At 36.0% G+C, this 107,160-nt stretch overlaps 1 protein-coding gene across 1 annotated transcript; it reads left to right on the forward strand.

Annotated features, from left to right (window-relative positions):
* The first annotated feature begins 15,793 nt into the window (after window positions 1–15,793).
* LOC136345355 (pyrokinin-1 receptor-like) lies at window positions 15,794–93,595 on the forward strand. The gene is made up of 6 exons (XM_066293578.1): window positions 15,794–16,191; window positions 37,799–38,331; window positions 72,777–73,013; window positions 75,306–75,528; window positions 80,436–80,653; window positions 89,827–93,595. Exons 2-6 carry the CDS (start codon window positions 37,906–37,908, stop codon window positions 90,316–90,318), a joined length of 1,596 nt encoding a protein of 531 aa, XP_066149675.1. The 5' UTR covers window positions 15,794–16,191; window positions 37,799–37,905; the 3' UTR covers window positions 90,319–93,595.
* Window positions 93,596–107,160: the final 13,565 nt, after the last annotated feature.

Consider the following 107,160-nt stretch of genomic DNA (forward strand, 5'->3'; position numbering starts at 1 on the left):
ATTACTTTTCTTCCCGGTGGAGATATTTCATGTTTTTATTTCAAGCTAGTAAATCAATTTTTTTTAACTTCATATAAAAATTTTACTAATTTTTGTATGTAGGTCATAGAGTAAAAAATACACGCAAAATTTTATTACTTTTGTAAAAAACCCTTTAACAAAATGGTGTTTTTCTGGAAAACGGTTCGGTTTACATATGTTAACCAAGAGAACCTTTTTTGGGTACAGAAAGTAATTTAGGAGATGCCATTTTCGGTATCAAATCTTAAGGAGCTCTACTTCCGTAAAGGTAAGTTTTTGGATAACACGTCATACGCACAAATGCAATTTTTTGACAATAATTTTTCATTTCTGGGATATTGCCAACATTTTTGGAAACACCCTGTAGATGTAAATATTTCAGGCACTGAGGTAGAAAAAGCAAACGGTTCAAAGCTTGCTTCTATAGAAACAAATATCATATACACGATATACATATCTGTATATAAATATATATCTATATATATATATATATATATATATATATATATATATATATATATATATATATATATATATATAAATATATATATATATATATATATATATAAATATATATATATATATATACATACACGTTTTTGTGAATATTATGCAGCTTGAAAGGCCTCTTTCTCGAAATACCGAGTTTCTGTAGTTGTAAATAATCTGAAAACAACGCAATTTCCAACCATGTTAGATGGATACATTCCCCGTTTACGACTTCCTTTTGCTTCCCTTATGGAAAACAAAATTCGCCCCGAAGAAACGACAACACGGGAGAATATTGACATCCTCATTGGCTTCTCTCCTGAATTAGGGCACTTCTGGTCTGGCTGTAATAATTAGTACGGTCTCGGGACGTTTTCGGTGCTCAAAAACAACATTTTTGGCTCATAATGCTTGAGACAAATTGCCGGATCTCTTATGCGGAAACTCAATATTCACAACTATTCCCTCACTTTCTCTGAACTTTCTGCGTTGCAAATAAACATTTTTGCGTGTCTGAGGTTTTAGTTGGCGGGTAAACAAACCCCGTGAGTACAATACGTTTGTTGTTGCACCATTTTTTCATTCATGTTCCCCCACAAAGGCGTTTCTCCATGAATTGGCAAATTCATCCTAAAAAAAAATTCGACGTCAAAAACAATAAACAAATCCCATTACACAATGAAATTAAGTATTTTGGATATGTGCGGGTGAAATCACAAAGGGGGTGTAATCGGTTTTTGGGGAGATTGGGCTAAACAACCCGAGGGCTGTATCTCAATCTACATTGCTTGGGATTATGTTCTGGTTTGAATAAAGGTCAAATCAGCAAAATAACAGCCGTTTATGTATTAAAAGTGGAAACGGGCATTCTTCGGACGAGTTTAGAATTCCAAAACGGACCGTTACAATATGCGGGAATTTGCATTACGAGTAGTTATTAATGCTAATAGGAAGGCTGAACTGGTGTAGCAATTGTCATAATAGCATGTTTTGATAAAAGTAAAGTGGCATTTAACGTGGGTTAATGTGAAGGCTGCTAAACTAATTGAGCAATTCTGGCGAAGTTCACGGTTGGCCCTTCGAAGCAGCCTCAAGCAGCAATGTTCAAAAATTTCTACCTGTTAACACTAGTTATCTAGGACACCTCGTACAAAACTGAATGACAGCCCTAACTAGCATCCAAATTAGGAAGATTCATTGACTCTTTTCAATAACCTTTAAAAAAAAAACATCATTCGAATGCACGACGTGCGCTACTGGTTACTGGGCCAGGTGGCAGTTGTGGCTTTATTTCAGTTTCACGAAAATTCGCTACATTTACCTACAAGTCACAAGCGAACCATTGACGAAGTTTAAAAATTGTTTTATGCGTATAAATTAACAACAATTAAATATGGGCAATAATATGTGTTATAAACGAAGGGCGTATAATGTAGTGCTGTTTATGTGTATGCGTGGTGTAAATTCACTCCGTGAAAATTTAGGAAGTATTCCGAACGTTTTGGGCTAGATTTAAGCTTTTTAGCCAATAACTCCACAGAACGTCCTCCTAGAAGGGCTAAGCAGCAGTGGCGTAGAAGGGGAAGCACCAAATTTGTGCCGTCAAAACATCACAAACACCATCGCAGCATATAGGAAACGAACGACATGGGGAGAATAATTTGAGAAGGAACGCACAATTGAAAACTAGGGAAAACTCCGCAAATATGAGTGTATTGATACATATTTTATGTTTTACATTTCTGAAAAAAGCTCCCTTAACTCCTTTCTCCCTAACTTATATGGGCTTATCGGAAGCCTTTCTCAAACTTGAATCGAGAGCTTAAGGGTTTTGGAAAGGGAGTGTGATACCTACACTCTAAGCCTTGAGGTAGATATAACATAAACAACCCTTTTGTAAGCTCTTTAGCCCTTTGTCCAGGGTCTTGAATGTTAAAATTAAACGTTCTTTCAGCAATAATTTTATCAACAACAATTTAATTTTAAACACCACTAAAGTAGAGTAATAAATTTGTCAATCCATTAATTAAATTGTTTTCGATTGTTGTTGTCGGACATCGAAATAATCGATATTTGATAGAGCAAATTTTCGGCTAACATACCGTCATACGTTGGTTGAATTGATGTTCATGTTCTATTAAAAATTTGGAAGTTTAATTACATATTTGTAACCTATTAGAACCCATTAGTGTAATTCGATACTTGCGCTAATTGTAAGTGGATGAGACAACGTGAGCAAATGGTAATAATGGTGGGTGCACAAGGACCTAACAGGTTCCATTCCAATGAATTAACCTGGGTCATATCCATTCGTGAGATTTTTAGATTTAATAAATAATGATTCAAATTACATCGAAATCGATGTGGTATTGTATTTCCTAATAATCTTGTAATTAATTCAAGTAATAAATTAGTGTCTGAATAATTTTCAATAAACCATCTTCTCTTCTTAATAATCTAATTTATTCACAGCAGGTTTTGTGCATTATCGCCTTGAGTGAACTCTTTTTTTTCAGCCAAAGGTCTTCTCTGATATGGTAATTCCTGAAATACTTTATCATAAATGGTAGCGAAGGACGGTAGCCATGGAAAGACCACCCAGTATCTAGTCTCACTACCTAATTCTGCAGTTATACACCCAAAGCTGATTCCATTGGTCTAACGCAAATTCTCATTTTCCGGTTTTTAAAATTTATTTATCCTCAAATGTTCGCTTTCATAGTAAATTTGCCCCGCAGTTTTCCCTTTAAAACGGGCGATACCGCGGCCAAAAGGGTCAAACATTAATAACAATGGAGAATACTCGAGTTAATTTGGTGCAAAAATAATTAGTGTTATTTAGATGTTCCACAGGTCTTGGCTGTGTGTAACGTTACACGTTATTACGAGACAGATAAAAATATTTCAGAACTAAAATCTGCCGTATTATTATCATAATTTATAACAATAAGTTATGATTAATAATAAATAAAGCTTAATTAAAGCCGTTTAATTATGTTTTATGCATGAAATGCGAGAAATTTGCCTGCTAATTCTGGTTAACGACATCCACGATGCCTTTTTCTTTTGTGGGAATGGAGGGGGAGGGAGAGGGGGGGGGTAATGATAAAGAAGTCGCCGTAGAGCTTTTTTTTTAAACAAAAAATCAACTTTTGAGTAATTCCAACAATGCATCAACTCTAAAACGAATCCTGCCCACTCCCTGCAATTTCTCCAACGTAAGCAATACATTTTAGCTCTCAAAGAGTGACCTTGTTACTTTATGGCACGAATAACTTTTTAATATCAACCCAGTTCTGCATTCAAGCCCGTGTCAATGTTGTCCCAACGTTTCCATTTTTCATACAAAACGTATCATAAACGTGAGATTCTTCACAATAGCACAATAGCAATTGCATTGCTCTTCCCTTTCTACATTTTACTTTCCCAGGTTTCTGCGCCGCACGCCAATGTTTATTCCTGAATTTATTAGGAAATTCCAAGGGTCGTGAGGAAAATTGTGAGGTGGATTCGATGTGGGTTCGAGGACAGCTGGGAAGTTTGTATTTTAGTTTTCTGTTCATTAAAGATCAATCACGATAGATAGTTGCCCGTCGCAGACATATATATAAAAGTCATTGGCGTAGCGTGGTTCCGAAGGATGTTAGCATTTTGAAAACTTTTGAAAAATCCTTCAGATCCCCTTATGGGTTCTAGCACCAACAAACTCTACCACGTCTTTATTTATTTCTGCATAAATTTGAAAAACATAATCGAAGTATTGAGAATTATTATATACAAATTTTTTTCATATAAGTTCTGCGATTTTTCCAAACGTCCATTATCCAAAACTCCCCTCTTTTCGCCTATATTTCTCTTTTCATTAATTCGAAATTGAAAAATTAGCAAAGACAATGTTCTCTAAGAGTGCAAGACAATCAGTGGTGTAGTATACTTCTTATGACATTAATGCTGTTGCCAAAAATGCCTAGAGATTGTAATTTCCCGATTTGGTGTGTCTTCGTTTACTTATGAATTAATTTGAAAAAGTTAAGATCAAAAGAAGAAATTAACCGCTTCAGAATTGCACGAAAGTCGACAGTGTAGTATACTTCCAAATGCATTTCTTATTGCTGAAATTCTGCTACACACAGTATATATTTTACTTCCGCTAATCACTATATTACACGTTACTGCTTATTGGTGAACTAATTTGAAGCATTTAATATTTTAAGAAAAAATTAGGAGCTTCCGAACCGCCTTAAAAGTCATCGGCGCAGTACTAAAAGGATTATTCGATATTTCCCAAGCCTTTATTCTAGCACATAATGTTCTGTCACGCCGCTGTGTACCTCTGATGATAAATTTAAAAACGTTAACGTTCCTCAATAAAAAGAATGAAAGTCACTGGCGTGGAAAGTTTCAAAAGATCACAAAGATTTTCCCTAAAATTTCTCAACTTCTTTCACAGCTGTGTGAACGATTATCGCGTAGAATGTGCACTTCGTTAACTCATACGAGTGTGTTAATAAAAGCTGTAAGAATGTAATGAAATCATCTCATAATGTACCCTGATTGTGGTAAAACTCAATTTAATAAAGCCCATAGGGGTTGCGCATTTCCATTGCTAATTCTGGAGCTCTCATGCTCTGCATAATTCAGGTTTCAACTGATTATTTGTGACAAATGTTGTATGCAGAAAAAGAACTATCTGGAGGGAGAAGCACCATTTAAATGACTTTAGCGATGAGCTGAATTATTCGACTACAATAAAAACTAAATTAATTGCCTTTTTTATAGGAACATAAACGAGAAGTGAGATAATCAGCTAAGATTTAATTAATAGGCAAAATTAAAAGTGGTATCAATTTGCATTAATGCCCACCAAAAACCTCTATAAACAGGCAATTTGATACAATATTCAGTTTTATGTCATTATGCATATTAATTAAATAAATATTTTAATAATTACGTATATACGTTAGAACATGCCATCGAGAGGTATTTTGAGGGGTAATAGTAGTCTCAGAAATAAAAAAAAATCATATTTGACCGATGGTCAATCTCGCGGTAGCCATAGGGAGGGTGTTATGTTTATGTGAGTCATGTATTGTATTATGTTTTGTACCTTTTTTGGAACGACCTGTATGAATCCTGATACTGAATTTAAATTCCCTAGTTAATTTTTTAGCTCTTTGGTTTCTTGTAGTATTTTTAGTCTCTTTCACCGTTTTTGTAGATATTGCAAAAATATCTATCGGTGTAAATTAATAAGGTCCAGTCTGTATATTCCGGTCTGTAACGTATATAGGATGTCACGGTCGAGCTTCAGCCACTTTTATAATTTTGATTCGATCTTTGACATTTTGCATTCTAAAAAACTTAACTCAGAGCATACGTGAGAAAAGCGTAAAATATGAGAATAATGTTAAACTTTTGCACCCTGCATACCGAAAATGGTGGTTTTCGGCCATAAGTCTATTGGCATTTTTTGATTGTTTTGTAGACTATCTCCTTCTCAACTACAGTAAAAGTCGAATATAACGATGGCGAGGGAACCGAGTGAAAAGGGTCGTTACATCCGGCGTCCTTACATTAAGACTTGTTCTTTTTGTGATTAAAGAAACATAAAAAAAGCACAAAAATGTATTTTTTAAAATTTTAAATTACAACAGACAAATAAAAAAACTGAAATAATTGGATGTAGCTTCTAACTCATTGACATTTGCGTATGTATGTATGGTAAAAACACATTATCAATTTAAATTTTCTCTAATGTTTGTTTGCCCTTTGCAATTAACGCAAATTAAAATAAATAAATAAAGTTTTTTTCGCTCTAGAACTGATTTCATTCTGAAGCTTTTGCCTCTGAAGTAGCTGTATAGCGCGAAACTGTTCAGGCTTGTAGGGGTGTTGGGATTCTACAATTAAAGGTGGCGTAAACTTTTCACCATCCTCAGAGTCTTCATCGCATTCATCTTAGATTTCTTGAATGGTGATCACTGCGTCTACAGTTTGCTCGTCAGATAAAGCACCGTTTATTTCCGAGCGAAGGTCAACATTTGCAAAATCAATGAGTCACTCATCTTACGAAGTAAGATTTTGTTTAATCAAAGCAAGAGACACAAAAGCTCATTTTTCAAAATCATTAATTATCCCTCTTGCCAGTTCAGCTAAAGGAAGATCGTCTTTCTCTTGAAAGTCTGGTACCAGTTGCTGGGTGCAAAGCTGCTGGTGCTAGTTGTAAACCCGCATGTGTAAATCAATTCACGATTGTTTGAAGCGATATTCCGTTTCGTGCTTTAAAAATCATTGATGCTGCATCCGAAAGGTTAAAAGCACAATCTTTGTTTTTCTGATTGTTTTCAATAATATTTATTAAGTGGATCTTTCTAAAGCGAACATCCATCGACCTTATCATGTCTGGGTCAACCGGTCGCAGGAGTGATGTGGTATTTGGTGGGAGATATTGAACGTTAAAATTCGCTAAATTTGACATTTTTGGGTGGGCTAACCATTTGCCTACCAAGACCAATTTTTAATTATTGTTTTTTCTTTAATTCAGTGTCCCAGTGATGCGAAATTTTTATAAACAGGTCTGACGACATTCAAATTTTTTTTTAATTAGAAATTGTGGGACATAAGTAACGACTTAATATTCTTGAAACAGCGAGAGTTTTTTTATTTTTGAATAACAATCAACTTAGCTCTTTCTGATCCTGTCATATTGGCAGCAACAAAAACAATAACTCTTTCTTTCGACATTTTTTCATCTGTGTTCTTTTCTCCTTTAAATTTCAGTGTTCTGTCTAAAGTCTTTTTTGTAGAAAAGACCTGTTTCTTCTGCGTTAAAAATCACGTCAATCTGGTCATTTCTTCAAATTTCTGGGCACACAATTTTGAACCAGTTTCCTGTCACAACAACTGGGACACTGGCAGATTGACCACTAATTTGCCCATAAAAAATGGTATGTCTTTGTCAGAAGAGTCCAATCTAACTTTCTAAGCATTTATATTCCGGCTCTTTATTCATTATTTTGGCAAACTCTTCCATTTTTTCCTCCATTGTTGAGCCACGGATTGCTGATCTTTTACTTCTTTCCTTTTTACACCACTTAAATAATACCTAATCAATATCCTCATAATTGGATAACTCAAGTTTTTCCTTTGACAACAAGTTTTCATTGAACTCATTTTTGATACCTTTTCGCTTTTTCCAAATTGTAGCAACAGTCGAATGCTACAAGTCCAACTCATTTCTAATGACGTTGTTGCTTTCATCCCCCTCAAGTCTGGAAATCATTACCCCTTTCTCCCCAGTATACAAAATTTTCCTTTTTTTTCAAGTCATTCCTTAACACACAACGTTACAATAATGCAAACAAGCTGAATACATACAATGACCATATCCTCTAATTTATAGAGTCGTCGTTCATAATTCAGGAATTTTCCCGATAATTCCTATTTTCTCTACGCTCTTTTGTAAAAAATTCATTTCTTTCAGCCATTTACTGGCACAAAAGATAAATGAAAATATCGACAGATAAAAAACTAAAGTTCCATGCCTTGAATTAACAAACCTGTTTGTCGTAATTTTAGTTGCTTAGTATCGGTCAACGGCTCAAAGGAATTGATTTTTTGTATATTTACAGTGGTTGTAATACAAAATCGGCACTGCCAACATTCAATTTGAAATTTCGCAAAAAAGAGATCGAAACTTATGAAAAAGCGGTGTTTTTGCAGCTTTACATACAAAGCGCAGATAAAGCACAACCACACATAGATGTGTCAAATATGTATTTTAAAACAATATTTTTGTGGATTTGTTGAGAAGAGTGCTAGAAGCACTGCTTTTTCAAAAATCTCGGTCACTCTTTGAATGACTTTTCAAGAATGCCGGCAGTGTCGACTTTATCCCAAACTACAGAACAAATCGCACTAAAAGACTAATAACCAAGATAAGACACCCCGAAAACCCTCTCCACAATCCATTCAAGACATATATATATATATGAACGGACACTACTGACTACAACAACGGAAAGATTACTACAGCTACAATCCAAATTGAAAGACAACCACCACAATTGGACTCTACTCAACCCCCTTTGCCTAACAAGGCAAAGAAGACAATCCCACTTCTTCTTCCCTTCCACTAAGTCGCTGGAATATTTCCAAGAATGGTGAATTTTTTCTTCTTCCCTCCTTTGTGTATATTTGATTGAATTGTAAAGAAGAGGGGTAAGACATTATGTCATGGGCAGAAAAGCCTCTGGGCCGATAGTCCTTTTTTAAGTAAAAAAAAATGTTCTACTACTAAAATGTATGGAAAAAAACAAACAATAAAAAAGCTCGTATTGTGTTTGGAGCCATACCACCCCAAGAATTTTATCTTTTAAGCGCTGAAATTTAAAAAATTTTCTGTGAATAAACAGAGGCGCGCGAGCCAAATTAGTAAACTGTTTACATACATTACACAAAACAGTGTTTATGTGGGAAATATGACGGTTTAGGTAACATCGTTTTGAAGAAAATTTAAATGTCCCTCAACGTATTTCGTAATATGTCCGGTGTTCAACTTCAAAATCGCAGTGTAGACAGGTTCAGTATTTAACCGTGAAGTTATGAATTTTGAGCCATTATGAATAGAGTAGATCGATGCATATGTTATATTGGTAATTTTTTTTTGTCTTTTCCAGTGGCGTGCCTAGCTCCATGTGAGGGGATATGTTTTCGGAAAAAGTGGTATGCTACTGGTTTTTCTGATAATAAAAATTACTATTGAATTCCTTATTCAATTTCAGAGAAATGGCCCCTCTAGAGGTTTTTTCATCCGGCCCACCATCTTCCAGTAAATAAAGTTTGATGACTTTAATGCACGTCTTAAATTGATAATTAGAATGTACTAGTACAAACATTTTATTGCAAACTTTAAAATAGGAGGAATACGAGAATAATTTTGAGTTTTCAGAAAAACCAATAGCGCACTCCTTTCACCGAAAAAACATTCCCTAACATGGAAGTAGGCTCGCGACTAAAAAAGCAAACAAATATTTTTTTTCCATTAAACCATATGCGTTGGTTATAGTCGTCAACACCTGCAAAATTCCATTTAAGAATTTCTTAGAAGCAAGAAATTAAATTTTTTCCATTTTTTAAATTAACTTTGAGTCCCCCGTGTCTCCTAAAGGAAGCCTTATTGGACGTTCGTTTATATAGCAAACTGACATTATATTTGGACGTTCAATACGCTATTAAAATTATGCGGGTTAAAGCTGAAATGCCCGGTATATTTTAAAATTTTCACAAATATCACGTGCCCCGTTCTCGGTAAACGTCTACAATCTCCTGTGTATCATCCTGTATAACCAAGCCGGAAAACTTGAAATAGGCGACGGTTAATGTCCTACTTGTTGTGGAAGCTGTGCACATGGAAGAAGCACGTTTTGCAAGGACGCACCAGAGATGTTTCCCATCGAGGTCTATTGGGCCATCATCACGACTTTATCTGAAAGAGAACGTGCTTTTCCCAAGCCGAAATGTTTACTGTTTATCCAAAGTAACGGTGTGAAATGGAATTCGCAATAATACTAATTACGGACAATTATGTCACTGCACAAATTAATATTACGTAGCTGCATGTTCTACTTTCAACCGACGAACACGGCAGAACTTGACAAATGAGTGAGGTTAGACGTTTGACATTTACGTAATCTCTAACCTCACATTAATCAAATCATTCGCAATGGGGAAAAATGTGTTTTTTTTTATAAAACACATATAAACTATGAGTTGAAGCTTCTATTGTTATTCCTCTATTAGATTCAAATGTTAAATGCATTTAAACAAATCGCCAAGGAGACCAATTTTTTGAAACTTCTGAGTTTTCTAGAATTTATAAAACGTTCTATTTATCCTAATCTCCCACAAAATGTGACACTGCTACAGACCAAACGGTTTTGCTTCTTGCAACTGACGAGTTTCCATAGAAAAATTACGAATTTTTTCCTAAGGATCTAGAGTAGTTCTTGCTTTTTCGAGGTTTAATAAACCCTTTGGAAAATATGAATTTTTCTGCGAGTTTAATATGCGTCATAACGGATGGCGGTTTAAAATTCGCTTTAATTAACTTGGGGTCTCTCTCACTTTCTCTCTCTCTCTCTCTCTTTCTCTCTCTCTTTCTCTCTCTCTCTCTCTGTCTCTCTCTAAATTTTATTTCGAAATGATTCAAACCAAATTAAAGAAAAACTTTTCTGAGTTTTATGGGGGTGTGAGTCCTGAACTACATTGATATCGAGCGTCTAGCTAAGGTAGAATCTCTGCATTAAAACTATTTCTCTGTAGCAAAGTTTTCAAAGTAGATATATCAATAAGTGCAAAAGTGTCATTTAAATTAAAACGCTTATTGGCTGAAAGGGATATATTTTCGAATAAAACGGATTTTGTGCGAAAAAGATGTAGACCCTCGACTGAATAACAAATGCAGACATTTTAAAATTAATCATCTTCTCTACAGAGTGTTTCCTAAGTGCTGTCCGTAACTTCAGGATACAATTTATTACGGTATTTGAAGAAAAAAAATTCCCATTAAAATATTGCAGTTATTGTACGTTGGTAAAAAGCTGCGTTTTTAGTATAAAGTCGATTTTTATCTGCCGCCAGTGCCGTAGTTGGGCGTCGATGCATCCGAGTCATTCCAGTGCAGATAGAGTTCTTTATTTTGAAATTTTATTAACTAATCCACAGTTCTGAGTCAGAACTTACAACTAGCAAAATGCCAGAATCTCGGAATGTAACAAGGAACTAAGAAAGAAAAATGTATTCAATACTTACATTTTATTTTTGTTATAGCTGAATAAAATTAATTTTTTTTTTCTAAGAATAGGTTAGTATCAGGCACAAAAAATCAAAAGCCCTTTTTGGTTCTAAAATTTTGAGAAAGTTCCAAAATAGAAAAAATGTTAAAAGATGCATTAACAAACTGAATTTTATGACGAAAATGTCAACTGTCTAACGCCTAACTGCGCCACTGGCGCCAGAAAAAGATAGATTTCATGCTAAAAATGCAGCTCTGTACCAACGTACAATAACCGCAAAATTTGAAAAAACTGGCACTCGCTGATCCAAATTTATTTCAAACAAATTATATTTTTTTAATTCTCAACATCCTGTATCGCAGAATCTAAGCGTTCGCGGCCGAATGTTGATAAGATTTTTTTTTTTTTAATACCATATGAGATCGTCCCTTAAAGTTACAGGCTGGATTTCGGGAACACCCTGTATATTTAAGCAATTCTGAACCAAAACGCAGGAAAATTAGAGCAAACAAAATACTTGAGCATATTAAACCTCATGCAGGAAAACATGGAATCAAAGGGTTCTTTTTACATCCATATTGGCCTGAGCTACTGGAAACTCGGGTATTTGCAGAAACTTAAATTGAGTGGCGTAAATTAGTTCGTTGTTAAATAATGGAGTAAACCTTAATGGCGTACAAATCCTCACAATTTACCCGTGATATTCTTCAGGGTTTAAGAAGAAAAGGAATGTAGACTATCATCTACTATCAATATGCTTGAGCGCCAATTTGTTTAAACATTTTAATAACGATTTCCTGTTGGCTCTAAATCATTATTTCATTTTATAACAACACAGAAATTTTGTTTTATTTTCGTTTGAAATAGATATCGTTTAATGCATACTCGACTATTGATTTCTATTCATTTTAATTTATCATGGATATACTTGTATTTAGTCAGGAGATAATGGTTTTCATTACAAAAAGAAATATTGAAAAATTTTAGATTTTTTCAGGTGTTGGGAGCTAAATAAATACATAAAGTAGAAATATACATATATATGGCCTTTTCATCTTGGCGAAGCTGAGGCTTGAAAATTGGCGTTTTCCTCATATTGCGGTATTATGTCTTAGATGGTATCAAGTGAAAGCGGCACGCCCCTGGTTCTTTTTTCCGTTTTAGTCCAATTTCCGTGTTAGTTTTTATTACAAGAAATTTAACTGTATTATTCCATTAGCATACGCAGTTTCGTTTGGCAGTGAAAAAATTCCAAAAATTGGAAATTTGATTGAGGCTCAAATTCGTTTAAGCGTCCGTGGAATACGTCTGGATTTTGATTTCCTCACGCTCGAAAAACCTATATATGAGTTATATGAGAGATTATAAAAAAAAAATCGAATGAGAGCCCATCGTGATTTAGCGCCTTCTCATGTAAGGCAGTCGTAAAGGCTAAATTTGAGTGATTTTTTCGTCATGAGAGCCGAGAAAAGGGGCCAAAGGAGCAAAAAAATGACGTTGCCCTTAAAACAAAAAATCGATCTCTTAATCTGGTTTCACCTATGAATGATGTTTCTAATTAAACCACGTACAGTGAACACAAAGTTATATAATATATAGCAACCGTAGTTAATAAATTATAATAATATACATATTAAGTGCCATAATTAATAATAATGACACTTAACTTGTGTATGTAGTTGATATTTCAATTATGAACTTGAATAATGAGTTTCCGATACGAGGGTGTTAGTCACAGGGCATGTAGAACACCCTTTAGATAATCAAATGAGCGGTAACTGTTACGCGTTTATTTAATTGTCTTATTTGTCTAACTATCTCAGTTATTTTATAATAATAGATAAAAAAATAATTTTACTTAATTGATCAAAGCTATTAACTTTTACTCGTTACGGCACTGGAAATTATTGTATGAAAGCACCAATATTGAGATTGTAAAAACAGCCTTAAGAGAGTCAAATTGATGGATAATTAACTGATTTAGTCATTATTTGATTTATCTCGCAATTAAAATGAAAAGTTGCGGTTTTGTTCATACATTCACTACTGCTAACTATCCGTCAGTACTGTTCGGTAATTTTTCGAGGGCCGTCGGTACTGACAATTAGCGCTCAAAAGGAAGCTAGGCACGATCGTTCTATATACGAGGGCTATTTTTCATGTTTTGCATATAGGAACGTAGATGGCGGCGTTAGTCAAACGTCATTATGAGGGGAAATACATAATAGAAAATCTGTTTCAGCATTTTTTTTTTTTAATAGCAAAACATCTCTAGAATATTCTAGGCGAACTATGGAACTAATTTCGGGTTTTCTTCCGTATTATTTCTTGCTAAAACCGCGATGGCGTCAGGTCGGCCGGAGCTAGCAAGTAGCGGAGACGCTCGGATCCGAAGAATACAACCATCCACCTTCCTCTTCACCAAAGTGTGCGAATTGACGTTTTGCAGGTGTATGAGAACTTGTCGAGGAAAGGTCAACGTGAAAGGTGTTTAGGAGGACATTCAGAGGACGCCGAAGAAATTTTGAACGTTTACATTAGGCGTTTCTCTCTTTAAAACTTTAAACGCGTTGTTCTCGAAATCCGAAATTTCTCACGCGGTAAGCTGATAACTCGAAAACTGCCTGATCGATTTCGCTCATATTGTGTGAGAAAGCTCCTTAACTCAGCGGCCCTGAATATTTATTATTTAAACCTGTAAAAAAAATTTCAACAATAATTTCTAAAGAAAACATTACCTTTTTTAGGAATTTTCACAACTTTTTACGCTCATGCAAAGCGTGTTTTCGTAAACCAACAGATTTTTTTTTGGTTCTTCCCTTACAGGCTATTTTACCGACCTCCACAGTATACCACAGATTTTCGACATGTTTGATTTCAGCCGCCATTGTTTGACGATTAATAAGTGTTAAAGGAAATGATGATGACTGTTTTATAGTTATCATAGCCAGCAATAACTATATAAAATTGCAAATAGCAAGGCGCAATAATTTTCGCGCAGAAGATTCTTAAAAAACAAGCATTCTATATGGGTTTCCCCCTTGACAAAGATTCACCTCAATCTCGAATTGTTCTAAATCCAAAGCTTCCGTGCGAACGCAGAGTGTTGTAGATACAGTGAATTTTCAAAGTTGAAAAGTTTCTAGAACGCTGTATATGTAACAATCTTTTGCAACTTTCGACGGCAATTATCTTAACAAGGAGCCCCCGCCAGGCCGGTTTCGGTGTTCAACAATGAAGGGCTACATCAGTCGACAATTTCTTGTTGGTATAAAGAATTCAAATGTGGACGGACGAGTCTTGGCTGTGGTTCGAGGACAGGTGCGGCACAAACGGCAGCCACCCAGGAAAGTGTCGCCGCTGTGCGCAAGCGTATCAAGGAAGATCGACATGTGACACATCGCGGGATTGAGCAATCTTTGGGGATTTCAAAGACCCCAATTCACAAAAGAATTATCATGAAGAATTGGCTGTGAAAAAATATGTGTCCTGTTGGATGCTGTTAATTGAAAAACTGAGAGAAGCTGGGGTCAAACAACTCTAGGCCGCTTCTGCAGAAGAAACTCTAAACACGTGATGAATCGTGAATTTACACATATGAACTCGAACAGCCAGCCGTCCGTTTGGGTATTCCAGGCCAATCGTCCGGTCTCGAAGTGTGTCCAAAAAGATTGTCGCGACAGTTGTTTCGAAAGCAGGCCACGTAGTAACAGTTCCCCAGCAAGATCAAATAAGTGTTACTGTCGATTTGTATGCAACCATTTGTTTGCCGGAAGTCATCTCTGAGCTTAGAAAAACCGACACTAAAAGACGAATCATCCTCCACCAAGACAATGCAAGTTTGCATGCAGGTCGCAAGACCACGAAATTTTTAACGCAACAAAGCGCCGCGTTGTTGCACCGTCCTCCGAACCGTCCCGGCTTAAGTCCCATCGATTTCTTTACCCTTCCAAATATCAAGAGCGGATTGCGCGGTCACAGGTTCCAATCGTGACCAGACGCAGTCGACTTCTTCAAATATGCCAGTTTGACCGTACCAACAAACGAGTGGAATTACTGCTTCCAGAAATGCCTCCAGGACACGCAAGAGCGCGTTGGTCTTCGTGGACAGTGCCGCGAAAAAAAAATTAAGTCTTTAAAAGTTGTTTTATTCCAGTTCTACATGCATAACCCAAATGAGAGTGCGCGCACCGACCACCAACCTCACCACTACCATTTTTATGATTTGTCGAACCATAAAACGACTCTTGATCCGAAGCTTGAAAGCCTCCGTAACGTGAAGCGGGCAGCTCAAAACGTTGCCCGAAATGCGTCTATCGAATTACCCAGTGATAAGGAAGGTACGCACAGACAGGTGGTACTACCTAAGTCAACCACATAATTAACGCAGCAATTGCTGCAATAGTACCCAGGTGCCATGCGTGTGTAGTCGGACGGCGGCCAATGAAATCAAGCAGAAATTCGCATAAGTCTGATTCTTTATGAACTTATTTTGACAAAACAGGTCTACGACACTGAAACATTGCAAATCAACACGTAGAAACAAAACAGAGTGGAGCTTTCGCTCCTGCGAGCGACGGCAAGCGAAATAGTTGAAAGTTGCGAATTTTCGGCCAAGCGACGACATCTCACGCGTGTGCTTTTCCGATATGAAAACTCGGCACGAGCTTATTCGCTTTTCGGGTTTCCGCCTGTGAAAAGCACCGGAAAATCGTCGGCAAGTGCGAGCGAGTGCGAGAGCGAAGTTTCAATTTTTTTCGCGCGCTCGAGTGCTGGTGGCGGACCTCCAGTTCTAGTGATTGTTTTCTTTGGCGAATAAGGATTTTTGGATCTCATAATTTTCGGTTTTTGGAGATAATTCGAAATTGGGAAAGACAAAAAGCTGGTAAGTTTGTCGACGTTGATGGCTACCAGGGACGGTTGAAACCCACGGGCGCATCCCAGTGGGTTGATTAGCGGCATTTGTGGCTAAACATCAACCCGACAATCAAAGAATTTTCCAAATTTTTAATATTTCGAAAAACATTTAAAAAAAAAAAAGCGACATACAGGGCGTCCCACAAGTGTTTCGTCGTGCTTGAAGAGGTGATAGTACATTGGAAACTAATGTGATGCCCCATATAAACAACATTGAAATAATGCTTCATTAGGAAGATACAGGGTGTTAAAGTATTATTGAGAACTTATAAGTTTATTGATATCTTCAAAACCGCATGAAATATGTCAGCGAAATTTAGCATGACAGTTAATGCAGGCGCATTTGCTCGTGCAAAAAAGGTTTTTTTTAATTTCACCAGTGGGGTGCGGACGGGCAAGTCTCCGAACATTTTAAAAGAAAAAATTGGCATGCCACAGGTTTTTCGCAAAATAAAAATAGTTCCGAAGTTAAAAAAAAAAAAAGAACAATTTCACATAGAAGAAAAGTGATCACCTGAATCTTTTTTATCCCCCGTATCGTTTGCAAGTAAAAAATTAAAATCAGTCTACATGCACGATAGTCTTTAAATGGTTTTAATAATATTGAATGTGTTCCAAGTATTATTTATTTGCGGTAAAATTACAGAAATTGTTCAAATTGGAGGTCATTTTTGTCAAGACATAATTGAGCTCGCCTGTTCATCGATGCTCTCATATGTTGAAATAGTCCGGGTGTGTTTTGCATTCGTGAGCAGGCGGGCGTCGCTCTTGCAAGCAACTCCTCTCCACTTTTAACGTTTTATTCTGACAAAAGGTGCTTCTGACGAAAAAGGGTCGAGCGAGCATTTTCCTCCTAAATGCAACGAGATTTAAAAAAATAATTTTTATTTTTTTAAAACCAGTGGCGGAACATTTTTTTCTTTGAAACTGGGCTGAGGCGTGTCCGTCCACACACCACTGGTGAAACTGAAAATGATCTTTTTGCACAGCATGCCAAATTTCATTTATATATCTCATGCGGTTTTGAAGATATCAATAAAAACACAAGTTTTTAATACAACTTTAACACCCCATATCTTCCCAATGAAGGACCATTGAAATATAGTTTATATGGGAAACCGCACTAGTTTTTAATGTACTATCACCCCTCGAAGTGTAGTGAAACACTTGGAGGACACACGGGACATGTTTTTTCCTCTTTCCCTCGGCCAATTACCAGATAATTTTGATGCTATTCAATCAACCCTTTAAGCTTTTGTAATGAGATCTTAGAGCCAGTTTTCAGCCTTTATTACATTATTGCAGCGTGTGTGTCTATGCTAATGAAACTTGCGAAAGCGGAACGAAATTCCCTTTTTAGATTCTAAAATCAAGCATCAAGGCTTGAGATGGATGTATGTTCTATGCAGATAATGCGGGGAGAATTTTAAGATATGCAGACAATGACATATCGCTCCATATGGTTGCTGTGCACCCGGAAAATGAAGAAATAAAGCAATTTGCTACATTTCGTTGTAATATATAAAGATAGGATCATTATTTAAAAATACCTATATACAGACTGTCCCAATTAAAACGGTCTACGTAAAATGTTTTCCGTGCAAAAGGTTTCTCCAGAAGCCCCCGATAGAGGTCGATTCCGCTTTCAAATGGGACATCTTTTCGAGACATTTCAATTTTCTTCATACATGTGGCGACTTTTTTTTGTTCTGCGTGAAAAAATAAAATAATAATAATAATAAACACACCGGAGAACGAAATCGCCAAAAAGGATGTTTATCCCCGAGGACTTGATGAGGATTCTAGGATTTTACACTAAGCAGAATGGTGCCGATGGTGAATTTTGTTGATTTGTCATTATCAACTATTTCGAAGCAAACGATCCAAATCATGGTTTACAGCACTGTAGAAAGAATGGAAATTGTCACTATCCATTTTAAAAACAACGGAATCGCCCGAGCCACTGCATGAATTTTCAATGAAAAGCATCCCGGTAAGGATCTCAGCCATTCCCACGTGATAAATTTAATATGTAAATTTACGGAAACTGGATCTGTTGCTAACAAAAAAACATGAAAGGCGACACAGTGTTATTAATGAAGCTGCACAGGTTGCACTATTGGGACACATCGAATGCAGCCTACTTCAAGCATTGGAAAATTAGATGAGACCTCAGGAACTTCACACCGTAGCCTTCAGAGGACCCTGAAAAAATATCGATTTCGTCCTTGTAAGAGTCGTGTCGTGCAAGAGCTCAATGAAGATGATCCAGATCGCCGAAAACGATTTTGTGAAATGGCCGAAACAAGTTTGAACAATCCTAATTTTTCATATTCTACATGGTATTCTGACGAATGCATATTCTTTTTTAATGGTTACATCAACAGACCTAACTGGAGATGTTGGAGAGGTTTCAATCATAGAATTATAAGAGCGTTCACAGTATCCAGAAAAGTTGCACGTTTCACTTGTGATTTGGGGATTTGTTGGTCCGTTTTTCTTACTCCATAACGTGACAGCGTGAATCTCGCTCGAACTTACTTCAGAACTTCATCTACATGGTAGATATTGTTAAAAACTACGATCAGATCTTAGAGAACGATGTGTTTTTTCAACAGGATGCCGCTCCGCCACACTATGCAGCTACAATAAGTTAGTTTTTAAATTAATATTTTCCGGAACATTGGATTGGTAGAAGAAGTTTAATTGAATGGCCTCCAAGATCGCCAGATTTAACACCATTGCTATTTCTTACGGGGTCATTTAAAAAATATTATTTACGAAACGAAACCCATTTATTTAAAAGATCTTCGCCATCAAGTAGTGGTAGCATGTGATGAAATAATCCTTGAAATGCTACAAAATGTCCGGAAAAATGTCGAATGAACATTTTATTACTCCACAGAAGTAAATAGGCCGCAATTGGAATATTTAAATGCGCAATTAAAAATTGTTTCAAAACTTTTTTCGCTTTATTTCGCCGACACTTTCAGCACGATTTTTGCGTTACTTTTCACACAGAACAAAAATGTCTTACCACGTTCGTAAAGAAAACTGTAATGCCTTCAGAGTGATGTGCCACTTGAATCTCATGCCATGTGAGATTCTCGGAAGGAGTTGTCACCCCCTTACAGGGGATGAATCGACATTCATGACTTTGCGTTTACAGACGTCCCCTTTGAAGGCAAAATCGGCCTGTCGCGGGATTTTCTGGGAAAATCTCTTGCATCGAAAATATTTTAGGAAGACTGGTTTAACTGGCACGCCCTGTATATAATAAGATCTAAAAGAGCAAGAACTGTTTCCCAAATAAACGGAATCATATCTACTATATGTAAGTGTCCCTATACCTGTCTCTAACTGTTTTAAAGATTCAGAGTTTTTTTTTACCGAACTCGCCATGAATTTAAAAAAATTCTCAAAGTTTAACTTTTTTTTTAATGGAACGCTCGGTATACTTTTTTTATGTTTACAAACTGCAAATAAAAAAGTTAGTTTCCAGTAATCTTTAGAATTTCAATTTTTTAATTGAACATGCTGCATTATGTTTCTTTTGATTTTCATAAACTGTGAACCAAGGCGATAATTTCTAGCAGTTTTTATAATTTGAGTTTTTTGGTGGAACACTCTGTGCATTTTTAGATATTCACACACTCTCAATTAAAGGAATGATTTCCAGCAGTTTTCCTGTATCAATACCTGAAAGTTCTGGGAACATCCAGCGCCCAAGTAAAGCTTTGTATAATAGAGTTTGCTAGATAAGAATTTTTTTAAGTTGTTAAAATTCCTCTTTCGTTGTTTACGTAATAGGAATCAACTCTTCAATATAAATCCGTTGTGCTACATACGTTTCCTATATCCAGATTAAATTGGATTTTATATTAAAATTCAATGGCTATTTGGATCAAACCTGTATAACATGTGAGAACCAAAGATTAATCGTTTTTAACGCAGTCGTTGTTTATTAAACGTGAAATGAAAAACCACTTTAATAAAAGGATAAATGTTGGGAGATTTGTATCACTGCAGTAGGGGTTAACAAACCCTCTTAGTTGAAATAAAATTTCCCAGTTTAGGGCAATTCACGTCTCTTACCTCAAGGCACATTCCCTGTTCCTAAAACAAGCGAAATTTGCCTTTTTTACTGGAATTGTTTGTTCTTAAAAGTCTTTGACGATTTCTGAACAAACTCCAAAGGGGCAAATTAATCGACTGGATACATAAGCTTCTTATTTTTTTTCCCTCGTAATTATTTCAATCCGAAAAGACCTCTAATACTCATTTACGAGTTCCAGTTTAATCTGCAGTGACTTTAATGTATTTTAAATATAAGCTACCAGGTATTTTTATATATTGAAAATACGCAACAAACAATTTACTTTACGATCATGTATCAATTGATATCTGGATGCGGTATTGTTGGCTAAACGGTTCTGGAAAATATTCTATTAGCTCATTTTTCGCGTACCAATTCGATTTCCAATAAAAAAGAGAAGCAAAGCGAATGGGCCTTCTGAGGCACGAACATTAAAAAATATAGCAACATATTGAGAATTTCAACAAGCCGTTTTTGCTGCCATTTTCGGTGATATTGAAATTTATACTTAAAGTCGTGAAGTTGGGGAATTTCCGGTTTCCACACCAACCGGAAGTTGCAAACAATTGTCACAAACGCCAAAAAATTGTAAAATTTGATCATATTTTTTCTGGTGGAAAATTGTAATTTTTACGAAAAAAAATTCTATTATAGTTTTTAGGCAGGAAGGGGGGGAGGGGGGGGGGGTTGTAAAGCCAATGCACGTTGTATATTGATCTCTAAAAGTTTTTCATAATTAAAAAAATTATGTGACGCCAGTTAGAATATAGACGTACAGAATTCAATTTTCACCGGAAAAGTTTTCGTTGAGTGCTGCGTGTCTGTTGGTCGTCTCGTTAGTCTAATTTAAGTGCCTATTCAGTCTAATTAAACCTTTTGTTTGTTATTAACAGGTTTCTGGTTAGGTGCTCCAGAATGTTTGCATGGACAAAATCAATGCCCTGATACGGATCAGCGCCTTGATTAATCACAGACTTCAAGAAAACATAGCTTTACCATCATTGCTGAGCTATAAAAAACGTTAGCAGACGTGTTTACTCCTTTTGATATGTTGTTTATATTTCCCTACCTGCTAGCTGTTTTATTGATGAACTTGGAACATCAGGATTCTTTCAAGGTTTCCGAAAAAAATCCTTCCTGGAATTGATAGATTAAGTTCAAACGTAAAAATCCAAAAGTGTGAAGTCGGGGCTGCGCGGTGGCCATCGTGCGTTCGGTCTCGATGTTTATTAAGCCAACTAATCGCCGGCCGACCAATGAGGGTTGGACATCACATTCTCATTATGAACCATTTACTAATGTGATATGCGCATTTTAGTTCTATAACCATGATACGTCTGTCGGTAGGCCTGTGGAACATTTTGATTATGAGCAGTTACGAATAATAGTTACGACTCTAACTATACTATTATATAACAAGGCATCAAAACGTTTTGATTACCAGCACAATTTTAATTAACCATCTGTTAAGCCTATCGTTTTAGCACTAGAGGTAAATTGAAAACAAGCTGCAAAAAAGCATTTTTTGGTCCGCATTAATCGAAATTTTATTTTAATTTTTTCTCCACTGTATTTATATTTGGAATTTAATTCCAGAGGAAAGAATGGTATGCAAACGACGAGTAAAACAAAGAGGAAGAATAAATTTGGAAAATTGCTAAACATTTTGATACGCCAATGTAGTGAGCGCATCTTGAGCTGTGTAAACAGGCCCAGGCCCACGTGAATTCGCTTTGAACCCGGGCCCGCTTACCCGCAGACCCACCACTGAACTTCGAGAGAGTTCAAAGTATTTTTGATAAAGTTCAGAAAGTTTCTAAAATAAGCCAGGAATGAGTAAACAAGTTGACCACATTTTAGGCCAAACAAAAGACCCAATTAATCAGGTGCTTTTATGCTGATCGAAACGAAAAAGTCTGTAGGTCTGTCGTAATTAAACAACAATCCAAAAATGGATATTTTATTGAAATTACTCGTTGCATTAAGGTTGTGTGAAATCATCAAAAGAAGTTTTCTTGAGTAAAAGATAAAAAATTTTTAAACCGGTTTTAACCGCCCGACTATTGCGATCGTCCCTATATTGCCGGTATTGTTAGCTGCTATGTTCTTTTGGTAATTTTTTGGGTCTATCAAATGTATCTGTACAAGACACCTGTCAGATCAATGCGTGTGTCTTATGTCAGTGTTGACAAGACAGTTCACTGCTACAGCCGTCAAGATAATTACAGTTGACAGAAACATAATTTGTTAAATTACTTGTCACGTCACTCGTTGAGAAAAATTTCACTTGTTGGCTAACAAGTCACAGCTTAATAATAATATTGGAAGAAAATAATAAATTTTCATTACATTTACGAACAATTTCGTAATTATAGGCCGTTAACGAGGGAAACTGGGTATAATGGTATCGCATAAATGGCGTCCATTAAAAATTGTGATTTTACTTTTTTTTATAAAAAATCTCGTTTTTAACGAACACGCAGTAGTACGGATGGTGATTTTTTCCTCTTCTAAAACCAGTCTAAGGTCAAACAGCTCTGTATATTTAAATAATACCGTTTGAAAACTAATTATTTTAGTTCCAAATGGCAGAAAAGAGGTTCTATTTCGTTTAACTCAGGTTAACTTAAGTTAGACCTAATAGTTTCAGAAAAGTGAGACGAAAGAACGAAAATTACCAACAAATCCAAAGAATGTTAATTATTTTGTAAAATTTAAGTATGCGGGAATTACTATAAAATACCTTACAAATTACTTTAAAGACGCCATGACTGTAGACGGAGCTACTTCAATGTTCGGCATGTTGTAAGAATTACACACTTACAACCCCGAATTTTTCACCAGAGTTTCGTTTACAAGAATTTTCCAAAAGGCTTCCACTACGCCACTGTTTATTTTTTAAACAATTTGAAAATCGCTCTTTTTATAGACGTGACTGGAGCAGTTGTTGAGCATGATATTCAGTAGCGCAGAAGGTCAATTTGGGTATGCATAAATTTTTCCCTCTCGTTTAAAAACTCTTGTTAACCTGGTTTCTCTGGTTCAGAAATAAGGTGATACTGCATCAATGGTGGTTCTTCAATGGAGCTGCAAATTTTACTGTTGATGCGCATAGTGTGTTTAACTATTGAGCCTAAAATTCATTGGTGTAGAAGATCTATTTGGGTGTGTACAATTTTTTGAATTTTAGCTTTTTGTAATCTTTTCTAAGTTGCCTTTCCCATATGTTAAAATCGGACTCGACTCTAAAAATGTCAATTTTGCACTAAAGTTGCATACTTTTACACTGGTCAATGTGAAATTCTTAGAGACCGTGCAATGAAATACGTTTTTCAATTATTTAAATCGCTGTAGCGTAGATGAATCCATTTAAAAGTAATTAAATCAAATCATGCAAACTTCAGTTTTTACCAATGTTAAAGGAACTGAGGCTCATCTGAAACATCACCGATTAGCATGAAATTCTGAGAGAACGTACAGCGTCGTATGGTCTCTTCAATGATTTAAACCACATTGGCGTAGCCTATTCCATATGGTAATAATATGAATTGAAAAAAGTCAATATTTGTGAAAACCTAGTTCCTATTAGGAATATTTCGGGATATTCATACAATCACCTTTGATGTGAAACAGTGGTGCAGGTAAACCCATTTAGGGGTGATAAAATTCCCAAAAAATCTGTTCGCAAACTTCAGTTTTTCTAGGGCCACTTAGCAATGTCCGAAAATTTCCACTTGCGTGAAGTGTACGCCAGTGGGTCGAAATATAATTATCATAATTTGAGCAATGAAATGTGATTTTTCCAATGATGACAGCCGAAGGAAATTGGCCCATTTAAGAGCGAAAACTTCTCAAAATAGCAGTTTCTAATAGCTTCAAGTTTCTATTGTCTGTGTTAGGGTTGCTTGGCAATATTCATGAAATTGCCACACGTGTGAAATATCACATGTTAATATGAAATTCCCAGGGAGCGCACACTATTGTAAGGTATTTTAATGGCAACCCAAATTGGCGAGGCCTATTTCATTTGGGAGTGAGCAAATTAAAAAAGCCATTTTTTTTTAAAAGCGAAGATCCTATTACACTGGTCGTATAATTACCCTTGTCGTGAAACACCACTGGCTAATATGAAATGCTCATGGAAAATCAAAAAAATACGAAGTTATGAAAACCGCAGTGGCGTAGCTGAAACTATTTAATAGCAAAAAAAATCCAAACTATCAATTTTTGATCATTTTCGAGTTCTACTGTTTCCATTAAAGTGAGTTGGTGAAATTGTTAATCTTGTAAAACGCCACCTGCTGATATGATTTTTTCAGAAAATGGATGGTACCGGGGGTTTTTTAATGGTAAAAACGGAAGAAATTCAGTAAACGCAAAAGGCAAATTTTTGTAAGGGCAAGCTCTTTCTAGGATTGTTTTATTGTGTTGATTGCAAAATAATCCTAGTCGATGCAATTGGCCAATAGGGCATTCTTAGACAGCGTCCCATAAAATATGATTTTTCACTAATGGAACTGAAATTGAATGGTATAAAGTTCTTGAAAATCCTCTGAAAGAAATCGATCCAAGTCGGAATTATTAATGCAACGTAAACAACGAGGCGGTACAAGAGCTTCAACTTTATTGTCGAGAGATCCTGATGTAATTACACTCGATCATAATTCAATTATGCCAGGCCAAACAAAGGCGTCAGTTTAAACAAATAATTTGTCCTCTCCTCTTTGACCGCGTAATCTGACCTTTTCTGAAGAATGGTGGGCATTTAGACAATATTTGTCTGCCACCACTTCCTACGAAACGGGAAGAAAATCGAGCAGAGGATGTTACAGGAACATCCCTGAGGCAAAAAAAAAATTGAAATAGCTCCTGCGCATGCGTGAAGTTGAAGGTTTGACATTGTCTTTTCATGCGCGTTGAAATACCGAAGGCTACAGGAGGCGTGGCTTCACCGCTCGGATCTCTCCGCCCCTTGCCGGAAATTTCCGTTTTCTTTCGGATAATTCCGGCACAGCAATAAACAATGGCGGGCGAACGCTCGTGTCCAGTGGGGCACTCGCGACATAGATATTTCGAAAAAAAGTATTGAATGAGTTGTATTTCTTAAATCTCGCAACATTAAAAGTTCAAGAACACGTTGAAATGAATCATCCGGACGAACACTTTATGTCAGTGGAGCTTTATGCCCTTTTAATGAGTGTTCTCCCTTTATCTGGAGCCGACATTTACAAGTTATCGAGCCCTTCAAACCCTGCATCGGACACATCTCGGACGGTCATATAATACTAACGGACATTAACGCAGTAAATGTTTCGATTTTCATGCGTTTATAGTTTGACCACTTTCGTGAAGGATCAATCTCCCTTCAAATGCTTTTTCGATGTCCCAAAAAAGGGGGCAGAATACTGAGCGAAGATATTTATTTATGATATTTTCGGATTTGGACTGCAGATAAAGAGATGTGAAGAGACTTTTGCTTAGGAGGTCACTGATCATCAGCGATAACAAGCGCCACGCGAAGGAAGGATTTCATTGAAAAACGAAAATCTGAACGACTGTCAATACAGGCTCATTAAGAAAAGAGGATATTCTAGATATTCAGTTTCCAGAATTTCGGCTATCAAGGGTAGAGCGATATATAGGATAATTAGATAGAGCAGAGATCACATCAAATGGCTGGACAATAACCAAAGCGATGAAGGATACAAGTAGAAGGCAGCGTCAAACATAAAATGAAGAAACATTAAGAGAAACCAAAGAAAAGAATGCAACAAGTAAGTTTCTAAACTTTCATTTTAAAATTGATGCCCTCAGTGGCGTATCCAGCGCTCAATACCAGAAAAATAAATAGAAAAAATAATCTTACACTTTAGGATCACCTTGAGTGACATCCCGATGGATTATGATATTGAAGTCACATTTAGACTACACGATTTATGAAGTGTTCAACAGTTTTTGAGCATTACAATGATGTTCCCAGTGGCGTATGAAAAAATTTCGGTAAAAATCTAGAGACTAGGAAGAATAGTGATATTCAAGTTTAAATAACCCTCAGGAAAGCTCGTGGATTCCAATATTTAAGGAGCATTTAGATTATGATATTTTTTAAATATTCTGCAAATTACTAGCTTAGAAGTCGTTTGTGGGAAAAACCTAATTATTCTCAAACAGGCCTAAAGTCCCATTTTCTATAAGCGCCTTCAAAAACGACCCTGCATTAGAATATATTTAAATTTCATTTAGAATTTATAGATTTAACGATTTTGTAAAACGCGTTTAGATAGAATTAGTGTTTCAAAATTTATTCCCCAGTGGCGTGTCAAAAAATTTAAATTCCGTTAAAAACCTGGAAGCTCATAAAAACGGTAAAAGGGTAATTTACCAGATTCGTGACCCCTTTAGACACGGTCTTCGACTCTTATGATGAAATCTCATTGCGAACTTAACAATTTTGATGCGGCCAATATTTCATTATCATATTCATGATCAATACTCATGATTTCAAAATCAAACTCACAGTGTCTTGTGAAATAAAAGTCATAAAAAAACCGGGAAATTAGCTAAGCTGCAATTTGCTACTATTGCAGTTCCCTTAGCGACGCCTCTGGATTGCAGTATATATGTAAATCGCACTGATGCTAAGACATTTATGAGGAGTTCGGCAAAATTTTAGTCCCAAACAAAATTAAAGATGTCAGTGGCGGAATGAAAAACAGGGAAACTAATTTTCCACGTTAGATTCAGATGTGTGAACCGCATCGAGATGTGTATGTTTTCGACGTACACAGCAATTTGAACAAAATTAAAGTTAGCAGTGGCGTACCAGCCAGCTGAAATTTCATGAAGTTTTTAAGCCAAATTCTAAAGAGTGATTTTAGCGGCGGCTTTAGATATTCGTCGTTATGCCTATTCATATTCCCACTTTCCAGCTACAATATCACGAAAAGTTACGCTACACAATATCTTTCCACCATTTATGTATAAATTCCATTAAATCATTGTTCGGATATTTTATCCAAACGCATTTTCTACCGCATTTGCAAAAATTACCATTGAGTTTTACACCTCCTGTGACCCGGTATTAGGTGATTTCATTGAACATAATATAACAATATTAGGAGTTTCTCTGATCTTCACTTAATTAATCTTAATTTTGAATCGAAAATACACCTTACGCAGGTGGGTTATCTCTTCTAATTCCCGAGATACGTGATCGCCATTTTTATGCAAAATCGATTTAAAATTCCCTCTTGGTAGTCTCTTATTTTAGTAGATTAGTGGTATCGAGGATAATCCCGAATCCCAATAGTAAATGGGAATTGCACGCTTGGTTTCGGGTTAATGGGATTTTTATGTTTTTCTCCGTGTTGTAATCAAGTTATAATTAGCACTCAATATGGTTTTTTCTTCCTGTTTCGAACTAATTTTTGGGGGTACTTTAATGAAAAATTGTAACTACACAAAGTAACGATTATTACACTAATTAGAATACTTGTACGACGGTAAATTAATTCTGAAAAGTTGAAATGTAATTGCTTTTATACCTACGTCTGGGAGCTTAAAAATATGAAAACACCTTGACTTCTGTCCATTAATAATCGTTAATACTTCAGCGGCTTATTATTGTATATACGGTCAGTTTAACGTATGAATACAACCGAAGATGTGGGTTGGAACACCCTAGTAATTCAAGGCATCGTTACTCTTCTGAATCTTCTAAGCCGACCTGGGCTGGAATGAACACGATACGAAATCAGATCTAGGAAATTCCCAATCTACCTCTTCCCGTTTCCTCTCTGTCGCTTTTTCCCCATGGAACGGCCAACAGCGAATTTCTCGCCGATCTCTTAAAATCAGCTCTTGCACATAATTTGGCCCTAAGACCCTCTAGATCAAAGTGCAGTCAAATTTATCAGGAAGATAGTTTCCATTGATATCTTCTATAAGAACATTGACGAGCTTCTGATTTTCTCAGTGGCAGTCGTGGGGCTTCGGTGCAAAAAAATTCGTGCGCTTGGGCCCGCACAGGGGGCGTCATTGGCGTACCACATTCCTTATTGGGCTTCAATGCGGCATATTCGAGTTACATTGAGCTTTCATAGTCTTTAGTATACGCTGCAAGTTTCGCGTAATAAAGCCCCCTTTTAGGCATTAATATTCCTCGGATCGTTTCCAAATCTCATTCGAAATGAGAATATTCAACTACCGGCACATTTTTCAGTCCCCAGAGCAATGCTGTTTGCGGCATATTTGAAGGGCATAGACATGAGTGGGATTGAAATATGTTGATATCAGAATCCAGATATTCGTTATTTTTAGGTCTGGTCCTCTGGATGGAAAAACACGTTCACTGAAAGGACTTTTGCTTTAATCATTATGTGCTAAGCAAAGCTTTATGATTAAGGCCTTTGTCCATATTTTTGAGATTTGTTTTCAGCGTTCCTCACACACCTCATTTAATTTCTCATTTTTTCGTTTGGAAACATGCAATGCCTGAATCCAAATTAAATCCGAATTCAAATAGACCGTATTTCGGGAGAAAAACTGCCATATTAATCTTTAATTTTGTATGATTCCCTTTCGCGTCCCTTGAGGCAGGAACTCCATTATCCCGGTCGGTAATTTAGCCCTTTTGGATGTGGCCACTATAAATCTCCTTTTCAGGTTCGTTCTTGCGAAACGAAAGTTGTTTTTTTGTCTTTTCGCAACTAATTTGCCTAAAATACAATCAGAAAGACTGGATTTCACCCTACATACAGGGCCCTTGGTTTCGAATAATGCTATGATTTTGCGGTTTAATAATTTTAACCGTTTTGAAGGCTGCGAAAAGGCTCTGTATAAAGCTAAACATATGTTTGAAACTTGAAAAAAAACGCCGGACTTTTAGTACGTAATTGAAATTCATGATTTACGTGTTTGTTCAAACAGAACTTTTCGATCCACGTGCGAAATGTAAACAATGTAAAATTTACCTAAAAGCGATTTTAATGGAAAAGGACATAAAATATGAAGTTATGTGCCATTTTATCCTTTTCGTCGGACATTTGGAGTGTATATTTAGGCTTAGATAAAATTAAATACCTTGCAAACTGTATCTGCTATCCAGACCATTTTTTTGGTCAGGTACGAAAATATTCCCCTCTCATATCCACGTGTTGCAGCCAGTGAAACAGAAGGAGAAGGAAGATCAGAGAAAACAGTTGCTCTTCTCGATCTGCTACGGATACCTGGTACGACTCTGTTTATGCAACGAATCTGCTTAACGCTTCTGTTTGCAAAATAAACGTGACGCTTTTAATTACAGCAAAGCCAGTGGGGTAGCTAGTTACGAAATTCCCATATTTATTTCTAAATGAGTACCACACTACTTCATTTCATTTGTATTTATAGAGGACTTTGAAATCTTCTAGGTGTAGCAAAATCAGTGGCGTAACCTCGTGAGAAAGGAGAATTTTATGTGTTAAATTAATGACTGCTGGCAAAAACGTTTTACTGAAGTCTGTACTTACCCCTTTTAGGGCCCCATACCTCACCACCCTGTTGAACGTTAAGCGTATTTATTTACTGCATTCCTAACTTCCTATCGCAGTGAAATCAGTGTCGTAGCTTAATGGGGAGTAAGTCATAATTTTTTAAGGAATTAAGTGTGTAGCTAACACAGTGTATTAAACAGCAACTAAAAAATCGTGGCTGTTCTGAGAAAATGTTGTTTATTTCAGTGAAGCCCTGGATGATGTTATCCAGAGCAAAAAAACTTATAAATCCATTTTCGTTATTTTCATACACTCATGTTAGACGTGTTTTACAACTAGGAATAACAACAATTGATATATTACAAATGCTTTTGCGGTTTAACGGTTGTTCTATAGCATTATCGTTGGGCGAATTAATATAATTAAGTAATTACAATATCAATTTATCCATTATCACTAGCGAAAAAAAAAGTTTTTTTTTCTGGGAACAATCCCCCATGAAATCTTATCCGTTCATCTATTGGGTCAATCGTTACGGACACACCCAATAAAAGCCTTTAGGTAATACGTTTGTGACCTTTAGGCTCCTTTGACGCAATACAGGCAAATTTGCCAGGTTAATCCCATTATCCCGGGTTAATAAATATCTCAGGCAGCCCTAAATCTCTAATTGTCTTTGTATAGAAAACACAATCTGAATTTTCCACATCGAACAGCTTTTAAGGGTTTGAACTCCCCTCTTGAGCTCCTCAAAGAACCGTTAACGTGTCTTTATCTCTATGTAATTAATTTTTCCTCTTAGAGCTTGACTTCCGTAATTAAATATTATGGGAGTTGTTTGTTGACACGTGCCCATATCTGACCTATAAATCTAGCCAAGCTTGAAGTTGTTTAAGTTTGAAAGTAATTCGAGCCTTAAGGATTTTTTTTTCGGAATATTTGCGGAATTTTAATATTTCCATTTATAATCCTTCTCGGCGTTTTAGGACATATTAAATATCCCCCCCTTTTAACTGCCAGATTACGTCGATTTCCGCTTTATTGCAAATATCAAACCTGTACGCAATGTCTGTTTAAGAGATAATTCGAATTCCAGCCCTTAAAAAAAGAGAGGGTATGGAACAACCAACAGGGTGTCTCGGTAGTTATTTTACGAGGCAATATCTCAATTAAAGTTAGAGATACTCGAAAATGTTCTGGGGACAAATTGTTCGGTTCAATGGAACGCACTATGTAGTGGGACTTGACTTTTTTTTACTACTACCGCCCTCACCCGAAGTCAATGTCATCTCTCTTATTTCAATTGGATCACCCTGTATATTTTTGAATTTTTAAATTTCACACATTGAAGCGATTAAATGATTAATAGGTCTCTTTATTCCGAAACTTGTTTTAAATGCCACATACGATTTTTGGCTGTGTAGAGCTGGCTGGTTCCAACGGAGAAACGCCTTCTAACAACGTTACTAAGACACTCTGTATAAATAGAGACTATTAGGATCAGAGTCTCCAGGGAGCTTTCGACAAAGGTTATCACATCAACGTCGAAAAGTTTGGAAACGGTATTTGGGAATTGACGATTAATTCGCTCCTCGAAATTATTTCGAACTGATTAAAAGTGAGCTTAGCCATCATCGAACCTTAAGGAGGATTTTCTTATCCAGAATTAAATCCAGAGACCGAGATGTTTTTCTTCAGGTCTCGAAGTTTAAATCCAGATTTCTGAACGCTCTTTCATTATTGCAGCGAAGCTCTGGATGGACCTCTTTACTCTCAGAGAATGCCCCTTTTTCAGGAGTCTTAACTTGGCTTCAGAGTCGGCAAAGTCCTCATTAATACCTTAAAAATTGAATTCGCACTTTTCAGGGGACTCTCGCGTTACTTTAAGTTAGCTATTGGGTAAATTTAACTGTAAGAAGTGTAAAGGATCGTTCAGAAATGGAATGTTGCTAAGTTTCATTTAGCCAAGACCCTAACCAATGGTACGCCCTTTCTCCATCGTTTACATGTATTCTTCCGGACAGATTTAATTGTTGAATTGTTTTTTCATTTCTATTGGTTCTCCCTTTATTTTTAATGGCTTTCTTGTATTGTTTCGCCCTATGTTATTCATGTAGTTATTTCTCGCTACTATAAAATTCTTTAAAAAACTATTGACTTTCGGTTCCACTACTCAATTCCATGAAAAATTCATAGAATTTTTAGAATTTTACGAGCTTCATAAACGACAAAAAACTGATTTGTTGAAACTTAAAAAAAAATCACTTTTTAGATCGAGTCGCGCCACTGGTATTCATTAGTTTTAAGGAGCAAAAATCTGCCTTTTAAATTCTGGACTTTCTACTTTATTCCTGGTAAATACGGCGGTTTAATTTTAAAGGAGATTTATTGGCCCTTACATTCATAGCTATTCGCTAAGAATCAGGAAATATACAAAATCCCTTTAGAGCCAATATGGATAACAGTAAAATCGGTTCAGACTGGTGATCGAAATCCCTATCACTCAATAACTATATTAAACCCAAATACAATATATCTACTGACTCAACTAAAATCCCTTCCGCCTCTGCAAGGAACCGTTAGTTAAGCCTATCTTAAGTAGAGTAAGTAGCTTTGAAAGGAAATATTTCGATGCCTTAGTGTATATTAAATTTTGCCCTAGCAATTTGGGGGATGAACGACTAGTCTCTTTTCGCTGTCAATTAAGTCTGAGGATGGCTGAACTAGAAACGGCTTATAAGTCATTTTTTGACACACTAAACAAGAATTTCCCTTTAGTTAATTATGAGATTTCCAAATTTTCCAGTAAATTTGAGGATCGAATATCTAGGTCATGGTCATGCAGACCGGTAGTTAAGCGTAGCTCGAGTAACATCCTCAATTACGTGAAATATTGCTTTTCTAGTTTCAACTTGAGGATTCAATACATACTCATTCACGTTTAACTCTTGATTGATTCTTAGTAAGTACAGCTAGTTTGCAACATCTTCAAGGTTTATATCTTAATTTAAATGTTTATGTTTTTCAAAATACGTCATTTTACCCCCTAGAAAAACGAAATTAGTGAGTCGCAGGACTAGTCAACGTTAAGTGTTAGTTAAGCATATCTAAAGGTAGTTTAAATAGCTTTAAACGTCATTTTTTTAACATTGCTTTTAAAACTGAAATTTCCCTTTTTTTCATTTGTGTTTGTCCTTACTTGTGATTAATGTTCATGATTAGAAAAGTAAACACAATAAAGAATTAATTATCTTAAAATGCGGTAGGAGATGGATGTTTATCAAAAAACTTAATGTTTCAATTTGCAGCAAAAAGAATCTTAAAAGTGCACGATGATAAATTAGAATTTTAGCTTTAAGCTACAAAATGGAGTTTCCATTGAAAATTTTCTTTACTAGAAACTTTAACTGAGTTAAGTTAATTGGAGTATATCGAGGTACTGCAAATACTATCTGCTAAAGGATTTAAGTAACGGTCTCAATTAGAAGTTAGTGAAGCCTGAAAGCTACGTTTGGTAACTTGGCTTAAGTAATTTCAGGTTTGCGAGAACTTTTCAAGTACGTTCTAACGCTTTAAAAGGAGCTTTATCTACCGTCAAGCTCTAAATCGCACGTCTCCTCTGCTAACTTAACTAACTGCTATTTTTTTTTAAATTAAAAGCAGCATTAAGTAGAATAAAAAATATTATCTTTTGACGTTTTTCCATTTTTTGAAATGTTGCTCACTTCATCAGTAGCACAAGATGATCCATTCTTTGAAACTGAAACATGGGCCCAGTCGCACAATAAATTAAAGGCCCTTCAACACTGTATTCAATGATGTATTGGAATTTGCAATTTATTGATTAGTTATTGAGAAAAATAGGTATAAATTTAGCAAAAAGTGCAGTGCAAATTCAGTTAAATGGTACATAAACAATGAAAACAATTTGTTGATAGGAACTTGGTTTGTGTTCGATTTTGTGCTCACAAACAATACTTATTTGCTTTTAAGTCTCTTTTCATTTTTTTTTTAACTAAAGGCGGTAAATAGTCGAAAACAAACTAATTTCCTATCAACAAACTAATTTTTTCATTGTTAACGTACTTTACTTTTCATTATTAGCGTATTTTTAACTCAGTTTGTATCGGATTTTTTACCCAATTTATAGCTTTTTTGGTCAAAAATGAGTCGATAGGTTTTGAATCGCAATATACTATCGAACGTAGCTTTGACGGACCTTTAATTTGAGACGTCACTTGACCCATGTTGAAAGTTGAAAAAATTGGGCATTTTGTGCTACCGGTGACGTAGGCAACATTAAAAAAAATATACAAATGACAAAATATTATATTTTTTGTCCTATTTGATTGTGCGTTTGAATTTGTTAAAAATAATAGCTCGTTAAAAAATTAACAGGGGAGAGGTGGTGAAGGGCGGGGGTCAATTTCGAGTTGCGCCGTATAATGCTCCATTGCTTGCACCCAACTAGTTCTTGGACAAAAAATGGTGAATGTGAATCGTATTGAAACCTTTCATTAATTCCCATGGCCGAAATTTTTCCTTTAACAATAGAAGATGGACTATTTAGATTTCACTTATACGAAAAACTAATATTGTTCCAACCTACAGCTAAAAACGTCCTTGTAGAACGATAAGTCTCCCATGCACAAAAACGTTCTTAAATAAGTTTTCTCAATAATCTCGACTTGATAAAGTTTTCCAATTACTTTTTATAAATCTAACTTGAGGGTTCATATTTTTTTCTGAAACAAATCTTTATTAACGACCCGCCGGAGCTTAGATTTGAGCTCTCAACTTTGATCTTTTATCATAAATCTTTACTCAAACCTCCAAAATGTCCTCTAAATTCGTGATGAATAATTCCTAATTTGTCAACGCACTTCCAGGATTATTGGCTGAAACTGGAAGGGTGTGTACATGCCCTAGTTAAGAAATGCTTTGCAAATAAAGGAATTACACGTAAATTATTCTGCCGAAAGGGGGGAATAAGGGAGGTTCTAATTGGGCAGTAATTTAGGTGGAATTGTCTCTTGTGCCTCTGGAAGGGTTCATGGAGGTGGTTTGTTGTTCAAGAAAGCTCTGGAGAGAACTGTTTTTCATATCATAAACAATTTTATAACTTCTGTTCTGTTCCTTGAGAAATGGAGGTACAAATCGGGATATAAACTAATTAAGATGTTGCTGAAAGTCTGGACAAATTCAGAAACTCCCTTAAAATTCTAGAAAGTGCAAATATTTGTAAATCAATATTTATTAAATTATCGTTTTGGTCCAGTAAGCATGAATCGGGTCCTCAAGTAGGAACCAACAATGTCACCGCGCAATGCAGCTTCAAAATCGTTGAATTTTTCAAAATCTTGATTTTGTCTAAACCAAATATGTCAGATCTCTAAAAGGGATTCGACTTCGGTATTCTTTCTTCAGAAATTAAGTTGGAAATTTCGCCCTTTAAACTCAGTTATTGCGAATCATATCATTAAATTCAAAAACGGTTGGTGCAGATGGTCTATTTAATTACTTGCAAATTTTTCATAATTTCTCTTTCGAGTAAGTATTATTTTTCAGATCTTCAAAACAGGTTCAGGTTAGCAAAGTGATTCAGGCAAACTGAAAAGTCTAACTGCTGTAGAACGTTAATTTGGCCTCAAAAATTATTCTAACTTCTCCTACTTTGTTGAGTTATTGTTTTTAAGGTATAAAAATAAATTTAGCATAAATAAAAATACACTCGATGCACTTATTTTTGAGCATAAACTTCATTGGTGCTGATGGTGTAATTGCAATTTTTCTCGTGAATTCTAATAATTGGGTCACTAAATGGATCATCACCCCACCATTGTTTCTTTCAAACCCAAACTGAAACTTTTTATTGTTCTACATCATATTTGAAGATCTATGTCTATAATTTAAAAATCTGTTGGTTCAGAAATCCCATATGGATAACTACACAAATCAAAATTGTCCCTTCTTGTAGAGACTTTGTTCTCATGAGTTACTGACGCCATTAGTTTGAAAAAATAACTGCAGTATTTACACAATACCTGAGCTATTATTCACCTCCACAATTTGTTGGTGCAGATGGTCTATTCGGACCTCGACAAATATTAAATATTTTTACACCAGGAGGTATTATTTTAGTGACATTTCAAAGCTACGGCGCTACTGGACAGTAACATTTCAGTGCGGTAACAATTGTCACGGTAATAACTTTTGAGCAGCACCAATAGCATTACTCTATAGCTCTTCGTTTCATTATTCCATATTCAAGGCATGTTTCATTGAAACTGATCTTACAATAACGGTAATTTTAAGAGGAAAAAAACCTCCTTTTAAAATTGTTTTTAATGACTTAACCATATATTATTACATGAATACATACAATTTAACTTTTTGAACAAGAAGACATTCTACTAAAATTTTACAGTACGCCTTGAACTTTTTAGTTGTTGTGTCCTTTCCTTCCTCGTCACCTTCACTTCTAAATGATGACAAAAGAGACAAGGTTGACAGTGATTGCCATTATTTCACTCTTTCCATGGGAAGGTAAAAGCATATGTCTTTTTCCTGTAATATATAGTATCTCTCTACCTTAAGAAAGCCATCGATGCCACTCTCTATTAAGCTTTGATCCACGGTGCTGCACCATCTACTGGAGTTTAGTGTAAGTTTGAATGAAAGGCGTATTAGCGCCACCTAGCGGCAGTTGACACACTTTATCGTTACTCAATTTTGAACCCCAAGAGAACTGATAAAGCTCAATTCCTTTTTAGTGCGTACACTTGTTAAATGAATTTTTTAATTCGACGTAAGAGAAAACATTTAAAGGTTTTTTAGCGCTATTTCGAACACTTTTTATATTGATTTATGCAAACACACGATTCGCCATCATTACCAGAGTTTCGTAAATATTTGCCTTCGACAATATCCTGTCATTAGTAAAGCCAATAGAGATTCCCTTTTAGTTTAGGCTCTATGGCGAGACTTTTTCATGCTTCATGAGTTGAAACGAAATCATTATAAATTCATTATTTATAAATTTATTGTTGTTTTTATCTGTAAAGTAAAGTTCGTCATTACTTCGTTTCTCTGTTCTTTCCTTTCTCTCATTGTTTTACCCCTTGTTTCTACTTGTTTCAAGTTTTCTCTCATGCTGAATGTTCCTTTTTCTGTCACTTCGTCTTTTTTCTCTTTGATTTTTTTATTGTTGTGATTTTTATGCCTAAAAAGTTCTTTTGCGTTTTTAATTCCTCTTGAATTTTCTAGTTTTCAATGGTTCTGAATTTTTCCCGCTCTGCGATTTTCTCACTCATTCAAACCTGTGTCTCGCCGAAAATGCGAAATTGAATTTTTTTTTTGGTTTTATTGGAAACATTTAAATAAAACGATTTTTTTTTAGAAAATAAATAATTGATTCAATTAAAATATTTTGTTAGCTCGGTATTTTATTTATGGAATCATAAAATCCCATAATCATTAATCTTATCATCATAAATCAATCGTAGACTCTAAAATACTTTATCAATTCTCCTTACTAACGTTGAGTTATGCCTATAAATAAATTTGTCCTGTGCAAATTTGAATTTTTTGAAAATCACAATAGCTTACTTTGGCTTTGCAAGATTTATCACTTTTAATGTCAAATTAACATTCTAATTTAAAAATTTTGAATTAATGAGTTGCGTTCGGTCTGGCCAGACATATCCAAGCACGAGTGCAGCCAAAAATTAATGATAAATTCACTATTCCAGGATTCTTTGAAAAATTGTGTTATCGCGTTGAACACACGATACGCCACTAATTTTAACCTTGCACAAAGATTATTTATGAAATTCATATATTTAATTTTTTAATTAAAAAAAACTAGTGTAGCGATAATCAGTGGCGTAACACGTTCAGTCTATTGCACCTTTTAACCGTTGTGACTGCACTTTCGCCTTGCATTAATTTACCAGCAACCGTGGCCGATTTCCTTCTATTTACTTTATCTTCATTTTCTTTCACAGCTTTCGCAACATGTCCTCTCTACTAACCCACCACCAAGGTCCTTCCGGGAACTCGATAGTATCAAAAGTGGATCAAATGGATAATTCTTGATTTAACATTATCCAGAATGGACAGCCTGCACGCGACCAAACTCCCATCCGTCAACATCTACCAGGCAATGACCACCACCGTAGCTACTGCCGTGATGATGAAGTCTCAAAACGAAACCGCCGTCACCAATTATACCGCTGACGATAACCTAGAAACTTTGTACCCCATAGAGTTGGTTATACCATTCACTATAGTATACGTGGTGATTTTCTTGACGGGTGTGATCGGGAATATCAGTACTTGCGTGGTGATCGCCAAGAATAAGATTATGCACACTGCAACAAATTATTATCTCTTCAGTTTAGCTGTGTCGGACATGTTGCTGCTGATTTCCGGATTACCACCGGAGATGTACAGGATATGGAGTCCGGATACGTACATTTTTGGTAGGGTGATTTGTTTTCTGCAGGGTTTCAGTGCTGAAACCTCGGCAAACGCAACGGTAAGTGCTGCTTGAAATATAAGGAAAAAGTTCAGGTGGAAATTGAAAAACTTCCATTGATGGAGTTTCAAAGGAAAGTAGGCAAAGTTGCCCTCTGCTAATCCATTAAAGCCCGAATGAAACTGACGAATAAAAATTGGGAAACTTTTAAGAATAATGCTTTATTTCGATAAGAATAATAGGACTACGCCGAAAATGATTTTTCATAGAAAAAAGTGAGTGTATTAAGTTCACTAGCTAAAAGGACTACTACATGCCGTGTCATTCCAGGCATAGACGTTCAATACACAGAGTCTTCTTATACTTTTTGCACCTCTATTGTGCAAAAAAGTTGAACTTTAGGTGTCATACTAAAGTGGAGGTTGGAAGAATTTTCGAGAAAAATACCATTTCCGGTTATACTGGAAACGAATGTCAACTCGCTTGTTTTAACTGGGACACCCTATATTTTATATCAAATTTAGATTTTGCGGAATATCGCAAACATTTTTTATGTATGATGTTCTATGTTTAAATTTTCTGATTTTCGAAACGAAAGTTTAGAATTTTTCAAAAAATGACGATCACAGCTATTAATGTATTTTCTAATAATTCGCAAATGGCTAAATATTTTGCAATGAAATCTGACGCTGTTGTGCAAAATGCTTTACAACTCTTGGATTAGTGAGTTAAACCACGTTTTTTCATACAGGGGGAGTTCTAAAAGATAGCTCAGAGTTCTCACTCAAAAATTGCAAAAGTTTCTCATTTTTTAAATAAGATCCTCCTACTTGTTCAACTAATACCTATTTAACATAAAAACAAATACCTCTATCCATTCAATTGCCTAAGCCTAACCGTTTTTATTTTATTAAAAAAAATACTCTACAATGTTCAGTACTCTACTTCAAGTATGGCAACATCCATTAATTACACAAACAAAGATGATCTCTATGTGTTTATTACCTATGGTGAACGTAAGGAAGCATCAACCTGAACATGTCATACATTGGGTATTTGATATCCAGAAAAAACAAAGCCAATACAAAAAATGCTCAAAATATCATTTTAAATAATAAAATTAAAAGAAAGTTTAAATCATCAATATTAGGAAACAGAACTTCAATTAACGTAAAATTTAGGTATAGAACGTTATACATGAAAAATGTTCATAATCATCCGCAGAATTTCATGTAATATAAAGGGTATTCCATTTGAAATGATAAAATCGACGTTGACTTCCGGTGTAACGGGAAGCAGTAAAACCAGTGAAGTCCCACCACATAATGCGTTTCATCAAATCAAACAATTTGTCCCCAAAACTTCTCGAGTATCTCTAACCATAACGGAAACATTGCCGTGTATCAAAGTTACTTAGACACCCTGTACTTCTCAACTTTTCAGGCTATAAAATTTTATAGAAACCGCCAAACATGTATTGTATATTAGCGCCTTCTAAAAGATACCTTTGAAAACTGCATGAATTGTGCTGCCTAATTGCTTTTATACAGTGCGTTCATTTGAAAACTTACAACCCTAAGTATTATAAAAACGGAATGACGTATGAAAATACTGAAGAAGGCGGTCTTCCAAGTTGCGAGGGAACACATCTGCGTAAACCTAATAGTCGCACTTCGCTCCCTCGCTGTTACAACTTGAAAATTCCGAATGGCCCTCCCCCCCCCCTTCCCCCTCCCCTCCTTCCCCCTCCCCCGAGTTGCACCTCATATTAGAGGTAATTAAGAGTACAAAATATCGATGCATTGATGAATTCGATTTGTGAAAGCATTTTCGAAAAATGGCGGAAAACCGAAAGAAGAGTCAATTCAATATTATTTATCAATGGGGTTTAATAAAGCATAAATTTACTCGTAGCAAGGGTGTAGGAAAAGTAATTTTATGCTTGCAATTTTGTCATACTTAAGTCGCTAGATGTTCAAAATAATTTCCATTTTATGCTAAACACAATCTGCTCTCCAATTCCTGTCTGATCCTTCGATAAGTGTCTCTAGTAGCGGCTCGACATTCTGCGGTTGCGGGATGTTTTTAGTTCATCAACGTCTTCAGGATCTGATTTATAAACAACTGATTTAAGATGATCCCAAAATAAAAAATCAAATGGCGTTAAATCAGGAGATCTTGGAGGCCATTCAGTTGCTCTTTTTTTCCCAATCCATCTGTTTGGAAATAGGCCATCAAGCCGTTGTCGCACGTGGCTGTGCCGCATTTTGTTAAAAATGTAAATATTTTCGGTCAGTAGATAATCGCCAATGTAATCTGTTTCCGTAGTTAGGACCTCTGTCACAACAACGATCGATTGACTCGTGTAACACACTGAGGTATATTTTATCATTACCATCGATGAATAATTACAGTCCAATTACGGTACCTCCCAATATTTCAGCCAATACATTAACTTTATGAGGCCATTGGGTATGGCCTTCTTGAAAAGCATGAGGATTTTGGTCGTCCCAATAACAACAAGTCTGGTCGTTAACAAAACTATTTGAATATAATGTGCGCTCATCGGAAAAACAGATGTATTTAACAAGATTTGGGATAGTGGTAATCAGTGCTGTCATCTTTTCACAAAACTCAATTCTACGTCCGGAATGAGCCTCAGGCCGTACCTGATGAATTTGTATTTTCTAAGGGTGGAGTTTGTTGATTTCCGTTACTGTCGCAATAGAACCTGTTGAAATTTGAGTTTAATGAAACACTCGTCTAATCGATGTTGTTGGGTTAGCCACAAATTGCTCCAATAGTTCAATTGTGGCAACCTCGTTCAATACTCCTGTTTAATTTCGTTTTAAATTGACAACGACTCTGCTGTTATAAATTTTTTAAATGTTGCTTCACGAAGACGTAAGAAATATTTTTGTGTGGATGTTTTTCGTTGAAAATCCCAGCGCTCTGCCAGGGGATTGGTTGTTCATATCATACATGAAAACAATTTCCAATGTTTGTTTTCGAGAGCAGAAGTCATGTTAATGTTACACTATCGAGCAACGTTTAACAAATACTAAATGGCGAAACCTTTACAAAATGTGTTTTTGTCCGAAAATGATGAACGAATTGTGTCCATCTGACGAAAAACATCTGTTGATTTACTTGTTGAACGGACCCGGGATGCCAAAAAATCTGAGAAATCCGAAAATTTATTTTATGTATTTGAAATCGTAGTTCCAGTTTTCTCTTAATTTTTCGAAAACGATTTGACAAATGCAGTTTCTTGGTGCACCGATATTTCGTACTTCTAATTACCTTTAATATGAGGTGCGACTCGGTGGGAGTGCCATCTAAAGTATTCAAGTGGGGGTAGTGGGGTGGCCAGGGGTGACTATTAGGTTCGGGCAGATAATATCAAAAGGGTTCCCCTTCACATCCTGGAAGACCACATTACTCAGTATTTTCATATGTATTTCCTTTTTTACGATATTTGGGGTGGTAAATTTTCAATCGAACACACTGTAGATGGCGGGTACGCAACAACATTCAAGTGTTTTTAGTCGGGTGATAAAGGGTTAACCAGAAAATGTGGCGAAACGGGTACGTAAAGGTTAAAACGTTCTTAGCCTTTTAAGATAATTTAATGCATCACTGGGAATCTCAATTTCTAGCAAAAATTTTTACTGACTTGTTCAGACGTAAATATCATGACGTCATATAATTTAAATATTAGAATCCAGAGGCGTCTCTAAAGCGGCCGTTAAAGTAATTAATGTTGACTGTTTTCATTTATCAAGATTTTTATCACTTTTGTGTTCATTAATGGTTTCCAATTCTTTAATACACGTCTAAGTCCCGACTACATCAAAACACTGGGCACCACATTCTTGAACATAAAAAACCGGACAACATAAATATTATTCAATTTAAATCTTACATAGTCTTTCAGTTCTATATCGATTTTGGTCATTTTTTTTAATAAATCGTAGGCATTTCCATTTCAATCATTATTGGGTATTAATTTTACCAAAAGTTTGATTTAATTTGTTATTGTACAGGGTGAAACCAAGAGGTGCCTTTTGAGCTAGATTTCTGAACGCCCTGCAGCGGAATCTGAAGGCATTACGGGACATTCCTTTTTTCGATTCGTAACAACACATTCATTTTACCGAAAAAATTGAAACATGGCAAACAAATAAACAGTGATAAAAATAACATTTTAATCACGAAACATTAGTTGTCAGTAATTACCTAGATGAAATGGAGATACAAAGGTTAAAATGGCCTCCTCGTCGCCTGACCTAAACCTAATTGAACATGTGTGAGATAATGCTAGGAAGACACGTTTACAACAGACGACTGGAAATCACTTTAGACCTTCGAGTAGCTTTTCTTGAAGAGTGGGAAAATACACTGGCGAGCATAAAATTCGGGTCACTTCGAAATTTTCAAATATAAATGTATTGAAAGAGAAGTGATATTTTTCGCTGGCATGCCGGCATTGCTTCATGAAATTTCGGATCATTGGGAAAATATTTACGGTTCTGCATGGTTCTACCATGAAAAAAAAAGATTGATAAAATACCTTCAATAAGTCTTCCATTTGGTGGAGGATCAGTTATGGTCTGGGGAGGAATCTCTTCTAATGCCCGTACGGAGTTAGTTTTCATTCAAAATGGATCCCTAACTGCGCACAGGTACTTGCTGGAGGTCGTGCAAGATCATGTCATGCCGTTCATGGGGTTTCTGGGGGATAACTCGATTTTTATGCAAGACAATGCTAGGCCTCACGTTGCAAGAATCGTGACCGCTTACATGGATGAGGTTCAAATACGGCGATTTGACTGGCCTGCGCGAAGTCCCGACCTAAATCCCATAGAACATGTTTGGGACGAGATGGGAAGACGTCTTCGCAGTCGTGTACCCGCTCCAAGAACGGCTAGGGAATTGCGAAAATTTCTTCAGGAAATATGGGAAAACCTACCCCAGGATGTTATTCGCAACCTCATTGAAAGCATGCCCCGACGCTTGCAGGCTGTCATAAACGCTAGAGGGGGAAATACGCGATATTAATGTCATTATGAGTTTTTTTCGGTAGCACAAAATTGTGTTTAAAAATGTTACAGTGCTTGGGTAATGGACACCTGTACAATACATCGGTTATTTGGGTAGAGGATCGTGTTTTTTTACCATTTACCCTTAACAAGGTTAAAGAACCTCAGAATCGATAAAGGCTATCCTTTTTTATTTTTTTTGGAAGTTAGGAAGGCAAAAATTTCGAAAATACTAAAGTGACCCGAATTTTATGCTCGCCAGTATATTTCGCAAAGACTGATAGCGAATTTTGTCCTGAGCTTACCTCGCGCAATGACAGGTTATGGCAGCAGTCATTACAGCATGAGGAGGAAATACACGCCGTTAGTGTTTATGCGTCTTCAACTTGGATACTAATTTATGTTGTTTATTATTGTTTATTTGTTTCGCATGTTTTGATTTTTTTTTGGCAAATCGCTTTAGTTTTTGTTAAACAAAAATTCATTTCTTCCAGAACGGATGTATTGCTATTAATAGAAAAACGAACGTTGAGGATGCATGAAGTTTTAGAATTGCATACAAAGATATCTCATAGTGCCTTCAGATTCTTCCGTAAGGTGTTCAGAATTCAAGATCGAAAAGCACCTCTTGGTGCCACCCTGTATAATGACAAATTAATTGAATGTTTTGGCGAAATTAATATACAGTACTGATTGAAATGAACACGCCTACAATTTGCCAAAAAAATTATTAATATAAATATAAGACAAAAAAAAACGATGTAGGATTGAAATTGAATCATATTTATGTTCCCCCTGTTTTTGTCCATGAGTTTATTCTCTAACTGTTACGGAAGTGAGGTTGATGAAATTGCCACGATACAAAAAGAGAACAACGAACTCTATCGCTAACTCTCTTTGATTTTAGGGATTGTTTCTGAGTTATCGACACATGTAATTCCCTGGTCTCTTTGTCTGTACCTGCCAATTAAACTAAATCTATTAATTAAACAATAAAGCTTGAACACAAAACGTTAAATTAACGCTTTGTCAGCGGAACTTCCAACTTTGGAAATACTGCTGCTATGGCAAATTTCCAGCTCCACCTGTAGTATTGTTCGAAACATTTGATTAAACAGGAGTGAAATATCAAAATTGGTTCACTGGGCTGGAACTATAATTCTCCAATTTCAATACTCTGTTAAACTAAATTTTGAACTTTAAATGTTCGCACGTTAACATGAAGAGACCGATTTGATTCGAATAGAAAATAGCCCGAAGAGGCACGTTGTTAACGTATGTCCGGCATCACTCAGCTGCGGCTCATCTAGCTGGATCTTGCTATAGAAGCAACCGATTTAACCCCTCTTACCCATCGGAAAAGTTTATGGTGTATAACGTAAAATCTAAGATATCGTCTGGAAAGTGATAGCTGAGGCAAGTTTCGGAATAGAACCTACTTAATAAAGTTTCCTTCAACCCGCATCCTTATAGGTTTCATTGCCTTAGAGGGTAGTAGTTGCTGTTACTATTTTACCCCAAATGAAATGAAATTTCTGTCGTAAAGCAATTTAGTTTGGTTCAAGTCGTTTCCACTTAGGAATAAAGGTTTTCTTGTCTCTGGAAGTTAATTTAAACTCAATTCTCCATTGTCTGGATGAAGCGATACGCATAAGTTCAAACTTTTCAGACAAGTTAATAAAAGCAGTTACGCTACTGCAGAAAACTCGTAAGTTCTCTTTTCTGAAGCTACATATGGAGTGCAGGGGATAAACCGGAGAGAAAATTTTGTCAAATTGCGAAATACGCGAGTTTTATTGCAGTCTTTAAGGGCTGAGTACGTCACTAACTCTTCACAAGATATTAGTTCCACCTATAATTTGTGTCGTCAAGAAAGAGCTGAAATCAGGGACGTATCCACATCAAATTTAGAAGGGCACAAGCGAGTGTACAAGCTATTCAAGAAATTTGATAAGCTGTCAAAGTTCTTAATTTTACTACGTACCTAACAACGGATTAGATACGGCTCTGACTCTATCCAACGTGACTTTTGAACAATCGAAAAATCGTTAAAATGTCTATCCAAGGGCATATTATAAGTTCATTAGTAATTTAATAGTTTATTCCATAAACAAATTAATTGGAACATTGATTTTAACTGTTCCAAACATACTGGTCTATCGCATTTTAAGAGCTTTTATTCCCGATAAGAATTAAAATTTGTTTAAAGTTTCCTAAATACATTTTTAGAAACAAATTGCACCATTGATTTTCGTTACAGATTATTCTCTGAAATTTACTTTAGAAACTTGGCTCATGGCATATCATTCAACACCAGTGCCATACCATAACCTCAACCAAAAGCTTCCATGCAACCCATCTCAGAATCTCCCGCTTTTCAAAAATTCATAAATTGCTATAGAGGCTAGTTACGCCTTAGGCTTTTTCCAAGCTTTCCACTGTGAAATTAGCTTTAGGTACGTTTACCGTGAATGTTAATGGAAGACCAGTGCCGCACTAGATTTACTAGAATTCAGTCTTACTAGGAATCTCTCGATAAATATGTTGTAACTGCTCTTATAATTAAGGTACGTCACTGATTTTGTAGTAGTCTTAACTGTGATTTTGGTTTTACACATTTTTTAGCTTTCATTATTGCCCACGTGAAGCCAGTGCCGTATCAAATTGCCATAAGTTTTCGCTGTCCACTATTCCCGGGCAAACTATGGAATTTCACTCGTTGTTTTAGGTATTGAAGGAAATCTATGGCAACTCCATTTGACTAAGTACGCTTCTAGGTTTGTTAATGCGGAAGTAAAAAGGTTTTTAATTAAGCTTAATCACCGGGTTGACCTATACCACAATCAAGGCCACCACCGTAAAGTTATCTGATGAATTTAGCTCATAATTTGAGGGGCAAAGTCAATCAACTTTAAATCAAGACCAGGAATATATGTTATTCCAAGGTTATCTAAGTAATTTGACTGAAAATATTAAAACATGAATTTTTGGTCATTTGCAATACTGGCCTTGTCAGCCACGCCTTATCGCCGAAAAATCTCGGCAGTGCAGCTCTAGATGTTATATAGAAAGAGTTATAAGCTAGCTTAGGTTAAACCAACCAGAGGCGTGCGGAGTAAGAGAATTTGAAACTCGCAACGATCAGATTAAACTGGCATTTTAAGGTCGCACGTTTTGATGAGTTTGTATTTACTTGAAGAAATTTAGTGCATCTTTAATGTTTTGCAGGAGTTTACTTCAAAATCTCTATAAATAGGAAATAACGAAAATGATGCAATGAAAATCAAAGGCTTATCAGACAAAAATCTGGGGAGTTGAGCTGGTACAACCTTGTTATTAAGTTAATTATTAAATTAAATAGGACAAAAAAAAGTATCTTTTGACTTTTGTTTTCGATTTTGCAAATGTTGGTAACGTCGCCGGCAGCACGAAATCGCCGACTTTTTTTAGATTGAAAAATGGGTCAAGTGACACCTCGAATTAAAGGCCAAACTATGTCCAGCAGTGTATTGGGATTAAAAATCTATCAATTTGTTTTTGAAAATAAGCAGGTATAAACTTGGCAAAGAACACAATTCAAACTCAGTTAAATAGTACAAAATGAAAAAACTTGTTTGCTGATAGGAAATTGGCTTGTTTTTGATCAGAAACAGTCTTCGGTTATTTTCATTTATCTTTTTATTTTATTTTTACCAAAAACTGTTTGAAAACACAAAATCGACTACAAACCAATTTTCTATCAACAAACAAGTTTTTTTCATCATTGACAAACTATTTAACTGAGTTTCCATTGTATTTTTTCCAAAAGCATAACTGTTTTTTTCAAAAATGAACTGATAGATTTAAATCGTATTAATCCATTTATTGTAGTTAGGAAAGACCTGTGATTTGAGGTGTCACCTAACTCATGTTTCAATTTTTGAAAATCGGCCATTTTGCGCCACTCGTGACGTAAGCAGCATTTGAAAAAATAAACAAGTGTTAAAATATAACATTTTTTGTCCTATTTAATGCTCTTTTTGATTTTTGAAAAAAATGAAAATTTGTTAAAAAGTGAACAAAGCGGTAAGGGGGCAGGGGTACAACTTAGGGTCACACGGTGTGTCTGGTGTATCTTCAAAGATGCTAATTCCACACAGGGTACAACTGAAAAAGGAAGATAAGGAAAGAAAGGCGAAAAATTGTTTTTGATGGATGGGGACGCAACTTTTAACAAGAAGTTTATGATTATTACTGCGCTTACCAAATGTTTTATGGAAAATTCTTGCTCGGAAAAACTGGAAAAAAGACGCGGGAGCCCTACACAGAAATATATGCGCGAATTTCCCTGGAAAATTCACAGCATTAAGAGAACAGAAATACATTCCAGAAGTTTTATCTTAGTGGGTCAATCTCCTGCGAATGATGATTCTGCCATGTTTCTTATAAATATTTTATTTGCCACACGTAAAAGTTTCTATTCAATTTCTGAAGCGAGGATTGACAGAAAATTGCTCGTCTCGAGGAAATGGCATTTTCGTTCGTGGAGGGATCTATTGTTGCACACTTTAAATCCTTCAGGGGAGAATTTCCACGCACTCTCCCAGATATACTTTCTACCACGCAGTAAGGGAAAATCTACTTTTATAATGGGAATATCCCTGAGCCTAGTTAGGCACTATAAGTGGGCACAATACAGCGATAACATCAACGTATACGATTTATGATATTCTCCCTCGGGTAGGGAAGCGGAGAGGGATCTAATCCCGTTACATGATGTAAGGTCCATTGAATCAAAGATAACTTTCTAGTTCATAAAATGAGTTGTTTAAACGAATACATTGACTGTAACACTTTTGATGTTACGAGCCTATAGATGCTGCCTAATAAAATAGAATTTGGCTCGAAAAGAGAATGTGTTTCCAATATTCCAATCTGCCATCAAATGGCTTGATTGGATTTGATTGAAATCTGCGGAAATCTATGTACATCGTAATATGAATCTGATATCTGATGTTTGGGATAATTTAATTGCATTTCAAATGTCTTTGATTGTAAAGCCCCCATTGTTTACAACCATATATATATATATATATATATATATATATATATATATATATATATGGATATAGGAAATAGGTCTGTGGAGTAACGCAGTGATTTCATCAGTTTCAGCGATTTCCACCGCCTTCACATTCAGCCCTCATCTCCTGACCCACTTTTATTAATCCCTCACATTTTATCTAGCGTTCCCATGAGGCTTTCGGTTCCTTCCCTTTCTTCGTTAAAATTAGCCATTTGGAGAGTTTTTTTCCTCACCATTTTGTCAAGAAACAGATGTTTGGTAGCTGATCTTCGTAAATCGTTTCTTGACAACAATGAAACGGTTTTCATCCCGATATACAGGGCTGCGCGAAAGTCCGAAATAAAATTAATATCCTTTAAGCGAGCAATTTAAACAAAAAGGCTTAAACCTGTGAATTGACGTCGGACTGTAGGTATTTTTGGCAGTAGAATTAAATGTTTCCCTGCGATCCCTTAGCCGCAACCCTGTCCAACGTTGCTTTATGGAAACATGTCATGCGAGGACTCGTTGAAAAGCTGGCGGAAAACGGAATCTTACCATACCTTTTTTTCTTTTAGTTACGTCATTATTAGGATATAGAAAACACCCTCTTAAACAAGAAAAAAATTACGAATACCTTCTTAGCCCCATCTCCAAGTTATTTACCGTAGCAGACGCTCCACCCTCCGGATTGCATGCTCCGGGGCAATGGTAAAATCCGTCGATGAAATTCTCAATGACCTCAGTCGGTGTATTATTTGACCCCACTCTAATTTTGGCTTTTAGTTCTTCGATATTAGCCGGCCTATTTTGATAAACCTTATCTTTCAAATGTCCTCAAAGGAAGTAATCTAATGGTGTTAAGTCTGCGGATCTGGATGGCCATTCGACTGTGCCACCTCGCCTAGTCCGGCTATCCGCAAATACTTCATCAAGATATCCCCCTACCAGATTCCCAGGCTTAAAGCTTTCAGATTATTTTGTTTAGGGATATCTGAAAGATAAGATTTATCAAAATAAGCCGGCTAATATGGAAGACATAAAAACAAATATTAGAGTGGAGTCAAATAACATATGGGCTGACGTCATTCGGAATTTCATCGACAGATTTTACCATCTCCTGGGAGCATGCTGAATGGAAGGTGGCAGAAATTTTCGGTATCTGCTACATTAAATAACCTGCACTTAGGACTTAAAAGGTGTCCTTTTTTTGGTTTTAAAAGACTTATTTCCTAATAACCACATAACTAAAGACCAAAAATGGTACGGTAAGATTCCATTTTACACGAGCTTTTCAACGAGTCAACACGCAACATAGAAATATTTTTATTAAAATAGGAAGTTGGGTGGGGTGGCAGCTGAGGGGTTGAAGGAAAACATTTCGTTTTATTGCCACAGCACATTTATAATTCAACATCAGTTCACGGGTTTAATCCATTTGGTTTAAATAACCCGTTGAGAAGGTATTAATGTTGTTTCAGACTTTCGCTCATCCCTGTATAATATGACGCAAACAGCCATGTTTGTCCGCGATATTGATGAATGAATGTTCCAGTTATATCCAGCTCGTAAACAAAGCCATATATCAATATTTTCCTTATTAGGTGCACAAATCACTGCTACAGCTGTAGGATCAACAGTTGGTTTTAAGGGGTAGTTCAAATTGGACCCTGAAGCAGACATTATTGCAGCAATTAAAAAGATAAGTTTTGGGGTAAACTGGTTTGAAGTATGGGCAGCACGATGGTCGTGATTTGGTGCCCAGATTGAAAAAATTGGGAAATTGTTTATATTCACATTTTAGTTCGTTTTACGCATTTGGAGATAAAACGAAACGAGGAAAAAAATACCGCCATCGAGGGGTGGACTAATACTGGGTTTAATGACCAAATTTGAATTGTAAAATCGGTAAATCAGTACATGTTTGTTAAGAGACGTTAAAGTTTTAGACCCCTTTAGGACGTCACTGTACTAAGCCGGAACTGCAAATTTAACCCTCATGCGATTTCTATGCCCCAACATTTTGATTATCAAATGTTCATAATTTATTGACGTAAGTGCGTTGTAAAATTGGATACCAAGTCTTTAAGAGTAATCAACACAGAGAATATACAGGGTGTCCCACAAGTGTTTCATTATATTTCAGTGGGTAATAGTACATTGAAAAATAATACGACTCCCTATATAAACCATATTCCAATAATGCTTCATTAAGAAGATACAGGGTGTTAAACTTAAAACACACCTGGAATATTTCAACGTATCAGAGTATCAATGAACAGGCGAGCTCAATTATGTATTGAACAAAATGGCCACCAATTTGAACAATTTCTATGATGTTATAGCAAATTAATAATATTTAAAACAAACTTAATATTATTAAAACCATTTAGAGAATATCGTGCATATAGACGGTATTCAATTTTTTACTGGCAAACGATACGTCGGACGAAAAAGAGTCAAGTGAGCATTTTTCTTCTAAATGAAATTAAACATCTAAAAATAATTTTTATTTTGATAAAAAGCAGTGGCGCACCATGTTTTTCTTTAAAAATGTGCTGAGAGGTGTCCGTACGCACGTCACTGGTGAAACGAAAAATAGCCCTTTTGCATAAATAAATGCGTCTACATTAACTCTCAAAACATGCCAAATTTCACCTACATATCTCAAACGGTTTTGAATATATCAATAAAAGTTTTTTTTTAAGTAAAGTTTAACACCCTGTATCTTCTTAATGAAGCATTATTGGAATATGGTTTATATAGGGAGTCATATTATTTTTCAATGTACTATTACACACTGAAATATAATGAAACACTTCTGGGACACCCTATATACCGGGTGATTCACGGTCGATGGTAGGTTAGACGCTTCTGGAAGACTGATATCGCGATCTTTTTGAAAATTTGTATAAATAGATAAATGAAATCGACGTAAAATATTTTCAGTGATGCAGTATTGCCGGTTCTATCAGAAAGTACTAGCATCCCCGATATTTTAAATTGAACACCCTGTATATTTTTTCATTTTTGGGTTCCACATTTCGTACCGATAACTTCTGCATTTAACTTCCTATACCTATCTCTAGCAGTTTTCGGAATATTATTTAATTTTCTTATTTTCTGCTCAAAGTCAGGCCCTTAATGAAACCTCCGTTGTAACATGATTTGAATTCACAGAGGGACAAAACTTGGAATATAATTTGTGAAAGGTTCATCAATTTGTTGCATGTAAATAAGAATGTTCTGTCTTGTACGGGGTGGCTCAAAATTAAATCAAATCATCCAGGGAACTGTGGTTTAAATAATAATGTGAAATATTTTGATGATTTACGTAGAAACTCTTGTCATGAAGTAAAAAAGAAATTGTTGGGAATTTTCATGAATCGGTAGTTTTCAGGCGGTAACTTTAAATTAAAAAATTCATTTAATAAATAGCGGTATGAGCGCACAAAAAGCTCAGAAGAATCCGTGAAGAAAGGGGTCGTTTAAGGGCTTGCGGCAACTTCTTATTCCGACTAATATGATTTGAGAGAAAGAGCGATAACCTGAATAGAAGATTTTAGGGGTTTACAAACTTTTATGTGTTTCTTTTAAGTCTTACCATCCTTCCAGTTACGTGTACTCGAGCTTCCATTGACAATGGCTGGGAAGTAATTATGATGGAAACATCTTTTAAAACTCCCTAGCGGAGAAACTGTATTATTACTAAATTTTCGCTTAAAAAAGTTTGGAGTTTTAAGTACTTCAGGCTTTTTCAAACAAATTTTCAAATTGGTTCATTATTCTCTTACGCATTGTAGGAAATGCCTCCATTTCTAGGTACTTCTTTTTATGAGATATAAAGTTAATATTGAGTTAAAAAGCATGTTAAAAAGGAACGTATAGTTAGAAAGGTCATCGAATGATTTTAAAATCAAAATTTGAATTTCCATTTAACAGAGTTTCGTGTCAGTTTCATGAATGGCTATGCTTATCTTTAACATTCCAACTATGCTCTTCTCAAACGTGCGGGGAATTGCAATAAACATTCACGCCAGAGGGGAATATCCTTTCGATACTTTGATATTTGGGCATTTCCGTTTAAACCTTTCATCGCCGACCCAAAGACCTTTAAAACTCTTTTCGAATAAAATTTAAATGTCCCACGAGGCCCCGAGTTATCTATAGACATTTTTCTACACTGAAATTTATTGAACTGATTTGAAGTGTGATATTTTTAAAAGTTTGAAGCATAGTTAAAGATATACACAATATCGAGTATAGCAAAGTAAGGTTTAAATATGATATATAAGTTGGAATTCCGCTAATGACTTACGAAACTAGTTGTTACATTAAGGTCACCATTACTTAAAAGTAATGGTTACTTAAAAGTAGTGGTTACTTAAAAGTAGTGGTTACTTAACGGTCGTACTAGAGTTCGGTAACTACATTCCTACTAAGCTGGAAAGGGACCTATTCTGTGGTATTGAACGGTTTACACAACTGACTACTACTTAAAGTAAAATTTTTAGTAATTTTGAGTAGCACAATGAGGTTATTTAAGATCCGTTATTACCTCTTCTAAATAACCTTTAAGTTCAAGTGTGACACAAAATAACCAGTTCTTGTTGAGCGAAATCATTTTTTTTTGACAAGGTTGAAAAGTGTTTGCAACAATTAATGATACTTGTCACGCCTCTGATTTCTATCAAATTACTGCTGTTTTTTCTGAAAATAACTAATATGTATTCCTTCATGTAGGGTCTGAATATGTTCATTTGGGACGAAATAACATTTTTAATCTGATTTGAAGAAACATTCAACATAATGTAATGATTAGTTGATCTCTATTTGCCACGTCTCTCGTTTTTAGGTTATCGAATTGTCAGTTTTTCTGACAATTTTACCATCATCAATGTCTGTCATTATTGTCAGTGTCCAACGTCGGTCTTTTTACTGAAGTATCTTTATACATTTTTGAAATTTAGTTCTTAGGAAACATTAGTGGCGTTTCGCTAGGTATACCAACCTTGTACACTAATGATTTTCAGGTAAACAAATAGCAAATTTTCCTTACTTTAACTAACATATATAGATATGATATTTTTTACGTTCGCCAGGGCCGGAACGAGCAAAATTTGAAGCGCAGTAAATTTTTCCTTCAATCTTAAGATCTTTTGGGATTCGGCAATTTTCGCTCTGTGAGCCCAGCACGCCTCTGGTTTCGGTTCAACAAATTAATTTTTTTATATTTCTAAGGCTTCTCTTAATTGCAGGATTTTTAACTCCTCAGTTTTTGGGAGATTTTGGGGATTGGTACTATAAACCTGGGCGTGGTTCACCGATACATATATGAAAGGGGGTGGTAAATAAGATAATTTTGAACACATTTCACCGTATAGACTATTATATAAAGTGTAACGTGTTTCGAGATATCATAATTTTTCCAAATTTTACCAAACTCGCTGTTCCTTCGATATACATATTTACATAAATATAAGTAAAAATTTTGTTGAACATTTGATATGACTACTTTTTTCGCATAAAATGTATGACATGTCATTTTGTCACTATAAAACATGTAACGGGATCTACATATGGAAAAAAGTTTTAGCCCTTTAAAATTCAAAAAATTAATTTTTTGAACATCAAATTTCGCCTTTGTAGCTCATAAAAAGAAAGATTTAAAAAAAATATCTTTTAAAGACTTCTTTGACCATTGCTCTTTGGACGATGTATTGAAAAGCGCAGACTTAACGTTACATAAGACATTTAATTAGAAGAGAAATAAATTGTAAAAAAAAAAGAATATGGCGATTTAACAAATTGAATAAGCTTTGATATTAAAGAAATTAATTTTTTAAATTTTAAAGAGCTACAATTTTTTTCCCATATGTGAATCCCATTACATATTTGATATCGATAAAATAAATATTTAAGTTTCTATGACAAAAAATAGAGTAAGATCGAGTAATTCTCTAAATTTTTACTGCAATTTACCAGTAAGGAGCGGATTTCCTAAAATTCGGGAAAATTCAGATATCTCGAAACGCTGTGTGACACTTTGTATAACTAATTATAAGAACACCTATGTAAATTCCAGCACTGTCTAATATCATCTTTCTTGTCCATTTAAGGGCAAAATTGCATTAAACTTTTTCGAAGGTCATTTTATGACGAACGCGCATGTAAAATATGACAGATGTTCCTCGCACCAATTGTGAGATATTTTGAAAACACCCTCTAAAATCTACAAACTTATGATGCCGCCCTGATATTTTCCTCAATTAAACCGCTAAAAACAAAATGAATAGTATTATCAAACGATAAATACTTAAAATAAATACAATAACATAAACATCCCTAATTCTATTTTTAAATGAGCAAATGTTCAAATAATCCCACCTGTTTTCAAAATAGCATTATCTAATCATGTTTTCTTCCCCTTCTACTGGGAAGGACATTTTTTAAGCGACTTTAATAAAGATGGAATTGTTTTCACAAAACTCATTTACATGATGTCACAGTAGATAATGAGGTGACGGTTGCTGGTGGTTTAATTGAAAAAAATATCAGGGCAGCATTCCGAATTTGAGGATTTTAGAAAACTTTTTTTAATATATATTTCGCAAACGATCCGACGAATTTTTTTCACATTTTACATGCGGATCCCTCATAAAAGGACCCTCAAAAAAGTCTAATAAAATTTTGCCCTTAAACGAAAAGGGAAGGTAACATTAAATGGTGTTGAAATTAACATGGGTTTTCCTATGATCGATCCGGCGATGCAATACCCTGTACGGTGAAATACGTTCAACCAGTTATCGGCCACTCCCTATCGGATGTATGTGGACCTGCGAAGGAAACATCCTTTATAGCTATTTCACCTTGTACGCCGCTGACTTTGAGACGAGCAAATTGCAAGTTTTTCTCGTTTTAGCTGATACATACATTTTATATCTGACATATAAATCAGTGTCGGAACGATCAGAGCGTCCAGCCGTTTTGCCTTTTTAGCAACCGCAGTAAATTTTCAAGGACCTCTGGACGTCTCCTCGAGGAATTTTTTCGAATTACAGACAGTGCAATTCCACCACATTCGAAACGGACGAACTTGGGGCGGTTCACAATTCCCCTCCAAAATTGGGGAGAAAATTATGAATTTATGCCCCCCTGGGAGAGTTCGTTCAGGCAGCGGTGGTTCTGCCTACCTTACGGGCGGCCTGATTGCAAAATGTGAACACGTGCATTTACGATCATTTTTTATTTATTATTAAAAGCGTATACCGGCAACAAAGTTCCTCGACTCCTGAAATTGCTTAACCTCTGAATCCTCATAAAATGAATCATGAGGAACGGTAGCTGTTAAAGATAAGCTATTTCGGCTTGTGGATGACACCATAAACCATGCAATTTTATGCTTCATAATAATTAATCCCTGAATGTGTTACCTGTTTACGACCGGTTTTTCGAGAATAAATCCGATACCTGAGCTTTTACGATTTCAGATTTTTGTGTTCCTACTCGTAAATTGATGGTTAATTTATGCAATAATTAGCACTTTTTAATTTAGAGACGCAAAAAGTCACCCGTAACAGAGTTTTCGTTCCGGTATTTCCCGTTCACCTTGTATTTTGGGCGACAAGAGAGGGCGGGGTGGAGAAATAAATCTTCGGAATCGTCTAGAGTAGAGAAAATGTGGGGAGCCCAAAAAAGGCAATTTAGCACAATTTAATGAAACTCCACAACACAAGAAAAATTTCGGATTTGACGGTTAGAGTCAGCTCCAGACAGGAGGTTTGCTTCGCGCACTCCGATGAAGGCCCTTATCACGAGTTTGGGATCAAATTAGGATAAATCACCAAATGGGAGTTATCAAGTGTGGGGACGGATTAAACTAATTTTGATTTCGTAGTTTGTTAAATTAGCAGAAAACGCACTCAAAATATTAGAAGCTCAAAGATAATTTATGAAAGCCATGAGGGTGTTGAAGGTCAGCTTCAGAGAGAGGACTTTAAAACATTACTGGAAACCTCCAGATTTCATTGAGCCCAATCGCCTCCAAACAATACTACAATTGATTAATCTCTAGTAAAATGGGGACGCCATTTTCACCCCTGGGGTGTTTTTAATTTCAGGAAGTCATCCTACTCACCATGCAAATCCACAGTTAAATTTCAGTATTTTTTTACTGTTCTTTTTTCCTACCACCATCCGTACCCCAGAGCAAATGCTCTTGTAAAAATGTTTCGCCGTCACTGTTATTTTAAAACCATTTCACACCCAAGTTTGATCTGTGGTCCTTGTTAAGTTAATTCTTCCTCAAATCCCATTGGGGCTTCCTTCAAAATGGCGACTTAATTGAATTGAGCTTTCTCAGATGAAATTTCAGACGCAGCGTCGGGAATTTTGAAGTCGGTCGGTGCAGCATAATGTGGAAATTTCGCAGTGAAGGCTTCGCAAATTGAAATCGAGAATACGCGGTCCAATCTGGAATTATGGAACATGTTGCCTCAAAGAGCTTTCAGCTAGGAAGCTTCGACGAAAATTCTACTCAATTTTGAAGTCAGCCGGATCAGTAGAGATCCAGAGTTCCGGCTAGGAAGGTTCAAAATTGGTTGGATTTAAGGCACACCCCGCTTTTTTTGAGCGAGTAGGAAGCCAAACCACAAATACACATTCCAGATTTGATAATCGGTAGGGAATGCAGGATTCAAAAAATCCTGCCAAAAAAGCATTTTCTGCTTCAAGAGATTCTGCCTTGAAGTCAAAAATCCTGGCGGAATTTCCTAAAGCAAAAAAAGCTACATGAACTAGATTGGACTTCAAGTCGACATACTCTGTGTTCATTTTAAGAGAATAATATTCCGGAAACAGGGCAGATCTGCGAGGTCCCTCCTAGAAGCTGCAGTAATAATATTCTGTCCCATCGTGCTTCGAGGAACTTTAAGCGATAGTTATGTCAGCATAGCGAGTCCGAATCTAAGTGGTCCAACTTGACCATAGATCGTGTGGGGGACGCCTGGTTGTTCCATTAATATCGAGATAATATTGAGCGTTCCAGATAGTTTATTTTATTCTAAAAGTGTGTTTTTTTTTAATCTTTAAAAATATTTAAAAAGTGCTTTTTCTGTCTTCAAGTGCGAATTCGCTACGCTACTGCTTCTGCAATAATTAAGCTACAAATATTATTGTCTTTCCACTGCTGGAGAGATTTAAAATTTCCAGTTCCCATTGTTCGCAATGGGGCATTAGGGAAGCTGTAATTTTTGATGAAAAAATGTTTATTCCTACATAAATTCCGACTAGTTACGTCTAAAAACCGAGAAATACCAGATTTTGGGCGGGAATTATCGCTCAAAGTGCCCTTGCTTATTACCTTACGGCGCTTGTGTCGTTTAGAGCGTTTGAGGCGTTAATCACGCTTAATTCCGGATTTTCAACTGGAAATTGATAATAAAGAGAAAATTATGGGTTACTTCCCCTTTTCTAACTAATGAAGTCCCTTCATTTTAAGAAATAAGGGAAGATGAAAGTTGGAATTTTTACCGTTAAGACAGAAGTAATAGCAGTCGATATCGGGTGATAGATAATATTAAAAAATGGAAAAAAAATCATCTCTGAATGAACTTTCGTTAACATCTCGCTTTAAAGTTTTCTAATCGTGTGCCAAATTGGCTAATGCATTAGATGAAACCAGTAACGTGCTAAGTCCGGATCTAAAGCAAGTGTTTTTTCCGTAAAAATCGACTTACGCTTTCTCAAATTTTGAAAAATTCTGGGGGCAAAAATAATACAAATTTCTTAATGAGTATTTGTCAACTTCTTGCCTTAAGCTTCTTCAATAGTGTGCCAAAGTGGTTGATGTAGTGACGTTCCAAACTTGGAGTAAGAATTTTTTCTGTAAAAATCAATTTATACATTCTCTAATTTTGAAAATCATCGATGTAAAAACGATACGAATTTCGTAATGAATTTTGTCCGCTTGTCACTTTAACGTTCTTCAATAATAAGGCAAATAGGTGAACATGTCAGGCAATAGACCGTAACATCCTAAGTCCTGGATCAAAGTATCAACGATTTAATGAGATTCATGTACTCTCAAATTTTGACAAATTTTAGGGGGAAAAATTTCCTTGAATTTCCGAATGAATTTTTGTCTTGAGGGCCCCCAATAACTCGCCAAATTGGTGAACGCAACAAATAATAAAAAGTGCTACGGTTGGAATCCAAGTATTGACGTTTAGACGCGCATTTCTGATCCAGATTGCCGGAACACACCAAATATATACATGCAGTTAGTCACAAAAGCATTCGTACATCATTCAAATTTCTCATTTGAGAGGCTTTTGGGAATTGTAATTGAAAACTGACATATCTAATGCGTGAAATGGTCTAAATTATCTCTTTTATTGTTATTTAATTACACAACATGAAAGCAGAATCACATAAATCAACAAAATATCGTTTCTAACAGATCACAAAACTAATTCGTACGTTATCGATACAACGTATTAATGATAAAATTAATGGATTATTTAATACTTTGTGGGACCCCCCTCCCTTGGCTAAAATAACTTCTTTCAGCCGTCTGGGCATTGAATACACCAAATTGGCTGTCGCTTCAGATGAAATTTGTTCCCATTGTTCTTGTAAAACAATTTTAAAAGATTCCCGACTCGTAATCATTTTTTTAACCCCAGGGGAGTGAATTTTCTTATCAAATTCATCCTGCAAACGTTCGATTGGATTTAGGGCTGGAGACTGCGGTGGATGATCCAGAAGTTTTGGCACGTTACAGGGAATCCACATTTTAACATTATGTGCACAATGTTTTAGATCGTTGTCCTGTTGCAAAGTCCAATTTTTCAGCTCCGATTTTTGTACTCATAATGGTATGTTCACACGCAAAACGCCAATACATTGATACTGACTCATGTTGTCCTCAATAAATGCCAAAGATCCGACGTCAGCCGTCGACATATCTCCCCCCAGCCATAACGCGGTCACCACCGTGCCTAACTGTAGGGCAGAGATTTTCTGGATGGTGACAGTGTTCTTTTCACGTTAAACTTTGCTTTTGCCATCGGATCCACATAAATTAAATTTGTTCTCGTCAGTGAACAGGAAATTTTCCCAAATACTCGCGCCCTTATCCACATATTCCTTGACAAAATCCAACCGTTCCTGCTTATTAATTTCTAATATAAATGGTGTCTTTCGGAGCATCCCTCCGTAGAATCCGGAAGATCGCGAAACTCTTCTTACGTTTTCCGGGTGTACTTTCTTCCCTGTTTCTACTGACATTTGTATTACTAAATCGGGGGCAGACTGTTTCCTTTTTTTTTTATTTTCCAAATATGCGCGCGTTTTTCTCGTAGAATTCTTCTTTCGCCCTTTACTCAGTTTTTACGACACTTCCAGTTTTTTTCTGTAATGTTTAATGAACATAACGCACGCTAGAACGCCTTTTATCAATTATTTTACTAATTTGTCCATACGATCTCTCTCTCTGTGTAACTTTACTATTAGATTTCGAATATCTAGGGAACACTCTCGCCCTTTGCGACCCGCTTTTAATCCCACCAACAAATGTTCAAAAAACGTATTGTCCATGTCCAGTAGTGGTCAAAGTTATAGCAACCTTTTAAAATTTCAAATAATTCAGACTTAACGGCCTAAATTCAAAATAGGTTTTGAAAATATCACTCTACGATGACTGTTGAAGATAGAAGTATATAACAATAAAACAATAATAATCTGTATACAAAAATAAAAAAATATGTTCATTTCGACCTGGACAAAAATATGGCAACTTTTCCAAAATAATCATAAAGAGCAATGAACTTCAACAAATTACAAAAGAGTTGTTCATTCATCAAGAAATCAAAAGAAAACGTCCTGAACTCGCCAATCGCAAAGGGGCACTGTTCTATCGTGATAAGGCTACACCCCGTACGTCTTTAGTAACGTGTCAAAAATTATTGGAACTAAACTGGGAACTGATACCTCGTCCACCATATAGCCCTGACTTGGCGCCATCAGATTATTGTTCGTTTCGTTCTCTTCAAAAAATCATTTGAATGGTAAAAATTTCGATTCTGGTCGAGCCGTTAAAAATGAGTTAAATCAATTTTTTACTTCTAAAAATCGAGGCTTTTTCGAACGCGGAATTTTCCAACTTGCCGAAAGATGGCGACAGGTCATCCACCAAGATGGCCACTACATCAATGATTAATATTTATCGTTAATGTACGTATATTCACTTTGAAAAAACATAAAAAATACGACGTTAATTATCGAACAACCCAATAGTACCTGGATTTCTGGTTCTGGGTTTTTTACTCCCGCTTGGTCACAGCTGGGCACCAGACGCCCAGAGGATCGTTACTCTAATTGCCTTCTCACAATGTCTTCACGGATGGGAAAGCGGCGTTGTATAATGGAAGAACCGATACATCAAGTCGAGAAAACGCCGATGGTCAACTAAATTACGACTGGCCTTTACAACACTACACACACGAATTATGATTATATATATTTAATGACTAAATTGCAATAATGGAGATAACTTTGGCCATCTCATATGTGGCATGTGTTAATTTTCAATTGCATTTCCTAAACGACCGTTAAATTGCAAATTTGGATGGCGTAAGAGTACTTTCGTGCCTGACTGTAAGCATGCGAGTTTTCCTAACGAAAATGATAGAGGGTTTAGTTATTAATTCGTTTTAACGTAAACATGAGGGAAATAACGGGGGTTTTCTAAGTGTGGGAAATGTGACGTAATGTTGTTTATTAATTCTTTTAAAAATTGTAAACATGTGTGCTCAGAGATAGCTACAACGCCTTACGCCGAGGGAAATTCCTTTCTCGTTTCTTGAAAGTACGTAACGTTCGTTTTATTTTTCTTCAATGAACCTAATCCGACATGTACTGGGGAGATCAAAAAATAAGGCAATTTACTCTATAAAATGAAAATCTTAATTTGTTATTTCAAATAAATTCCATTCCCTTCAAAGTACTCCTCGTTCCATAAAAAGGTACTTATGCCATCGTTTTTTCTAATCATTCAAACGGTCAGAGAGGTCTTTTTCCGGAATGCCCTTCAATACTTCCTTTGACTTGGCATTCATCTCCTCAATCGACTCTAAACGGTATTGCCGGAGCGGCCTTTTGAAGCTTGTGGAACGGCCAGAACTCCAAAGGTGTTAAATCAGGCGAATACAGCGATCGTAGAACGATACGGGTCAAGTTTTTTTGACAAAATGTTGTCTCAGATCCAATGCAGTGTGGGACGCTGCATTATCATGGTGCAAAGACTAAGCTTTTTCTGTCTTTTAAGACGACTAGCTTCGCGCAAATGACGCATAACGCTCAAATAATATTCGATTTTGACAGTTTGACCTGACGGACGAAATTCAAAACGCGTAAAACCGCGATAATCGACGAAAACTGTCAAAATTATTTTGATTTTTGAACGATTTTGACGTGTTTTTTTCGGCCGCAATTCGCCTTTTGCACGTCACTCGGTCCATTGGTGGTCGTTTCTGTCCGGTCGTACGCATAGATTAGTGTCCCATCCTCCGTAATGATGCGTTTCATGATCGTGCTGGCAATCACAAATCATAGTTTGACAGATTTTAACGCCTTTTTTTCAAAAAATTGAACCAGTCAAGATTTGACCCGTATGAGCGCAAAACATCTTTAGGGCTGACTCAAATGAAATTTCCGTAGCACCGGCAAGGTCTCCAATTGTCCAACGACGATTTTGGAGTACCAAATCTTTGATTTCCTTGACATGGCTTTCATCGTGAGATGTCGATGGTCGTCCGGGGGGCTCTTCGTCTCGAACTCCTTTTTGGCCTTCTTTAAAGCCTCGTCCACCTATGAACATTTTTTTGCGAGATAGCCGTGTCACCAGGTGCCTTCTGTAACATCCGCAACGTTTCCGCGCCAGAATGTTTATTCCGCAAACAAAATTTAACGCAAATTCTTTGTTCAATGAAATCAGGCACAGTCGAACTTGAAAACCTCACTTTTGGACGTTTTGAAAAATAAATGTAGCTCTGCAGCAATTGAATAAATTGACAGGAAAAATTGCATAGATATCGCAGGCAGTGTCACCAACCTACAAGAAAATTATTTTCGTCATTTTATAGTACCCGCGAATTTCAATTGAAAAATTCACCTTTTTTTAATCACAATGACATGTGTGTCTGGAGAAGAATTTCATAAGCCAAGTGCTACGTATTTGTGACACCTTTTTAAGACGTTTGACTTTGTAGACATTGACAGCAATTTAATTCCGGCAGCAAAATTACTGACAGACATTGCGTTGCTGTCAAATTTCTGTCAAGGTCTATGACGGTGGATGCAATTTTTACTTTTAATAACGGAACACTTGATTTATAGCGTCAAACGGGTGCTGAGTGCACTTTTTAATGTGAGTCAGGTGTATTAATGCATTTAATAATTCAAATGAATGTTAATGTCTTTTCAAGCACAAAACCCAATTCCTCGATTACAAGGATATTAATTAATAGATAAGCCATTGGGTATCGTTTTGATAGCGTTCAGAAGTACGCAGTTAATATAGTGTACGTATTTATTAAAAAGAGTATACGCAGAATGTTTGCATAATTGTTCATGTCGTTCGTGCGTGCGGCAAAATCACTTTATCGCCCGCATTGCTCGCTTAAGGGAGCACTCGTTTGGTAAAAGATGCAGAGAGCGATCCGAAGATAACTGATTTTCTACTACTAAATAACTATGAATTCAGATATATGCAATTTATAAAATATGATAGAAAGTATAAAGATAATATGGAGAACGATTTTAAAAAAAGGTTAAAAGTTCCGATGTTTACGTGCCTGAAATGTGTTGAAAAAATCTTTTTACACATTAAGAGGCATCTCCACGTTTGTGGATGATTTCTTGGAATGATTTGGTGCACGCAATAATTTTCAATAGCCAACTAAAGAAAGTGTGACCGATTGCAAGAAATTGATTGCTTGTACATTAATAAAACGTAATAATGAGAAAATTTGCTAAAGGGAAGCTGGAAGTGACGTGTTTCATTGAGTAAACTCTGATTTTACATTTTTAAAACCGAAGTATGTAATTATTTTTAGTTAGACTGTACCTACATTAGCTTTTTTCCGAAATTAACATTTCAGATTTTTAAAGCTGTCTTTGAACCCCACTTTTTTCTTAATTAAGATCAACCTGAAATTCAATTTTCAAATACTATTTTGCTTTTCATATTCACTACTTAACGATGATTCACTTGCTCGTATATTACGGGTTTATAGCATTTATTGCATGTATAAATAATTAATTGTTATTACTATTGCATTTTGTGAAAGCTTTGAAGCATCAATTATCGGTGGCATTAGCAGCTCTCTTCCTTATATTGTCGATAAGCCAAGAGTAACGAATGACTCTTTCGTTTCGATTTCGTTTCCAGATGTAATTTTTTTGTCTGTTCAATACTAATTATTATTAATCAATTCTGTCTACCTGCGACTGTTGCGAGACGTTAATGACATCATTAATGAGATGGGGGCAAGCCCCACTTCTAAACAATTATTCTAAATAGTTTGGAAAAAAGGCGCTTTTGGTCAATTTATTATAAAACGTAAATTTGTCTCATCTCTATTATCCCAAAATACTGCGTTCTTCATAATGAACTTTGTTTTTTCTGACTAAATTTTTACCAGGAAACTCCTAAAACAGCGCTTTAATCCACTGGAAAAAGCACATGCCTACAAGAAAACTTTGTATCATAACATTTCATTTTTTCAGAAAAATTAGCAAATTGTGATACAAATGACCATCTTGATGGCGACAAGGATAGAAATGATTATTATAAAACAGGCAATTTTTCACCCCATTTCGAGAACAAAACCACAAAGCCCCATTCGTGATGAAAACAATCCATTATATTAATTTCAATGCTGTTTCTGTCAGAAGGCTTCAAGAATTTATGAATTGCCCTTTGTCCTAAAAAACAACTATTCAAAGGCAGAAACCCCGGTTAAAATACTTATTGAACCAAGTGAAAAATGTAAGATAAAAACTAAGCTAAACATGTTGATTCGAGACATCAATTCAGCAAGATATAAATTGAGGATTATAATAAAATAACATGTATCAATGATTTTCACAGAAGAACCTAGTGGGAGCACGCAGTCCTTAATGAACGTTAATATACAGGGTGATTGAAAATTGAATACACAGAATTTAGGAACGCAGTTTTGAGGTCAAAATCAGACTTTCTTCCTTTAAATGTCGATCCGCAAGTCTCCGACATACAGGGTATTGGCGTTGCACACCCTGTATATCGGCATATTGCAAGTATTGCCATTGCTGTGACTGCGTAGTTTGACAATCCTACGCGATTTCTGTTAAATTTGTTGAAATCTAAGATTCTTAACAGCGATGAAGGCAGAAAACAAATTATTTGAAAAAAAAGCAAAATAAAAATTACCTCTAAAAATGTAAATAAAATTATATATTTAATATTTTATTAAAAAAAAAGAAAATTAATGAAATTAACAATAATGTGATGCAAACAATTTTGAAATTTGAGAAACCAAACCAAACATACTAACTTTGAGCTAAACTAAATTGTCAACAAATTCGACAGAAAACATGTAGGATTGGCAAAACACGCCGACGCAGCCTATTACGAATTTTGGCAATAATATTTTAACACCCTGTATATCGAAAAATGACCATTTGCGGTCCCACGTTTATGGCAAAAAAAGTCTTATTTTGAGATCAAAGATGTGCCCCCAAATTCATTGGGCTGAATGTTGAATCACCCTGTAGACACTTCAGTAGGGAGAATAATAATAACTTCGTTAGCTAGCAATAAGCAATAAAAAAGATAAATACGTTTGGTACAGAGAAATGTTATCTAAGAAACTTGTGGCTCGTGTGTATTGGCAGAGACGACTTTAACTCAAAGAAACTAATTGAATAAGTGATTGCACATAAACGTCCACTTTCCAGGCCATGTACAAGTATGTTAATAACGCATTAATGCACAGTAAATAAATGTATTTAAAATTTATTAAGGGGGGCATATTTGGTGCTTTGCTCGTGGTAGGGCCACTTGAATCCGCCACTGACTGCAACATCGGGTCCTGTTACAGAGAAGTTCTCAGAATGTGAGTATCTACGTCACTGGTTTCACAATCTATTGCAGTAATTTCAAGTTTTGTAAATCGATTTTTCACTCGCCCTTATTCCTAGATTTAATCCGCAAATTAATAGTTCAACAATTCGAAATTTTCGGGCTTCTCGAGTAAAACTCCAGTGGCGTTCAAAGATACCAATAACTTGTTTTAAGGCCTCTGTAGAATGAATACTAGCACTTTTCTTGCTTTCAGAGATTAGCCAGCATTATTACTTCGGCATCGAATTGAAGTTTTAACATCTTGAAGTTTTCAGTAGGTTTCCGCTTGAAAGTGAAGTGTACAGTGGCGTGGCAAGACGGCTCGAATTCCCCTAAAGCTAACAGTATATCAACTCGAATTGCATAAATTTTGAGCATTTTTAGAGATACTCATGCATTGCAACTTTCATATTTACAATGTGACTCATCAAATCGGCGTTGTATGGGAAGTTCTTTTACTTATGAATTTGGCTAAGTTTTGACTTTGCTTTCGGGTTGCGCTTCAGAAACGATGAGAAATGATATGCAAATCGAAAAACGGATGACTGTCTGCAGGGTGTTGAGGAAATAACATCCATAAATTTAACCAATGGTTGAGAACATTGTTTTGATTTAAAAAAATCTTTACAACAGGAGCCGCAAATGCAACTATTTCCGTGGAAAACAAAAAAAAAACATTTTTTGCGAATTGGCAACGTCGCATCGTTTTTATTTCATTTTGATACATCCCTAACTAGCCGCATAAACTGAGTTTGCATTTTTACACGGATGTTTTGGGTCTGATGCCTGTTAACTGTGGATCCCAGTGCTTTATCGCTTCATCCGCAAAGTTAACTTGGGTGACCCTTTAAAGGGTCAGGGTTTCAGGGTTCAGTGCAGCGTTGCCGCTTAAGTTTACTTTCACCGGTTAGCTTGTATTAATAGTTGTTAATTCAGTTTTAAATTGCTTTTAGCATTGTTACTGTTGAATAATTTTAACTTTTTCGTTACACATCAAAGAGAGAACATCTATCATGTACATTTTTTTAACATTTTATTGAAATTTTAAGTTTTTTGTAGATTTTCGATTGTCAACTTTAATATACATATATTTTCAAGCTATTCGGTTTTGATCCCTCTTGTAAAGAACTATTTTTATTTAAAATGATGTTCTTAATCATTGGTTAAATTTGCAAAAGTTATTTCTCTAATACCCTGTATAACTGTCAAATTGATTTTTTTTTCAAAAACCTTCAAAATATATAATTATTTCTCTAAAAATTTTGAAAAATTACGAAGGAAAACTTTTTCAGTTTCTACCCATATGCCAATTTTCATCTTTGACGGACAAAATTCAGTTTTTTTTTTAATTCTTTGTACTCCTGCATTTCCGAAATATTCAAATTGTTCAACAACAATCATGTTATTGTGATATTTATTTATATCTAATTCTGTGTCAGTAAATTTGATAAAAGTATCGGAATAAGGTTACCTGAACATTTTCCTTATAAACTAGTTCGACTTTGCAACAGGCCATACATAGCGTCTTTAATGAATTTTACATTTTCTTTAAATAGATGAATTTATTACAATTTTAACTAATGAATACCTATTCAGACAATTACTTTGATATACTGTAATTATTCTTACGAGGTTGCTGCTTGATTTGAAAATTTCGGAAATGCCGGAATACCGAACAGTTTTAAAAAGGGAAAGTCGTCCCAGAAAGTTGAAAATTGGCATATGGGTAGAAAATAAGAAACCGAGAAACTTTTTCCTTTGTAATTTTTCAAAATTTTTGTTGATGGGTTAAAAAATGGCTGATTTTGAAGATTTTTGAAAAAAATTGTATTTTGACAGATATAGACAGTCATTTATTTTGCCATTTATATGACATTTTTCATCATTTCTGAAGCACAACCCGAAGGCAAAGTCAAAATTTAGCCAAATTCATACGTAGAAGAATTTCTCATATGATGCAGACTTTGTGGATCACATTGTCTAGTGTGTATTAAAAATATAAAATATGCATGTAAACAAACCACACAGCTTGGTCGCTACTGATTGGTCGTTTGCGTCATTTGAACGATCGAGATGCACCAAGAGCAGCGGTGTTTCACAGGGGTCAAATTGTTTCATCAAGTGCCAGTTGCGCGCGCTTAATCAAGTATACGCAAAACTTTTTAACAGTTTTATATACGGGACACCATCACTTTTGAAACACACTTTTAAAGACGTAGCCCAATCTTAGTGCTCATTGCCCTTAGTAGTTCGAAACCCATTTTCAGTAGAATAGCGCGCTAACTACAGCCCTGCTCCATACTTTAGTTTGGAACGGATCACGTGCATTTGTATACCCGGATATTTTGTATTCCAAATGCAACCCGTGATTGACATAGAAGCATTTTAACGTGAATAATGACGTTCGACTTTAGGGGGAAAATCCCCAGTGGCGTCCCACTAGCCGCAGGCCCGCCACTGATGTAGGGGGTTAGCGCATCTACCACCTGTCGACACAGGCAAAGAATATATACCCGTATTAAATTAAATTGTTTTAATGGCTCCCCTAAAGTTGAAGGCCCCCTACACACTTGTGAAGGACACTCCGAACTTTTGGGACAATAAATTCACGAAAAGGTAAAACCTTTTTAAACTGTTAAGAATTTATGGGGCTCAGGCCAGTTTCGTACTATTGGTGAAATGGCGCTCGCCCCCTCACGCTCAAATGAGCGGTGCCCCATTTGAATGCGCAGCAGCGTGGCGCTCACTTTAGTGTGAACATACCGATTTTTTTCAATGAATTCAATTTGGATCTTTACTTTAGTGGACAATGAGTGCCGCTATAGTATGAAAGGGTCTTTAATACCCTCGCACGAAAGTTCGGTCTCTACCCTTAAAGGTGTTACGCAAACAGTCCCGGACTCTCATTCTGGCAACCCAATTCGGGATTTATGATTCCAAACATGGCATTGAAGCATTCGGGACAAAACCAACAGAACCTTTTCACTTCTTTCTTGTTCCGTTTGCAAAGTCGTGAAACACATTTCCTAGTATGTTTTCCCGTTTTTTTTCGCCAAAAAGAGAATCGGAATTGGCAAAATAAGCAAAATGTAAATATTGCGAGAGCTTTGACATGAAGCATTGAGCTTTAACAGAGCCATAACTAGTTTTGAGCTTTTCGTTCAGTTTTCGCTTCTTGATACTGTGTTTCATATAACCTCAAATGGGATTTTCGCTTTCTGTCTGAGGGACTTCGTGAAAATTCAGGACAACATGAATATTGGATGTCTGGATAAATTTAGATATCATCATTGGTTTGAGTATTTCAGACTAGCATACTTGCCGAATTCGCTTAATCGTTATGGAGCGCCTAGGCAGTGGCGGGTCTTCAGGGAAGTGCAGCCTTGCATAAGTCACCCAGAGCCGTCGCAACGCAAAAGCCAGTTTTATGTCGAGAAAAACAGCTGAACACTATTTTCTATTCCTTCACAAAAATTTAGCCATTATATATGGCCCAGGGCCAAATTGCTGGAAAGGGGCGTGTGAGTGTGCCACTTAACACCATTGAGACGAATACTAAGGTGAATACAAATGGGGATGCACAAAAAGGTGCTAAACCCTTCAAGCACTTCATTAGAAAGTGCTTTCCAGAAATGATTCGTGCAGACATTAGGGTCGCAGATTGGTTTGGGGTAACATGATCACCATTAGGTTCAGGTTGTCGAAGGTTAACGCAATCATTGTCCGTGATCACGTAAACGCACTTTTTACGAAGACTAGAGAGATACAGTGTTGTCCGTATTTTCGGTCAATTGAGGGACCCCGTATCTGGGTACCGAGATCCTCACAATTCAGCTATGTACTGTGTCCATGCAGCGAAGAAATGAGTCCTCACGGCAGGTTCCCCAAAAAAGACAGCAAAAAATACCTTGACCTGATAAACTGTCCAGTGGTCCAATATGCTGAAAATGTTGAAATATCTGATTTATCCTAAATTTCAATGTGTGTTTTATATACATTTTCCTTAATGGGGGGCGCTAATGAAGGCCGGGATTTTTATTAGTACTTAATCGAGAATTTGTGCAGGTGCTTATAGGTCTTCCAACTAAAATTTATCTTCGCATGCACCTGATAGTTTCCGATAATTCCTGAACGTCAGTCATGTAGCCATCTATAACTTCACAGGACCATCTGTATCTCCCTGTGGTCGTAATAGAGCCCTTCATGATCCTAGCCAGCGATGATAGAGGCAGCGATGGTATTTCCTGATTTGATACCAGTGATTTTGATCAAATCTAACGCAGTAGCGTGAACAAATTTACCGGGTGATATTGAAAAGAAAATACCCCGTAAAAATTGTTTTGTTTGTATAATTTTTGGTGTGCATGTTTGTATATGGGAATACAAAAAAACAATTGAATTGTTGATTAATATCTATCTATCAAAGCATTTACGAGTTATCACGAATTTTAATTATATTTTTTACTAGAAAAATTGCAATAAAATATCAACGATATGATTGAAAAATATTTTTTATTGGTGTATAGCGTGGCTTTAGACGAATCAAATATGTCTAGACGCACAATGCAGCGAAATTGTCATCAATTGAGCGAGTTTGAAAGAGGTTGAATAGTCGGTCCATGAAAGGCTGATTGGTCATTTCGGGAAATCGCCACTAGATTGAACCGTAGTGTAAACACTATAGCGAGATGTTGCGAGGTATGAGTTCCAAGAAGAGCAGCATACAGGCAGGAGGAGAGATACTGGACGATTCCGAAGAACTACAGAACGCCAAGATCGCCGCCTTCGAATTGTGGCCCTAAGAGATAGTCTCGTCGAAGACGCTGGCGGATCAGTGATTTACTGAGTAGGGAAAATCTGTTGGGAATCGAACCATTTATGGCCGGATGGGATGTTTTGAATTGATTGCCTACCATCCCCATCTTGTACCGCCCCTCATTTTAAATCATCAGCAAAATCGACAGCAGCGGTGCAGAGAATGGACACATTGAAATCTGGAATGGGATAATATCTTATTTAGTGACGGATCCAGATTCTGTTTGGGTATGCATGATGGTCGGGCAAGAGTAAGAAGAAGATGGTATGAAAGACGGAATCCTCAGTTTACAACACAGAGGCGTGTCCGTCAGACTTTTAGGGTAATGGTTTGGGCTGCTATTGCATATGGAAGCAGGTCATTTTTAGTTTTCATTAGAGGCAGTATGACACCTGAATGATACATTCAGGAAGTTCGGGAACCTCATCTCGCGCCTTATTTGGGAACTCTTGTTAATCGAGTTTTTCAGTAAGACAATGCACGACCACATGTGTCTTGAGCGACCATGGAGTTCTTGCAGCAAAATGCATTCAATTTGCTACTTTGCCCGCCTCGATCTCCGGACTTTTCACCAATTGAACATGTATGAAATATTGTATGTAAAAGGTTGCATGATTTACCCCATCCCTCGTAAATCTTAGCGGCGCTATGTCAGGCTATTCAGTTCACTTGGAATGAGATCCCCCAAGAGAACATCAATCACCTCATTAAATCTATGCCTACACGTGTATAGGATTATTTAAGACACAGCGGGAACCACCAAATTATTAATTCTTTTTAGTTTTTAACAATTAAATTTGTTCAACTTTTAATGAAGTATTTGTTTTAGCGTAAGAAACACGAATACCAAAAGTTATTTAAATAAAACCATTTTTACGGGGCGTTCTTATTTCTGTGTCACGCAGGGTAAATAAGATAATCATATACATACATGAACCTATGTACATGTGAGCTTTCATAAAGAAAGTGATACGGGGTTGGTTAATAATTCATTTAAGGCAAGAGCAATAAACCTGCTATCTAACAAGGATGGTGTTACGTCTTATCCTTGGGCACGTGTGGTATGTCACGGACACCTACGAGTGTTCCCTTGGAGATGGACTAAACTTGTACTAGTTAAAGTAGATCGTTGCCTTAACAAATAAAGAGGGTTTGTTTTATCATATGGGGTGTGAAAGGGAATGACTGAGGGATGTAAGCGTGGGAAGAATGTGGATGGTATAGTGGTTTTTGAAGAAAAACAGGCACACGGAAATGACTCCGACACCTTGCAAGGGGCATTCCATTCCCAATCGTTGTCGAATAAAGAAATCTGGGGTAAATTTGTGTTTTTAATTTTTTTTTTTGTAAGAAGGAAATATTCCTTCTGACATATACGTCTCATGTACGTATACTACTTTTTCCAGTTCTTTCCAGTTATTTTTGCTGTATTTATAATTAAACGACACTTCATTTTACAACATTTTTTAAACTTCCCATTTATATATTTTCTTTTTGTGTTAACACGCCACTGTACAAACTTTTTGTTGTCTCTTTTTTGTATAAAAGTTAAAATATTGTATTATTAGTTGAGTTGTTACTTTAAAGAACTGAAGCAGTAAAGTGAGTTAAGAAATTAGAATTTACCAAATGACCAAGTTACAGCAAATTTCGTAACAGTATAAATCATATTTAATGTAAAATAGTTTTAACAAAACGTGTTCCGTAAAAACTAGCGACTACTAAACATTTCCTAGGTTGGAACTGGCTTGAACTAACCACTTTAGGAAACTTTGGTTTTGACTAGGAAAATCTAGAATTTTTAAAGTTTGACAATAAATACTAGTTTTTCCTAGTTAGTATGAGTCTTGATTGAACTCGGGTTTTCGCAGTAACATATTAATGTGACGAAAAAATAAGGTGAATTAATTTATAAAATGAAAATTCTTGATTTATCCTCTCAAGTAAATTTCAAGACCTTCAAAATACTCCCAGTTCGACACAATGCAATTATGCCGTCACTTTTTTCCAATTCTCGAAAATAGTTGCGAAAATAGCCGAAATAGTCGGAAAAGTCTTTTTCCGCTCTGGCCTTTAGTACTTTCTTCGATTCGGATTTTCTAGAGGAATGCACATACTGTATGTAAAATTCACAGCAATTTTGTGATTGTTTCTTTGGCCATTTGGCTGCCTTTCACACGAAGAAAACTTTGGCCCGTACTCCTCTGATTTTATTGGGTTTAAATGCGCATTTTTCAAATTACGGGGAGCTTTTGTGGTGCTCAGCATACAAGATTATGTCGCCATTGGTGTTTCAATTTTCCTAAAAATTATGACGTGTTTTTTTTTAATACATTTCCGAACTTTAGAGTGCCAAACCCGAACTTTTCCATTTTACCAGATCTCAACAATTTTAAGTCTGCAACACGAAAGTTAGTGTTTTATTTCTTGTTCCAGGTGTTAACCATCACAGCTTTCACGGTAGAACGCTACCTCGCCATATGCCATCCGTTCTTTTCGCACACAATGTCGAAACTGTCCAGATGCGTCCGGATAATCATCATAATCTGGATAGTTGCCTTCACATTGGCCGTGCCGCAGGCTATCCAGTTCGGCATCCAGGAGCTGAACGACAATGGCAAATTGTTCTCGCACTGCACTGTTGTTACCAAGATATTCGACCATGCTTTCGAGGTAGGTTACGCCAGAGGATTAATCTTTATTGAAGACCTGCTGGTGAAGTTATTTACCTGAGGTTAATTGCAATTATGGATTTCATGAAGGTACTCAGAGTAAATGTGAAGTAGCGAAGTAAAGGCGTCTTTTTTCGAATTTCCAGGTAACGTATACGGAGTATTAAAATGAACGTACCAATCATCGTTGACGACTCTTTAATTCAAATGGACGAAACTTTTTAAACTTCCATTACCTATTCAAGGATCGGAAATTTCCCCCTGCTTTACATATTTTAATATTTCAGGAAACGTTTTCCAGGAGAATGGAACCTCCGATCGAACCTCCTATTTTTGTTTCGCAACTCTTAACATGTTTGCGTTGCTTCATTAATATTAGGCACATCAGTAAGATCATTTTCCAAGTTTCAGAGATTATTAAATTAGTATCGGCTAAGAAAACTATGTTGCTTTCCAAATGGAACAAACTGAGATAGATTTAGGTGGCTTTACATTAATAATTACATCATTTATATCGCTGGCAACGGTGGTAATTGCTGTTTACGAAAACGCGGGGGAATCACTCAAATTCAATTAACTATCATAATATTTATATTTGCAGATCTATCCACAATTTACAAATATCTGGATAGAAATCTATAAATTTAAATATTAACTCAAACGCTTTTCTTTGCTTTAGTTTTTGGTGAACAAACTCCCTGCGCACTTAATAAATGAGTTAAGCTCAGCTTCGATAATTGTTATTTTGGATTCCGCACGGCAAATTTTCATTAACGTGGAATAATTACTTCAAGTGGTTTTGTTAAAAACTCTTGAACACTTTACAAAATCATTTAGTACTAAATCGATGCGTGCACAAATCGAAAGTGTTTTCTCCAAATGCGCCGCCCAGCACGCCTCTGGCGTTTGGTGTGTTAAAGCACACATTTTCCAGCCCGAGGGAGGCACTTAGAAGTATCACCAACGCATTGCGGCATCAACGTAACGTAATTATCCTCTTAAATGATATTAAAATAATTATTAAATTAACCGAAAGTTTTACTCCTAAAATTGACTTGTGTTACGCTCCTGTTTTTAAAGTACATATTTTACGAGCTGGAGGAGAGAGTTCTAAAGACCTCTCTGCAGGAACCCGCCGATGTAGTTCGTTTAATTGTTTCTTTTAACTAACCGAAAGTACGAGAATATTCAATTAGTCAACCGAATATTGCTACGCCTCTGGTTTTTACTGTGTTATTTCATAATTTTAGCAGAAAATGCCGTTTTCAAATATTGTTTTTTTAAATAATGTGAAATTTAAGAATAAATTGAGTGCTCTGACTGGTACGCCTCTGGATATACATTTTATGACCTAAATTTCCATGCTGACGACCAAGAACTGGTATTGTCCACGGCTTTATTGCCATAGCAGGATTGTTCTGAATTATTTCATTTTTAGCGACGGATTAAAGAGAATATTTAATGCTTCAATTGACTTTTGGCGCGCCTCTGGTTAGCAAGGGTTTAATACCAGCGTGCAAGGCTCCTTTGGTGTAGCCAGATCATTTCGCGGTTTTATTTTGTAAATACCCAAGAAGTTCAGAAAAAAACTTTGTCTTTAACCAATTAGTGGTAAGTTTTAAATGGGTTAAAGCACAAATTTAAGGAACTGAAAGAGTTTTATGCTACAAAACTTCGTTGGTCTGACATGATGGCCTGAGCTTTTTTTTTTTAATCCGAAACTTACTCGTGACACGCCTCGGTACCTAATTGAAAACGACACACGTAGACATTGGCGTAGTTTTAATTCAAACATTCATCAAGAAATTCTTCAAATTATAATAGGACAAGACACATAACTTTAAAATGCCACGAAAACTTTCCACGAGACGTTCAGGCGAAACGAACGTGAAGGATTAATTTTAGTCTGGCGATAATTAAATTTAAAGGTGAGTTTTCCTGCTTCTCGATAGACGAGATGTCAATTTTCCTATTCTACATTTTATTATTCCAGAAAAACCAGCGAAAGTGAGAAGAGTCAGGATAATCAGGGTCGTTTTCAAGAGTCGTAAAAGAGATGAGAGAAATTAGCGAATTGTCTTTTCTTTCTTTGGCTTGGAATAGATAAACTAACCGGAAAATTTAATTTCTGGCTTTGTCCTTTCATTACACTCATTGAAATAATATTTCCTTTCCGGTCTTTCGTACGAGGGCATTTCTATTAATTATCCAGTTTCACTCTTTCAATAAATACATGAAAGAAAATTTGTCATTCAACCAGCTTTTAATCGATTACTATTTCCATCAATTCCAGATATCCACGATAGTGTTCTTCGTAGCTCCAATGACCCTCATCACAGTGCTGTATATCCTTATTGGTAGACAACTGAAGAAATCAACTGCCAAAAGACCATCACTAACACAGCACAATAGCAACTGTACAGCGCTCAGATACTCCACTCACTATAACAATAGTGAGGTTGTTAAAAAGAGGATCAGAAATACCCAGTCTCAGAACAGAGTAGTGAAGATGTTGAGTAAGTATCTGGTACTTTCAGGACTTATTGGAAGTCGAAAAAAAAAATTAATGTTTTAGATATACAGGGTGTCTCCAAAGGTCAGTATAAAATCGTACTGCGGATTTCTGAAGCGATAACATGAAAATTTAACCTAATTCACCTTAGGCCAGAAGTGGACAGTTTTTAAAATACATGACGTCAAAGTGAGGATTGAAAAGGGAAAAAAATTAACTACTTGGTTGGTAATGCCATTATCTGAACAAAATGTTACATCGGGGATTTTTCGGAGCGGGAAATCAGAATCCGTTTACTTTTCAATGCACATTGTAGAGGACTCTGTCGCCGCTAGGCGAACCCTCTTTCAAGGCTCCTAACTTTTTCATCACCCGGCAAAAAATTTATTTATGGCTAAATATGCATTTTCCTATATGTTTCATGAAAAAAAAAGATATCTTGTGGTACAATTCCCTTCAGACATTAATTCTTGAGATATTTGAAGTTTAAAGTTCACTGCGTGTCTTGCAAAATAACTTTAAAGTACATATTTATTTGTAGAGTACGGCAATATAAATAATACATAAATTGGTGTAGTTCAATACGAACATGCAGATTAAAAGAATGATAAGACCTGAAGATTAATCGCATGTTTTGATTTTATTTCATTTCAGCTGCGTATGTACCTTAAAGTTATTTTTCCATACATGCAGCAAGCTCTAAACTTCAAATATTTCAAGAAGGAATGCCCGTAAGGACTCGTACTGCGATACCTCCGTTTCAACAAACATGTAGGAAAACAAAAATTTAGACACAAATAAATTTTATACCCGGCGATAAAAAAGTTATGCTTGTTTCAAGAGAGCCGACAGCGCCCTCTACAATATGCATTGGAAATATAAAAGGTTGCGGATTTGTCGCTCCGAAAACCCCCCGATGCGACATTTTATTCAGACAATAACATTACGAAGTAACTAATTAATGAGTTTCCTTTTTCAGTTTTCATTTGGACGCCCTGTATTTGCAAAACCGTCCACTTGTGGACTAAGGAAAATTGTTACGTTTTCGCCTCAGAAATCTGTGGTAGAATTTACTGCGGACCTTTTAGAGACACTCTGTGTATTTTAAGAAGAGAAACGACACTTCATTTAAACACTTTGAAAGAAAAACCTTGATATGCTTCCTGTTTTGTCTGCTCTCGTTGTTTGTTGTGTTTATTTTATCTGAGTAGCTTTCGTTATTGGTGGAGTAAATTAAAACTGGGCGGAGAAGGCAATTAAAACCGTCTTAATATAGTCTCCATGGGCGCCTCTGGTGTTTGATCTTGGAACGACATTACGTTCCGGGAAAGCCGGAGTCCCATAATTTTATCAGTAAAAATTATGGTACTAATTGGAGGACCAATAAATTAGCGAATTTCCAAAATTGGAAGCACTATTCTGCACTAACAAATTTAATTGTTTGAATTTGCGAGCAATAGAGAGACGCCACTGTTTCTTGATTTTGACACCACATTAGGTTTTAGAAATTTATTACGACCTTTTAAGTCAAAATTCAGAGACTCAGTGGCATTCAAAAGGGCTAATAATTTTCAAATGTTTGCCAAATCGTACAGGGTGCGGTCCGAAGATTTCGAAGGTGTTATAACTTTTTAAGGACAAGTAAAGATACTCAGTGTCGTGCGCAGAAATCAATACTTAAAAACATCTCAGAACTGTGCCAAGGAATGGTGTTTTTTCAACTATCAGAAAGACCCTCAAAGGCGCCTTTGGTTCCTAGTCTCAATTCGAAATTGAGTTCCGGAAAAACTTATGGAAACTTAATACATGTTCAAAACTTGAACTGAAACAAGATTTTTCATTTTCATCAATCACTGGTGATTAACTTGTGATTCGAGTGAATTTAGTTTTATATATATTTTCAAATCTTTAGCTAAATGTGAAGTGTGACATGTTTCATCCCATCAATAGCCCCTTCAGAGACGTCTTTGAGTTCTGATTCGAAATTCAATTAGGCGAGAGAAAACTAGAAGATTAGATCAAAGATGTACCGAATAAATTAAAGCTGAACGACGTCATTAATATCCACAGTATCCAACTAAAATATCCCATATAGGCTCTACGGAATCACACTTCAAACGACCAGTAGTCAAATTGAATAACTCTAACAAATTGCTCTAGTTTATTATGCAATATTAGGTCTTTATCATTCGTCTATTCATATTTAGCTTACCAATTTGAATAATAATATGTATTTCATATGGATATAATCCACGATAAATCGTAACAAACATTGATATAGCATGCGCAATTCAGCATGTGTATTCTGGTTAGATCAAGGTTAGTTCAGTTTAATTTTAGCAATTCGATCATTCATTTCATCTGCTTAATTTGACTTATTAATGAATTTATGTGTTATTAATATTACTGTTAGTAGTTAACAATACATGGTGTAGAGTGCATGCGTTTTGTATAAGGAACCACTGGTCAGTTAGAATTAAAGCAACGAATTAAAATAATAATTCGAGTAGGAACCTTTATTATAAATTTCAAGCACCTCACGATTTCTCAGAGCGATCACTCGTGCAATTATTCTCCGCCCCAGATGTTCGGGCGAACATCAAAGCTCGCGAAAACGCATGAAAGTCCCCGATTTTCACAGATATTCGAGAACAGACAAATTGCACAGTGGCTGTTCTCAGGTTCCATGGCAGGCGAACAGAGAGGGAAATACAGTTTCGACTGAAGTGAACTACATACAGGAAACAAGCAAAATCCGAATAATGAGAGTTGACCCCAAATGATTTGAAACGAACAAAAGCACCAACCCCCTGATTTTCCATCCCTCCAATGCGAGATTTATTATCGCCGTTATTATTCATTGTGAAACTAAATTTGCATGCACATAGCTGCTATAACCAGTGGCGATAGTAGTTGAACCAGAAACTCGATATATTGTCCACTTATGCGTGTTCTCAGTTCTTCAAATTAGCCATTCTTCCCAGCGTCCGGTCAGTTGCACAATGTCCATAAAATCTAATTGACCAAAATGCAAATTCTTCTCTGTTTGCGGGGGAAACACATACCGCTTTATGTAAGCTTAATTGTGACCCTTCAAAAGGGCTAACTAGGGCTCATGATTCAATAGTGTCAACGCCGGAATTTTTGTGTACACACGGTGTCTGAGGATGTATGATCGCGAGTTCACGTTTACGCGTGTCGCAGGCAATCCACCATACCCGCGCTGGTCATAAATCTAGTGACACCCCATATAATATATAAATTTTTGATCGCCTTAAAAAAACACAGAGTGTGGGTATTGGTGCTCACACACCGCCGTTTGTTTCCTTTAAGTCTTCCTTAATCTTAGAGGCTTAATGGAACGAAAAAATTGAAATAAAAATTGCAATTTCCTGGAACGTTTCGGCTGGAAAATTGCCAGAATATGAATACGTAATCGATATTATGCAAATTTTATCTTTAAGATACGGATTAAAGAGTCCACGGAGGATTTCTTCGCCATGCCTTCTGCTTAAAAAATATTATCGGATCCAGAAAGCCATATTTGAACACTTGCCATTATCGTCAAATTCTTCAATTTTTCCCGGAAAACCCGATTTTTCTGCAATAATGTATGTCTTGAGAACGAACAATATTGAAGGTTAAATTGGAATTTAATTCTGTAGTAAAATAACCCCAATTATTCTATTACAGAACTTAAACGGTTTGAAAATCTTTGTTCTACTTTCTTGGAAACTTTGCCAGGAGAGCCGGAGTTTTCTACCTGACAAATCTGAAGTTATTGTTTATATAGAAAAGATTGTTTTTCAGAGTTTCAGGAGTATTTGCAAGTGATTGATAAATACTTGAAGTTAGTTTGTAAATTTTCAGGAAGTTCCGATAATCTGGGACTTCTAAAATAAACGAGTGCGACTTTGTTGTTGTAACATCTAAAAATGTTTAAATTTTGTTGCTAATTAATCGGATTTAACAAATATATCATGCAAAACACCCATTTCCGTTTATATATGTAATTTTTATCTTTTTTGCCTCCTTTCCTCTATGATCTGTATTATCTTGTTTGTACATGTTTAGCACCTTTAAATTTGGCAAGATGTTGCCGTTCAATCCATGAGCTTTTGAGTTGAATATTCCTGCATGTTTTAGGCAATTTTCAACGTTATTTCGGATATTTCCGGTGAGTAGTTTTGAAATAAAGAGAAAGGTTTCCACTTAATTTCACATCCACTGTAACACAATTTATATCTGGAAAAAGCACTAATTTTTTTGTTTATATCTGCAGTGCCGTGTCTCGGTAGTTTTGACCATAAAAGTCTGAATCCACACTGACTTTCCCCTGGACCAACGCCGGTTTTATGTGTGACAATTCGCTATTAGTCGTAACGCTTTACAATATTCAGCTTATTTCTGGATGCCGGAGAAATTTAATGGAAAAATCCAATGCACACCAAGGCTATTTTCAACTTTTCCTGGGATAAAAAAATTGGAAACTGATTGGCAGCGATTCGTAACGGAATCAACAGAGGAGAAAATTAAACCTTGTGTGTGTGTGAATGGAAGAAGTCAAGGCATATGGACGTTTAGGGTTTATCTGGTAGACAGTGGTCAGGAAGGAGATTGAAATGATGATTTCGAAGATGTATTTTGATGTGATCTACTGATAAAATAATACTCTCTCGTATCACGAATATTTATATCAATAATCACGTGCTCAAATTGGTAAAACCTTTTATCCCGGCTTATTTATGCAATTTTATGCCCGATCAATCGATTCCCCAACCTCAATTCACCTCAAAAATATCTGCCCGTTCATTGAGGAATTCGCTGAGACATTTATCTTATAAGCAATTTGTAAATTTACTTTGAGTTGAAATTTAATTTTTCAGTTTAAGTTAAGGCTCTCTCTTCCAGTTGCAGTTGTGGCAGCTTTCTTCGTCTGCTGGGCCCCCTTCCACGCCCAAAGACTGCTGGCAGTGTATTTGTCTAATGCGTCACAGGAGGCTCAAGCCACCTACTTCCAAATGTACTTATACTTGATGTACACCAGCGGAGTGCTGTACTACTTGTCCACGTGTATCAATCCTCTGTTGTACCATATTATGTCCAACAAGTATAGAAATGCATTTAAGGTAAGATGGAAAATCCCACGGAGGTACTTCTATAAAATTGACTTTTTTAGTGTAACACCCTGTGTATTGCCACATATTTTTAGAGATACTATATCTAGAGAGCTTCTGGCATACACGGGATGCTTCCTAAGTACATGTACTTAATTCCAGGGGGCGATTTTAATGCTGGAAAGAATACTTTTTTTCTCATAAATGTATGGTTCAAATCTACTCCCCTCTCCTATTGTGATCACTCAAACCCAAGGGGAAAAATGTATGTTTTTTTTTCTCGATGGAAAAGTACCACGAATGCTAAACATATTACGACGTATTGCAACTTAGGGACGACCGTTTTTCATATTTTCTTAGATTTCTATTTTTTCTAGAAACTATTAAATAAATGACCACAAAGACGTTTTTCGTCTAAATAATTACACGTATCTATTTTTTTATTATAAAAAAATATCCAATGGAGAATCTGTTAATTTTTAAAAATTTCTTATCTCACGTTTTTTTTTTACTCTAAATCTAATAGTTTTCGAAAAAAATGGGAGCATTTAAAGTAAATATTGAAAATGTGCACCAAAAACATGAATGCAGACTCGATTTCGCCCGACTAACGATCTGCGAAATTTTGTAAAAAAACCCGCTTTATGTGTCATTTTTTCGCATTCGTGCACAATTCGATTTTTAAGTTGGTCTTCAATGCCTATGGGTGAGCGATGCACCAAACAATATAGGTATTCCCAAACAAAGAAATCCATTGGGTATAGTTCCGGTGACCTTGAAGGTGGAGCGAAGGGTCGATTTAGACCATACATGCATAGGAAAAAAAATCTTGTTTTTCGCCTTATTGATCACCTCCTGAAGTAAGTACATGTATTTAGGAGACACCCTCTATATCTTTACTGTACTTCTCTGTATCCCCCGACTTCCCGTTGACTTTTTAACAAACATTTTTTAAAATTCGAAAGCAGCATTAAATAGGACAAAAAATAGCATTTTTTGACATTTTTTAATTTTTCTAAAGGTCGCCTACGTCACTGGTGACGCAAATGACCAATTTGTTTGAATTAAACCAGACATAAGCCTAGTGACATCTCAGATAAAAAATATTTCAAAACTGCGTTCAATGGCGTATAGAGATTTAAAATTTATCAAATCAGTTTTTGAGAAAAGCAGCTATAAATTTGATACAAAACGTAACACAAACTCAGTTTAATATTACGTAAACAATGAAAAAACTTGTTTGTTGATCGGAAATTGGTTTATTTTCGATTTTGTGCTCACAAACAGTCTTTGGTTACAAAAAAAAAGAATAAATAAATAAACGTAAATAACCAAAAACTGTTTGTGAGCACAAAATCGAAAACAAATCCATTTTTTATCAACAAGCAAGTTTTTTTTATTGTTTACGTACTATTTAACTGATTTTGTATTGCATTAAAGTCAATTTAAAGCCGCATCATGTTTTCTCTACATTTTTGGAGGTAGATTCTCCAAAGAAGATGCAATTTCGATCGCCTCTTGGTCCCATTTTGAAAAAGTCGAGTATTTTTAATGCAATTCCCTATGTTTTGACGTAGTTCAATAGTTCACATCATTAGGATTATCGCGGGTTTAAAATCAAAATCTTCGTCTACACATTTCAGAGACAGAGAGGCTTAAAACACATTCAAATTTAGTCACCTCACATTTCTGGCGTTGAGTATATTTCTAAATTCAAAACTCTGTATATTTTACTGATGTAAGTAGTTACACACGAACAGGAAAGTGGCTGGTATATATATACATGTATATAAATTTTTTTACAGGGTGATTCAGAACTATGATATCAAACTTCTACAGATTATTTATGTCAATAATGGAATACATCTGAGTATAAGGCCACATGTCCGGCAATAACTCCCTAAAGTGCTGCGACGTTATGATACTTTATAACAGTTACATGAAAAATGTATTTTATAGAGTTTCAACACGTTTTATTTTAATTTGTTTGTGCAAAATAACATTGCAGTAATGATTCAAAATATCGTCCTTGAACTTGAATGCATTATATGTGAACCGTCAGTTTGGACAACATTGGCTTCGCAGGATCCAGTCCTCTGGCCCCCGAGATCACCAGATCTAACACCTTTAGAGCTCTTTCTGTGGGGACGCGTAAAGTCTCTGGTTTGTAACACGCCAGTAGAAACAGAGCAAGGTCGAATTACTGCCGAATTTGAAGTTATGCATAACCAAAAGGATTATCAAATTTTTAGGGAAGTCCTTAGAAACCATAATCGTGGTTTAAACAGGTGCATTAAGGTTCAAATGTTAGATTTTGAGCAATTACTATATCGTTATTTTGTTCAAATAAATTGAAATGAAATGTACTAAAACACGATAAAACACATTTTTGTACATAACTGTTTTACAGCATCATAAGGCTGTAACGCCTTAGGGAAACATTTGGGGACAAGGGCTTTTACGCTCAAATATCTCGTATTGTTGCGCTCAATAATGCCTCGAATTTTTATTTTATAGTTCTGAATCCCCTTGTATTTCCCTCTAATCGTTTCGAAGATATAGAGCTTCACAATTTATGTCATCATTCATTTTTCCGAATGCAACACTCTGTATATTTTTACATTTGAACATAAGACAGAAAAGACTCCCATAATATAGCTAATATTGATAAATATTTTCGATCTGTTTATTTATATGGCACATCAAGTCACGTAAATTACGTACGAAGATGTTGCATAATGAGAATTGTAAGTGCCGTGTTACGAGCGCGACGACAATTTGCGGCCGAGCGGTAGGCGAAATCGCTAATTTCGTCGTGAAAACTAATAAGGCGGTTTAGTACCGTATCTCAGGTGGTTAAGGCTTTTAAAACTCTTTTATTAAGGGGATTTAAGAAATTTATAAACATTGCCTGCAGTAAATAAGACGTAATACAAGGCTTTTCGTAAACAAAGTGATTCAGAAAAAACAGCTTTATTTTTTCCCCTAACTTTTTTGCATCTTAAGGCAATAAGAGCTCGGATGTAGAACGCAAAACTGGCAATTTCGCAAAAAAAACTCCCACTTTTGGGATAAAGTTTTCGGATGGAAACTCGATATTTCCTGTTTTTCAGTTCTTCAATGCTGGCAGAGATTTTGTTTTCCATTTCGATGTCCGAGATACATATAACGGGATATAGTTTCCATTCGATTAGGGCCACTGCTTGGCGAACAAGTTCCATATTAAATTTTAATTTTGGCAATTTAATTTTCTGAAATTGGCCAACACTTCTGTATGGATAAGGAAATGTGGCGTCATCCAGATTGCACCATCAAATGAAAAAAAAAGAACCGAACTCTTGGTGTGATTGTCACATTAATGATAATACATCCAGGTATTCGCTTCAGACATTTTCCTTATTTGAAGTTGAATAACTGATTCTTGGTCTCGACCCTTCAATTCTCACGCACGTGGTTGGGTAAGTAGGAACATGGCTCTAACATTCAAACCGTTGGGAGTCCCAGTTCTCATCGCCAATGAGCTCTCCTGATGTCTTGAAGACGATGGTGTAATTGGATTTTGCTTCCAGACCCGTCTCGGTTTCAAGCTCTAAAGAGCTATCTCGGGCAGTACGTGGGAAGCTGACGCGCCAATCCCATCAAGAAAATCTACAATCGTACTTTACATCCCAAAAACAATCTAATTTACAATTCTTCCATCTTCTGCAATGATACTTGTTTCTAGTTTCTACGTAAATTAACAGTTATCAGATGGCAAAAGACACTTTTACGTTACTCGATAACATAAAAACACCTTTTATCTCCGCAATACTGCAATTTGCAGCAAATCCGAGTAAATTCTTTATAGCGGAAAAGGTTAACACTCGTTCTGAGCTACATTAAGCTTCTCATCAAACTCGATATTCCGTACATTTTTATGAGAGTGCATGGGAATTAGTTTTTTATGATAAGGATCTGTCCAATTTGCCAAGAAATATCGCTGAAAAGAGATAAATAAAGTACTTGTTAACAAGTGATTTACTCAGAAGCTATTTTTTTATGGAAGAGAAATGAAAGTTTCGCCTTTTTGCTAAAATATCGCTGGTGGAAGGAACGTATAATTGATTGGAATAAGGGAGCAAGCCCTTGTCGTCTAGGAAAACTACTTTTTATGAAAAACGCTCATTGTCTTGGATGCTTTATGAGCGTCGTTCCAGGCTCAGGCCACATGCGGCTAAATGCGGAAATAAAAATCCAGGAATAATTCCACAAATGTGCATTCCAGTGTGTACATAAATAGGGACTTAACTAAAGCAGGTGTATGAATTCCAAATGAAGTTTCTTCAAAAATACATTTTTGTCTGGAAATAGACATTTAAAAATCGGCATTAAATTTTAATTTCCCTGGCAGAAATCTAAGCCTGCGGGTCAGGAAAAAGGGATATTTATGATCCCTCAGTGTCCAGGGTAAATATCACGAGGAGAAAAAGGAAGCCGTCGAATGAATCCACTTTATTTACGTTGGACACTTCTGTCAGTTTTATACCATGTATCCCAGATTGACCTTTCATGTACGGGAATCTCGAAAACTGCACGAATTTCAAGGACGGTTAAAGGGGGAGAGTTCTAAACTATTGTGTTAGTGACGTAGCGGCGGAAACAGATCGTTCTGGTTTTTGCGAAATTTTGAGCAAATCAAGCATTAAAAAGATAATCATTGGAATATGTAAATACATCTCTGAAACCAATTTTCGAGGGAAATGCGCATCTGAAGTTGAAATTCCAAAGAAACGTTTCGGATTTCTGGAAAACGCCATCAACATTTATTTTTCTTCCGACGCCCATTTTCAATTTTTAAATTATTGAATTACGATGAAATAGCTGTTTTCTTAGCAAGTGAGAAAAGTGATTATTTTCCGTTTGCGATTGTGGTCGGAACGGATTGAGGAAGAGCAAAAAGTTGAGGCGCATAATCCAATATAACCACGATGAGAAAAACATAATTTGATAACGTTGCCAGAGACCGACACGTTGTTTTGAAATTCCATCTTTCACTCACAGTTACATAAGATATAGTGGTTTTTTAGCATATTTCCACCATCTTCTGAAATCTCCTAAAAAGACTTTTAAAATGCATCGATTCATGCAGGAGTTTCATTATGTTTAAATGGAGTTACCTACGCCTCTGGTTATTTCCTGATAAATAGTGCACAGTGGGGCAAATTCAACTGCAAAATTTCGACTATTTTATGCAGACACAAAACAACCGTAAAATTTAAAATGAAACGTGGAAAACAAAAAGAAATTTCTTTTCATTATTCCGATTCAAATAAATTTTACTGGAAATTTTTGTAGAACATCCTTCATACATTCCCCAGGCTAAAGCCCAGTTACCACCGCGTAACCACAACTGTTACTTGAAACCGTCCTATAAGAGCTAATGGACTGCTGTCACGATGATTCAGTGATCAGTTCCTGTCCAGTTTAATTGACTTCCAAACACGTGTGCCCAAAACCAATAAAGATAATCTTCTTTAGAGGACTTACGATGAAATCAGATTAATCCAATAGAGATGTTTGCATGCCAATAACGGTAATTCGGTCGTTAGGTAAATGTTCCAAGATTCCGAAGCAAAGAAACAAGTGCAGATTGTATTGTAACGATATGGAAGTAACGGTTATGTGGGACCGTTAAATCTGTGATAAAATTGTAGATAGTGCCCCCCCCCCTCTGCTGTGAGCACAAAATCGAAAACAAAACGATTTCTTATCAACAAACGAGCTTTTTCATTGCCGACGTACTGTTTAATTGAGTTTGTGTTAATTTTTGGACCACATTTATAGCCGTTTTGCTCAAAAACTAATCTGTAGGTTTGGAATCGCAATACACGATTCAATATGCTTTCGAAAGATCTTTTATTTGAGGTGTTGCTTGGTCCGTGCTTCAATTTTTAAAAATTGCCCGTTTTGCGCCACCGGTCATGGAAAAAACATTAAAAAAAATAAGCAAACGTTAAAAGATCGAATTTTTATGCCTATTTAAAGGTGCTTTTGAATTTTTCAAAAATAACGACTTGTTCAAAGGTTAATTTTGGAGGGGATGCGATTTAGAGTTGCACCGTGTATATGAATGAATTGAATCACTTATATGACTTACTGCCAGTGTTAAGCGACTTTCTAAATAAAATTTGATAATTCTTTTATTATACATATTACTAATTTAAAAAATAGTGAACAACCTCTAAAATAAAAAAAAAAAAAAAAACGCTAAAATTAAAGAACCGTTTTAATTGATCCATTATGATGTGAAAAAAAAACTCAAAAAAACTTCTTTTAATATTTCGTACGTGAGCCCTTTGGTCGGATTACTGCAACGCATCTTTTGGACATGAAGTTAATTAAATTATCAACAAAAGATTTGTCATTTGAAGATCAATCATTACACATGTGCCCAAAGACTTTCTCTAGATTTATACGTTTCACAGTCTCCCTTAAATTATCGATCGGGTTTAGATCAGGAGATTGCGACGGCCATTGAAACACTAGCACTTTTCTCCTGAAAGGAACTCTTACTAATTTGGATCCAGGTTTTGGAGTCGTTACCATGCTGAAGCCGGTGCTTTAAAAGCATTAATTCTTCAGAATAAGGCACAATTTTAGTCCTGAGAATATCACAGTACATAAAACGGTATATTTTTCCCTGAATTTTATGCAACGGATCCATTCCGATATTATTATAGACAAAGACCTCTACACTAGCACTGATGTATTGCCGTGTTTCACTGTCGACAAAATATATTTTTTATTAAATTTTTCATTAACAGGTCTTTTAACATGCATCATTGGGTCGCTACCAAATAAGTTATTTTTAGCTTTTTTACTGAAAATCCCCCTTTTTCCATTGATCAGTGGAGCGAGCTAATTCAAGACGCGCTTCAATATTTTTCTTTGATGAAAGAGGTTTAGAGGTCGGACGACGACTGAAAATATTATTTTCAACTGATCTTCCGATTTTTCTGGCACTGACTGAGTCTTTGTTAGACACTTTAAAACTTTTCATTACTTTTGAATCAAAGCACCGATCAATTTGTGAATGCCCAGAAATGTTAATTTGTTTTATGCGACTGGCATAAAGGCTCACAATTTTATTTTTAAGATCTGTTGAATAAGTCTTTCCGCACACTATTTTTGCAAATAATAAATGCTCAGATATTACTGCGAAACTGATGTGAAAAGTTTAAATTTAAAGGCAGAAGAAGGTTTTGCCTATGATGTCTTTACATTTTTGTCTAATGGAAAGCCTTTTTTGTATTGTTTAAAGTTGAAGAGTCCAAAAATATTTACATGTATTAACAAATATGTTTATATACCACCCTGGATTCCAACACATTAAAGAAAGTTTTTGCCCTGTTCCTTTGTTTCTACAGTTTAGGCCCATACTATACGACATGAAGAAGGCACTAAATGTCAGGGAGGCAACGGCAGTAGGAACTGTCAAATGTAACATCAATTACTAAGTGACGGTAATGTTAGGTTATAATATAAGGTCCTGACAACACGGGAGGTAACCGTAACGGTTATTTGGCGGAAATCACCGTTGAGGAACGGTAACCGTTAAGAGCTGAGTAACGATCCAGACAATAAAACATTGTATCAGCCTCGAATGCACAGAACGATTCCAGATTTTTCGATGGGAGAAACTAGTCGACCTTGTCCTAGTGCCCTTTGAAATTAAAAGTGTGATAACGGCACTCCCCTAGAGTTCAATTATGTTAACGATCAACACGAAACCTAAACTTCCGCTGACTAAAACAATATTTACCAGTGCGGGAGGAACTTGTTTGACCGTTAAAAGACTGGAAATGCACTCAGGGTTTCGCACCAATTTCAATTTCTAAAGCTTTAACAGTTTGCAGTTTTAATTACTTTATTGTTTGAGACCGAATAAATCCCATTTCAACAACAATAAAACCCGTGAAGATCGCACTACACACATCGCTTCTCATTCTGATCGAGACCTGTTTTTTGTCCTTGATCCAGACGCACGGGGCCTCCAGACACGTTTCCAGTTTTCGACCTGGATAAGGGAAAATTAATTCCAACCACGAATTCGATGGGGCAGACAGTGTGTTTTGTCTTAGGCCACTCAAGAGCGATTGCTGAAAAAATGATTACCAGATGCTCTTGTTAGATAAGGAACTTAATTGGTTTGGGCTAATCAACTGGAAAGGTGTACGAATGCAGACAGCTGCAAGTCTAATCTGCGGATAGCATGAACGCTGCAAAATGGGAACAACTGGATAAAAATGTGAAGCGAGCCGGAAACTACGCGGAACTTGTTATCGAGATTTTTCCAGGCAATGCCAGAAGAACATTTAGTAAGATGTAGGAAGGGTCGAAATTGGGTAAAGCGGTCAAAAATGAAGGATGGCATGGATGCAGATTATTCATATGAAATATTGCTTGTTTCCTGACCCAAAAATGCAAGAGGGATACTTAAATCATTTAGGGACTTTGAATAAACACAGAAACTTCTAAAAAAAAAGTGGTTTGCAACGGTTTAATTGGTTCTAGTTCTTGTTCGTATAAAATTAATTTTAGCGGGAACGTTGCCTAATCCCAAGGATTTTAAGTGCATCACGTTGAAATTGGGAACGAGGTCTTTATTACAACATTAAAGCCCCAGTTGAGGGGTGGAAATTTTTGAAATTAGATGTATGAAGCTGTTAAAATTGAGCGAATTTTTCATTCGATAATTCAAAAATTTCCGGAATCACTACGGCCTTGCCGTTATTCGGCCGGTAATGGCTATTTTTGTCAAACTCATTGCTCACTTTGCTCCGACAACCTGGTTGGTGACCGTTTCTTAGCTGGTAACAGGAAGTGTTAGTCAATCGCATGTTGATAACCGCTCATTTGATTGGTAATATTAGTCGCAGTGTTTTGCGAAAACGGGCCCTTAAGATAAGAGCGATTTTAACCTAGATAACGGTCGCCATAGAGTATCCGTTGGGAAATGAAGCTGGCACTCAATCGAATTCGTTCTGGCACTCCTACGTTCCGTCGTTAAAATAACTTTGAAGGAACCGTGAATAGGCTCCGTACCGTTATCGCTGCCAAACGGTCGCCGCCCCTACGCGGTCACAGTTACCGTTACATTTTTTTTTGTTTTTCCCCCTTTAATCAAGCTTCTCATTAATTTCCAGAAAACATTCCACAACTTCTGCTCCAGGGGCTCGCGAAGGCGCCACTACATAGCAGCCCCTGTGCGTAACACCACCAAAAAGTACCCCGAGAATTTTTTAGGGGAAGCCTTGCATCTAGTCCAAACGGGCGATGCGAGAACTTCCTCTAATTCCCATTGGACGAAACCTGTGACAACCAGACTCACCCCCCAAACTAGTCAAACCAGCTTTTCCTCTTCTAAACTGGAAACATCGCAGTCCCACTTGGAGAAAGAGACTTACGACAGGCTGATGTCAGTACCGGCGGAGGAGGGGCATTCGTGTGCTTCAATTAAAACTCGGTTTCTGAAACTGTTCAAATCGGGGTTGAGCCAGAGTTACAACATGAGTCAATCGAAGCTCAATAAGGGCTCAAATACTATAAGTAATTCCAGCCTGAAAGACACGGACGAGATGGACTTTGTGTGCGCGGATTTGGTCAGGCAGATGAAGCAGGTGAACGACGTGCTCTAAAGTTAACGATAATGGACATTTATGTTTTAAAATATTCCAAATATTTCCCCTCCCTGACTGAATATACAGAGAGTAAAATACAATAAGTATTAGCTGCTACGGTTAGAAGCTGTTACAATATCAAGTACGCCATCTATCGGGTTACAAGTGTCGCCATCTACCATTGAACATCAATACTCAAGGTTTATTACGTAGCTTTCAATTTTTCATACACAGACCCTCCAAATTTTCTTTAAACCTTAATTCTGAATTGTGACTGTTTGTGATTCCCCCAGTAAATCGTACCACTTAAGGATAATTTTTAAAATTACGGGTAATGGCATATTGTCATATAAGGCTTGTGAACTTGCATTATGTTTATGTTTTGCAAATATTAGTTAGGATTACATAGGATTTAATTGAAATTTGTTAATAATAAATAGTAGGTTTGAGTTGATAATCTCACGATGGGACTGCGGAGAGATGGTTTGATGGTTTTCAATAGAGACAAGGTAACACAACATAATGTATTTTTCTATCTACATGTAATTACGTATATAACAAACGCAAGAATTAATGAAACGTCCTTAAAACCTGACGCAATGTCAGTCTAATACCATCTACTTTAGATTTTAAATGTAAATATTTCTTCAAAAGATATTGGACTTAAAAAAAAATGATCCGCTACTGGTTATGATGTGAGTGCACGTTCATTGATGTATTTTAATTTCGGATAAACACTAAATTTTAATTCCTAAAACTCAGAGACGTATCCGGCAATTTTTTTTAACTGAAAGTTGAAACCTGTAAATTGCAAAGAAATTTTCGGTTCTATATTGGCTAAAACTCAGAGGCGCACGATGATTTTGAACATTCGCTATTATGGCAAAATATTCCTACAGTGCCAATAATACAATTGTTCAATGGTGTGTAATGGCTTAGTCTATGAATAATAATTATTGCACTGGAAAAAACGCTGTTCTGAGTCAAAAATGTTATCAAGTTCGAGAAAAATTTTCAATTCGTTTATAGAAAATACAGAGGGGTCCAGGAGGAATTATTCCCGATGCATTTGTTATTGCTACAGAAATTAAACAAACAAATTGAAAATGACGTGCACTGAACAAATCTAACTCCGCCACTGACTGAAATACATAATAATCGTAGTGATATCCTGAATTCAAATTATTTGTTTGAGAATTTGTAAAAGCCAAATGCGTGTCAGAAGCGAAATATTCGTGCTTATCCAACAGTTGTTTATTAAGTCCTTATGCAATCTTTAAAGAATGATTGTTCGACTAATTTTAAAATAAAAAAATCATGTGAATACGGGTCTGTATTGGTTTAGTTCGTGAGATACAGGGCTGCAAAAAAAAATTCTTTTGTTTGGTATTTTGATTATATTTTTGTTCAATGACATAGCAATTTGACAAAATTCTAGATATTAGCGAGAAACTTGAATATTTACTTCGATTTTCACTCAGTCTTAGAGGACATTGTGTATAGTGTTGTACCTGGAATTAAATATCCATAACTCTTATTATTTATGTATTAACATCCATTAAAACAAAAAAACGGGTTTAGTCTTAAACCTGCGTTAGAAGTTAGTAAATTGAATCACTGAGAGTTTTTGAAAAATAAACGAAAAAATATGTCTTTTGTTGATTGTATTATGATATAGCAAACTTAAATCACTTGCAAAGCTAAGAATGAACTACTTTTGCAAATAAGTTAATAATTATTACAAAAATCGCTGAAAACGACCAGCGCTAACTGCAATGCTCGTATCAATTCGCTTTAACGTTGATTGACGAGCCCTTTGGAATATAGCTACTTTTTGGTTAAAAGTTCTACATGATTCGAATATCCTGTGTCTTAGATATTGTTCATTTTGGACTGTAGTTTCGTAAACTAGTAACTTCAAATGATCCTACAGAAAATAATCCAAAAGTTTCAAATCTGGTGATCTGGGAGGTCAGGTCTGCGGTCCCGCTTTCCCTATCCAACGCTTAGGGTAATTCTTGTCTAGAATTAAAAAGCTGTGAATTTTTATCCAATTTTCATTAATTTGAAAATAATCTTTTGTGAAGTAATAGTCTAATATAGCACATGACGCGAAATAACGTATTTTTCCTCTTATTTTTCAAAGATTTAGTGATTCAACTTACAAGCTTCCAACGCAGGTCTAAGTTCAAATCCACTTTTTTCCAAAATGGCTACCTTCAGTAACAAATATTGAGAGTTATGGTTATTGAAATCTAGATACAAGACTATGGGGCACCTTCTAACGTTAAACAGAAAACTAAGTCAATATTTACGTTTCTCATCACCGGTACTTTTAGTATTCAAAATCTTGTTAAATTGGCATGTTTTTGAATAAAACTTTACATAATCAAAATAGCGCATCTCAAAAACGAAGCCGATACAAACTCATGTTCATATGAACTTTTGATCTTCGAATTTGTCAAAGATTCACCGTTCAAAGTTTCTACAAGTACTTAATAAACACCGTGTATACGCAATACCTTTTTGAAATTAAATATATACATATATACTCTCTTTATAGTCAAACCATGGAGATACAGGTAAAATTATAGTGCTAAATGAATGCCTGAAAAGCAGTAGCGTCTTAGGTCGCATAAGATGTTGTTTGGGTTTGAAGTATTTGTTCTAGGTATTCGCTAAAACTAAAGATGTAGGAGAATAAAAGAAAAAAATGTTTCGTAAAAACCAGAGGCGTATCTTTCAATTTTTCAGAATTGCTCAAATATTCTATATATATTTTTTTGATAAGTAATTGTATGAGTTTTAATGATAAAGCGAAATTTCGTTCGGTAAGTGAAAATAGTGTTTGGTAAAGCAACGAAATCGGGAAATGCAAGATTTGTAATTACTCTATACGTATTGTAAAGTCTGCAAGTATATCTACGCTTAAAATGTCTGTGGCTGTCACAATTCATAAAAAAGATTTTATTCATTCTTGTTTATTTATCATTTTAGAATTATTTCAAACTCACTCTGTATACTCCAATTCTAACCTCGACACCTAATTATTGAAATTTAAAGTTCAAATGAACTATAAAAAGATTTTTTCAATCCCCACACAAGGCTACCTGCTTTATTTTCCGTTGAATAAAGCAGAACGTTATTTTATACTACGTAATAATTGCTGTTCATTAATGTTTCATGTTGTATACAAATGGAACAAAATTAGCAAGTAAGAAAGTACCAAGAAGTGTATGTAAATATAGACTAAGTATAAAAACCCTTTTAATTATATTTCGTGTTGTTATGAGAATCTTGTTTCAATCAATGGTGAACTCTCTATAAGTCTATTAATGACCGCTTTTCGTACTTGAATGGCCAATATGAACTTCTCTCTTCTCAAGACTCATCTAACTCTAAGACCTAATAGAAACTGCAAATACGAAAGAATCAACGCATCCCAGCCACTGGATTTTGAGTGGTACAAGGACAGAACACGTTTTGGGAAAAACTGAGAATCAGTTAAATTTAATTTTTCAACAGCTGCCATCTACCATCCATAGTGTCACTATTGAAAGCCCTACTGGTGCGGCATCTAGCAACCATAATGCTAATTTAATATTGACCTCTAGCAGATGATAGTTCCATCTACCGTGGTTGGTGGTTAATTTCCTCGCTTTGTATCGACTCACAGTTTTCTTCTTTAATCACCACTTTACAACACTAGAGGGCGACACGATTCAATTTCGTGAACTTAGGAAATTCTTAGTAGCACATCAAGCGCTAAAACTCTCAGTGCGATAAAATTTACGCATCGAAGAGCAACAAGTACTGGTAGCTGCCTTGCTGAAGCTTAGGAATTTGGTTTTTTAATAACTCGTTAATGTACATAGTGTCTCATCTCAAGTTGTAAACCTCTTAGATTCTATTTCTAGGAAATAGCGCTGCTTTACTTTTAGGCTCAAACCTACCATTAGATGGCTTCAATTTTGGAACCTAATACAGAGACATACACTGCGGGATGATTTTTGTTATGAGGTAAATCTTCAAAAAACACCCGCTGGGTGTTCTGGCAGGTGGGTAATATGTGGTTCACCGAAGTACCTATTCACTAAAAATCTCCAGATGAAAAAGCCTCCTCCAACTCCTGATTTGTCCCTAATGGATATATTGTGAGAATTGGAAAGAACTGCGAATAGCTACTATTGACTTCACTCGTGTTCTGCTAGTTGGTTCCGTGTTATTTCCATGTGTTGTATTTTTAGAAAATCTACTGTTTCTTTGGATCGTTGCGGTTCTGTTGTACTTTCTTTCGTTTTTCGTGCGATCGCGAGATCCTTCTTGATGATTTCGTGCCTTCCTATGCTCGATTTGAGTCCTTTGAAATTGCACAGCAACGCCACTTTTCCTTCTTCTAATCAGTTTGTCCATGACCTTCTGGTCCTGCATCATGTTGTTACCAAACCTGATGTGTATATCCCACAAAAAAAATTCCTGTTTTTCGACAATGGAAATTGTTCCTGCAGTGTACGTACCGTTCTATATGTATATGGCCGTGCTTGGATTGTTGGTACCTTCGTCTTAACCTTTTGTGAGCTTTCCTGTTGTATTTGCTTCGAGGGTTGGTTTATGATTATGCCCTAAGCCGTTCTTTCGGTAGGCTCTCGTCCAAACACTCCTCGGTTTGGTCATTTTCTTATTTTTTACGTCTCCTACCTCTTTCTCCCTCCTCCGCGGTTGGTTAACCGGACTTAGACAAGGAGGCGTCCCCGGAGTCGCTTCGGAGGCGTCACACAGGTACGGAGAGGTCTTTGACCTTCATATACTGAGGGATTGGTCTCAATTAAGGATGTTCCATTTGAAAGTATCAAGATCCGAACTGCTATTTTTGAGATGCGATTTAAAAATCTGTCGCTCGACGAATGCTTATGTTGCTCCTGATTTCCTGGAGAGCTCGAAAACTAGAACAGATGGTCATAAGGACATATGATGAGAGATTGTCCCTCTTTAACGGTTCAAATTCTACAAATCCGTTTATGTCCAGGGTGCCTCTTATGAAAATATGGAGTTGCTAATCGTCATTCCCGAGATATGATCTGGAGTGCTTCACGTTGCTGTTAACTGCATTGGTTATGATAACTCACCATGATAATGCGTTGTCCCACGTTGCACTGGTTCTAAGACATCATTTTGTCAAAAACTTGACTCATATCGATCCTCGACCACCGTATTCGCCTGATTTAACACCGTTGGAGTTTTGGCTGTTCCGCAGGCTCAAAAGACTGCTCCGGTGATACCGTCTAGAGACGATTGAGGAGAGAATAGCCGAATCGATGAAAGTATTAAAGGGCACACCGCAAGAAGACTTCTCCGGCTGTTTCGAGAAATGGAAAGAAATGACGGCACAAGCCCACAGTGTCGGATGGGGAGTAATTTGACGGCCGTGAAGTCTATTTGAAAGAATAAGTAAAGATTTTTCATTTTTGTATAAATAAATTCATCTTCATTTTCTTAAATCACAGTAACATAATGAGAGGTCGAGGTATAATGAGCGATTTTCCCCCGTCGAAGCGTAGCCCTAAGAACCCATTGTCAGCCATGGCATGCGATTTGAAAGTTCCGAAATATTGATTGATATTGCCAATAGATAATTCAAGACCGACACCTTGCGGTCATTACGATTTCAACACATCACAGCTTCAAAAGAAATTTTTAAAGGGGTTAAATACTAAATAATCTCCAACGTCTTTTATTCGTGGATGATATAATGGTTCGGCAGACCCCCCAGCAATTTAATAAATTTCACACATGGGCAATTAGACACTTATCTATAGATAAACATACATTTTAGCCACGGTATCAATCATACCAATTTCTTAAATATCCGTGACCCATTGGCCAACCATAGCCAACCACATTGACAGCGAAACAATAGGAGTAAGCAGCTCAGACAACCACGCGACGTTCACCTAAATCTCTTCCTTTCGTCTCATTACCTTACGGATAAATAGATGCTTGATTATGTTTATGTAATAATGTATCAATAAGGTAATTTTTTTTTTCTCGTACTACAAAGAAGAATTCACGTTATGTAACGGATTACCCAAATTTGGAGCTGTCAAATATGTTTATGGTATCGGGCAAATGGGTTACAACTTTCTTCGTATTGTATAGTGTAAGCCCTGCCTTCGAGAATTTCACTCGGAGGTTAAAAGTTATTCAAATTATATAATTATTCGCGAATAGTCTCTGTAGAATGGCTTGATAATGCCAAATCAATATTTTTACGCACTTATCGCACTCGCCAGGAAGTCGTAACAATAAGGCACTTCTGGGAACACTAAAGGTTAGCGCAAAATTTCCATTAAGGAAGTAATATTTCACGACTTTCCCAAATTCGCAAAAATAAGGAAACGAACACGCCCGGTGCATTTTCAATGCTCCTTATCCGATTCTCACGATATTTTCTAATTTCCTTATCGTGAAACCTTCTGCGTCGAAATGCCCAATTGCCCTCTGAGCATTCGCGAAGCCCCTGCCGAGTCTTTTTACGTAAAAGATCGTGATCCGCCACTGATGATAATCAGATCAACATCAGTTAATTCCGTAAAAGTTTTGAGTTCGATTTCCGAAAGCTCAGCGGCGTGTCAACCCAAACATTTCTCGCGAGAGTTGTCTCATTTAGTTGTTACATCGGTTCATGAAAAATAACTGCATTGAGAGGAGCGTGCTACGCCATTGATCGTAGCGGATGGCAACAGTCAGCGATGTCTGTCGATTTCGGTAAAAATTCACGGATTGGTTGTTTAGTTTGCAGAGGCGTGCCAGACATAATATTACCGTAAAAGAGTTTTTCAGTGATTTATTAAATAAGTATGGATGCAAACTGACTTTCATATAGGGTGTCCTATTTAAAGATGTGGTTGCAGATTACTCAAAAACGGTACGCTATATGGAAAAAAGGTTCAAATAAAAGTTGTCCAGAAAGAGGGGGACATGTCCTGGAGGTAATGACTTTTACCCAAAAAGTTATTTGAAGGTCATTTCAAGGGCAACTTTTCTTTTAAGTGGGAACCCTGTATTTTTTTTTACAGATCCCTGTAGACGTTCAAAAAATGAATATCTTTTATTAGACGTTTTGCTGCAGAGTTGTCCTTCATTTTTGTTCAATTTTTGAAATAGTCGAAATTATTGCATTTTTTTTTCAAACAAGTTTTGCAGTGCACATTCTGTTTAAAACTGATAACAGTTCTTCCATCTGATTAAAAAAAATTGTATGAAAAAAGCATTTTTTTCAATTTCCTCTTGTTAGAGTCTACTTTATAACAAGTTATACAGGAAAACGATATTCTTTTTTCGACAATAAATCGAATTGTTTTTTCGTAAAATTACTCAAAAATTATTCTTTTCAGTTCAAAATTCAATTATTGAAATGGATCGCTACACTTTGGTTGAAAAATTTGAAATGATTTTTATTTATGGAGAGGCTGGAAGAAATGTTAGTGGGACAGTAGAATTTTATGCTGAAAGATTTCCGGATGAAAGAGCTCGGTATTGGCTGACTTTCAGCAGTGTCACTAAAAATTTGAATTAAACGAAAACGCTGAAAACAAAAAACGCAATAATTCCCGAAGTGCAACATATGAAGGCAATCAAATAGCAGATCGTGCAGTTGTTGCTTTCGATCCCCATGCAGGTTATCGTCAAATTGCTACTGACTCAAGAATATAAAAAACAAGTATCCAAAGAATTTTGAAGGTGGATAAATACCGCCCTTAACACATGTCTTTCCATCACGAACAGCACACCCTATAAGCTTTCTACCGAAACGTTCCTTTTTTTGACGTCACATACCCGTAAGGGCTGTAATTCGTCAATCCCACATTTATGGAAAATTAAGAATGGATTTTCTCGGGTTATTGTAATGCAATGAATTTTCACCCATTCAACTTAGACGACATAGAATCTTGTGATATTTTTCGGTTCGTTATGAGTTTTTCCAACGAACTGTGGAACGAAAATTTTCTTTTTCCATTAACACTACTCGAAATGGATTTTCCTTTCTTGTTTCAAAAACTACTGCTACCCGCTTTCTTGGAACGTAAATATTAGGGGAAATTTTTTCGTGTTTTTCAATGACACCAAAACTCCTATCTCAGGATAAAAATGAGTGGCCGCTTACCAAGAAATTATTTTGGACCTCCTCGACCATAAATTCTCGAAAATTACCGATTTACTGACAGAATGAATCGATTTTGGTGTTTCTGTTTTGGCCTCCGCAACCATTAGACACATTTGAACTTTTTTTATATTTCCAAAAGTTGGAAATAATACACCGAGCAAGAACCGACTTCTTGGTATCCACGTGAGGTAATGGACTCATCCCACACACGCACAGTGGCTTCGTAGGTCCGCAAATTGCGAATTCCAGGACGGAATGTCCGCAACTGTCTTTTATGTTAAGTTATGCCAATGGGTATGACAGGTGTTGGCAAGGTTTTCATTAGATCAAAAGCGACTACTGTATCATCGTGTTCTTGTGAATGTTTCGAACCTAGGTTCGTGGCATCTCTCAGTTGTTGTGCTTTGTGTTCATGCATTTCTAAGGAAATCTTTAATGGTTGTAGGTTTGTTGCATCAACCTCGTGTATTATTTTATTATGTAAAAAGTCACACGTCTTGCAGGAGTATACAATTGGATCATGGAAATGCAGGTCAAAATTCTTGTTAAATATGTCGCGAAATTCATACTCCGATATTGGATTGAAAACTGATTTCTTGCATTCTTCATGAAAAATTTGTATGTGTAAATCTGGACTAAGGTACTTTCATTCGGTCTTATGCCGTGAGTAATGGCAAACGCATATTGGAAACGTTTCAATAAACCCATTGACCCCATCAGTTTCTTCAGCAGATGTTTTATCAGCAGGTTGGTGCTTTCCTCGTTAATCGGTTGACATTATCATGATAGTTTTCTTCTTAAGGGTCCAGTTTATCATCGGAAACCGTAAGTATTTTTTTTAGTGAATTTTTACATACAGTTGTGGTCAAAATTATAGCAGAACATTAGTAAAATTGCAAAAATTTCAGATTTTGCGTTTAACAATTCTCTCGACGCAAAAAAAGTACAATATTTAAATTTATCAACATTCATTTAAAACGTTATACAAAAACCCATTTTGATAAAATATGAATAAACAAAACTCCAATACTGTGCCGCAGTGGTGTCCAATCTTAAAGGGGACAAAATAATAGCAGCTTTCGAAATTTCTTGGGATTTGTACAAGTTTTACTTTTTTTATTTGTGAGTAATTCTTATTTTAATTATGATCAAGCATTTCTATTTCCAAACTTATCATGCGAAAAAAAAAAGCAGTGTTCTGCAGAAAAGCGAGATAATTTTTTTTTTAATGGCGTAATGAGGGCAAAGTTTACTCAGAAATTTAAAATCTTTTGAGTCGTTCAGCGAAAATGACGTGAAAAGCTCTAAATTGGCAACCGAAACCCGATTGCCCGTGGTCGGAAACGAAAAACGACCACAAGAGAGGACAGAATCATGATGCGAGTTGCAAAAGCCCATCCATTTGCCTCTTCTTCTCAACTCCAGGAGAGGGTGGGCGGAAATATTTCAGCAAAAAGAACCACAAGGCGACACCTTCAAAATCCCAATCTATTAGCAAGAAATCCGCGATGGGTACCCTTGCTCAATAAAAAAGATTTTAAAAAATAATTAGAGTTTGCAAGAGCACATTTAGATTAGCCACCTACAAAATGGCGTATTATTTGGTAATACTGGACGCGGAGTTTATGTCGGACGTCCCCCAGGAACTGCCCATCGACCTGGGCACGTCCTTAAGACCGTCAAACGTGCAGGTTCCCAACTTATGGCGTGGGCGTGTTTTTCCTATCATGGAGTAGGACCTACATTTTGGATGAAAAACATCATGATTTCCAGAATTTATGTTGGCATTTTGAGGGAAGTTATGTTACTTTATGCGCAACTATGATGGGTTTTTGTGTAGGATAACGATCCAAAGCATACTAGCCGGTTTTACAAACAATTTTTAAACTATGAAAATGTGAATGTATCAGACTGGCCAGCTTGAAGTCCGGATCTCAATCCTATTGAAAATCCCTGGCGATGTCAAAGATGCTGTAGCAAAGGAAAAGCACAAAAATCAAAATGATCTTTGGGCTGTAGTGGGGAATTCTTGGAAAAACATTCCTATTGCTAGATGCCAAGTCTTGGTAAGTTCCATGGGTCGTCGACGTGAAGCTCTCATTGCCGATAAAGGGTTTATAACAAAATATTAAGTTTGCGAGAACTTATCTGTCTATTTTTAGTTTCTTTTTAACTTTCTAGGATATATTTTATTTTTTTACTTATCACAATAATTCCTTTTGTTTCCATCATAAAGTAATATGCTCAAGTTTTCTTAATGATTATGAGAAGTTCTGACTGCATGCGGTTTTGGTAATTTCTTAAAACACTGTTATTTTTCTGACCACAACTATACTTTAATGTCATTTTCATGATTTATCAGGTAAGTAGTATAATCGTGGGAAGTTTTTGGAGTTCTTGGAGGAAGCAATATCAACTTCTGGGGAAGCATAGCGTAGATCAACTGGCTTGACTTTCACTTGCGGAAATATGTACGTAATCGGCAAAAACATATCCATAAAATTTATTATTGAGAAATTTTTGCGTTTCTTCATTAATCATTTTGCAACACTCCAAGTACCAGCAACTTTTAACCGGAGAAAAGTGGTAAGCAGTACACATTGGTGAATTGCTTACCACTTGCCAGAAGAAATTTGCGTTTATTTTTCTCCACTGGCTCGCATCTCTGACACTTTTTCTTGATATTTTTTATTTTTCTCACACTTCACTTGTTGGGCTCAAACTGTCACTGTTAACATCATAATTATGAACATGATCACTCTCAGCTTCCAAGTCTGACGGTTGGCAATTATCGGAGCTTCCACTGTTTCCAACAACTGAGGGGTCAGAATCAGATTCTGTGCCTTGTTTCTGTCCAAAAAATAAAGTTAAGAATGGAAAAATTGTAACATCACACCTACATGACACAAACGACCAACTATACCTTTTCTACCCTGGTTTGCAGTTTCACATGCATAACCACTAGACGCCATAAGTTTGATTTTTCAATGAAATTCCATGTTTTCACTTGTTGGTGGTCTTCCACAAAAAATAATCATGCAGTAAATGGTTATTTTTTAACAATAAATAAATAAGACTGTATGGGAACAGGCTCAAATTTCAATCACAACAACCAATTTTTCTTACCGAACTAAAGTGGATCGAGCTGCATGATTCAGTGTGGCATAAGTTTATGAACAAAATAATGACGTCAACTATGTTGTTCAAGTGCCGTAATTTCATATAGATTATGGGAATTCCGGATGATTCACTCTTGCCTTGTAAATGAAATATTGGTATGCAGAATAAACTGCTTGGTTCAGTTTCCACATACATGAGGTACGGTACGACATGGCTCTCAACGTCCCATCAATGCATCACCCAGTAGCAATAATAATAAGCAACTCTTCGAATTTTGGCAAAATAATGCTCCACAACAGAGTATCGAATTATCAGAGTTTCAGTTAAATAGCATTTAATAATTAAAAAGTCAATAATGCGTGACATCGCCCTGTACAGCAATGCAAACATGTACTCTTCGCAGCATGGTCTGCAACAAATGATCAATATCTTCCTGAGGTATTTCATTCCGTGCTACCTCAAGGAGTTGTATGTCATGCGAACCGTTTGGAGGTCTCGGTAAATTTCGAAGGAGGTGATGCGTCATGCCCGAAAGATGTTCCATGGGTGATAGGTCTGGTGACCGTGCAGGCCAAGGCAACATTTTCAATTGTGCTTGTTTCATGTATCTTCGAGGAACGTTTGCAGTATACGGTCCTGCATTATCGTGTTGGAAAATGCCATTTGGTAAAGTCTGCATGAAAGAGCCTAATACTAGAGGGTCGATGACAAAAAAAACCATTGGCGTTCGTTTTTTCTTACTGAAATTCATTTAATAATCTATTGTGAACCATTATTCTGCCAAAATTGAAAGACTTCGTAATTATTATTATTGTTATTAATGGGTTGTGGGTTTCATATGAAACTGAGTATATTTTCGTTCGAGATAAAAAATCTTAATTTAATTCGTAGAACCCAGAATATTGCTACAGACCAAGGATATAATGGTTTAGTCATGTATAATTGCATCTAATTGAAAAAAAAATTATTGCACCGGAAAAAACCTGCTTCTAGTCCATAATTTCTTCGAATTCGAGAACAATTTTCAGGTTGATTGCATGGTCTACATTAAGGTACGCAACGAAACGTTTCCGATGCATTTATTATTAACACAGAAATGAAAAATGCAAATTACAAATAATGTGCATTGAAGAAATGAAATTCTGACATTGACTAAAATACTTAATAATGGTAGGTATATCTTAAAATCAAATTATTCACTTAAGAACGTTTAAAATCCAGAGGCGTGCCAGGGGAGAAATATTAGTACTTATCTAGTACACTTACTCAAATGGGGATCACGGGAAACTTTTCCATTATTAATTTTAGGAAAAAAAACGTCATTTTTCATAAAAGGTCCTGTATGGTTTGAAACCTAAAATTAAATAAAAATAGACAACCTAACAGAAATATTAATTAATCTATAATTGCGAAAATAATAAATAAATTCAAGACTTCTCGGTATATTCAAAAAATAATTTTAATAAAAAATGTCGAAAATTGGTAGCTAATGAAGATATGCAAGTACACATAATACTGTCTATTGTAGAATTTCCAAAAATATCAATGTGAAAAAAAATTCATACGAAATAATGTAAGCGAGGGCACTGCTTGGGAGAAGGTTTGAATGTGGAGCTCTCATCCAAGAAAGGTTAGAGAGGATATTTTTCAAAATTGTCACTGGTGATCAGGATATAATCCTAATTTTACAATAAACACTCGTAACAAATGTTCGTTTAAATCGAATGTGCAGTGTGGTATTTTCAAAATCAAATTAATTAGACCAATTTGATGGAAAAAAAATGATAATTGCTATTTTTTTTTTGGCGGAAATTTCATAGAAACATGAAAATGGAGAACGTTTTCTTAAGGCATTTTCTTCGCGCTACAACAGTAAAATAGCTTTTCGGAGATACGGAGACGTTTAGATTTTTCAATACCTTCATCAACTTTTTTTTTTCAAATAGGAGCCTGATCGGTTTTTTTTTTCACGAGTTCGACTAGTCATTGATAACTGAAAAATAATCATATGCCACACTTGCCGACCTACAAAGTCTCGATCGAAATATTCTTGGCCAAGATTTTTAAATTATGTTTTAAATATTCTGGTTGTTTATACATTCAAAGAGCATTTTAAAATTAATTTTACAAAGGCCAATGGCGCTGCTGATTAAATACTAAAATAACTGAAAAGTCATTTTCAAGAAAAAGCTTTTTTCAATTTCTGAAATGAATACACACAAATAACAATGATAAATATAAATTATATCTTTGATTTAGACGTGGCGAATCGGCAATTGGGACACACGGTTGTTTTTCAATTATCAATGACTAACCGAATTTAATAAAAAAAAAAAAAAAAAAAAAAAAAAAAAAAAAAAGAATTGATGATGGTATTGAAAAAACGAAACGTGATATCTTCGAACAACTATTATCGTGTTGAAACGCTGGAAATAGTCCCTGTAGTATTCTTCATTTTCGTGTTTCTATGTAATTTAAGAAAAAAAAAACATGAAAAGAAAACAGCAATTATTGGTTTTTTTCAGATATCTCTAAAGTGATCGGAATTAAAAAGACAAGCTACTCCTCTCACGAAGACGCAACTTTGCCTCCATTTAATCGACTCTACATCTCCTACGGCCTCCTAAATGCCCCTCTTTTCTAGTCCCCAAATCTTGCGCACAGAAGCACTCAATTGCCCTTTGAGCATTTATAAAGCGCCCAGTCAATGCTCTAAGCGATGCCCTGCGTGGATTTCTGAGCTTTTTCCCCTAGATTTGAATGAACCCGTCGGAGCTTTGAACTGTTCTCATCTTCTTGAGTTAATTTCTGAGCATTTTTACTCCTTTAGGCATCTATGGTTTTAAAACCTCCTCAGTTATGTAACAAAAAATATGTTGATTAACGGTTTGCGCATCTTTCGCAAGTCTCGGTTACAGAAACTACCACACAAAATTTGTAGGTTAATCCTTTTAATCGCCGATTAAGAATGCAGAAGCATTTATTATATTTCCTTATGCTAATTAACTTATAATCAGATTAATCATGTGCTTTATCTGGTAACTAATTAATCGTTTGGGCTCGATTTTCTTCCGGGTAAAATATTCTTACTGTCTCAATTATGATTTTTGCACAACTAACTGACGCTTTTACATTCGATTATCGTGAAATCATGTCTTGTCAATTAATTCGAATTGAGAATGGTACGTGTCTTTTGAGCAAATCTTCCATCTACACATTTCAACTATTTAAATTTCAGTGCTCAGGGTTAATCTCTTCAATGCAAAGGCGAAAGTAAAAATTCCTGGAGTCGCCGAAGAACCAGTTGCAGATCTGCCCACGAAGTTGTGTTGTGTATCGGGGTTTTTGAACTTTACAACCTCAGATCTTGCAGTTGATGCAAATGAAACGGATGCCGATAAATCAGAATAAATTACAACTTTGTCAACAATGGTACGTGTGCAAGTCCCTATAAAAGTAATCATCGATTATTCCGTTCAACCTCCGGAATATGGTGAGGTGTGAGTCGGTGTTCAGAAATTCATAGCTCTGAAACTAGGCGAATTAGAAGAATCGCGTTGTTCCGTACGAGCGCTCTAAGTGGGCTCAATGCATGGGAAAAGTTGCAAATTTTTTGAGTGAATTTTAGTAAAATTAGAGGTACAGATGCACACTTTAGGCAAACACGCATAGAGGAAACTGGGACGACATTCAAAAATTCAAATATCACAGAAGCCAAGATAGATAAAGACTTCGTTTTATTCCCTACAATAGCTCTTAGCGAAGTGTATAAGCAGAAAAATGTATTTTTTTAGTCAGTGAATACCACAGAAGATACGAACAAAACTGTCAAGCCACTTCTCCGGACAAACTTATGCTTTGGCCTTTACTCTTGTCTTTCGGCATTTCCATTGTGTGAAATTCCTTGAAAAGCAGGCATTTTTCTTCAATGACCTTTTTATACTACATTTCAGATCTTTTTTTTAAATTTTTTGAATCGGAAAACACTGCAAATCATTAAACATAGACAATTACAGAGTGTGATTTAAGTACGTGACCAAACTTCTAGGCGTGCTTCTTCGTGTTGTTTTAGGCGAAAAGTTAATAACTAGAAAAAATCTAACGGTCCGGTGGGTGGACATGACTGTGCCTAACGAGGGAAAACATAAAAGTTTTAAAAAAGTCAGTGGCGCGCAAACAGCGCTAATAACCGTAAATAACACTGCCAAATTTCGACAAAATCGGCTAAAGAGTTATAAAGGTTTTTATTAAAAAAACTGTAAAAAAAAATATTTGACACCCTGTGGATTGGAAACTACCGGACCTACGCTTATATAAACCTTCCATCTTAGAATCGATCAAAAGAATGACCCCTTGAAGTTTGACCTCATTCATAAATACGACCCTGTGTAAGAGCAATTCGCAAGATTTCTGCTAATCTAATCATAATGCTAACTCTGTTTGGCACACCACTGTTTTCTACGCATTTATATTGCAAGATTGCCATAAATTTTATTTTAGAAACTCGTGTCCAACGCAATAGACATCGTACATTTTTATGTACAGTGGCGAAACAAGTTTTTTCTCAACAGCCAAAACAGTTTAAATTTCCTTCTTTAATAAAAAGGAAAAGTTCTACTACGCCACTGGAGATATTCTTAATTATGGTCAGAAAGCGCGAAACTCTTAATTATTTCTAGTACTATTTTGGTATATTCTCATATTAAAAATATTATAAACAATGGGGCTAATCTATTAGAGTAGCGCACTTTACTGTTTTTCCGGGACTTTAAGGCGTAAAGGCATTTGGTTTTCGTACAGGGTCCCGTCTTAAAGTCGTAAAAACTCACAAAATTCTCAAAAATTCAAAAACTAAATAACATTTTAGTATTGAAAACTAGAGGAGCCTCTAATAACATAAGCAAAGCCGCAACCTCTTCCGCATCCATCGATCATGCAAAAGACTGATTTTCCTGATTTTAGACATCTGAGTTTTTGACTATTTACCTTGACAGTGTTTGATTGCTTTGTAAGTAATGTTTGTGACTGTGACCTCACTGATAACATTTGAATGGCGACATTAGTTTTTCCTGATATGAAACCCAATTAGAGCGATCACATGAAACGCGCATGTAACGCTGATATCCTTGATTATACACAGAAGATCAAAAATCGCGCATGGATTCATTGAAAGCTGAGAAAAATATTATTCATGAAAATGTCGAATCTCGAGAAATATTGTTTTTATTTGCACATTTTTTTAACGTAAGAGACTTGCATACAGAGTTGCCCATGTAGTAGGTAAATGTACTTTTACATTTGTTTGCTTTATGGAACCCCATGTATATTATAACGTTTCTGAGTTTTCTGAGATATTCTGAACGTATTTTATGTAGCATATCCATGTCTAAAGTTAACGGTTATTAAAAGATTTACGTAATGTGGCATATAGAATGGCCTGCTAGATCACGTGACGTCACCCCTATCGACTTTTTCTGTTACATGAAATATGTTCAAGCGCAACTAAAAACAATATTTCACGTGTTCACGCATTTTTATAAAAAAATATTCTCTTTAATTTTTAGAGAATTTTTGCG

This window comes from Euwallacea fornicatus, chromosome 19 (assembly GCF_040115645.1).
Source record: "Euwallacea fornicatus isolate EFF26 chromosome 19, ASM4011564v1, whole genome shotgun sequence".
NCBI lineage: Eukaryota > Metazoa > Arthropoda > Insecta > Coleoptera > Curculionidae > Euwallacea > Euwallacea fornicatus.

What these genes read in the sequence shown, in the direction of transcription:
- LOC136345355 (XM_066293578.1), top strand. Translation starts at nt 37,906, where the DNA reads ATGGACAGCCTGCACGCGACCAAACTCCCATCCGTCAACATCTACCAG. An exon ending in TATTCGACCATGCTTTCGAG is followed by an intron (nt 73,014 to 75,305) that starts GTAGGTTACGCC and finishes CATCAATTCCAG; the next exon opens with ATATCCACGATAGTGTTCTT. An exon ending in AGTATAGAAATGCATTTAAG is followed by an intron (nt 80,654 to 89,826) that starts GTAAGATGGAAA and finishes ATTAATTTCCAG; the next exon opens with AAAACATTCCACAACTTCTG.